At 41.8% G+C, this 109719-nt stretch overlaps 2 protein-coding genes across 5 annotated transcripts; one reads left to right on the top strand and one right to left on the bottom strand.

The window, feature by feature from the left end:
- Positions 1 to 3489: 3489 nt before the first annotated feature.
- On the bottom strand, positions 3490 to 33672 carry DPH5 (diphthamide biosynthesis 5). Its single transcript, XM_063135646.1, has 8 exons — positions 33626 to 33672; positions 30826 to 31026; positions 27756 to 27880; positions 21529 to 21637; positions 13431 to 13551; positions 7952 to 7991; positions 5589 to 5692; positions 3490 to 3760 (listed from the first exon to the last, which is right to left on the bottom strand). Exons 2-8 carry the CDS (start codon positions 30958 to 30960, stop codon positions 3555 to 3557), a joined length of 840 nt encoding a protein of 279 aa, XP_062991716.1. The 5' UTR covers positions 30961 to 31026; positions 33626 to 33672; the 3' UTR covers positions 3490 to 3554.
- Positions 33673 to 33743: 71 nt separating this feature from the next.
- On the top strand, positions 33744 to 109044 carry LOC134392860 (uncharacterized oxidoreductase ZK1290.5-like). Of its 4 annotated transcripts, none has more exons than XM_063117589.1 (8): positions 33744 to 33948; positions 55847 to 56095; positions 62921 to 63022; positions 81996 to 82087; positions 85114 to 85296; positions 87084 to 87143; positions 91700 to 91818; positions 108584 to 108674. In XM_063117589.1, exons 1-7 carry the CDS (start codon positions 33828 to 33830, stop codon positions 91793 to 91795), a joined length of 903 nt encoding a protein of 300 aa, XP_062973659.1. In that variant the 5' UTR covers positions 33744 to 33827; the 3' UTR covers positions 91796 to 91818; positions 108584 to 108674. The 4 variants fall into 4 exon arrangements, with proteins under 4 accessions (XP_062973659.1, XP_062973651.1, XP_062973668.1 ...); XM_063117581.1 differs by having other exon boundaries at positions 91700 to 91803; positions 108584 to 108670; XM_063117598.1 differs by lacking the exon at positions 91700 to 91818 and having other exon boundaries at positions 81996 to 82066; positions 108584 to 109044.
- The last annotated feature ends 675 nt before the right edge of the window (positions 109045 to 109719 follow it).

The following is a 109719-nucleotide window of genomic DNA, read 5'->3' as shown; positions in this document are numbered from 1 at the left end:
AGTCTGACTTGCCCTAAGTGCAATATTGGACATTTTAATGCATCTTTTCTTTTCTACTTGAATAGTCTCTATTAAATATTTAAACAGCAAATATGTTTGAGACGATATTTGGGATCAATTTTCCTGTTAATAAACGTTTTCTTTTTTCAAAAGCCCAAATGTTGTGCATCTAGTTCCTGAGGCTTAATGTACACAGTCCTAGCTGTCCTCAAGTAAAGTATCTCTTAGGCAAACATAATGTGTGAGCTTAGGGGTGTGGATGCAGAGATCCTGTGAAATCTGGAGTGGAAAAATATTGCAGGAACCCAATTCCCCAAGTGCTACATAAAATGGTACTTTTCTTCTGCTCATTGGAGAGGGGGAAAGAGGCAATATCCCCCATTTCTCCTGAAACTCTGCTCTTGAGGGTTGGAGGATGCTCTGAAACAGTGTAGGGAAGGTTGCACAGGAATATGTCAGTGGTTCCCAATTAGCGAAGTACTGCAGACCGCTTGTTTTTCAAATGCCAAGCCATGGACCCCCTACTTTTGAAAAATTTGTTATCTCTGTGGTAGTTACCTGTGAGAAGCAATCCCTAATAAGCAAAGGATTTTAGGTATACTAAAAAAACAGCCCATAAAATTTGTGATATTACCATGCAAAAAATGACAATGATTTAGTTAGGACTATAAGACGAATTTAATTTTACTAACGTCTAGTTTACATTTGAACAAATTGTGACATGTCTAGCAGCTACTAAACCTAAATGTGATGGGAGAAATCATGCCTCTTTTTGTCCCGAACAATCCCTTCCACATCCGGTTCAATATTTCCTACTTTTAATCTCAAATCTGGATCAACATCGAGCTGATTTCTATGCTTGTTCTTCATATAATAAATGGTTGAAAATGTTTGTTCACAAAGATATGTGGAACAAAAGGGAACTAGATGTTTCAAAGCTTTTTCACCTAACTTCGGTCCAGTCTATCTATATTCTTTGAAAAATGATTTCAATGAACCCATCACAAGTCATGTCAACAAGAGCATCTTGCTCTTCCACAGATTGTTATTTGTACATCACCACATTCAAAAGGATTCCTTATCCATGAATTTTCAGAATTAGGTGCAGGAAAGTAATCTATGAAGCTAGTTGCTAAATCATGCAGGTGCTCAGTGATGTTATATTTTACTTCTGGTAGGAATTCATTGTCAGTTGACTCCAGAAATGAATGGTGCCACGGATCCCCTGGGTGGGTTACGCGGACCACCAATTGGGAACCACTGGAATATGTGAAAACTGCCTCTTTTCTCTCCCCCAGCTTCTGTGAGTGGAAGTCATCAATGGATGAAAGTGGAATGCTCTGGATTTACACATAGGTGACTCCAGCTATGGTGTAAGCAGAATATGGTGTAAGCAGAAGCACCAACTGATAAATGTGCTTCTTCAATGGCTCCAAAACCTAAGTCATCATGAAATCGGAATGCAAAGGAATTACATTGTTTGATGAAGTTTCGCTTAGCTGCTGCTATTCCATAAAAAACCTGATCTACCTACTGTGTATGGTTGGTTATATATCTTGTAGTCAAGGTGGCACCTTTTCCAGTTGCCGAGGTCACAGGAACTTCTGTTGATTACAAACTACTTCTCATTTAGATGATAAAACTGTGACTTGGCTGTAGCACTTCATACTATGGGCAGGTTCTCTTCAGTGCCCCCCACCCCCACAAAAAAAACAGCACAGAGAAAACTAATGCGTCTAACTAGCCTATATTCTGCCTGACATGCTATTTTGCTCTGGAGGGAATTGTCCGTAGAGAGGAACATTTGAAGCAGGAAATCTTATCTGCAGTCTGTCATGGTACAGCCCAGTCACAGGTTGAGGTAGATAGATCAGTGCAAGTTTCCTGAATTTTGAAATTGTATTTATATTTATATTTCTATACTGCCCAATAGCCAAAGCTCATGTCAACTAGCGAAGTCAGTAAAAACATTTAATGTTGGTTGTTTATTGCATCTTCTGAAAATGGTCTCTGTTCTGCCACAATGTCTGTTCTCTCTTCAACTGTCAAACAGCAGCAGTAGTTTTAACCCCAATTTAATTATTCATTTTAATTCTGTCACGCATTGAGCATCAAAAATCTCAAATAAAAGGTGCCTCTTCATATCCATCTTATATAGTGCCTGTAATTACTAGCTTTCTCGTTGGCTCTGTGTAGAGATTAGGAAGATACCTCTACTACACTTGTACTAATCATGGCTTCAGATTTTATTAAGTTGGTCAAGAAGGAGTTCTTTAAACTGCATTTTCAGGGCTGATGCAGCAGGTTCAATTGTGGTGATACGTGATGACTGAAATCTAGGAGCTACACAGGCTTTGTGCTGACATATTGACATACCTTTTTCCAAACTTTTAAAGACACAATGCTCATTATCAGAATATTTCAGGATTGTTTTTACTAGGGGAGGGGGAAACTGTTCAATGGAATAGGTGACATACTAGTTTCTCTCAAGACTCTGGGCCCTTTAGGAATAAATTATTATTTTGTTAGCTGAAAACGGATGGAAAAACTGACAAGTAAATCTTGTTACGAAAGTTGAGATTTCTGGTTGGATGGCTCAGAATTAGCCTTCACTTCCATGATGGTACCCTAAGAAGGGCAGCCCCTACTACAAGTGTCACAGCAAATAGTATTGCTGTACCAAGAAAACTAAAAACAATGCTAACATGTTACATTATGCAAGCTAATAGAGATCTTGTGTGTATTTAATTTCACATAGCTTCAACAATGTTTGACTCCAAGGCTAATGAGAGTTTTAATACTTAACTAAAACTTTGGATATAGGTAGAATAAGAATTAAAGTATCCAATTGGAACGTGCAGCATTTTGGAATGCTCCCTGTTCAAAATTCCAGTTTTGCCATTAAGTTCTCTCCACCCTTCCGTTTTCCATTTTCTCTTCCCCGTCCTTCCCTGGTATTCTACGCCCTCACAGCATGTCAATCTTCACTGGGCTGGTTTTTTGGGGTGGGGGTTCTCCCTGAGGGTTTTATTTACTGCAGATCTCAGGGTCCCCTCAAATCTGCTGATTCTTCCTCTTTAGCATGGGCTAGCACTTGGAGAATTGAGATTGCTTGTAAGATGTGCAGTCTAATATGCTAATAGCAAAGTCATAATACAGATACACTGTAAATTTGCACTGGGCGAACAAGGATAATTGATCATATATTTAGAAAACAGGATAATACTACAATGGTATGTATGTTCTACATGCCTCATTCTGAACTGTTTTTTTCTCCTTGGTAAATCAGCATTTTCTAAATTTCTTGTTACACACCATAGTTAGGCAGGCTGGCTGAATACAGTTGCAGGGGCATCTTACTTGACAAAAAGGTCTTTTGGCTTCTTGTACCATAGAAAGCAGCAACTATGGCATCAGAGCTTGCTGGAGGTGTATTTTGGCATCTGGAGCCGGTCTGGCCCATCACCCTCTATCACTCTTTTGGGAGTGGCCTTCCTTACTAACCAGGGTTATACCGGATTCAGTGTGCAACAGGTGTACAGAGAGGTTTTTATTCAGCAGTGTTCAAAGATAGATTTATCCACCGCAAAAAGTTTAAGCATGTCTACTTCCAGTGGATGCAAACTTCCAGTTATGATCAGAGAGTGTAGAGGATCACCAAGTTCCACTGTAGTCATTTCCTGTAGGGTACCTGAAGCAATCTTTTGATCCACTGCACCCACTCTTGCTAAGCCTACACATATGGTGTGTTCCGTAATTTCTGTAAAAACAAAGAACATTAAGTGAACAAAGAGTATTACGGAAGTATATTTGAAAGCATTGGTGTACTTAGCACACATGCGGGAAATGCTGCCCCCTTTCCCTAGAAAAGATTACATAGTACTCTTACAACAGCATTGGGACAGGCATGCCCTACCCAGTACATTAAGTAGGCAGTCCTCTGAAGATACTTCTCTGAAAATCACAGTAATTGAGCAATGTTTGTAACAGTAGCTCGCAACAGGATGTGGTCAACTTGGCAAAAGACATACCCAGGAAGTAGGTTGTCACTATTCTAGAAGGCATCTGAATTACAGGTATAATATAATCAGTTAAATACGTTGTCATTCAGGCAGAGTCATTAAGTGAATATAGCATAGCTAAGAAGACTAGATTTTGCCCTGCCAGTAATCGGGAACTTGCTGAAAAGTCAAATTAAATAATAATAATAATAATAATAATAATAATAATAATAATAATAATTGTTACCCGCCTCTCCCTCTGGATCGAGGCAGAGTACAACACAAATAAAAACACCATAAAATACATAAAACTAATTCAAATGTTTAAAACCAGTGCATCATTAAAAGCAGCACACCATTAAAAAAGGCATCTTAAAAATTCTTAAAAGGACCAGCGAACACTTATGAAATGTTGAGACGGGGTTGCATTCCTGGAGAAGTGTCTCCATAACACTTCTACGAGTGTACATCTTCAAATAAATAAACTTATTAACAGAAATACTTCACATGTGGAAGGGTCATGGAGCAGAAGAGGTATTGCAGTGACTTCTAAACTCTGTCCTCTCAGAAATAAAGGCAGGGCCTTGGGAACCCAAAGTCTCCCATCAACCAGTCCCTCTCTGCATGATTCACGCTTCCGACTTGTTTCCTTCCAAGCAGCCTCTGTGGAGGTGGCTGGTAATTCTGCTATTTGTAGCATGAATTGCTGCTTTGGACTTGCCTCCTTCTAGACAGCAGGCATGCTCAGCAAAGTGACTCATGTAGAATCTGCAAAAAGGTTGACTTCTCCGGGGATAGCTAATTCTTACTCTTACACCTTTTGGCCTGTAAGGGTAAAGCGTGCCTCCAATTTTAATTTTGTGTTCCTGATTTTGCAATGTTTTGGGAAGCAAAGCAAGGGTGGGAAACCTGTGGTCCTCCAGATGTTTGAACTCTAATTCCCATCAGCCCCAGGCAGCAGAGGTAGCCCAACAACATCTGGAGGGCCACAGGTTCCCCACCCTTGCCCTAAAGTCTGATGATTTAAATATGCTTTTCCAGGCTTGGTGCACCTCAAACGGCTTTGAAGTTGCTAATGCTTCAAGAAGCAAATGAAGGAAAGTATTTTCCATCAATGCGGGACACTGAGGAAGGTCAAAGTGACTCATTCTAAAATATGTCCATATGGGATTGGCATTTAAACAAAAAAAATTGTTCATTGAGCTTTGTGGCTGGTTTGTGTACAGGCCAGCATTCTGCGGCCGTCACTATATGCCTCCAGCCCCAATGAAGTTCAATTCACTATGGATGATAAGCCACAGAGAAAGCTTGGCCTCTATGCTAGTTATATCCTGCCAATTTTGGGATGGCCCATCTCCATAGCAAATTGGGAGTTTTATCTGAGCCTGGAGCAGTCTCAACCAGGAAGATGCCCAGTCTCAGAAAGTAGCACATTCCTTCCCTGAATGGACACCCTCTAGATGTGTGGCACTCTTGTCTCCCATCACCTGCAGCTACAGTTAGGATGATGGGAGTTGTAGGGCAATATGTCTGGAGAGCAACAGCTTGGGGAAAGGCTGTGTTAATGGAAAAAACTGACTTGCATACCTGGCTCTTCGCCTTGTAGCCTCCTATTCTGAACCACAGCCAGAAGCTGCTCAGATGCTTGATTCACGCTCATATACCGTGGTGGTTCATAAATCTTCTTCCCCCTGATCAAAGACAAAGTTTACAGTGATGGGTCCATAATGGTCCTGTAATGTCCCAGTCAAGTAGCAGTACCCGGGTCGGGGAAAGGCAAGTTGACTTTAACACTCAATGCAAAAACGTAAGTTAACACGCAAATTGGATTAAGCCAAAATCCTGCATTCTGTCTTTGCATATGGCCACTTCAATGTCTCTAGAACAGAGGTGGGCAATTTGTCGCCCTCCAGATGTTTTGGTCTACAATTCCCTGGATCCCTCACCATTGGTTATGCTGGCTGGGGCTGATGGGAGTTGTAAGCCAAAAAATCTAGAGGGCCTTCCCTGCTCCAGAAGTTCACAAGCTGGGAATAAAGGGCAGTGGCCCGAGCATCTGCTAGCAGCCTCCCCAGAAGCTGTTGGATTAACTAGCATGGTCAATGGCCTGGAGTGATGGGAGGTGTAGTTCAACATCTGGGGACCCAAGGTTGGGGAAGGACTGTGCTAGTCAAAGGGTACATGCTCCCATAGTTAGTTACATAGCTAGAAACTCCTGCAGACCTATCCTCCACGTTCTTTATTAATCCTCAATGTTTTTGGTGGGACTTGGAAGTAAAGGGAGATCTATGGATGTTATCAGGGTTGTCCTCCGATCAACTGAAGACATAAAACTAACCTTTTCTGGCTTCCATGCTTTTAAACAACCTGATCCACATGTGTATTATGTACATGTGGAGATTATACAGCAGCAGGCTTGTTTCTGGACTTCAGTGTCAGAGACCTGCATGTACTTAAGAAGCTGCTCCCCACTGTTAAGTTAGTGGTGATAAAGTCGCTTGTGTGCGCATCTTGCAAATCAAAGCCATTGTGTGGCTGTTTTGATGTTTGTAACCGAGGAATTATAGCCTGCATGATTAAACTGAAACTACTCTTGCTCCACTTCTAAAGGAGGTGCCACATATTGCACTGCCTCCACAACACAATCACAGTCACGTATATTTCTAGTCCTCTGCTAATCTATTGTAACTACCACTACATCAGAGGATGTGTTATCCATGCCAAATTGGAAGGAAAGCCTGTATTTTCCAAGCTTATACTGTATAGTTACATAATTATAGACCTAAAAGCCAGTTCTCAAGAGTTGTTTTCTGCAATGTTTGCCAACTCTGGAGTTGGATGAGCAAAGCTTATGAAGAAGTTCCAAGATAAATTTCCATAGGAGATTGTCAGACTGCATGAATGTGAATCTAAACCAAAGTGTGGACGTGTCCAAGAAACAATCAGTAGTTCCAGCGGAGATGCGTTGGCGGAGGAGACTTAAGGAAGTTGACTGAACTGATCTCTCCCAGATTAGGCATACTGAACAACCAGGAGGAGAAAAGAATGAATACCGCAGATGAAATGATGAGGACAGAGCTAATCTTATTTTCTTCACTTTTCAAATTTGGAGACAGATAACGCATCCCAGTCCCAAAAGAAATAGAACTGACTCATGAAACAGACAGCTGAAAAAGGAGAGACAAAACAAACACTGGACAGTGATGCTTTGCTGCCTGAAGCGGGGCCCAAACAGTGCCGCCCCTCACTTTGGCTAAGCGACAGCACTTTACAAGGTCCTGCTGCCTTTCACATGCCAATTCTTGCCATCACTTTATCTTCCCCTCAAGGTGCTGCCTATTGCAGGTTGCTTCAGTCTCTACGGATAGGCAACCTGGTGCCCTCCAGATGTCTTGGACTACACCTCCCATCAGCCCTAGCCAACATGGCCAATGACTGGGAGCTATGGGAGTTGCAGTACAAAGCAGTTGGAGGGCACCAGAGGTCGTATCCAATGTTAGTCCTACTTAGAGTATACCCACTGAAATGGGGCGCGTTAAGACTAACTCGGGATACAAGCCCAAGTTGCCTACCTCTGCTGTATTGTAGGCCAAGGAGCAAACTAAAGCAGATGCCATTAAAGCCAGTGGCAGAACTCTTAAGGACTGAGCTTGGCCTCGTAACTGCAATTAACGGATCTCAGAATTAGGTACCTTCTCCTTATGCAGCAAAGGGATATTTTGGCACTGATGTTAATATCCAGCTTCTCTGTTTAATCAACAAGTTTCAAACTTTGTTTAAGAGAGGAACCTGGTTGTCCTTATTTGTGATTTACATTGTTGCTGATTGTAATCCAGGAGCCAGCTTTATTAAGAGGTTTACTTATATGCCAACACTAAACTCGGAATTATCTGCACATGCTATTCATTGCCACATGCTGACAACACACACATGTCAAAGAGACAACTTACCTCATGAGATTCTCCACAGACTGCTCCTTTACTTTAATGTCTGCAGGGAAACATAATTGTATATGCATGTGGAGTTAATTGTGCATTTATTTGGATATTTGTAAATCATCCTTCATCAAAAGATACTAGGGTTGTGAACAACAATAGTAAAAATAAGATACAGCCATAAAATAAAGTTTTAAAAAACATAAATAGACTGACAGATCTAGACTGACTCCTTTTCGCAAGGATTAGGACCTTTGGGGATTTTTTTTTTCCTGGGCAACTAGATGCATCCAATTCAGAAATAACACCCATTTGTCTAATTCACATAGACTAAGTTTGCACATAATAACAACCCAGAGTATGGCTTGTTTTTTATGTGTGAACCTGGAAGTATGAGTTATCTATGGATTGTTAACCTGAACAACCCAGGAAGAGAATTTAAGGTTTGTTGCTGGGTTGTGAATTCTGGGTTATTTGAACCTTTGGTTGTTATTATGATGGAACCCAGAACCATGCGTTGTTTTGCCAGGCTACAAAGGTGGTGGGCAAAATTAGAACCAGACTCTTCTACATGCCAATAATACAGTGCCACAAAGGCATTTGAGATACAGGGAGGGAGGAACTGGGAAAAGGAGGAGACAACCCAGGAATTCAAAGCACAACCTGCACTTTGTGCGATCTGACAGACACGTCATGGGTAAACTCTGGGTAAAGCAACAACCCATATTCTGGGTTGTTATATGTGAACCAGGTCTCAAATACCTGCATATATTGTCTTACCAACTCTATTCCGGATATTGTTTATAAAATGGGACCTACAACAGAATGTTGTCTTGTGCAGTGCTGAGTCCCATTCCGTGTTCCAGCCAGCCATGTCTTCTTTCAGGACCCTCTATTCCATCCCCCCTCCCTTGGTTTTCCACCTACCCCACCCCAAGCACTGGAATTCAATATTAGTATATACAAGTGGGACCTGCAACAATATGTTGCAACATGGAGCGTTCCTTTCAGGGTTGCAGCCAGCCATGCCCTGTTCCAGGATTCACTATTCCTTCTTCCAGTTACCTGTGTTTTGTTGTTGTTGTTACCTACAGCAGTCAGTCTGTCAGCTTCTGTGCCTAGCATGCTCATGGGCTGTTTGGGGGATTACCTCACTCCTTTAGAACATTTTCCTCCAAAAGATGTTTTATGCTGCTACACTGTTTTACATAGTTAAAGGCACTGCATTCATGTTAAATAATGCAAGCACAAATATCTTTTAATTGAAGCCTGTTAAGTACAGATCAGCCTTAGGAAATTCTGTAACTCAGAAGGAAGCTCCGTTGATTTTAGTGGGACTTACTATTGCATTAATGTTTAGGGTTGGAGTCAGAGATCAATAAAATCCTGAAGGTGTTTCATCTCACTATTTTCTAATTGGAAAGCTATGCTCTGTGTCATTTTTCATTCGGATCATCAAAGTGATCAAAAACTGATACTCTATTAAGTTAAAGCAGCATGAGCAGGCTATGGGCAGAAGCCAAGCACCACCACAGGCCAGCATTTTCCTGTCTCAATCAAATTCTTAAAAAAGGTAATTCCAAACCCTGCTCAATTCATCTTTTCAATGGATTTGTTCTTTGAAGTGGTTACCAATATTTGGATACTATGAAATGTCTACAAGGCACTTCTTCAGATAAATGGGGAAAAGATATCTCAGGATTGCTAAACTGGCAAAATAAAAATTTGATGTTCTGCATATTCTACTAATTCAGCCTTCCCCAATCTGGTGCCTTCCGGATGTTTTGGACTACAACTCCAGTCATGCTGAGCTAGCATGACAGTGGTTATGCTAGCTGGGGATGATGGGTGTTTTAGCCCAATACATCTGGGAAGTACAAGGTTGGGGAAGGCTGGTTAATTCAATAGAAAATGGTGATTAAGACACTTGAAGACCTTCTGTGTGTGTGTGTGTGTGTGTGTGTGAGAGAGAGAGAGAGAGAGAGAGAGAGAGCTCCATCACACCGGGGGTTAACACGCTCCCTACCTCACTTCTCCGCCTATGTTTTCTTTCCTCAAGTTACTTCTTCTTTCAAAAGAGGAAGTACCCAACTAGCCTGAGGCCCACTGAGTCCGCTGTTCTAATGGCGCTGCTTCTCCTGCACACAGCACAAGAGAGCAGCAATTCCGAGTTAAAAAAAAAACAGACTTAAAGAGGTTTTTTGTTGTTGTTGTGTGAGGAAGACCAGAAGGGGCAGAAGGCGCATGGGAGGCAGACGACATCATGTGAGGGACCTGAGCGAACTCCGTGAGTGCCCAGTAATGAGCATGTAATAAAACACTCGTGGGATGGAGCTGTGTGTGACTGACAGAGGAGAGTGAGCGTGAACTGTCATTTTTTGGACAATTTGATTGAGCCAGGAATACAAACCGCAAGACAATTAGGCAACATATTATATTTAAGAGCATTTCAAAGTGTCTAAAAATAGGTAGCATGTGATTAAGCTATTGTTATGCACATTAATATCAATATATCTTTTCATCTTTTGTCTCTGCAGGTTGTAGTTTAATTTTATTCAGCTGAAGTTTTATTCTCTGTAATTTATTTTCTGTGTCTAGAAAAAGCATCTTCAGTCAAGTACTTTGTAAGTACATTTCCATTTTTAACCAATTCTTTACACTTCTCCTTCACTAAGCCAGTCTCTTTTTGCCAAGATAAAAACAATACTAGAATGGAAATAAGGGAGCAGAAGCTAAAGCTTTAATGTTGCAAGACTGATGCATCCTTTATCTGAAAAATCCAATAATTAATAAAAGCTCAAGTAAAAATATTCGTTTCTTCCTGTTTTTGCAGCTCTTAATAAAAGAAAAAAGAACTCACAAAACACCAAATGAATGTAGTAGAAACTGTAATGACATTTCTTTCATTGCAACAGGGAGGATTTAATGTGCTCTTAAATCCATCTCTCTCTCAAATGCACTCCAAAAGGCCAACATCAATACAGTTGGACTAGCTGTATGGCTTTTCATGCGTTTCACTAGTTGGGGAATATCAGCCATAAATTTCCAGTGTATATCCAGTCCTGGATTCCTAGAGCAATTATGCGTGCATGTCCTGACTGATTATATGCTGGCACAATGCAGCTCTTTCTAACACAAACAAGGAGATTGCCTTTGGACTTGGAGGCTTTGGGACATAATCCTGAAACTCCCAGCCTGTCTTCAAGGAAAGCAAGGGAAGTCACAGGGATGCTATATGCTTACAGGAACCCATCTACCTTCATTGAAATGTCTAGGGTTAAATTCTCTAAACTCAGAAATTCTCTAAACTCTGTTTAGTCGGGGAGAACGATTCCACTTAGGGTGCCATCAAGGATCTTGCCAATTGAAAGGAACTCCATTCTCATGGACCATTTTCAGCATCTAAACAATACCGATCTAATTCCTTGCTAACTGAATCAGTCTGATTTCCATCCTGATTAAAATTCCATTTGTGTTTGTGGGTCTATGTATAATCCCTCTTGCTCCAGGGTTTCATGTGAGGCTGGATTTTGTCTGATCTGTACAATTAAAATAAATCTTGGCGAGGTACGGAGCCCATAGGATTGCTTCCCTTTTCTACTGGTACAGATTTTGTGCTTTTAGAAGCTGCCTGATACACAAACATTGGCTTTCCCAGCCGCCTCTCTCTGGGCCAGGAAAAGCTTAATTTCTTTATGTCTGACGGCTGTTAAAGGCACAGTAAAAACTTGCCAATCCAAGCAGAGGGATGGACTCACTAAAACTTCCTTTTTAAAGCTCAAAAGTTCCTTTTAAGATATATAATCCACTGCCAGATTAGCTGAAGGACAATGTCTGCTGGACTCCCTTGATTATAATTTAAGACTTCTAACATTGCAATCTTATGCACCGCTACTCAGAAGCATGTTCCACTGAGTATCATGAAGTTTACCACCAGGTAACTAGGGCTGTGCATTGCTCTGGGCCCAAACCCCAAATCCAAGCTGAGATGGGTGGATTTGGCCTGCCTCGGACTGAATCCAAATTGGGCTGAGGCTTTGCAGTTGCCATAATTTGAGACATTAGGTCTAGGAAACACCAAAGCCCCCATCTTCCTTGAAAATGGCAGCTCTCATCGATGACAGGCAGCTGCTGTATGGCTCAGGTAAATTCCAATGGGGGGGGGGGGAGGCAGCAGCTCCGAGTTTGGGGGGGGGGTGAGTTGGGAGGGGATGACTCCAATGGACTCCTGACTTTCCCAGGCACCCATCGGGTAGCTGCTCAGTGGGTGCCCGGGAATCCACAATGGCCAACCCACTTTGGGTGTCCGGATCTCACTTCTGATCCAGATCTGAATTGGGTTGGCCTGGGCCCAAAGCACCCTAAGTCGAATCAGGGCCAATCTGGAACCCTGAAATTGGCTTCTGAAGTGAACAAGGGGGTGCATGCACAGCCCTACAGGTAAGTGGGTATAGGACTGCAGTCTAAAAGTAGGGGCCTAGTGAGTTGTGCAGGGCTCAGTTCTTTTTCCTTTCCCCTAGATTTAATAGACAACTGCAGTTTCATGGGAACAAAGTACCAATTTATATGTTCTGCAAAATCTAGTAGTAAAGCTCCTCTTGGGACTGCAGGAGATGCGGGTGGGATGAATGTTTTCCAAAGGGGTAAAAAAAAGACACCACCCAAACAAAACCCTACACATACAAAAAATAAGAACATCACCTGCCATCTTTCTATCTACAGAGAAATGTTTAAATTCCTCTAGGCAAAGCCTATCAATGGCTACCAGCCCTGTTGGTTTTGTGCTATCTCCAGTATTTGAGGCGATTAGCCTGAGTGCACCAGTTGCTGGGGAACATGGGTGGGAGGGTGCTGTTGCACCATGTCCTTCTCTGTTGGTTCCTGATCAACAGCTGGTTGGCCACTGTGTGAACAGAGTGCTGGACTAGATGGATCCTTGGTCTGATCCAGCAGGGCACTTCTTTATGTTCTTATTTATTTTTATGTTTTTTATATGGAGGTGCATTTCAACATTCAAACCTTTTCCTGCAGTTAGAAATGGCACATTCTGCAATCCAGAATAAGTGTGTAGTCTATTTTTATTCTTTGTCAGAGAAAACCGCCCCCAAATTACTATTTGCTTCCAAAAGTGCTGCAATGACACCTTGGGGGTGGGGGACCTTGGGGCGGGGAGAGGGCCAAACCTCCCCAACTGCATGCCATGATCCTCATTCAGATTTCCACCCACCTCATCTGCTATTTCTAAAAGAAAAGGAAAGGAAAAAAGCAGGTGACAACACTAAGAAAAGATTAGAGGCAGATCAGAAGCACAAGTTACTCGATTCCCTCTTCAAGGCAAAAGAAAAAGAGCACTCATTTCTTTTTGCATGCTACTTGTGTCCACAACTTGATGGTGATGCTTCTATGTTTGGACAGGAAGGATGGAGCCCTTTGGTCCGCCATCAGTAACAGGAGCTAAGTGTAACAAGGGACTATGTAAGAAGATGTTCCTTACCAAGTAAGCAGAGAGTGTGCATCCCGTTTCTTCTGTTTTTTGTGATTTTGTCAAAAAAGCTCTCGGGCTTCCAAGTCTCAGTCCAGAAAACGACAGAAACCGTTTCTCCAAAATTGTAGAGCTGCCAAGAAGGGGGAGGAAAGGCAAGGAAAAGCTTGAACCCAAATTAGATTGCAGCCATTAAAACTGACACAAGATCTGGTTATAAGGCTGCGACGTTGCATGATTTTGAGACGATGCCACAAACACTGAACTGTGTTTATTCCTACATGACCAAAGTCAAGATTTGGGAACTAATGATCTCCTTGAAGCTGGGAACATGCACAGTCGGGTGCTACTGCCCTCATGTCCTGCTTGTGGACTTCCCATAGGCTTCTGAGTGGCCACTGCTGGAAACAGGATACTGGACTAGCCAGGGCCTTTCATCTGATCTAGCTGGGCTCTTCTAATGTTCTTACACTAGTAACAATGCTCTGGAGCTTCACTCTGTGGTTGGGTCGCTTGTGTGCTATCCTGCTGGCTCTTCTGTTTTTCATTGTGGTGGCAGCATGAAGAAGGTACAGTGGACCACACATAGGGAGCGGGGAACTTGGAGGAAGAACTAGGAACTGAACCAAAACTGGAAGGAGGCAGGAGAGGTAAGCAGGAACAAAGCAGAGCAGGCCAGGGATGAGCGGAGGGTTGTGGTCCCAGCGGTAAGAAAGCTGGATGGCAAGTTTGCAGGGGGAGAGGAGCCAGGGTGGGTGCTTCGGTCTGTGCATGAGAGACAGAATGGAATGAATGCAAGACAGAATGAATGGATGAGGGATGGATGGAGAAGACACAGAGGAGAGAACAGAGAAATAAAGAGGTCTTCTGATTCACTTTGGACAGAGACTCTGTCTACTGGTATGCAAGCTCCAATCACTCCCGCCCCCCAGAGAAAATGCAGCCCCCAACTCCAAAAAGGTTGCCCATCTCAGCTGTAGACTGCAACAGGCTAGAATCTAGAAGCCGGAGAGCCAAATTCCTCTTTTGTCTCAGGGGCTCCACTACTGTGGTAGCTGGGCTGAAATAAAAAATGGGGGGGGGACCCAAAATTTACCAGCGTATCTTAGGAGAGGCATTTCAACCTTTTAGAACGGGAAGAAATACTACACACGAACTGGGAAAACACTGGATGAGTGCTAGTTGGGAGAAGGGGCGTGGCCATGGGCAGGGGGCGTGGCCTTCTGGTGAACCACAGAAGTCCAGATTTGGCCTCTAGGCTTGATGGATGAATAGCACAAGGCAGCTTCTTTTTTCTATGCCCTTAGGACTGTATGCTCATTTGATTCTTGGATTATTACACAAAACGCCCTGGGTAAGCCAGAAAGAGAACAAGGAATTCAGATTTTGCATTTCACAACCAAAATAGCCCTGCCAGGAACTTGAGAAAAAAAAATTGCTCAAAATAAGGAAAAGGTCAAGTTGCAACTTTTAACTCTTTGATGCTCATGAAATATTCAGCTCTCTCCCTCTACCCTCCAAACACACACACTAGGCTAGATGCTTCAGTTCTGAGTCTGAATAAGAGTGTTGATATTTGTTTTTTAAGGGAAGGGATATAAAGAGATCAAGTCTACCCCACCTAGCTCAATTGAGCAGCCTAGAAATGGCAAAGGCCGCATAAAAAATTCTGCAAGCAATAGGGGTGCAAAGGGGAAAAAGAAGAAGTGTGGGAATCATTGCAAAATGCACAAAAGAATGGATCCAAAATAACTGCTGTTCATGGGCAAACATACCGTTTTGAGCTCTTGCGAGGTGCGCTACTCAGACCCCACACACACACTTACCCCCTCCTAGAGACAACATGCAGAGAGCACTTTCTGCCCATGCCCCAACAACTCACTTTGTGAAACTCTGCACCTATATTTGACTGGATTAGAATTTGATCTAATGAGCTAGAATGTTCCCTGACACTTTTGATAGGTGCCCTCATTTCCGAGAGGAAAATAGGGATCTTGGACCTTTGAAATCATGTCAGACTGGGGAACTTTGACACGGGCAGCATTTCATCCCTGCAGGAGAAGTTGCATTTGCTCAAAATTCTCCCCTCTACAAATTGTTTGAAGGACTGGAACCTTGCCTTTCTTTGCAACTTGGTCATCCTAATTGCCAAGTCAAACAGTTCAAAATCTCATTTTAGCACATCCATTTTGCAAGGCATGTTACAAAAGAGAAATGTGAAGGCCTGGGGTGGGGGGGATCCCATGCTTTCACTCAGACATTCTTTTGTCCTTGGGGGGGGGAAAGTTTTTTTTCTTTATTCCCCCCCCCCACACACACACCCCGGACTTCACATCTCTACTCCTTTCTCTGTGTGCATTCACAAGTGACAAATACAGGTATTTAGCAAGTCACGGTGAGGAATGGTTTGCTTGAGGTCTCAGAGGAGTTCCACACTTGGGAACTACTGCAGAAAACAGTTTCACACAAAGCCCCCACATAAAATGAACAACCTGCTGAACTTTGCAATTAAGATTGTAGTGCCTGAATTTGCTTTCCTTTCCCCCCTCCCCCTCCTCCCTCCCAATCCCCTTTCCTTTTGTGTCATGTCTTTTAGATTGAAAGCCTGTGGGCAGGGACTGTCAAGAAATACTTTTGTAAGCCGCCATGAGAGCCTTTTTTGGCTGAATGGCGGCATAAAAAGGCTTAAATAAATAAATAAATAAATAAAATGCAAATGTATACACATCTGGGGAACCCTGGCTCAATCAGGTTTCCCAAATGAATGTATTTGAGTATACAATATATAAAACAACCCACATTATGTGTTTGCTTCAGGAAACCCTGGGGTGGCACCAATGAGTCCTGTAGCATCTGTAATGCATGGATCTGCCCTTAGATACCAACTTTCACCATGTGTGGGCACATTTAAACAACTTATTCAGCAGCTATAAACGATCTCATGCTAGTGTGTCAAATGCTCTCTGAGAATCAACCCACAGAAATACGTTCTTGGTGGCTGCTCATGGGGAACTCTCTTCCACTGCAAGCGTGCCCAACCCAGAATGTTTTTCAGAAGTGTAGTACGTTTTTTTTAAAAAATGTGGCTAGTGTGGGAGAATGTTTCAATACATGTGACTTATGAGACTCGATTTGAACTGAGCATTTTATACTCTTTAGCTGCCCCTCATTTTTAGAAGGGGACAGGGATTTCAAAAAATAATAATTGAGAAGCATTTTGGTTCCATCATCAAACACCAGAATGATCTTCAGGTAACATTTAAATGAGATGAATGGGGTGCAACTAGACATCTCGGTGGCAGGGATCAACCTAGTTATTAGAAAAAGGTAAGTCTTATTTCACGTAGCGCGTCGTTACGCTATGGTATTCGCTTGCATAAGAAGTAGTGATGGCCGCCAACTTGGATGCTCTTAAAAGCCAATTAGATAAATTCATGGAGAATAAGGGTGCAATCCTATACATGTTTAGGCAGAAAGAAGTCCTACAACTCCAAGCATTCCCCAGACAGCTGGCTGGCGAATGTTGGGAGTTGTAGGACTTTTTTCTGTCTATCAATGACAACTAGCCATGATAGCTACATATTACTTCCAGTATCAGAAACACTGGGGCCGTTCAGAAGACACCTTAAACCATGGCTTTAACCACAGTGAATAAGGCTTTTTGCTTTATTCACCATGGTTAAAGCCATGGTTTAAGGTGTCTTCTGAACAGGGCCTGTGTGTCTCTCCATACCACTTACTAGGAACAAGAGTGAGGGTGCTGTTGCACTAATGTCCTGCTTGCGGGATTCTGCACATCGGTCTGCTCAAAAGACCAATGCACACTTCGGCTCAAAAGACCAATGCGTACATTACTGTATGACTGGTAGTGTTGTGCAGTCACAAGAGTGTTAGACTTGGACTTGTGTTCAAATCCTGCTCAAGCATGAAGCTTGGACCAGTGCCTTTCTTTGTGAGGAAAAACTCGTCAATTCATTAACACATGAATTGACTACTTTAGCTTTCACTATGACAAGGGAGATAACGTTCAATAAAAGTATTTAGAAGAAAGTCTGTCCCTTTTATACTGCGTTGAAATAAAAAAAGCAGCGAGGATGAAAAATGCTTATTCAAACACAGTAATGCAACGGCTTGACAGAAATCAAGAAGTGATCATTTCAAAATACAGATATCTATTTTTGCAGCATCCTTTCCCAGCATGATTGCTGCATCAACTGTAACAGTGGACACTGCGTTTCCTCAGGTATTTGTTTTAAGAATGTAAGACTGTGGGAAATTATCTGTAAGCCACTCTGGGGCCTTTTCAGCAGAAGAGCAAGGTAAAACGCTTTAAATAAACAAGGCTGCGATCCTATGCATGTTTAGACGGGGGGGGGGGGGGGAGGGGAAGTCCCACAACAAGAAGCATCCTTCCAACCAGCCATACTGGCCAGGGCATGCTGGGAATTGCAGGACCTTTTTCTGCCTAATCATGCATGGGATGGTGTCCTAAATGTGCAACCTAAGTTGGGTGAGAATATGGATCGGAGTGTGGATTCCATTCAAAGCAAAATGGCGTAGGTAGGCCACCTTCCCTCTGATGTGCATTGGAACGAGGTGGCAGGCTGAGGTGATAAAATTCGGGACCATGTCACTTCAGACTGCAAGCTGGTGGACATTTATATTTTTATATACAAGAAGGGCTATTTATTTTTATTTATTTTATTTATTACATTTTTATAGCGCCCAACAGCCGAAGCTCTCTGGGTGGTTCACACAAATGATCCATGATGGAGGGTTAAAGTGGGAGTGGCTTGTAACTTTTGCCCACAAAAGCGTATGTCGGCTTCCCCTCCAGATGTTTTGGACTTCAACTCCCATCAACCCCAGCCAACATGGGCAATGGTCAGGAATGCTGGGGGTTGTAGTCTAAAACATCAGGCTGGGAAAGGTTTATTTATTTATTTATTTAAAACATTTATATCACGCCCTAGATCAATAAGATCTCAGGGTGGGCTTATGCCATAACAATTGTGTTGGCCTTTAAGGTGCCAGACGTTTTTGGTCCTTCTGTGCAATTGGTGCCACTCTCCTCTGTTCAGAAATCACCAGTTGGTTCCCCCCCTCCTCCAGTCCTTATGAAACTGGCTTAAAAGCTGCCCAGACAGAGAACCCACCCTCCCCCTCCCCTCCCCTCCCCTTATCTGCACTGGACCCATTGTGTTTAGCTAGAACTTGAAATGTAAGTAGCTCAGACGACAGACAGCTGCGGCCTTCTCTGGCAGACGCAAACCAGTGGCTTGGGCTCACCCGACACACATTTTCTAAAAAACCTACAAAGGTGTTTCCTGTTTTTCACTACTGGCGTATGAGCCTGGGCATCACGATCAGATTTAAATTAAAAGACACATGCACACATTGTCAAACCCTTATTTTGTAAGCTGAATATTATTCAGGAACCTGCGGCCCTCCTGAAGTTGTTCGACACCCAACTCTCATCAAACCCTGCTGGCATAATCAATGGTTAGGGATGATGGAAGCTGTAGTCCAACAGGTTCCCCCCCCCTTGAATAATTTCTGTCATTCAAAAAAGTAACCCTAAGTGTTTTAAATGTAATGGATGCAAGTCAAATTTACCAAAGGCAATATGTGCTCCAAACTGTCCTCAACATCTGGTACTTGCAGGTATACTATCACTGGTATATTAACTATATATTAGCTAGTGACTATTGCCACATCTTGTGATAAATCCATGAGCTAATTAGGCACTCTGTAAAGAAGAACTTACTTCTTTTTTAATCCTCAACCTATTGCCAAACAACTCACTAAGTGAGATTTTATTTGTTTGTTTAAAATATGTTTAACTTGCCTTTCAGGGTACACTACCCTCACAAGGCGGCTGAAAAGGCTCTAAAACACATGGAAATGCCGCTACAATTCCAAACAACACAAAACAGCACACCAGGAGTAGTTAAAGTCTTTTCCCCGCACAATTCAACCAAACACACACTGGAATAAATGCATCTTCACAGCATTTCTACCCTCAAAACAAAAGAAAAACCAGCAGTGAAGAGGCCATATGTATGGGGCCACTACTGAGAAAGGCCTGTCTCTAGTCTGTGGCTCTTGCTGTGGACCAGAGAGTAGGGCCTCCCACTCTGACCTTAACGTTTGGGCAGGTTCATTCAAGTGCAGGTGGTCCTTCAGATAATGTGATAATATCAGATAAAACCAGCACCTTGAATTGGGCTCAGAAACAGATAGACAAGCAACATAACCCATAGGGAATAGATTTCATACAAACTGAATGCCAAGCTCCCAGAAGTGTTCTAGCTACCACCTTTGGTACCAGCTGCAGTACCAGTGATTTGCTAAAACCCAGCTGTCTGAACCACATGCATAGCTGAGGCTCAGCTCTTTCTCTGCACCAGCCCACAGGCCAAGCTCTTCACTGACTGGCAGACCACACACATAGTCTTTTCTCTTCCATGTATGATCTGAGCCCAGAGGGGACAGCGTGGGAAGAGCCCCTAGTCGTTCGACAGACACCACCAGCATGGCCCACACTGGAATAATGTGCGCAGCTGTGGCCCACTCCGTCTCAGAAAAAAACTGCTATAGAACAGGAGAAGGTGCAGGAAACAGTCCAGGGACTGAAGCACCTTCATTATGAGGAAAGAGACCTTGAAGCATACTGTGACAAGTATACCGCTCTCTCTTTTACTGCTCAGTGTTCGTAAAAAATAAAAAGTCCTTTCTCTTCCACAGAAGTGTGTATTTGTGTGCACACTTAGAGGTGATCAGTGGACTCTGTTCCACAAAAGCTTATGCCACAAATTTCTTGGACTTTAAGACAACCCGGATGTAGCTTTCTTATAACTCATTATTGTATAATTGAGTTCTGCTTCACTGGCAGAATGGACAAATTAAAGAGTTTCCTTTGGCTACACTTATCATGGAGTTGGAATGGACCAAAAATACTTCTCGTCTAACGTTGCCATGGGTTGGTTATCTACTCAGAGGCCTAGCAGTGGGTCTGACCACAAAAAGGGAGATGGGGCATAACAAAGAGGTACAGATAATTCAAGCCGAGGAACCAGTCAAAGAGGAAAAAGAAACCACTCCAGGACCCTTAGTAAATGTGACATGGAGGAAAATTGCTGTCTAATCTATTGGAGAGGTTCTGAGCCTGGCAGAACTCATGATTGTAATTTAGCACTGACATGGTGCTTTTTGAGTATTTACAGTGCTTCACATACACCTGAATTGGGCCACTGTCCTAAACAATAGTTTAGGAATGTGATTGCAAATGAGCTGGGACAAACCTTGAACTGGTGTGGCCTCCTCTCCCATCATTGAAATCTTCCACTTCAAAACAAACTTCAGTTCCGTATTGTGTGAAAACTCAGGGAACTGTTGTTTGTCTAATCAAAGTTAGTTTAAACAAACCAGGCTTTAGGTCATTAGCTAGCTTTTCTTACAACTACAGTTTTGCTACTTTGTACATAAGACAGAATTGTGGTTTGTTTTCAAGTGAGAGTTGAAGTTTTCACTCTCCTCTCACATAAGGAAAAGAGGGGAGGGAGGCGCATGGGTCTGATGCTTTGTGTGGCTTGTTCTCAATAATCTTTACAATAACCCTTTAAGGTAGGCCAGTATTATGAATTACCCCCATATTGCAGAAGGGCAGTGGAGCTTAACTGGCTCTCTTAGATTAATAAGTTTATATCCAAGATGTGAACCGGGGAATTCCCTGTTCTCAGCCCACATTTTCAGCCACAACATGATATCAGCTCCCATCTACCATACAGAATACCTCTTACATTGCAAGTTTTATTCCCAGAAAATAATGAACAGCACTGCCCATCTCTATTGCACAAATTCATCGAGAGACAGCATCTGCCTTTTACAGGCTCTGTTCTATAGCACGCTGAGATTGAGAGAGAGAGAGAGAGAGAGAAAGGAAGCATCACACAGAGTTTGCAAACCGGGTTGGAGAGTGTGCAACCTTCACAGCTGCTTCTCACAGATTTATTCACCCACATTCTACAGAAATGCTTTTAGCAGGGGAAAAAGAGTTGTGGTTTCTCAGTGGCAGAACACAACCCATGCAAAAAATAAATAAAAATACCTGCAAACCACAGCAGCCGACGGCATTCAGTATGGAGGCATTATGGATGACTCTGTATGGGATCCCCAGCTTCACTGCCCGGAGAACAAGGTCGCTATGTGTTGTCGCCCTAAAGTGAGGAGGCAGTGTGTTATGGGACATACAATGGGTCCATATTTATGTTTATTTATTCAGAACATTTCTGCCCAATTTCTCTCACAGTGATCTAGTACACATTCAACAGTTAACTATGAGCTATGCAACCGATGGTTAGCCATGGTCGCCAACAAGCACGCTGCCTCCAGCATGTCCACCGCTTCCACTTCCTTTCCAAATCACCAAATAATGCCCCATTGTTGGGTTGTTGTCATGACATGTCAGGCTGGCACTCTGAGTTGCTGTAGGAAAAACAACCCAGAGTTTTAATCCAACAACAAATCATGGGATCCTGGGCTGTTTGGCAATCTAAAAAGAAAGCAGAAGTGGTGAGCAGGCAGAAGGCAGCGTATTTTCTTGCTGCTGCATGGCCACAATTTATGAACTGGGAGACTCAAAAGTGGCTTACAAGAAATAATCCCCAGAACCACAAACAACACACACCAATAATACACTGTAAGCAAACATCCCGAGGGAGGAGCCACACTTGTCATGGCAAAAATATTAGCTGGATGTACAGTATTCTGGCATTACATCAGCGCCTACCCATTCAAACATGAAAAGCATAGACCAGGAGTGGGCAGAAGATAGACTGACATCAACTAGGAGATCGTTGGATTATTTTCTGTTCAGGTTTTTGACTCTCAATTATTTAACAGTAACAACAAAAAGGCTCCTCCAACCAAACTACACACACATTAAGTTGTTAGAATCCACAATCTGTAGTAGCTCAGATGCATTTGTATATGGAGGTTATCCCAGTGTATGGCTCATGAATTGGAGTAGGTAAATAGCTCCACCTCCCGAGCTGCCATTTTACATCTGGCCCCATCCCCAAGCTAATATTTTGCCCCTGCCTCTGACTGTTGGACCGCAAGCCTGACATCTGCCCACACCTGGTGTTGATGAACAACTAGGTAACCCTGATGGGCTGGGTCTGCTTAATGCACGTACATCAGTGTTTCAAGAGATGTGTGTGCTGTCCACATTTTGAATGTTTGCTATAGGAAACACTGATGTAATGCTAGTGCAGCCACAGCAATTCGGTTTGCTAGGTAAAGCATGGATCTGCCCTACTACTCTTTCTTGCCCATAGGAGGCAATGCTGTGACAGCGCAGACTCAAAGGGGAGAACAGACACCGGTCGTTCCCTCCTTTTAACTCAGGGTGTGGAACCTGAGGCCCGGGGGCAACATCTGGCCTTCCTAGAGGCCAAATCTGGCCCTCCCAGGTTCTCTAGATGGCCACACCCTCTTTCTCCTGACCACTGATCATTTGATGGTTTCCTGGCTCTTGTGCAGCTTTTTCCCCCATTCCAAAAGATTGAAATGTCTCTCCTAAGGCTTAGTGACTGGCAGTAAGAGCTTTAAGCTAAACTATGCTAGTATTTTTGCCACTGCCCCTTTTGCCTTTGGCTCCATCCAATGCTGAAATGTGGCCCCCAAGAGCTTCTCTAGGGTGACCCTATGAAAAGGAGGACAGGGCTCCTGCATCTTTAACAGTTGTATTGAAAAGAGAATTTCAGCAGGTGTTATTTGTATATATGGAGAACCTGGTGAAATTTCCTCTTCATCACAACAGTTAAAGCTGCAGGTGCCCTGCCCTCTGTTAAATCTGGTCACTCTAGTATAGCTCCTGCAGCTTTAACTGTTGTGAAGAAGATGGAATTTCATCAGGTTCTCCATATATACAAATGACACCTACTGAAATTCCCTTTTCAATACAACTGTTAAAGATACAGGAGCCCTGTCCTCCTTTTCATATGGTCACCCTAGCTTCTCCAAAATGAAATTCGGCCATCGGGCTGAAAGAGGTTCGACACTAGGGTGACCATATGGAAAGGAGGACAGGGCTCCTGTATCTGTAACAGTTGTATAGAAAAGGGAATTTCAGCGGGTGCTGCAGGCATACAAATGGCACCTGTTGAAATTCGTTTTTCTACGGAACTGTTAAAGATACAGGAGCCCTGTCCTCCATTTCATATGGTCTCCCTAGACAATACCACTTCAAGCTGCAGGTGAATGTGGACGTTGCGGATTGGTTGCTTCACCATGGGAGTGGGGGGAAAGTTCCCACAAAAAACTCCTCAGGTAGAAAAATGGCATTTCAGGCAGAAGTCTAGACTGATTCCTTCTCCCTGTTTTTCTATATGCAAGGATTCCCCCCTCTCACAGGGAACACTAAAACAGCACACAACACACACACTACTGTCATAAAGTGCTGTAGACCAGGAAAAGATCTTCCGCTTCATTCTGTCAATTGTACAAAATGGACCCAAAAGATATAAAACCATAATGTGAGTACAAGTTCTAAGTTTACACTAATATGCTTCAGTAGTACAGGCATGCAGAACACCACAGCAGGGTTGCGTTTTCTAGGTTGACTGAGTGCCCAAATGGAACTCAACCAGCTAAATCTGAAAACAAATGGACAAAACAGTGCACTGTTCCCAGGCTGGTTAAAACATCCCTAAAACCCAGAACAGTTTGCATTTTAACTTTAATAAAGCCATTTTTTTTGCCTGCAATCTAGATGTTTCACTTCTTTCTCTCTTAAAGTGGACTACGGGACATCTGTTGACTGGTAAACATCAGCTTTGCCTGGTAGAGAGAGCAATTTAGGCATAATTCCAATAGTCCCCTTAATTACTGTGCAAACAGGCCTTAGTGTAATTGTAAATGAGAAACTTTGCATGCATGCTCTGCACTTGCACCGGCATGCAAAATAGTTGTTTTCCCCCACACATTCACATTTGTTATTCAAGAGGGTTTTGGGGAAAGTGGACGGTACCCCTCAGGAGCTAGATCTATGCTCAATGTGCCAGACAAACATCTAGCTTTAAAACAACAACAACATTCTCTTCAGAGGGATCTAAGAAACAAAAGGTTGCAGGAAGTCAAGGGAACAGTGCTAGGGTGTACCAACAGCATGCAAATTAAAGCTCAGATTGATGCTTCAGTCAGAGCACTGCAGCCCCTTGCAAAAACTGATTGTCCATCTATGTTCGGCTCAAAAGGGTCACCCGTCTGAATCTACATGGCCTGGGGCTGGTGCCGGGGTGGGAGGTGGGAAGTGGTGCAGGGAGATACGAGGTTTGTGAGAATCATAATGTCACATGGACCCAAAGACAGACACTGTGGAAGAAGCTATGTTTGCGCAGTTATGATTATTGAAAGCTCTGACTTTGTCAAGGTTGCTAATCAAGCCTACATCAATCATATTTACTGCATAACGTAGCCAAGTGTGGAAATTCATTTAAATGAGAAACCTGCACCCAAACAATGGCTTCAGCTGCCCTCTTTCCCCCACGGTATCTTGCTTCAATGCTGCTCATTCCGCAGAGGTGAGCAGGGAACAGAAACTGCATCTGGCTGGAGAATGTGATTAAGCGGCCCTCTTTGGGGCATCAAAGCTTAAATTTCCACTGGGGTCCTTTTTCTGGCTAGAGTTTGTTCCACTGCTATGATTTTTGTCACTTGGAGGTTTTAGCGACCAAGAACTTCAATAACTGTGGTTGTTTGGGGTAGAGACTAGCCAAATAATATTCTTTGGTCTCAGCTGTCATAAAAAGCAAAGAACTTCACAGTCCTCGTGACAAAAGAAAAATGCAGAAGCTTGTGGTTGTTGGGGTTTAGGCAAAAATGAGGCATTGAACTGAAACAACCTTGGTTGGGAGGGACTGGGCCTCTATATGTCTGACATAGCGCTTGGTTTTGCTTCAAGTACCCGCTTTCCTGTGCCACTTCTGCCACTCAGCTGCCTTGTCCTTGTCAAGTAGTTTCAAGTTCTATGAAAAGCGCACACACCTTTCTATGTGAATTCTGCAACTTCATTCAAATTTGGCTATGTTTTAAGTGCAGATCTGGCTTGTACTTGGCTTCTGCTATGCTGCCCCAGAACATCTGTGGGGAAATCTTTCCACACTGACTTGCAGCTCCAAGCCAAGATGGAGTTTTTTTTTCATGCCTACCAGGCACGGGAGAAACAGGTTCACTTGGGCACTTGCCACACTGAAGTCTGCAGGCTCTGGTGTGTGGCTGCTTTGCCATGGCACGTTACAGAGAAAGTAATTGGAGAGGAGCATTTTGCACATGAACATCGAAAGGCCAGCTGTCCTGCCTGCCATGGGAATCAGTCCTGTGAAGATTGTCTGAGGCAAGCCACTGCATCAGAATGAGACACTGATCAAATACTGCAAGTGGAGCAAAACTGTTCTTTAAACCTGACTCCAGTGGCAGACAGTGTGGTGGACTGGTACAAAACCAGTTAGAAAGACTTTAAATGGATTATTTAAATAGCTTATTTAAAGTTATGAGATGGCCCCTCAAAACTTTAACAATAGTTTGGAGAAGAAGATTATATCTACATTATTTACTTGTAGATGTTTGCATCCTGCCAGCACAAAAGTAAAAGGAGGGCACCTTTAACACAGGCCTAGATTTTAATAATGTCATTGCTTTTTTGAATAGTGTAATTACTTTAATTCTCCAAGGCTGGCATCATCTGCAGTTAAGTACCAGTTCAATTAGGAAAAAAAAGAGAGAGAAGAAAATTGCCTCCTAATGTTCCCTAGGAGGTATATTTACTTCAATTACTCTTTTCATTTTTGACACCTACACTTCCTTTTAAGGAGAGAGCCCTCACAGGATGTGCACAGTGATTACATTTTCCCAGCATCCCCACTCCCCTGCAACATGGCAATATTAATTTTGAACCTCCAGCTGGAAACAAAAGCCCCTCTTCTGTGCGGCTTGACATTATAGATTGATGATGCTTGACTGGCTAGGGCAGAAAGAGGGCCTTCTGGGGAAAGACAGGCCTGCCGTTTCCAGCGGGAATAGGAAATGGGGCTAAGAGGCTTAATAAACCAAACAGATCAGACATTGGTAATGACCCAGATGTCCACAGAAGGCCAGAAACGCACGAAGTGTGCAACTCACACCATGGCATTAAATGCCCAAAGCTACCGCATGACTTGCAGGTGCAAAATGCGGGCAAACAAAACAGTCTTTGAAGAAATATAGCCAAGTGTCTCGGGCAATAAATAAGAAATGCCATGCAGGAAAAATACAACCGGATTGCTTTTCGCCACTTTGACGATCATAATGAATTTTAGGGCTGATGCTTCACCACTGATAGGCTAGTTTATGTACCCCTGGGGTGAGGAACCTCAGGCTCGGGGTCCAAGTCCAGCCCGCTTGGGCTCCACAAAAGGCCCCACCCCCTTTCTCCCAACCACTGACTGGCGATTCCCAGCTTCTGTGCAGTTTTTCCCCCCATTCTAAAAGGTTTGAATGTCTTTCCTAAGACTGACTTAACGGCAGTAAGAAGTTTGAGCAAAAAGCATGGCAGTGTATTTTGTATTTTTGGCCTCACACCTTTTCCCTTGGCTCCACCCCCTCTTTTATGGTTTGGCGTTAACAATGATTCATGTTTACCGGATACCTTCAAACAGGGTTTGCAAACCCATTTAAATCCTGGTTTCAAATTTAGATTAGTGCCAATGTAGAGGGGAGGAGGGAACATGAGAGCCCATGGAACATTTGATCAAGGTGTATGCACACCAAGCTACTGGGAGAAACATAAAGCAAGGCAACAAGGGAGAGGGCCTTTTCAGTGTTGGCCCCCCAATTATGGAATGATCTCCCCAGTGAGGCTCGCCTGGCGCCAACATTGTTATCTTTTCAGCGCCAGGTCAAGACTTTTCTCTTCTCCCAGGCAGTTAACAACAGGTGCCAAGTTTGTTTGTTTTTAACTGACCCCAGAATAGTTGTTTTAAATGGATATTGTTGTTTTTATGCTTTTGATGGTTTTAAAATTTTGTATATTTGTTTTTAATGCTCACTGTTTTTAACTTTTGTAAACTGCCCAGAGAGCTTCGGCTATGAGGCGGTATATAAATGTAATAAAATAAATAAATAAAGACTTAGGTCTTGTCGGCAGCTAAAAAAAGAAAACAGCCTAAAAAGTCTGGATGAGCTCATTGCAAACACATTACAGTTTAAAGTCACTCCTTTCCATATAATCAAACCAGAGTTTGTGGTTTAACAGCACCAATAACAGGATGGTTTAGCAGTGTCGCCTCCTCCTACCCAAAAGGATCTCCAACGACAAGAAAAGCCACGTCACATAGTTCTGCATCCTTCAGGATTGCATCTGCTTCTTGTTCTACAATTTCTCTGTCAGCAAGGATCAGTTCTTTGCCATAGAACTCTTCCTAGGAAAAAAAAGAGTTGATATTACAGCACTATATGTATCCCACCATTTCTCCATCAAACTTACAGTGGCATGCAGAGGTTTACATTATTGTAATCTCCTGACAACAAGCTGTTAAGGCAGGTTAGGCTGAGAGATAGTGACCTGGTTGGTATGACATGACAGCCCAATATGGCTTAATTTAGCTGCATGAGCTGTCTTATTGCACCAGGTGCCCTTGGATACTCTTTATATGGCACCCGTGGGTGCTTGCCATGGTTTGTGGTGTTGTGCGAACCAGGCATCATGGGTTGTTTGAAGTGGTAGACAACCCTCAAATAACCCTAAAACAAGCAGTGGGATATTTGAGGGTTGTCTACTCCCTCAAACAACCCAGGTTCAGTATGATGCTGGGTTCACATGACACAGCAAGCCACTGCCTGCATATTCAAAATGGTGTCTGGTGCAATCTGTTAAGCCCTGCTGGGAAATTAACCTGCAGTGGTTAGCATTATGTGGGAATAGCCCCAGTGACAGGCTCAAAATCACTCAGTGAGCCAAATGGCTGAATGGGGATTTAAACTCAGGTCTCTTTGGCCCACTCTACCCATTATACTATGTTGGTACATAATCAGCAACTGCCTCTCTTGAACTTAGCATCATCTGCAATATATCCATTCCAATTGAGAACAGTGAGATTTTAAGATGAACTTGTATCATGAAGTTTACCTGGACTACCACTTAAGTTTTGTAAACTGGTTAACATTGTCCTACAAAGCCCTGTATGACTTGGGACCATGCTACTTGGAACACCATCTTCTCCCATATGAGCCTACTCAGGTTTTAACATCTTCTGAGGAAGCCCTTCTTTCAGTCCCACTACCATCAGAGATGTATTTGGTGGGGACACTAGGAAGGGCATTGTAAGTGGCTGTTCTCAGCCTCTGGAACTCCCCTCCAAGGTAGGCTAAGATGGCTCCCTTTCTGCCGTCCTTCCAACAGCTGCCAAAGATGTTCTTATTCATGCATGCCTTTGGCATGTGAACTGGTCTGTTGCTGAAGCGGGTTCTACTGGGCTGGGGGCTGTTTTTATTTCTTTTGTGTTTTTAATTGTGCTTTTAATCTATTTGTTTTTAGGATTGTTATAACAAAGTGTATTTTAATGTTGGTTTTATTACAGTTAGTCGTCTTGAGCACCATTTTTTGGCTGGATAGAAAGCAAATCGAATAAAAACAACAACCATCTGTTCCCAAAGATAATGTTATAATTAACACTTCAAAATAATTATTACTGTAGTTTCTGGTGTTTTCTCCTTTTGCATTTCAGACTTGACCTCAGATTCTGGCTCTACACAGTACTGGGAAGCTTTAGTCTTAAACACTCTTACTAGACAGTAAGTCCAATTGTGCTCAGTGGGACTTACCTTCTGAATAAACACACACAGGAATGCACCCTGTGTGCTTTCTGCAAATGTGCAGTACATGTTCATGGTATTGCATTGTTTTAATGATTTGGGAACATGCACAAACACGTTACTGCAAAACCAGCATAAGAGCGTACCATGCCTGAGGAAGAAAATCTAAACGGCACTCCCTTGGTGGTAAAGAAAAGACAAAACTAAAATAGTTAATTTTAAACAGTTAAAACCAAATCATTGAGAATTTGCTGTCCTTTACAGTTACTGATTCTAAGGCACACTTCCCCCCCCCCATATAAACATCTCTAAAAATGAATGTTTCTTAGTGTCTTAGGGTTTTTTTTTCTGTTGGAGGTACTCAAATTAGTGTGCGTCTTACAATTGAAGAAATACGGTATCCCCAAATTTACTTCCTGTGTTGGGCTGCCTCAACCTCGTATAACAGGTCAGGCTGTCTTAGTGTTAGGGGATGGCCAGGTGGTGGATAGGAAAACAACCCACTTTTTGTTGTTGTTTGTTTTGTTTTACTGATCCTGCCTTTGGTACCTTTTACACATATTCTTCCCCCACCCACCTACATCTCAGTGTATAAGGTTGGGGAGGTTTAAACTTCCCATCCCTGACCACTGAGATGGGATCGCTGTGGGGTTTGGATGTCAAAGCAGTCTTTTCCCTTCTCAGCTGGGCTGCAGGGAAGAGTGGATGGGGCTCTCAGGGCTTGTAGGCCGCACAGAGAACGGTGGAGGGCTGCATGTGGCCTCTGGGTTGCCCATCCCTGCTGCAGCTAGTCTTTGAGTTCTTAAGTCACCATGTGTATTGTACATGTACATTACTGCCTCCCAGTCCCACTCTTTGTTTTCCAACCCATTAGACAACTTGTACTCTGCCACTACATAAAGCCATCATTCAGACTTCCTCACCGATTCCATAACTTAATAATTAAAGGTTCACAATAACCTTCTGCCAAGGATTCTTTAAAAAAAAATCCAAATATTTTGTTAAGAACTATTCGTAAACTCATAAAGGTTACCATTGCAAGCTGTAATTATTTGCAAAGCTGTCTCTTTTTTACTTGTTTAATACATAGCACTGATTATACACAGAGGTTGTTCCACTTTATCCAGTGAGGTGGGTTAAATGGAGAGATAATAACTAGGCCCAGACATTATGCAGAAAATCTAACAGCACAGTAGGGATCTGAGCCCAGGTCTCAAGAGTGGGGAACTTGAGGCTCTGCAGATATTTTGGTCTACAATTTCTATCAGCGCTAGCCAGCATGGCCAATGGTGTGGGATCATGGGAGTTGTAGGCTGAAAAAAATTCTGGAGCACTGTAGGGTCATGGGAGTTGTAGGCCCAAAAAATTTGGAGCACCACAGGATCATGGGAATTGTAGGCCAAAAAAAAATCTGGTGCACCGTGGGATCATGGGAGTTGTAGGCCCAAAAAATCTGGAGGGCCACATGTTGCCCACCCCTGTGCCAGTCCAAATCCAACGCTGGTTCCCTATTATTACATCTCTCCCCGCTTCCCCCCCTACATCCACATACCAGTGCTTCCTTTCCGACAGTGAGGATTGAAGTGTAGGCTTCCAGGTATACTCGGCTACACTGTTTTATTACTTCCAGACCTTTTACTGTAATATCTTTGGCATCTCCGAGTCCAAGTCCAATCAGGTAAAGCATTTTTTTTAAAAAAATATATACATGAAATGGAATTGAAGTCAGTTCTGGAATGGACAATTTTGAAACCTGCCCAAAAGATGAAACAGAATAAAAACATATACAATTCAATACATCATGGGATGTTTTGGCTAGATAACAGAACACTGCAGGTAAAGGTTCCTGCAAATATTGGAAACGAGTGACAATGCTCGTTTCTGCAATGTGGCAGATCAATGGCTCACAAAAAGGAGCTTCGCTGATCTATCACAAATGTATGTTTCAGTTCATTTCCAGGGTTATGTCAGGAACCACTAATTTCGCAGTGGCAGTATAGGACATTGAGGCAAGGGTTTTCTACAGTGTAAATAGAAGCTTTATCATCCACTAAGATCTGTTCGTCAAGCTGCTGCTGAAACCACAGTTATAAGGTGGGGCTGACTGAAAGTTGGCAACCTCAAGTTACTGTTAAAACCACACTTAGAGAGCTTGACTGAAAAGTTGGCAATCCCCTGTAAAAGCAATGGATGGGCTAGCTGGGGAACAAACCCATTTCCCCCAGCAACAACATTGTCATTTCCAACTTTGAAGGTTGTCTTCCAGACATGCTTGGGTGGCATCTTTCAAGGAATTAACCCTTGCAGCATAAATACATCAGTAGTTACCCTACACATAACGTTTAACCTAAGATTTTCTCTTTCATCATCAATACATTTTTTTGGTACTGTTAAGATTTTTTCTCCTGCTCTTAATTCTGTTTTTGATGTTTAAAATTTTAATTGTATTTACATTTTAAATGAAAGTTCCCCGGGGGTGGGGTCTTATCTGGGCCAATAGGTGACTCATACATTTATAAATAAAAAAACAAATCTCTCCTATATCTTAGCCCACCTCACCTCCAGGGCATCCTTACTATTTTTTTCTTGGTAAAGACTCTTGTGTCTTTTAACAGATACAGAAATTCAGTCAGGGGCAGGGCAGCTCTTTGTAGCATATAGATTAACCAGATGCAGAGGAAAACTGGTGATTTTGGGAGCTGTGTAGCAGGTGCATTTCTGCCCCTCCAAAATGCACGACAAGCAGCACCTGCTACAATCCTCTCTTCTACTCAAGAAAAAGGTGAAGGGACCTTGATTTCCTTTGCATCTGGTTAACCTGCCTTATTATAGGCTGGAAAGTAGCATCCGTTGCATCTCTGCCAAATCAACTCTTCAAGGCACAAGAGCCTTGACAGCATGAGGAAGGGAGAGGCAGAAATTGTACATTGCTCTAGTCTACAGTGGCCTAGTTCAGAAAACTCACTAAATCATGCAGCTTAACCACAAAATGGTCAACGGAATGCATTGACCTTAATGCATTTCATGAACCATTTTGCAGTTAAGCAGCATGGTTTAGCGTGTGTCTGAACCAGGCCAATATGTTCCTAGTACTTCACTCCAAAGCTCAACTCCATTTTCTATCCAGCACTCACTCCCACCAGTCTGATCTATGCAAATTTATTCACAAGTTACATGTAAACATACATGGTAGAGAATGTTAATGAATTTAGTGGGACTTGCTGTGGCACAAACATGTATAGGAACAGGTTGCATCTATGCTTAGTGTGCCACGCCCACTTAAATGCCAGGTTAAGGCCTTCCTTTTCAAGCAGGCATTTAATCTTTAATCTGTTGCTTTATTAATTTTAGTGCTGGCTCTTCAGTGTTTTCTATTTTTTTTAAAAAAAAATTTTTAATGCTTAATATTGTATTTTGATACTTGTATTGTTATTCATTCATTCAGTTACTTTACTGTTGTTTGTCTTTATGACAAAGCCCTATGAAGAGAGACTGAAAGAACTGGGCATGTTTAGCCTGGAGAAGAGAAGATGGAGGGGAGACATGATAGCACTCTTCAATTACTTGAAAGGTTGTCACATAGAAGAGGGCCAGGATCTCTTCTCGATCCTCCCAGAGTGCAGGACACGGAATAACAGGCTGAAGTTACAGGAAGCCAGATTCCGGCTGGTCATCAGGAAAAACTTCCTGACTGTTAATGCAGCACGACAATGGAACCAGTTACCTAGGGAAGTTGTGGGCTCTTCCACACTAGAGGCATTCAAGGCAGCTGGACAACCATCTGTCAAGTACGCTTTAGGGTGGATTCTGCGTTGAGCATGGGGCTGGACTCGATGGCCTTACAGGCCCCTTCCAACTCTACTATTCTATGATTGTAAACTGCCCTGAAGGGATTTGCCAGTTGGCCAATATACAAATTTAATAAATTATAGTAAAATAATTAGGATTGCAATCTCCACTCAGCCTTGAAAATCAAACCCAGTGGGTGGGCCACTTATTGTCTCTCGTCCTAGTCAATCTCAGAGGATTGTTAGGAGGGATGAATGATGCACACTGCCTTTGATTCCTCAAAGGGAGAAAAAGGCAGCAACGGGAACATGTGTACCTTGCAACCTGATGTTCTACGCACGTTTACTCGGCGTTAAACCAGGCGGAACTCAACCCATGTAAACGCCCCCCAGAGTTCTGTAGCCTTGCTCAGGATTTCCTTTCCCCATTCATCCATACCTATAAACACGCGCGTCTCTCCCACATACAAATGAGGGTTTGCTTCATCCGCAATCACACTTCCCGCTATTGGTTGAAGGAGCGTAGAACCCTCGCAGCGCGCCCCCTCCCCCTCGGACTTACACGTGTGCATCAAAGCTCCTGCCCTTCGCCCATGCTTTCGCCTCGGCTTCCTGGGTCTCGGGCTGCTTGCCGTAAAGACACTCTATTCCCCCTTCTTTGCGACGTTTCACGGCACCGGAGGCACTGCCTGTTTCTCCTAGCGCGAACTGCTGGGTTTCAGCCTGCGAGTTTGCAGCTGTGGGAGGAGATGCAGGAGGCGGGTGGATGGTGCGTTTGCTGGTGAGGTGGAGGCGGCTCAGCATGAGCACCTGGGAGTCCGGGAAGGCGCTGGGGGTGCCCACGGTTCCCCTTTCCAATGGCTTAAATATCCCCGTATTGGGGCTGGGTAAGTGCTCAGGCCGCCGCTCGTCCTGGTTGGCAGTAACAGCAGCTGCAGTATCACGAATGACAGTAGTACTAAATGAAAGGATAACCCCAAGTGCATGCATGTTTTCGTCTCCCTGAAGTCCCCTTCAACCTCCCTTTCTGCACAAATACATACTGTAAAGCAGCCCTCCCCAACCTGGTGCGCTCCAAATGCATTGGACTACAACTCCTATCAGGCTGGGGATAATAGGAGTTGAAACTCCAGTGCAAGGCACCAGGTTGGGGAAGGCTGCTGTAAAGTGAACAACAGTAGCCGGTTTGGTCAGCTTTGGGCTTTTAACTCCCAGCATTCCTGACCATTGGCTGTGCTGTCAGGAGGTTCTGGGCGTTGGAAGTCTGCCCACCCCTGCAGTAGAAAGCAAGGGAAGGGTGGGGTGGGGTGGGGATCCAAAAGCTACAATAAGATAATAACATTATGAGGACTAACTGATAGCAGGCACACTCTGCCCCCCACCCCGAATTAAGATTGGAGGGGCACTTTCATACTTTTGAAAAAGTTTGTTTTCAGAGTGTGTAGTAATGCAATCTTATACATGTCTGCTCAGATGTAAGCCCCATTGAGCTCAATGGGATTTGCTCCCAGGTAAGTGCCTATACTAGGATTCTAACTTAAGGGTAAGAACTAGCTGTCCTCAGAGGGACTCATCCCCTGTTTTTTGCATGAGTCATTGAGCTGAGTAAGCCAAATGTATGGAAGCTCAGAGCAGTAACTCATGTAGTAATGCAATGAGCAGATTCCTGGGAGGGTGAGTCATTCAGCATCAGGTGTGTTTGAGCTATCACACCTGATGTAGAGATGCTGCAGAATAATGTAGCCCCAGGATGTGCTGATTGGAAGAGGATATTCCTAGAGTAGTGTATTATTCAAAGACACAGTTGGTATGGGTGATATTTCAGAGCTCCCAGTGCCTTTAATTCAAGGATGGGGACCCTTTTTTTTCTGTCAAATGCCATATTACCTCAGCGGTAATCTGTCTTAGGTCAGCTGCTAGTGGTGAGTGAGGTTGAAGCCAGTGATAAGTGGGGCCAGAGCCAAATGTGGGTGGAACAACCACCTTTTCTCTTTCTGCCACTTCTTTCCTCCCCCCACTCTCTTCCTCCCTGCCCAGCAGTGGCCCTGGGAAGGACATTATTCTTGCTAGAAGAGGTCTGAACTGATCACTTGAAGAGGGCTTTTGAAATTAGGCTTAGAGCCTATTAAATGCAAGTTGCCCACCACTGCTTTAATTGATTTCTAGCAAAATGTGCTTTGGAAACCATTGCTAAAGAGACATTACCCAAAACTGCACCTTTCACTGAATTCTCTCCTTAAGGTCCCCAAATCATTACCAAATAAATAGATTCGAGCTGGGCTGCTCTAATGAAAGGTGTAGCAAAGCAAAACTTCTTCTTTTAAGCTTGGGTTAGAAATCCTTGTAAATATAACATTTTAGGCTGCAATCCTATGCATTCTTACCCATTAATGCTTGCTTCTTAAGGATTGTTAGGATTGGATTCTTACTATGCAATGTGCGTTGTAGATCTCCCAGTGCAAGCTAGTGATGAGTATCCTTATTGTTCCGATTTGCACAGATGCATCAGAGACTGAGCAGCAATTCCGGAATCAGTCGGAATTGAGTTCAGTGGGATTTATGATTGGTTTATCACCTGATGCAAAATTAAGGTACTAGTACTGGCAAACTAGTTGCCACTGATTTGAAGGCAGGGTGGTGGTGGGTTGTTTTTTGTTTTGATAGAGGCACTTCATGTTTTACCATTATAGATTTGACATTTAAAGCTTTCCTTAACTTGAAGACACAATAGTGAAGATGGTTGTAGCTGTTAAATTCCTGCTATATAGATATAAATTAATCTGTCGGGAAAAAGTTTGCGAAAATTTGTGGTATATAAGATGGTAGCTGTATCTGATTTATTATGCATCACAAGTAAGCTGTAAGCTCATAGTAGAATGAGACAATATTGCCAACCTGTTCATATCATATCCCCATTGCTATAGCTGCATACAAATGTGTGCATTCCATTGACTTTCTTGAAGTAGTTATGAGTGTCTAAATTTCAGCCTTAGTTGACTAAGGAAAAGTTTGGATGGCCTTATGAAGCTCCGCAACTGCACATTAAATCCTGTTTCTCTTTATATAAAATGATTCTCCATGCTCACCCTAAATGTGGAACCTTGTGGTTAAAAGAGAGGATTTTATTTTTTTGCTGGTATTGGTAATGATGTAATGTCTACATATTAATCAGACTGGCATTAGGAGTGATTAACACATGAGGGACCTTTCCTTTCATCAGTCAAGTAGCATCTAAACACCTATCTCAAAGGCAAGTGATGATAATGATGATGATAATTAGTCTTTATATAGGACATTTCAAGTGTTCAGAGTGCTTCACATACATTAACTTACACAGCGAGTAACTCCAAAAAATTAAAGATAGGTGGGAATTTGCATGTATAACAGGGGAAGAAGGGGAATGATCAAGTCTGTATTGCACTCGTTTAATAGTTGTTCAGAAATAGAGCATTGGTGTCTGTACCTGACCATAACCACTGTGTTGCATTAGCTGTCAGTGATGTGCCCAAGATCATGTTTTCACCAGCGGCATATCTGAGAACTTGCTCTCGTGTAGCTGCTTGAGCATCTGAGTTTTTATTATAAAGCTTGGAAAAGCTTTGCCTCTTATCAGTGGAGCAGAGCAAATAAATGTTCTTTGCCTTCCTACAGCTCTTTGAGAACTGGAGAAAGGGATTATTTTGTTCACTGAACTGTAGCTGATGTTGTGAAAAAGTGTTTCCTTGGATTAGGACACTTCTTTTGGCTGGCTCTGGCTCTGATCCCACCATTCCTTTTTAAAAAGACTCCCCCCGCTCCCTGAGCCCATCAGAACTGGCATCTGGCTTGGTTGCTCATCAGAGCCCAAGCAATAAGAACTTGCCCTGTGCCCAGTGAAGTCACTGGGGAAAAAAACTCCCATTGAGAGTAAGATGCTCCTTGTTGAGGTCCTAAGTAAAATCCGGGAGAGCAGCGCCCTCTTCTTCCTATAGAAAGAATGTTTGGAGCTGATCAAAAATGACAAGTTAGGTGGAGTTGATGCTTTGCAAAACAGACAAATACACAAACAAACCAGAGTAAAGACTTCAAGGCAACTGGTGTTATATTCTTAAGACAACCTTTCCCAACATGCTACATTCCAGATATTGTGGACTTCAACTCCCATCAGCCCAAGTCACCATGGCTAGTAGTTAGGAATGCTGGGAGTTGAAGTCTAAAACATCTGGAAGGGAACAGGTTGGGGAAAGCTGACTTAGGGTGCAATCCTATGCGCATTTAGACAGTTGGGACATGCTGGGAGTTGTGGGACCTTTTCTGAATAGGATTGCACTCTTAAGGTCTTTCTATGCTTGAGTATGGGCAGAGCTATCTTTTGCAGATGTTCATCCAACATTACTGATCTTTTATGTGAGGAGTCACTGATAAGCTTCCAAGAAGCTCTAGGTTTTTCCAAAATACTGTTTGAAAACCCACTGATTAATTGAAATCTGCAGAACACCTTGCCTTCCGGAAACCCCGTTGAAAGAGGACCACATGTTGCTCTACATACAGCTTAATTCTTATACGTTAGAAGCCGTCCCTTCTTGGTCTTTATAAAAGCCTCCCTGACCTTGTAAAAGTTCTTTTTAAAACTCTGCAGCAAAACAGTTAATGCACGGTTGGAAAAATAATACAGTAAGTGGAGCAGCCTTTTCAGTTGAACCAGCTCTTTGGAGGCCATGCAGTGCATTCAGTGTGACGTCTTTTTGTTGAAAGCCATTGTGGGAGGCAGGAGATTTAATAAATGAACTCTCCTGGTGTGTTAAAAAGTATTTGATTAGCTGTAGCCTTAGCAAGATAGTTCTGTAAACTTTTTGTTAAGGTTACAGAAGAGAAACAAGTAAAGCCAAGCTGTTCCCAGTGTAACTGCTGGAACTTTGTATGCATGGTACACGTTCCTAAAAAACCATGCCTGTCTTCCTCTGTTTAAAAGTTACATTTTCTACAGTTCAAAGGTGTTTGTTTCCTTGCTGTGAAGCTGGAAACTTTATTTAGATTGCACATTTTTTATTTAAACAAAAAATGTTTTTCTATGTGCTTTAATTTACAGAATTGTCATAGTTTTAACAAGCATGAACCAGTGAATAGAATTTAGCTGTTTCCAGAGACTCAGTATAATATAACACATGGGGTTATGAACTTATATCAGTGGCTCTTGGGTTGACATTTCTGCTTAGTCTTGACTGGGTGATCCTGTGCAAGATACTTCTCCTAACCTACCTCACAGGGCTTTGTAAGGATAACATTTATTTTTATTGTTTGTTAAATAATAATGCATCACTTCCCACTGCAAAAGCAATCTTGACAGACTTACACACACCAGTACAGAAATCAAGATATTCCTCCTGCCCCTCCCAACCTAGAAAGCAGCCCACTGCAAGTGGGTCATAATAATGTGGGGCTATCACAAAAAACTCCATTCCTGAACTCCCCCACCCCACATGAGCTTCTTTTAGAGGGGTCACACAGAGAAGGGCCTCTGAAGCCAACCTCAGGGACCAGATATGTTCATTCAGGGAGAGGTGATCCTAGAAGTATTTGGGTTCTGAGCCATGTAGGGCTTTATTGGTTAAAACCAGTTTAAAACATGGACTACCCTCTACTTGCTGAAATCCAAAAGCATCTTGGAGACAACCTTATTTATCTGATTTTTTCCTGAAGGATCCAGAATATGAAGTTGAAGCTGCAATCCTATACTCACTTATTTGGGTGTAAGTCCCATTGAACCCAAAGGGTCTTACTTTTGAGTAGACGCATACGGGATTGCACAGAAAGCAGAATGATCATAGATAGACCTCTGTGCAAAATATTTTATCAACATCAGCTGAATGAAGTGAGGTGTCAGTGTATTAAGCTAAGCCAGGAAACTGGAGTAATCAGAGCGTCATTGTTGGGAATTTATGATTTTGCCTGCCCTTTGCCACTGACCTTGAGTCATTCCATTCCATCCCATTCCTCAGAGTGATGAGTTTATATGTGGTCATTTCAGATTAAGCAACATGGTTTCAAGGATTACGATTTTCCCAGATACCCAGAATGAATTAGATCAGCATTCCCAAGCCTGGTGCCCTCCAGATGTGTTGGACGCAATGGTGGTAATGGGCTGGGGGTGATAGGAGTTGTAGTCCAAAACATCTGGATGGTACCAAGTTGGAGAAGGCTGAATTAGATGCATCATGTTCCATGTTGCTTGTGATCTTCTGTACCTCAAGTGCTTGGAATATCCCATTCCATCCAGGCCTGACCCAGCCAGAGGTTGAGCAAAACATTGACAGTGATTTGTTGACAGCTACAAAACTTCTCAGCATGGGTAAACATGTGCTTCTTTACCTTGTCTCTCAAGGAATGTCTTTGATTTTGATTTAAACATGGTGGTAGTCCTGTGAAAATGCATGCCAGTTTAGGAGTTAAGGCTGCAGTTCTGCTTAAATTGCATTGACTTTTGTGCGAGTTGACACAAAAAACAAAATCTAGTTTTTCTCCACTTATGTTTTCCAAGTAACCACTGAGTTTTTCCTATGGATGGTGACAGTTCTGAATAATGGCTGCATTTTATATTTTCAAAAATGGGGGATTAACCATTGTTTGTTTCTTCATCCCAGCAGCCCTAAGGATCGTCCTAGATTAAGATGACCATATGGAAAGGAGGGCAGGGCTCCTGTATCTTAACAGTTGTATAGAAAAGGGAATTTCAGCAGATGTCACTTGTATGCATGCAGCACTTGGTGAATTTCCCTCTTCATCAGAACAGTTAAAGCTGCAGGAGCCCTGGCCTCTTGACCAGATCCAAAATAAGTGGAGATAGCACTTGGGAATGTGTTTCAAGATATTTGATTCTGAAAATGAACCTCATGAAATAAGTTGAAGAACAGTTCTAACAATCATGTCTCACTTGATGAGAGAGATCTGTAGCTAATTTTGCATCTAAAATTGAAAGCAGTGTGGTGTAGTGGTTAGAATGTTAGACTCTAACTTGGGAGATCTGGGTTCTAGTCCCCACTTGGCCATGAAGCTCACTGTGGGACTTTGGGCCAGTCACTGACTCTCAACCTAACCTTCCTCACAGGGTTGTTTTGAGAATGAAATGCAGAGGAGGAGTATGAAGAACATGTATGCCACTTTGGGTTCCTTGCAAGAGGAAAAGAGGCCGGATATAAATTTAATAAAAATACATGAATAAATAGAATTAATATATTAACTTACGTAATCAATGCATTCGGCTCCCCTACATTTGCCATGATGACAGTGTATCAGATGAGAAAGCTTTGTTAGAGATTTGTGACTTAGCATAGTTTTGTGAAAAGCATCTAGATAAGATGGAATAAATTCAGGAGATTTTACAATATAAGAAACAGATGGCCATGTACTTTTGGCTGGTTCCTTTCTAGCACCAAGGGTTTGTGGTAAGCTGAGCAATTCACTCAATTGTAGCTTATATTTTGTGCATACATTTAAAAGTAATAATAATGGAAAATAAAAGTTCCAATCCTAGCTGATTAATTGTTGTAAACTGCCCAGAGATCTTCGGCTGGGGGGCGGTATATAAATGTAATAAAATAAATAAATAAATAAATAAAATAATATCTTTAGCTGTATGATAAGCAAATGCAGGCACAAATCATTTCAGCTACTGTGATTCCTAGCAGAGTTAAAATGTTATGGAAGAAAACTCAAGTTTCCAAATTAATTTTACTCTTGGGGTTTTTTATTTTAAAATCTGCTTTAAAATGTATTTAATTTCAAAAAGCTTGTTTTACTTTTATAAAAATAATGTAGTATTTTTGATAAATAGAAAGTATTCCTGACTTAAATTGGAAATAAAACTAAGTACTGTGAGCTCACCCAAAAGGGCTTGTGTCCAATGTCCCACAAAACTACAATTGTAACTATTCTACACCTACCAAGATTCCTGGAACTTAAGGCTGTTCCCTTAGAAATTTGCTATAGTTGTTGGATGGTTTCTTCTGTAAAGTAAATTTCTTCATAGCTACTGAGAGATGGAAGTATTTGTGATGCTGTCTCATTCCATTGTCAGATTATCCCTTTCTAAGACAACAGAGAGAGAGAGGAGCATTTCAGATATGTGTGTTGACATTCCTGTATCCCTTCCAGTTCCTTTCTTCTGCCTATGCTCGAAATCAAATTTGCTTGTGTAACTTTCCAGTTTTATGCAAATTGTGTTACTCCGGAAAAAAAAGTGGGTCGGAGCTTTTGATTTGAAATTGGAGCATGTTTCCCTTTCTATGAAAGTGAGCTGTAATGAAAGTATTTCATTATACAGGGTAAAGTGGAAATAATCCATTAACATAAGTAACACACAGGTTTTGAACATAACTTTTAAGTTTCAATCTATGGTGTTTATGCCATCAAAGCCATTTAGGGCACAAACCTATGGGTTGCGCCCCTGATAGACCGAGGACTCTGAACTATCCTATGCCCTGGCAGAAAGAGCCAGGCAGGGCAAACGAAGGATAGAGGCAATTTTGTCTCTGTTCCTCCATTTAAAATGCAGAAAGCAGCTGGATGGCCTTCTGAGTCTGTCAAGCTGACTTACCTTTTGGTGGGTGGGGAGGAGACTGCAGAGACCATAGGATATTGCATATCATGGCCTCTCCCCTCCTTTCCCCACCCACAGCACACAGTCTTTTCTCCCTCTGTGGCTTCTTGGTGGCTGGGAGTAGCAGGGAGAGAAGATCTATGATCAGATCCTCCTCCATGTTCATAGCTCTGTCTACCACAAGATGTGTTGACCACCAATTTGGATGGTTTAAAAAGGAGTTGGATAAATTCCTACGGCTGGAGGAGAAGGCTATCAGTGGCTAGTAGTCTTGATGGTGAAGTGCAACCTCCAGTATCAGAGGCAGTATCCCTGTATACGCCAGTTGTTGAGGAACATGGGTGGGAGGGTGCTGTTGCACCATGTCCTGCTTTGTTGGTTCCTGGTAGACAACTGTTTTGGCACTGTGTGAACAAAGTGCTGGACTAGATGGACCCTTGGTCTGATCCAGCATAGCTCTTGTTATGCTCTTATGTTCAGGTATAGAAGAAGTGAACCTCAGCTTCCAATGGCATCCCAGACGCTGTCCAGGAGCCATAGAAATGCTCTCTTAAAGATCCTAGGACTAGTACACATGGCTTCTTTCTTTCTACTATATGATGAGGCACTAGTTTTGAGGCTACATTTTGTACTTTTTTTCTCAAAGCTTGTTTTGTTTCTTTTTAGTTCTCAAATGCAAGTGGGGTTCTTTTTTAAAAAATTGGGAAACATGCATTTTTTAAGGTGTGCATTTTCACAATTTTGAAAAATATGCACTCCTGCTCAGGACCTGTTTGCATAACTTATGAATAGGAACAAAATTCTCATATAGCCATATCCATAGTTTTGGTCTAAGAATGATTGAAATAAGTGTTTGTTCCTTGTATACGGCTTCAACACAGTGCATCACGTTGAACTGAAAATGGCTTTGTAGAAAACCCATTCTTTTACAAATTACTGATATACAAAGTGCCATATCAGTCTATTTTAACTTGCAGTTAATGTTCTTAAACTTTATGATTTCGTTTGTGTCTCTTTTCCATCCCCCACCCAACCAATACCACAGTGTTTCTTTTCACCTCTTGCATGCCACATTTGTCACTTGGGGCTTTTCTTTCTTAGCCTGAGGCCCTATGCAAAATCTGGAAGAGCTGAATGGTTGCATCACGTGAGACCACAACTTGGGTTGCAGCCATTGTGCCTTCAGCTGAGTAAGGGGGAGAATGCTGATTTTGTGCTTCCATTGGGTTTCTTGGTGTGTGTTGTCAACAGAGATAACTACATAGAGTACTGGATTACCACCCTCACCCCCTGGTGAATAATGCATATAAGAAAGGTGGATTAACCGGTTGTGTACCATTAAAAAAAACAGAACAATAATTAGTGTCTTACTTAGTTTTTCTTTGTCAATTTAAAGGAGGAAAATTGATACTACCACTTAATAAAATGCCTTGTATTCGTGTAATGGCAACTTTTGAACTTCATATGTAGTCTACCTTGACTTTTACTCTTGAGGACCAAAAGATAAATATGCTAAATGACACAAGTGTCATGCCTCTTTTCCTGCTCTTATACCACAATCCTAAGCGTGTTGACTCAGAAATAAGTGCCACTGAGTTCAGTGGGGCTTGCTCCCAGATAAATACACATAAGATCACAGCCTTATTGCACCACAGTAAATCCTTTAGATTTCCATATATGCCATGATACTTTTATCTACAACAATGCTAAGTTAGGGAAGGTATATTGGCCTCCATGCTGTATGAGAACAAAGCATGTCCTTCCTCCCCAACTCCATAGCTGGAGTATGAGAATCTGGTGATTTTATTTGTGCTTGGACAATTCCATTCATTAGTTACATTACAAAAGACACATACCCAAAAAACTGTAGTCCGAGCAAGAAATTGGGTACCAGCAGAAGCAACTGCAGCTCCCACTTCAGTTGTAGCTGTGAGTGCATCCTTTGACTTCATCCCGTATAAGTCACTGACCTGATTCTCACAAAGAAAACAGGTTGGCTGTGGTGTGTGCCAGGCAAGTTTTGAATATTCAGCCCTTGGCTTGTGTTATCTGAACCTGGGGACCATTGGTTGTGTGAGAGTTAAACAAACCTCACATAAACCACAGTCAATTGTTGGGTTATGTGAGGGTTGTTTATCTTTTGCATAACCCACGGTCCCTGGATTCAGACAACATGACAAACTGCAGCTGGGGCTTAAACATTTAAAAAGGCCACCCGCATGTGTGATCTAGCGCATTGATTGCCATTCACTCTTCTGGTGAAAAAGAAAAGTGCTACGTTTAGAAACAGTGTCATAGTGGGGGATAAAACCTTTTCTCTAGTGCTGTAACTTCTGCTGAATGGGACTCTGTGTCGTAAGGTTTGTTGTGATGCCTGAACCTGGTGAGTTACAAACCACCTGACAATCATAGACTAAGCCATGGTTTGTGGGGCAGTTTGTAAACCCACCTGCTGTGCACCTTCACCAGGTTCGGACAACACAACAAACCATACCTGACGAGGGTAATTATTGTAATAATGCAGTGTGCGCCCAGCATGGGTGAGGTGAGAAAATAAGCTATGATGGGTTATTTTCTTTCCACAGTCATGTGAACCCAGTCAGTTCCTGGAATGTAATGGCTGCACTTGGATGTAACAATAATTGTTACAGGTACAAACTGCAGGAAACTGTTTACATGCTCCTTCTCCAGTGCAGTACAAGAAGGAGATCCAAAATTTTCACTTATATTTTTAATTAACCACAGCTTGTCGTGAAGTATAAGCTAGGGGAAACTGAGGTTAGGCTTAACTATGATCTGTTGAAACAAGCCAGCTTCAAACCATGGGTTATGGAGCTGGCTTGTTTCAACAAATCATAGTTAAGGTTAACCACAGTTTAGGGTTCAGATGTAATGCTAAACAGCGAATTAAAAACAGCAGCGAATCAAAAACAGCAGCAGAAGCTTCTGATCTCATAATGCCCATGCCACAGGAGGAGAGGGGAGGGGGAATATGCAAGCCCAAAGCTCACTGTGCTTTATTCCCGTATTCCTATAGTTTTTCGTTATGTCTGAATGCAGACAATATGTCTCAGTATGACTGAATATCTACAATATATAGATATTCATTCCCACCCTACCCATAAAGATAGGCATATAATGTCATGCCAATTACAGTTTGATCCATTTTCTCATGCTAAACTGACTATATAGGGAAATCCAGAATTAAAAATAGGAAAGAAAATGTTTTTGAGGTGGACTTGAACAGATAGTATGATTTTTACCCTGGATCTATTACTGGGTGCAGATGATGAGTTTTTGTTATTTTCAGCTTTGCGTGATAAATTTAAATTACCTGCCACAGTTGAATGGCAGTATTTGCAACTGCAACACTTGTTAGAATCTAGATTTGGGCCTGCAGCTTTTACTGCTTCAGAATCTCCTTTGCTATTGGAAGCACATATTGAGGCTGACCAGGTAAATCGACCCATGATTCATGTTTTTAAATACTTATCAGTGAATAAATACAATACAAGACGGCTTCAGCAGGAATGGAATAGGGAATTGGAACGTCCTATTTTATTGAATCAATGGACCATTGTTTTGGCATCGGTAGCTGATATGTCAGTGGATCTCCAGTTACATCTTATCCAGCAAAAATTATTGTTTCAATTATATTGGATGCCACAGCATCTGTTTAATAAAGATTTGTTCAAATCGACCAAAGTGTCATACAGCTAATGCTTCTTTTGTTCATATGCTCTGAAAATGTCCAATAGTCGCCGTCTTTTGGGAAGAAATTATCAGACGCATAAATTTTGTATTAGAAAGCTCTTTAATATTTTCGGATGTACATGTCATCTTGAACTACATACCGGCTTCTTGGAAAATAACACACTCAACGTAAATGGATTTTTCGCGCCCTTTTGACTTCCAAAATAATTATTCTACAACATTGGAAAGATAAAACCACACTCCCTATAACGCAATGGATTGAAGACTTTACAACATTAGCAACATTTGAAAGAGTGGCATACTTACGAATGGATTGCTACTCAGACTTTTGGTCTGCTTTCATGGACATTTATGTGTAATCTATGCTACTTTTCCTTCTTTCTTTCTTTTCATTTAGAAATTGTGATAATTTGAAACAGGCTTTTGAAGCATGTCTATTTTTTATTTTCGTTTTATTTTCTTTTAGGTTTTTTATTTTGTTTAAAAATTCACAGTAAAAATTGATTTTAAAAAGGGAGGCATATAGCTAGTTAAATCGCTTGTGGCGGTTTTTCTAGATGGACATGATGGGCTCTGCCAAGTCATGCTGACTTTTACTTGTTCAGAAATTTCCTGACTATTGAATTTGTTTTAAGTATGACTGCTTTCTGGATGTTGGTGTGGATGTATTTTGGTAGGCCCAGTTTCTGAAGGGTTTCTGTATAGTTTTTTTATGTGATGCCAGTGACGGAATAATTGTGACCTTTTCCTGTTGCCGCCGCCTCCTCCTCCTCCTTCTTCTTCTTCTTCTTCTTCTTCTTCTTCTTCTTCTTCTTCTTCTTCTTCTTCTTCTCTATCCCATGGACTTAGAGCAGCTTATAGCAGTTTTTCGAAATATTAATAGTTCTGTCCTCTAGTCTAGGGGCTCTTAATTTATAATTGAGATGATAATTGTTTATGGGTATTTTTAAAGCTTGTCTTCTTAATAGGCAGCAAAGTAATACTCTGAGTAAGTTTGCAAATGCCAGACAGGTAGACTGTAATCTGATAAATTAGTTTTGGAAATAAAAAGTAAACCTGTGTTGAAAGTAATAGTACGTTCTTTTGATCTCTCACATTTGCAAAACAGCCTCATAGAATGATAATAGGCCCTATAATGCTCTGTCAGGTTTCTCTGTAGCCCATGGTGGGAATAAAAGGAAAACTAGGGAGGCTAAGGATGCATCCAGGTATAATAAGTGCTGGAAGTTATTTCAGTTGGCTGTAACAAAAGGAGTAGAGTGGAAATCATTTAAAACTGGTTCACACCAGCAATTCTTCGTGCACTATTAACTGTTCAGATCTAGTCACAAAACATTATTCTGAGGAGAAAAGGTTTAGTGAACCCTGGAAATTGGATTTGATTTATGCTAGAAAATCTGCCTTTTCACTGCTTGAGATTTTCTATGGAAGAAAGCCACAGTCTTTTACCAAATGGTTTCTAAGGAAACATCTTATAGCTGAGCATCTGAAAACAATTTGGTTGTTAATGAGAAAAAGTTCTCACAACTGTGGGAAAGTGTTGAGTGAAAGAAAAGGCTTCAAGATTTTGGCACTTTCTCCATGAAGACGTTTTAAATAAAAGTGTGCTGCTGCTGTAGCACAGCTTATGAAATTTCCTACATGGAGTGGGCTTTCATCACTTGCCTTTCAAGGGTCCCTGCTCTGGTTTCACATCTCCTCCTCCTTCCTGTAGATAAACACTTTAAAGAGACTGTGAACTACGGAGAGGAAAAAGGCATTTTAAAAAAAAATAAGTTAGATACTTGAAAATTGCCAGTGTAAAGGGCAGATCATGCAGCACATTTTGAAACTCCCAGTGAATAGTTTAGTGGGTAATGCAGTGTGCTGTTATCAGGATCAGAGAAGTCTTGACCCAGCAGCCTCCTGTTCTGCAAAGGGTTGTATCTTGGCTTGAGCCAAGAAAACAAATTTATCCTCCCTTTTTCCACCCTGCAGACATCCCACTTGTTTCCCCTGACCTGGCGGTAACAGTTTCCAGTTCTTTGTCTGGGCAACTTTTCCCTAGATTGACCCTCCCATATTACATTTAGGTGAGCCTGCTTCCTGGGATCTGCCTAGCAGTAGATCTGTTCTAGTGTTGCATCCCAAATCTGGTCTCACTCTGGCTAGGACATGCTCACCTGCTGACTGTCCAGGCCTGGCACTCTTGGCAAAACTGGTAATGCATGAGAGCGTTTTCCCTGTGGTGTTGTGTAGCTATGGGGGATGATTCCTGTAGCTGCAACTCAAACCTATTCTTAGAATTACTGTAGTGGGATATTGGGAAGCCTCTTGAGCGACAGACAGAAAAGGAAGGATAACAGACAAATAAAGTGATGTGTAGGATAGTGTGCAAGTCTCCGGACAAATCCGTCCATTGAAGAAAACACACTCTGAAGTGAATTTGGTGTGAAAAATATACTGGAATGCCCTATTTTCAACTACATAATTGTACATTAACTACAGCTGAGGTATTACTTCAGCCTGTTTTTGGTAGACGCGAATGTTGATAGTTCTGAATCCTTACGGATTCCCCAGTACTTTTTCTCCCTTCCTTTCCCCCCTCATTTTCCTGTTATTCCTATGTTTGTAAAAGTCTAAAGTGGGAGGGGGGAATGAAAATGTCAAAAGTTAAGGATGGCTTGGAGAAGCGATGCCTGAAATATTTTGTCATATTTTATCCTTGGAGAAGCACAACCTTGTACTGCTGCATCAATAGCTGCAATGACAGCCAGAGATTACACTGAGCTACATATTTCCAGGCTTGAAATGCTTGCCTCAAATGTAGTCAAGCAGGGATACTGAATGTCAAATAAATTAGCATGCCATGCAGAGCTTGAAGGACAGCCACTCTTGCCTCGTCCATCAGCCAAAGAGTCAAGGGCCACAAGAAGGCTGCAGTCCCTCCCTTCCAGGAAGAAAGTTACAGAATGGGGAGACCATACATCAGGCAGAGCAGGAACACTTGCAGGGAGTGTGCTTCTCCCTTCCCTGCTAGAAAAGGAAATTTTTCCATTAAACTTTGTAACTTATTTATTTATTGCATTTTTGTATCGCCCAATAGCCGAAGGTCTCTTAGGACAAGTGTCTGGGTTTGCTTTTTTCCTCCCCCCTCCCATTCCCTTTTCCTTTTATGTCTCATCTTATAGACTGTAAGCCTGAAAGCAGGGGACTTCCTTTATAGATCAGTGTAAGCCACTTTTTCATTTCAGGAGTAAGGTAAAATGCTGTAAATACATAAGTTGCAAATTTGTTTTCCACTTTATGGCTAAGTCCTGCGAAGTCTTTGCTCACTTTAACTAGGGCTGTATACTCAAGATCCCATAGTCTTTACTCAAGATTAATGGATCCCGGATAACTAGCTATAGGCTTCCTTAGCACACATCCTGTTTTTATGGAAGCAAACAAATTTCGGAGGATATAGATAAATCTTGTAAATACTTAGGCTGTGATTCTGAATTGCACTGTAGGAAATTCAACAGTTAACAGTTTAAGCTTTTTAGGCAGGAAATTAATTCTGATGGCTGAAAAACAGAGTAATAGGATATTCGCTGCAGAGGCCAAGTACATGAATAAGAGATTACAGAGCTCTGAAAAACTTAAATAACAGCCACTTTGGTTTATATACTGTGGTGATGTAGATAGCTAACTATAAATAAGATTTGATACCGTATGTTTTATTATTTATCATCACTGTAGCTTTTGTTCAGTGTTCAAAGTGCTCCATAGATTTTTCTTCTCCTCATGAAACTGGTTTGGTTTTTCATCCAGAACTAGACACAACCCAAAAAGCGTGCAGCCAGATTTTGTAGAAAAGGTGAAAAGTGTGAGAGTCTACCTTCTTGCACAAATTACTGTAGTTATATTTAGTTTGATAATCATCTGTTGAAAAGGGGAAGGAGAATAAATTTTAGCCCATAATACATATGCACATTAGCAAGAATGATAGTACAACCCTATGCAGTCTACTCAAAAGTTAGCCGCATTGAGTTCAATTGCACTTAATAAGTGTACATAGGGTTACAGCATTAGTATAAATCTTTAAAATGCGCTTTTGCTCAAAGAAACCACTTTAAGATGTAAGAAGTAAAGGACTCCAGAAGTCAAGCTGTGTTCTGACCCCCAGAAGGTTACAGCTGATCCCTGAGATGGTATCCTGCTCTGCTTTTTTTGGTCATTGCAGCAACTTCTAAATTAAGGTTTGGTGGCAATTGTGCAGTTTTCCAGTCAGTTTCCGTCAGCTAGGATGTTAATTGTGAATTTGGAAGGGAGGTGAAGGGGAAATCAAGAGTGTGTGTGGTTGCTTGGCAACCACTCAGTCCTCCCCTATTGCTTCCAGGTTTAACAAGAAGCACTGTGATTGAATGCATGGCACTCAAGGAACCACATGCTTTACTTCCACCTGTCATATTTAATTTCCGCCTCTCCTTACTGCGTGGTTTTCAAACGGAAAACCCCAAATAGGGTTGACTTTATCTTGCTTTTTCATTCAGTGTTACTGCAGTATACCTATGATATGTGGCTATCTTTGCATTTGTTATTTGTACACCTTTAAGCATACATAACACGCTACAGGGGCAATCCTGTAACGCCCATCTGGGAATATGTCCCACGGAACCCAATGGGAGTTTCTTCTGAATAGACATGTATAGGATTGTACTTTAAAAGGCCAGTAACAGTAACAAGCAAATGGCCCAGATTGTTGGTGTGTTTTTCTTAAGTAGAAGTTCTGTGTGCTCTAAATTTCCTTTACGGGAATCTATTATGCATGAAAAGGGTCTAAGTCTATTTGCAAGACCTCTGAATGAACTCCATTCATTCGGAGTGCTTGGAAATGGCCATTCAGTCACAAAAGACACACAATAGTTACAACCTAATTTCCTTGGCGCCAGCTTATTAAAAGGGAAGAGTTTGTTATGAAAAAAATGTGTTGTAGTTTTCCTATGGTAGTTATATAATTCTTCATTCCTTTAGTATCTCCATGGTGTAATTATGTAAACACATTTGTTTTCTCATATGTCTATAGCATGTTCGTTCTAGATAATTCCTGACTTTCTAGATAACAACATGGGACTTTTTGTAGAATGTACATTGGATACAAACACATTGTGTTAATTTTAACATCGAATGTATCTTCTCAGTGTTGAATTTGCCAGCTTCTTTGTTTTCTTTTCATTTATATATTTGCACAAGAAGTCTTAAGTTTTGCCCTTAGTATTAATAGGATCATTTTATTATATTCTCTATTACCTTTTTTTAAGTGTACTTTTGTATAATCTTTCAGCAAAACCTTTATGAGCTTAAGACTTCTTGTGCAAATATATAATTGTTTAGAATGGGACATATCAATTGCTTAAGTATTTGAACAAGGCCTAGGACAGTGGTGCCTGGATTGCAGGAAGATGTGCGTACTTGAAGAAATATTTAGTGTTGAGGCTTTCTATGTCGGAAACACCATTGATCCAGTTGGGGAGCTCTTGTGCTAGCAAAGCCTTCTTTGTTAACTTCAGGGTTGAGGGCAGAGTCCTGGTGTTGTGGTTACTTCATGCAATAGAACACAGAGGTGGATAGTCTGGTCAGGCAATATAGGTTTAGGCAGCATAAAAATAATTACGGGTGTTGAATTAGAAGAAAACACTTCTATCATACTCTAGGGGCCTATTATAAATCAGATACCAGAGACTATATGGAAATAGTGACATACATGTTAATTGCATTGTGAATTTCACTGGCAAAATTCTGGCAAACAGTTCCATTGATTAGTTGATCAACGGAAAATGGAGATAAAGGCTATCATGATTTTGAATAAAATTGTTTACTATAAGCTGCTATGGAATGGACAGATGAACTCAGCACAAATCTTACAGCAAAACCTTTATGAACTATTGAAATGGATACAGATCTGATGAATTAGTGACTTCACCTATCCCAAATATGAGATAAGCTCTATGTAATGAATTCGAGTTAGTGTCCTGTATTAGAAAATAAAAAAGGGAATGCATCCGAAAACTATATAGTAGAGGATAATAAGAAAAAGATTTAAACCAAAAAATAACACCAAGTTTACTTCGTATTGGAGACAGAGTCTATCATGCGGTCAGACTGATGGCTCATTTGACCCAGTACAATATCTTCAACATTGGCCATTGCTAGTTATTGGAAAGGAAAAGACACATTGCAAGGCAACTGAAGGTTGTCTTTGCAGGCACAATGTCTAGTGTGGGGGAAGGCAACCTATTGCCTAACAGATGTTTTGGATTATAACTCCCATCAGCCCCAGCCAGCATGGAAAAGGTCAGGGATTATGGAAATTCTAGTGCAAACATCTGGAGGGCACTGGCTTGCCTACCTCTGGGCTTGTAGCTTGCATCTTTCATTATTCTTTAAATGAAAAATACTGAGATCTCTAGATGATGAATTCTGCATTCTCTATTAAATTCTGTGCTGGAATAGAATAAGAAAAAATAAGAAGGAAAAAAGAGGAGACTGAGATGAGGGAAAGAGTAAAGGAAGCTTTCACACAATATTTTTTTTTAAAAAAACTAATCTCATACATCTAACGTCACCATGAAAAGTTCATTTTTACGCACTGATAAAAAAAAATTAGCTCTTATCTCTCCAACAGTAAACTGCATATTCACATATGGATAACTGAGAAACAACTTCTAACTATTGTTCTAGTTTTAAAGTTGAGTTTTTACATATTGAATCCATGCTACCTCTTCCCTTATTCCCTATTGTTCTTGCTATAAACAAAGTTATAAATATAAACAAAGTTATGTACATTCTAATTTTTTTGTTGTAATTGAGTTATTCTATAATGTATCAATAGTGCAAAATTTTATGTAAAATCTAAACTTTTTTAATGTAATATTTTAGACTTTTTGAACAAACGTTTTAAATACAAATTGGAGCTGCATCTTTGCTTTGTTCTTTGTCCTAAAAGATCACATATAATACTTTTAAAAAGTTGTGATTGAGAATGAAAATCTATAGCCTTATTGTATACAAAATATAATGGATTGGACAGCGGGATAAGATTCTTGAATTAAAAATGACTGATGAAATGCAGCAATTTTTCTCTCAGATTTCCTTGTACTGATTTTGTAACTAGCTTTCATTTCCAGTGTTTGATTTATGATGGTGTTTTCTATTCACATTTCCTTTTCTTTGTATTGACTAGGTCTCATAGTTTGTTAGGCTTCTCTCATCCATTTGCAGGAATAATAACCACGATGGAAATATTTGCATCAGTGGGTAGGTGCTATATAGTAAAGATAGAATTTGTGGCAAAATGGATGTGTGTTGCTACACTATATATCAACAATATAACAAGAGAACGACAAAAGAATTAAGTAATGAAAAATGGTTCTCCTTCCTTTTATTGAGCCATGGTGAGAAGGATAATCCGGTGGGTAATGTAAGGAGAGATGCTGGCCCTACCCATGAACAAATAATATTTACGAATATGAAAAATAGTGTAGATCACGTTTGATAAATCTGATGTTCTTTTCTAAGGAACTGGCTTTCTAGACAAAGGAAATTGAATACATAAAAATCAATTTAGATTTTTGCAAAGCATTTGATGTAAAGCCACGTAAGTTGGTGTTTAACGGAAATGGATGCATATCAGCACACTTGATTTAAGATGTCTAAGAGCTTTTCTACCCAAGGCTGTTAATTGGCTACATCTGCTTTCGGTTTTGTCGCAGAATTGAGATCCAGGGTCTACACAAAGAGTGTTGCCTTTCCTGCTTTTCAATTACATAACTTCTAGGCAGAACTATGATATAGCAAAATAGCACAAATACACAAGTGGCAATAGCCTTTTCTTTCGCTTCCACAATTAAATGCTGCATTTTCCCAGCTCTAAAAAACACACCAAAAGTGCTTTTTAGACACATGTGCAAAACTGGAGGTCATGACATCATCTAAGGAACCTGTAAACAACTGTGAATATGGAATAACAAGTGCACAATAAATGATTCGTGTAGAACAGCCACAAGACAGTGGCTAAAAGGAAGAAAACAGTCTCTCTCTGTCTCTCTGTCTCTGTCTCTGTCTCTCTCTCTCTCACACACACACACACACACACCACACATGTGTAGACTTTCTAGCTGAGTTGAGAACTATAGGTCAACCTTATCCCCCTACCCCTCTGTCCTGTATCTTATTTTGTAGCCTGTAGGAGGAAAGTAGGAGTGAATTAATGAAAATTACAGATGACGCCAAACTTGAAGGCATTGTTAGTACTGTGAAGGGTCAGGAAACTGTTCAATTCATTCTGTATAATCTCAGGAATTGGGTTAATACAATGAAATCTAATAGTATAAGCTTATGCTTCTGAGAATATTCCCCCTCAGGGCTAGTTCATGCTGCACAAAATATCTACGTGATCATCATCATCATCATCATTAATGCATTTGTATACCACCCCATAGCTGAAGCTCTCTGGGTGGTTCACATGGTATATGATTAGAGGGAAAGAGCTGTCTGAACTGGGTGGTGCGCATGGTGAATCAACAACCAAAAGGCTTGTGGATGCTGGGAAGAGTGCAAAAGCATGCACAGTGCCCAAAGCATGCACAACAGAGTGAGAAAGCATGCACGGTGCGTGATCCTTTTCTATCTCTGCTCCCTATGGTCATACATGATTGAACAGAGAAAAACAGAAGTTCGTATCTCCATCTTACCATGTATAGATACTTAGAAGCTCCACCAAACTGGGTTTGGTGACCTCAGAAACTCAACGTAAAACTGATTAAAAGCTGAAAGATGAGCATGTGCTTCCCTAAGAGCTGAGATGTTGTGCTGGTAGAAAAATGGGCTGTTGGCAGGAAAAAACAGCTACAAGGAATGTAGAAGATAACCACAGCCCCCTTCTCTGAGGGGCACGCGTTCTTTATCTTCCAGTCCTCCTGGTAATTGCTTTTCCGGCTAAACCATTTCCTCTCCTGTTGGCATACATATACATACTGTACTGGATTTGAATGTCCAGTGACTGCTAGGGTGATACAAATATTTAGCATTTTACAAATATGTGTTTCAGCTGTCTGGAATTTAATTCCCTTATTCAGAACCCATGAATGATTCTGGGGTTGTGAGTAATTTTTTCTTGTCATTAAGAGTCAGTATATTGTATGTATCTCACAATTTTATATTTTTAAAGGACAAGTTTCTAGCTCTTTTGGTTGCAGAATAGAGGTTCAACATGTCTCTGTGCTTTTCAGTTTCGTGTTTTTCCTTCCTTGCTAAAACTTTTCAACTCTTTGAAAAGCTGAATAATAAAAGTTGCATAACTTTTGCAGTGTGAGTCTAATGTATGTACTTCTGTTCAACTGATTACAGAACTTGAATCTTTGATATGTAGAATAAACTTTAAATACAGGACATATGTTGAATTGGTTACTATAAACTACCATACATGCTTCGTACATGTTTCTCAACACATTTCTGCAAACTCCTTCACCATTTTCGGGGATCATTTGTGTCCCTTCCAGAGCACAAATGATTGGGTGAATTTAGCCCAAACGTTGTGTGAGGGCAGCCTTCCCCAAACTAATGCCCTCCGAATGTGTTGCACTACAAATCCCATTGTACTTTGCTGGCTAAGGATGTTGTGAGTTGTAGCCCAACACATCTGGGGGTGGGCACCAGGTTGGGGAAGGTTGAGCTAGGTGAAGAGTTTGCCACTGAGACCCTTAATCTGCCAGACGACAGGCTGCTGTCCAGTAGGGCTAGTCCAGACTAGCATAACTAGCATTATGTGTTATTCACTTGTTTTGTGAACTGTCCAGAGATCCTTAGCTGTTGGGTGGAATAGAAATGTAATAAATAACATAAGTTTTTTTTTTAACCAAATACCAAAAGGAGCCAAACACGGGCGAGATTTTGATCATTTAGTGGACTGCATGTGGTCAAGAGGGCAGGGCTGCTGCAGCTTTAACTGTTGTGATGAAGAGGGAATTTCACCAGGTGCTGCATGCATACAAATGACACCGGCTGAAATTCCCTGTTCAATACAACTCTTACACAGGAGCCCTGTCCTCCTTTCCATAAGGTATCCCTGGGGATCAAACAGAGACCAGATTAGAACTAGCAATGAGGCAAGTGATGCGCATTTTGATGACCATCATTCTACATAACAAAAAATGAACAATCTAAAATAGTTTTTTTCTCCCAAAGGATCCTGGAAACTGTAGTTAAAAGGCTAAGGATCTTTAACAGAGAAAAATCTGTGTCCTTAAAAAGCTGCAATTTGCAAAATGCCAGGTGAAACAGTTTTAAACCCCTTTGGTTTAGGCATGCCCCCAAATAACGGAATGTAGGTTTTTATCCCTAGTCAATAATTTCGCTCCATCTATTTCGTTTCATTTTTATTTCACTTGCTATATGTTGCTGCAGTCCTATGTAAAACATGTGCATAAAACAGCATATTCAAAAAATAATGAAAATTTTGCCTTCTCTGTTTCAAGGAACATCCCATCAAGGTGGCTACTCCCATGATGCTGTGATGTATGCACTTCAAAAATGTGGCATTCGTCATATTGACACAGCTAAGAGATATGGCTGTGAATCATACCTGCAGAAGGCTATCGAGAATTGTGGTGTAAAGCGGGAGGATCTCTGGATAACTACCAAACTCTGGCATACAGACTATGGCTACGAGAACACTAAACAAGCCTGTTTAGAGTCCTGCAAGAGACTTGGCGTGGAGTATCTAGGTATGGTGCTTTGTCTGATTGTCTTAGCAAATCTGGGTGTATATTCGGTATATTCCCCTACTTGCATCACCTGCTCAGCTGATGTACTTGTTGGGCCGCTGCTTTTACCAGATGTTGTTTCTTATAATAATCAGGCTTTCTGACATCAAGATGATTTCTATAGGTCAGGCCAGGTGTAATGAGGCTGATTCTTAACCATGATAAAGAGCTGTGGAATCATGGACACTCCTCACAGTCTCTTCCTAAAATGAATTCTCAGTGGCCCTGTTCAGAAGACATCTTAAACCATTGCTTTAACCACGGTACCTAAGGCTTTTTGGCTTAAGCACTGTGGTTAAAGCTGTGGTTTAAGGTGTCTTCTGAACAGGGCCAGTGTCTGCCTTGACTGTAGTTAAAGGATATGCTAGACAAACATCAGTTACAGTTAAAGCTAACTTAGTTCCCAGGTTAACAAAGCCCCTGAAGGTGGTTAAGTAGGAAACCTACTTAGCCTCAACCGTTTCAAAATCAGTGCTGCAGGTAAGGCAGAAGGGAAGAATTCATTGGGAGGTATGGGGTGGGTTGTGATCCTGCATCCCTTGCAAATAGAGTTTTGACTATTGGACAGTATAGAAATGTAATACTTAAGTAAATAAATAAACATACTAATGAATTGATATCTTAGACATTGGTCCTCTTAATGTCAGCATTGCTATTAATCTGAAAACTATTAGTGTGTGTCCTAGCCTTGAATCCTAACAGTTGTGCTAATATATTTGGCTGCCGTGCTGACATAACATCTGTGCGGATCTAGAATAAGTTTAGCCTTACAATCTTGTAATGACTCAGCATGAAATGTCTCATCCCATGATCCTTCCTTAAGTGTTGCAGTAGAACAGACTGCCTCCAATTTTCACTGCTTATGAAGTTATTTTTAAACTGCTTGAAAGTTCATTTTAGATGTACAAACAAGGCCACAACGGTTATCAATAGCTGCAAACAAGATATTCCTCATCCTCCTGGCAGACCAGTGGTGCTGATGGGAACTTTCTTGATCCTTCCTGACCTATTCAGGAGGTGGGAATAGATCACTATATTCCCCGTGGGAAGATTCTCTCCCTGCATTGGGAGGAGCTGCAGGAAGATATGACTTATTTAGATAGCCAGGATCATATCTTCAGCCTCTTCCTTCTAGCAAGATGCAGGAGCAGGGTTGGGACAGATGGACACATCACTCACACCTCTTCTCTTATCACTGTTTTTGGAATATCTGAACCAGCTCTGAACTAGTTTTGAGAATATCTGAATTAGTTTCCTGCTAGGCATGTTGCAATGTGAGCTGGAATGGGGTATGACTTTCTCCAACCTTATTCACTCTCTGTGGCAATACATTGCGCTATGGAATGAAATACCCCTACTGTGCTCTGCTCACCATGTTAAACATGTTTGCTAAAGGCTTGTCTTAAAAGAATGATGCAAAATTGCTGGGCTGTTGCGGTTCTTCTGTTCATTGCAGGTATAGAGTAGTTGGTTCAAGAGCTTTCTTTTGGCTATCTAAATAACTAGCTGGATTTACTTCTTCTTGCTCCCTCTTATAGTTTGTTTGCTTTTTGTGTTTTATTCATTTTACTTTCAGTTTGCTTCTTGCTGTATATTCCTGTTGCTGAAAGCTGGTGAAAGTAAGTTTGGTCCAGCAGGAATATTGTGTGTGTGTGTGTGTGTGTGTGTGTGTGTGCTTATTTATATAGATAATACATTTTCAATCCTGCAGTTCATTTGGGGCTTTTAATCATTTTAAAGAAGTCTCATCTTGGGGTCTGCTGCTCCAGAACTATTTGTTTCCAAAAATGCTTCTTCCATCTAGGCAGAAATGTTCTTGGAGCAGCTGACAAATAGAACACTAACAAGTATGTGCCTTCAGTATGCAGTGAAATGATAATTATTCATGCAATAGGAGAAGGTGTGTGAGCCTGAGGCTTGCTTCTGCAACCTGCTACCTGTATATAATCTACAGATAAAAGGAAGTACTTCTTCACACAGCATGTAGTTAAACTAAGGAATTAGCTATCGCAAGGTATAGGGCTCATCTACACCAAGCAGGGTATTCCACTATGAAAGCAGTATATAAAAGGCAGGAGCCACACTACTGCTTTATAGCAGTATTGAAGTGCACTGAGAACTATTGGGGCCTATAACACATACCATATATTGCCTTCATACCACTTTCATAGCATTATATCCTGCTCGGTGTAGATGTGTCATGGGCCCCAACTGTTGTCAGTGCACTTCAGTACCACTATAAAGCAGTAGTGTAGATCCTGCAGTGCACTTCAGTGCCTCTATAAAGCAGTAGCGTGGCTCCTGCCGTTTTCATATACCGCTTTCATAATGGAATATCCTGCTTGGTGTAGATGAGCCCATAGTAATGGCCGCCAATTTGGATGGCTTTAAAAAGGGATTGGACAAATTCCTGGAGGAGAAAGCTATCAATGGATACTAATCCTGATGGCTATATGCTACCTCCAGTATCAGAGGTAGTATGTCTACATACACCAATTGCTGGGGAGCATGGGTGGGAGAGAGCTGTTGTACTCATGCCCTACTTGTGGGTTTCCCATGGGCAGCTGGTTGGCCACTGTGTAAACAGAATGCTGGACTAGATGGACTCTTGGTCTGATCCAGCATGGCACTTCTGATGTTGTCATGTTCTTAATAACCATTCAGGTCTGGCAGCTAAAACATATTGTTTATGAGTTCCAAATCAAGTATATATGAGTTCCAAGTCAAGGATTTGGGGGAAAAGAAAAAGTCTGAACACTCTGCCCACTTCCCTCCAGGTTCAACATTTCTGTTTTTGATAATTTTCTGTTTCGTTTTTTTTAAATCTCCATTCATTTGAACTGTAAGATCCTAAGAATTTGTTCACTTACCTATTAAATATCAGGCACAATCCATCAGGGAACAATTCCAGCACCATTCCTTCAAAAATCAGTGTTTACCTCAGAAAATGGTCAGCTTTCAGTTCATCTCAATGAGTATTGAACAGGAGTCATTTTCAAATTTTTGCCCTGGAACAACAGGCTATATGCTAAGATGTTGCATCCTTAACGTTGAGCTAATTTGTGACACCTGGAGCACAGGCGTTCTCATTTCCTCCTTTCAGGTTAGAGCTTTTCTAAAGAACTGTGAGCATGTAGTTGCTTTACAGTAGTCATCTGCGAGTTTGTGTCCAACTCATAACAAATTACAGAGCCATGAGAAACTGGAAATGTGTATTAGGTTGTGGGGAGAGGGTTTTAACACTCCTTTCATTAAAAAAAAACATTTTCACTTTTTCCATATAATATTTATACTCTGGCAGTGGCATTTGTATTAAATCAATATAAAACTGCAAAAATATGAAAACTTTGGCTTTGGAGACTACATTCCTTTTGATTTGGACTCTGCACCACAAATAATATGGTTTTTCGTGAGTCTGACTTGTGGCTTGCTGAATGTATAATCTGCTTTATTCTCCTCTGTGCATATTTTGACTTGCTTTCTGGTCTTTGTTAGCAGTTTCCCCTTTATTGTATTGGGGATTCCAATGGAATTGCAAATATTAGATCCTTTTACAAGCATTCTGATGACTACTAACTGTGTAAAGTTAGCCTTGCATTTTGAATAAAGATGAGCATTTTTCTTTTAGCTCCTGGGAAACCAACTCAAAATGAATGAGACACTCAGTGGGTTGAAACTGAAGAAATGGGCGACTGACAAAAATGTATACAATACGTTAAGGTGTTTGGGGGTGCTATTTTTTTCTTTTAGTTTGTTTTTGGCTTTCCGACATAAGATTCTGATTTACCACTGTGTAACTTTGGTTTGTATTGAGCAGAAGATTCATGGCCAAAGAATGTTGGCTTCATTCTCAAGTGTTTAGGGTATAATTGTCATGCTGGTTTGAAAGATGCAGTACATCCCGCACATGAAATGGCCTTTTCTTCCAGTTATTGACAGGGAGCATTTTAAAACTTAAATGCTCAGTTTCAAATTCATTTTTCTAAATATTGGTATGCTTGCTGGATTTCATAGGTACCATCCTGCCAAAGTTAAGCTCTTTTAACTCCCATTAAACACAATGGGAGAATTAAGTATAATTCCAACTGGAACCAGTGAGACACCAGTCAGCTTCTGTGTATGTTTACTTGGAAATAAGTCCTACTGAATTCAGTTGACATTACTGCTGTATAAGCATACATAGGATTGCAGCCTTAAAGTGCTTAACTTTGGCTAGATTGTGTCTTTTGGGATTTTTGTCTTGTTTGTTTGTATATTTATAGCCTTTGGTTTAGTCCACCAGAGGCAGCTTACAATTAAAACACTAAACTAATAAATAAAACATGAAACAATTTTTAAAAACCTCACGAAACAACGTAGTGAAGCTAAAATGGCCACAAAAGCAGCAGCAGGAATCTCTTTAAAATCTATTCACGCTACACTGCAGAATTAAAATTATTATTTTGGTCAGTGATACGACAGTCAAATCTCATTTGAGTTTTCCTACTTGGGTATGCATAGCTGAGCATACAATACAAGCATACCCCTGTATCAGTTATGTTTGCATCTGTTTTAAAGGGGAATGGAAAGGAAAATATATGTAAGGGGCATTCATAGTTCACAGAGCACACGTGTGTTTCATAATCTGGTATGCACCTTCCTTGCCAATCTGGTCCTTTCAGAGGTGTTGGACATGGGGCATGCTGGGAGTTGTAGTCCAACACCTCTGGAGGGCACCAAGTTGGCAAGAAAGGTTGCTTCAGTGCAAAAGTTCAACTGAGAGCCAGCCCCTTTTAAAAAATTTTTTGGTTTTTTTAAATGCTGTTCCTGAGGTTGCACATTCAGCCACTCCAAGTGATGAGTAAGCATTTGCTCACACATTATGTATTTGGATGCTGCAGCGTCAGCAGCAACCCTGGATTTCATCCACTCCTCAGCTCACTCCACCCATTTGTGCATGTGTCTGATTGCCACGGAAAGCGTGATTGAACCCACCAGAAATGCACCAGTGTTCACGTGAGCAAGCGTCTGTTCTTCCTACTGTTGGCAAAGGGGACATTACAGCTTAGCTTATAAGAAACAATGCTCTGGAGGTCTCCACTGATCTTATTTCTGCCAATGTAGCCAAGTGAATCAATGGCTAGATTAGGTTCTTAGAGATATGAAATCTTAACTCAGGTTCAAGGCGTGGTTTTGGTCAAGACGCCCTCAGATCTCCACCCGTAAAAAAAGAGAATAAATATGTTCTACTTTTCATAAGTATTAGGGAGAACAAGATAAGACTTATAAAGCACACTTATTTATTTATTATTTCAGAAGCTAATCCCAAGTTTCTGCGACACTCTACCAACATTCTGTCAGACATTAAAGTGATTTAAGGTTGCAATCCTATGTATGTTTAGACAGAACAAAATCCTAATTCCCAGCATTCCTATAGCTGGATATGTTAATTAGGGCATGCTGGGAATTGTAGGACTTCTTTTGTCTAAACTCACATAGGATTGCATTATAAGCAACAGATCCCACAATGGGCATACGCATATAGAAGCAGGCTTATTGCTTCTGTATCCATTAAGTGACTAAGGGTACCAGGTTTACCCCTCCCCAATGATGTCCTAAATACTAAAATATAAGTTAATGGTTGCCATTCGCTCCTGTGCAGGGGAGGTAAAGTGTTGCACTTGGGTGGTGTTGCAGCAGGGGCAAAAAAATATGTTCTTTACACTCAGTGACCCTGTCCTTACTGATAGGGATCCCCCATAGCCACTGTATTAGTGTTATAAAATAACCCTGCACAACCTGTGTTCCACCAAGCCAAACATAGCTCACCGGTCATGTATGGCGGCCCACAAGAAGCTCAATAAAACCCTTGATTTTGTTTTCTACCTGGGACTGCAAACATGAAGACGGAGGAGTGGATAAACATCTAATCCATAGACTGTAGCCTGTGGTTTTCTTGGTAGGGCAAGCATTGTGTAGGCTTGTATGAATGCTATGTAGATTTTGACCAGCTCAGGTGAGCCAGTGACTGAAAGGATTTCTAAGCAACCCTACAAAGGTGGCAACTAACATACCCTCTGTTCTGCTGTGGTAAACTGAACAGGCTCTATGTGCAGCAATTAGGCTTGTGGTTTTTATCGGCAATATACTTTTGCTTAACTTGTCTGCATTGGCCTGTGAACTCAACCAGAATGTATTATTGAAGAAACATCTCGTCGTGATAAGTGAAACATAATCTTCCTTAAAGCCAAACAATGCCCAAGATGCAGCTTCCAAGCAGAATCATGGCGGAACTGATACAAGGAAGGAGAAAAGCCTCATTTTTAGTTATTTCATTTATTTATTACATTTTTATACTGCCCAATAGCCGAAGCTCTCTGGGCAGTTCACAAAAATTAAAACCATAATAAAACAACCAACAGGTTAAAAGCACAAATGCAAAATACAGTATAAAAATGTGTCAGAGCAGCCTGGAAGATTTCCCATTCTCATCTCTGCTAAGCCATTCTGCCCGGGGTGTTACGGTTTCTTAAGTATAGCACAAAGCTGCCCTTTTATGTGGCTATCTGTAAAACAGCTGCTTCTGTGAGCATCTAGAAAACTGGGCTTACCTGAGTGTGAAGAAGGAGCTTATGCATTTTTGTGTTTTATTCTAATAAATCAGAGGTGGTGTCCCCTGTCCTCCAATTCCAAGTCGGTGTTGATTTGTTTTTCCATTGGGAGATTTTTGGTTATGTTTTTGGATGCTTTAAACATATTTGGGGTTACTGATCAATGAAAATTGGATTGTATTTTTTTTCCTTTTAGATCTTTACTTGGTGCATTGGCCTGATGCACAGGTGCCTGGGAAAAGCAATAGAAAGGTCAGAGCAGAGACCTGGCGAGCCATGGAGGAGCTGTATGAGAAAGGTAGGGAAACTTTGATAGTGGCTGAAATATTTCACAATTCGCAAAAATGCACAGTATGTTACCATGGAACTGCAAGGCATAGAAGGTGCATTTACTCCATCTTTCCCCCTAGAATATATCCTAGACAATTGTTAGACCTGTCATATATAACCTGGGGAGCTTCACTGAATAGTGCTGCACTTTGGGGTTTCTTTGTGTTAAATTCCTGCAGAATTCCTTAAAATGTCTGAACAGAGATCTTGGGAAACTTTGCTCGTATCTATGTTGGCAGCTCACCCTGTGAAGATAGGAGCTAAAATTTGCTCTTTCAGAGCAGGCCTGCAGGGGATGAGGGTGGTGAGAAAGAGAGGAAGCCTCTCATTTTCTGCCCCTTGCCCCCCACCCCCATTTCTGAAAATGGGTAGCAACTTGGATTTGAAAGCACATACTGTAGCTGCTCTTCTCATCAGACCAGTTGCTGACAGATAATGGCATTGCTGCACCATAAAGCAAGCTCCAGCCCATTTCCTGGTGCAGGCTGGAGTCATCTTCACCAAGAGTTCTTCTTGTGAGTATATGTCCAGCATGCCTTGGTAATTTTCATGATGCTCAGGGTGTTTTGAACTGCACTCACACACAGACCAGATAGGAACTTCCTGGTACAAGGCACCAGAGAGAAACTTTTCCCCAGTAACATTTTGGGTGCTTTGCATGTGCCCTTAAAAACACCTGAGTCCCATTGATTTATCAAATAGAGATAAATCCCGACCAATAAACAGCAGTTGAACAAAAATAGCTCTCTTTTGTGGCACCTATCTGAAGTGCTCAGTTACCATGGTTCTGTGGGTCCCATTACAGGTTCTCAGAACCTTACTGATAATTGTTCAAGAGGATCCAAATTGGGACCATAGAGGGCTTGTGGTGATAATGGGGATATCTGTGTTGCAATTCTGTGTTTGTGGTTTTGGACGGGGTGGCGCTAATTGACTAGTTCAACAAGGAATTGAAAAGTGTTTTGTTAATAAACTTCAAAGCATCTCTTTGGGGGAGTTTTAAATCAAATCTCTTTTCTCAAACCCTTGCCGTTATTCTCCAGCGTTTCCTTCTCCACTTGTGTTAATTTGGCTTGGCTCTCTGTGCGTTTCATGAATTAAAAATGGATGTTACGAGCCTTCTTAGTTTATCACCACCATCCAGAGGCTTTTTTAAAGTTATTGTGGAGTTATTTCCCCTTGGATGCTGATTCCTCCCCATCCTACCACCACCTTGCTATATTATTCAGATTAATGACACATAAATCTCACTCCAATTAAAATAGCCTCTCTGTCCTGAGGGTTTTGTTATCTGGTCCTATTGGCTCCTTCTCCATCCTACAAATCATCATTTTTCTGTCTTGAGCAAAGCAGAATTTTTGAACCTCTGGCCATGTGTTTCTGGAGTGATATGCAAAATGTTAATAAATGTCGAGGTTTAAATGCAGTGGCCCATGAGGAAAAAATGATTAAATAATTTGCTTGCATGGTTAACCACTAAGTTTTCAGTTGACGTTCAGATAATGCTTAATCATTCCATTTGACTTATGATACTGGCTTGGGGTTTCTAGGGCAGCCTTTTAATTAGTATTGTTCCTTTTGATTGTTCACTTCTTTTCCTCATTTGAGAGCTTGTGTAGCTCAGTAGAAATGGTTGCAATCCTCAACGCACTTACAAGGGCGTAAGACCCATTGAACACAGTGGGACTTGCTTCCAAGCTTACGATTGTGCTGTAAGAGTGTCAGCTTAGAAGTCCTTTCTTCAAATTTCCCCAGCCACAAATTCACTAGGTGGTTTTAGCCAAGCCAATGTTCTCTCAATCCACTTTTCTGCAATATTGGGATAATAATAGCGGCATATTTTACAGGGCTATTGTAAGGACTATTGAGGATATTATATGAATAGCTTTGGACTTAAGAAATATACTTTAGCAATGCTAAATTTTAGTATTATAAGTTTGTTCTTAAATTTGTTCTTAAATTGTTGGTCATCAAGTCAAATATATATATATATAGAGAGAGAGAGAGACAGACAGACAGACAGACTTTTCCAGCACAGGTTTTGGTGGCTTATTAACAAAGGGTACAATCCAATGCATACTTAAGACAGAAAAATGTCCTACAACTCCCAGCATGCCCCAGCCATGTCTAAACATGCATAGGATTGTGCCCAAACAGGTTTGATAATACAGTTCTTTGCTTTCTCTCATCCTTGCAATTTCTGTTTATGGTCAAATACCTTGTCTTCCAATGTTATTTTTCATAAACCCCCATGTATGTGTTTATTTTATGTATTTACGTAACTCACTCTTCTGCGTGATGTATAAACACTACACTTCTGGATGTGCAGTAGAAACATTTGAACACCATGCTTCATGGCTTATCTTCTAAGACTTATGATTTCAGCTACTGTTTGTGCTAGTCCTGTTGAGTCCTCTTAAGCCCAATATGGAAAAGAGGATTGTGGCCGTTTCTAGGAGACTCACGTTTTAAGTTTCCTTTGTGTTGTTTCACCATACCCAAACTCTGCAGTACAATTTCTGGGACTTTTCTTCAAATGTAATCTGGTGATGGCTACTAGTTTAGTTAGTTTCTTTCTTTTTTTTTAAAAAAAAGGATTAAGCACATTCACAGAGGTTGTTAGTCATAATAAAGGTGCAGGGCAGGTAAGCATCCAAGTTGAACACAAAAAGAGAGAATAATCTCATGATGCAGTAAGCGACTTTATTTGTTGAAAGCCCGACGCGTTTCGGCCTCTTTCTGCAATACTCGGCCTTCTTCAAAGGGTTATAAAAATGTTGGCGGATTGCCTTGTGCTGTAAACATTGGTGCCAGTGTTTACAGCACAAGGCAATTTGTTGTAAGAACCCCTGCAGGCATTTTTATTACCCTTTGAAGAAGGCCTAATATTACAGAAAGAGGCCAAAACGCATTGGGCTTTTCAAGAATAAAGTCATTTACAGCATCCTGAGATTATTCTCTTTGTGTGTGTGTGTTATTAGTCATAATAACCAACAATGGAAACTATATTCAAAGGCGGTATTCCTAGGATATTTCCACATGCTTGGGAAAAACGGCAGCAAATGGCTATTTGCAAGCTTCCTCAAGGCATCTATCTGGGCATTGTTGAAGCCATAAGGCTAGACCAGCCATTCCCAACCTTGGGTCCCCAGATGTTGTTGGAATATAACTCTCATCATTCCTGACCATTGATCATGTTGGTTGGGGAAATTTGGAGTTGTAGTCCGAGAACATCTGGGGACCCAAGACTGGGAAAGGTGGCACTAGACTATATGGATCCTGATGCGATCCTGTAAGGGAGTGTTTCCATCCTTAAGAAGGAGAAAGCTTAAGCTGACATGGGTCAATGCTAGCGGCACACTCAATAAATACTCCTTCTATTGAGGTGTGTTGGCTTCTGGGTTGGTGGAGTGGTATACTCTTTCCTGGAATACTTCTAGTTGTGCACTACAGCAATAAACTGGAAATGCAGGATGTGGTCCCTAAAGTATCCTGTTACCTCTACAATCAGAATTGATGTGGCTCTGATGCTGATACAGTGCAAGTAGCTATGTTGCAGGCTTGTCCATCTGCAGATCTTGATGTTTGGTTGTGCAAATTGCGGCACCGCTGCTGTGCAGTTGACCTGCCCAATAATTCTGCCTACATCTCATTGAACTGTGGCAAAAACTTCATTAAATTTAATAATAATAAGAAAGTATATATCATTTTATGAATAGTCACATCTTAGTACTTCTTATAATAATCCTGGTGAAGCTTGTCCTGGAGATTACCTTGCTTATAAGTCTCTCCTTCTTCCTAGGTACCTGTATAGCATAGCATAGCATGGTATAGCTGGGATCCCCTTTCTTACCACACTGGCCTTTGACCCCTAGTTTTATTGGAAGCTTAAGGAAGGGAACTCCACCTTGGCACAAGGTAGCTCTCATACAGGACTTGTTTCTTTTTTTTATTATTCCTTCTCCAGCCCTTAACTATACCAAATGCTTATCCATAATGCCTCTGTAGGTTGGCAAATGACATCATGTGATGCTCAGTTCCTGTAGGTCAGCTGATCACCTGTACTCCTGTAGGTCAGCTACTCTTATCATTGTATCACAGCTTTGCCAAACAGAGGTAGGCAGATTTCAGGCTTGCTGGATCTACTTTGGTTTTTTTTTTTACAGAATCCCAAGGCCCACCAACTGGAGCAGGTGCAAAAAAAGTAGCTCAGGGGGCAGGCACAACCTTTGGATACTAGAATAGAGTGCCTTTGAGCAATGGAGGTTGGTGGCTCTGATGTCAGTGGGGCGGTGAATTCAAGGTGCTCCACACCTTGGATAGCTCCTTTAGAGTTCTGACAAGTTCTGACTGAAACCAGGAGCAGATTCACTGTCCCACTGACATTAGAACCACAAGCCTCCACTGTCTTTGAACACATGGTCAGCCCAGCAATTTGCTTTTAAGTACCAGAACTGAGCTTTCAGTTCCTTGCATTGAAAATCCACTCCTAGTTTCCCCTCAAGCAATCTTTATTTCAGCAGCCTCATTTAATAAGTCTTTTAGTTGTTATAATTAACCAAGGGGGAACCAGAAACTCCACCGTAAATCACTCAGAGATCTACCAGTAGATGCTGATCTGTTTTCTGACCACTCCTGTTGCAAAGTATGTTAGAAATAACCCCATGTTGCAGTTGGGGGTGAGGGGTGACAGTGATGTATCTAAAGCAATTTAGGGTGCATGTTTAGACAGAAAAAGATGTACAAGTCTCAGTGTGCTCCAGCCAGCCATGTTTAGCTGCGGAATGCTAGGAGTTGTAGGACTTTTTTCTGTTTAAACTTGCATAGGATTGCAACCTTACTGAATTGGGGGCTGAGACAGGGCTTGGACCGGACTTTTCCAATGTAGATTTTACACTCTTAACCATTATAATTCTCCATTTGGTGGAGGCAATTAGTTCATATTGCCCCTGCTGACTGCTTTCAGACAAACATGGGAAGAAGATGGTGGCATAGACTTCGGATGACTTTTACATTCTCGGTATTCACCAATATTTATGTATGAAAGAAAAATGAGGGGGTCTTACTCTCACTGATAATATCAGCTGTCCCCAGTAAATAATATAATCTTACTCACATTGTGTGCCTCACTTCCTGGAGCAAACTGCCAGTTCTGTCTGTGCTAGAGATAAGCAGCTGCTGTTCCATGGGCCCAGCCTGGTCCCATAGTTTTCCCACCTGGTGCATCGTAGGGCACCTTATTCTGAGGACACCCCCTTTGTGCCCCTCAGATCATTCTCCTTAGCCAAGACACATGGAGAGGGAGGGTTTAAAACAGGGAGGGGCAACCCTTTGGGGTCCGTGGCCTAATTTTTCATTCTCCTCCCCCATTCCATGGGTGCACTTGTCATTTTGGGGAGGGTTTTCTCTTTCCTTGCCACTGTCCTCTCCTCCTAATCTGGCTTCCCTTTCCCTCCTCACCCCTACCGTCCCTCTCTTGTCTTTTTCTCCTTTGTGCTGCCTGCTGCCGTTTCTGCCACACACCACTTCTTCTGCTGCTCAACACCCGCCACCACCCACCCATTGACCCACACGAACAGCAAGAGAGGCTCTGTGAGAATTTGCCCATAACGCCTCTCTGCTGCTCACTTTTGCAATTGGGAGTGAGCCTAGGGATGAGCGAACTCCCCTGCATCGTGTTCACACTCTGCGTCCTATTCATGCCCTGTGGGCATGTGGGCCGAACCACCAGATGGTCCACAAGTTCCTGGCGAGAGCTCATATCTTCCTTTTTCTTTTCTTTTTTTGTCTACCAGCTGTGATTTGTGCAAATTTGTGGCTGGGACTATTTACAGAAATTGGGATTTGCACAATTTCACAGCCATAAATAATGTAATTTGCATAAAATTGCGGGCGTAAAGGACCATTTATGCCTGGAATTTTATACCAACATAGGGGGAAATTCCTTCTTGGTTCATAATGGTAGCTTCTGTGGCAATTATTTTAAAATCTCTCATTCTGATTTACTACAGATCTGTTCAAGAAATTCCTTTTGATTGTCAATCCCTCCCCCTCTGTATTTTAAGGTTACTTTAAAAAAGAAAACATGTTATGGATTGCTTTCAAAGAAATGGGAAATTCCACAGATGAACAAAGTAAAAATGTGACCAGCAGCCCTAAAAGCGAATGTGAATATATATATTATTTATAAATGTTAATTATTTCTAGAAGCATCTGACAACTCAGTCTGTTTATAAAAGGGAAGATGATCTTGGATAGCTGTGGAAGTTTTGGGATTTGTAATTTAAGCAACATATTCTATTTTGGGGGTATAACAACAGTGGCAGGAGTCAGGGAATGTGACATTTGCCCTCCTTCCACTCTGGAGTTCTTACCATCTTCACACCTGGGGAGGCCTTCAGGGAGTGCTGAGATGTGTGTCTCCCTGGCTGCCTCATTGGTGCCTTGTGAGCAGTGGGTTGTTGCCAAAGGAACAACACCAAAGAATATCATACAAAGATTGTCTCTTTGTCTTGCGTACTTGGGTCCTGGGTTCTGCTAATTCGTTTTGTACATTCGGGTATCATCAGTGTTCTAGTGGCACCAAACCCTAAAACTCCAGACAATTTCTCCTGACAGTTTCATGTATATGTTAAATAGCATGGAGGACAAAATAGAACCCTGAGGGGACTCCACAGGCCAACGACCAAGGAGTTGAACAGAAGTTCCCCAGCACCACATTCTGGGTCTGCCCCTCCAGGAAGGAATGGAGTCACTGTAAACCAGTGCCTCCAAGTCCCATCCCAGCAAGGTGGCCAAGAAGGATACTATCGTTGATGGTTTCAAACGCTGCTGAGAGATCCAGCAGAACCAACAGGGATACACTCCCCTTGTCCATTTCCTGGCATAGGTCATCCACAAAGGTGACCAAAGCTGTTTCTGTCCCATAACAAGGTCTGAAGCCAGATTAATATAAGCAGGCCATATATCTAAATAAATAAATCTAAACTGATGAGTCTAGGATATACATTTGAATGCAGCAAGATCTTCAAACCATTCAAAAATAAGTCGTGGGTGTTTATCTTTCTAGATTTGAAATATGAGTCTCTTTGCAACTCTAAGGGCTCTCAAAGTCCACCATTGCAGGAATATAATTTAAAATATTATATTTAAAACAGGAATATAATTTAAAATCACATGAACATCCGCAATTGTCATAGACTTTTCAAGAAGAAAACCTATATGAGCAATGACTTCCAACTGGCAAGAAACCACCACAGGACATGCCCTCATCATATTTTATCTCTAATTTCTTGAGGCATTGTCCACATTGCATCTCTAGCAGATGGGCAACATACTAATTTTTGTAGAACTTGAAAAATCACCAATGATTAGCAGAATAGCGGAAAAATAAGGAGGCAACAGAATCAAATGACTTGGAACAACATCCAAAACAGCCAGGTTCTTGCTTAGCTTCTGATGCCATAGAATATTAAAGCCCAGCACTTGTCAAATTTCAGTCATGTGGGTACACGGAGCAGGACCTCAGATCTTGCACAGAACACACAGTGTAGGGAGGAAGATTGTGTATAGAAAAAGGCCGTCCTTAAGATGTGCAGGTCCCAAGTTGGTTAGGGCTTAAAAGATAAGGACCAACGTCTTGAGCTGTGCATAGAAATGAATAGTCAACCAGTGAAGATTGAGTAACATAAAGGACCAGATTAATATGTTTGAATCATCCGTTTTCTGCCAGCAACCTGTCTGTGGCATTTTACAGTAGTTGAAGTTTCCAGGTGGTTTTCAGGGACAACACCTTCTAGAGCACATTTCAGTATTCCAGGGCTAAGAAACCTGGTGCCCTCCAGAGGTTTTGGATTGCAACTCCCAGAATTCTTGACCATTGGCAATGCTGGCTGGGATTTATGGGAGTTGCAGTCCAAAACATCTGGAGTTTTTTTAAACAGTTCCAACACTGCATAAACTCTCATCACCCTTTAACTGGCTTACCCTCTCCAATGAAAACATCATTTTCTGTCAGAGATGTGCCTTAATATTTTTTTTACTGTTTTTTGGGGGATTCACTGCTCCATAATCTGTTTTAGATTTGGAGTGGTATGCAAATGTTGTAAATAAATAAATAAAATAAATAACATGTGCGTATTAGGCAGAAATTCAACCGTGCTTTTTTATTCCCAACTCAGAAAAGGGTATAGCTGTTGAACGTCTGTTCATTCAATTTGACGCAGAGTATCTGTTAGGAAAAAACAACAACACAATAGAGACAACTTGTAAATTCAGAGTGTGTTCCTGCAGTGTGTGTGTTTTTCCCTGTAATAACTTAAGGAAATTGTTATGAGCTAATACAGTTATCCATAAAACATTACTCAAAAGTTCTAACAATTGTTTTGATGTCTGAACTTAGTAAAGTTAATGTATAAGAAGGCTTAAAAGCCTTGATAAACGCCCATGGCAGTGTTTAAGAAAGATAAGGCCTGCTATTGTAATCAAACAAAGCTTTGGTGTGGAGACCATTTATTTATGAATCTTTGTGGTTAAAGATCAGCATGTCCATCTCATTCTTGTAGAGCTTTTCCCTCTTTTTGATCTTTGCACAGAGTTTGTTTTGAAGCTCTTTCTGGCAAGAAAATGCAGCGCAGCAGCCGTGTTCAAAGTGTTCAGTTGAGCAGGTAGCTGCATTAGGGGATAAGGGCAGGCATTTGCTGAAGCCCCAATTTGTCCAGCAAAGTACCCCAACTGCAAGCTGCCTTTCTTACTTGTCTTGAAACACCCAAGCATTGTTCGTCTAGCAAATCTCTTAGCTGAAATGGTTTGTGCCCTTCGTGTTACCTGCCCAAATTTGTTTGCGTGCTGCTTTGGAATTAGAAATACATTAGAAATAGTATCAGAGGCAGTAAGCCTATGTACACCAGTTGCTGGGGAACATGGGTGGGAGGGTGCTGTTGCACCGTGTTCTGCTTGTGGGTCCGTGGTTGACGGTGGCCGCTGTGAGAACAGAGTGCTGGACTGGATGGACCCTTGGTCTGATCCAGCATGGCAATTCTTAGGTTCTTATCCCCCCCCCTCTCCCTCAACTTCCCCCTCCCCTATCTATATGATTTAGTTTCACTTCTTTCTTTTTTTAAAAGTTTCACCTTATTGGTCACACATTTCAGTCTGTATATGAGAAACACAGGTGTTAGGGCCAGGTTACAGGATATGCAGACATCAGTTGTATGTTTAAGTGGCATCAGAATTTGCTTCCCCTCTGCTATAAAATAAGACTTTCACTCTTTCCCCTACTGAATTGATTTATGGTAGGAATTAACACATCTACCAGAATAAGTGAACTGTGAATTTGGTCTGATCAACCAACTAGCTTTATTTTAGTTTCTGCTGTGGTATTTTATACAGGAAATCTCCCTGAAGTGAGAAGCAAAGCCTTCTGAGGCCTCATTAGGCCACACTTCTTATGCAAGTGTATAGTTGTCATACCTTGTGTTAATCTTTCCTTGCTGAAGTTGCAGCTCTGTGCATACGTACGTGGGAATAAATTCCATTGAGCTGAGTGGAACCTATTTCCAACAAGTACACACGCATAGGATTGGGCTGTTTTGCAGGGATTCAGAACTGAGCGGATGCCGACGCCATAAACACACCACACACCTATACTGGTGTGGTCTTGTGTCATCCATTGACTTCAAGAACATTGTGTAGTTTGTTGGTCAGACTTGATTCAGTGTTGAGGCCTATTTAGTACGTACACCTTCTTTGGTTGCCCCTTAATTTGATACTACTGAAGTCTTCACTCTTAAATGTTGCAAAGGACAAAAATGGACCTTTATTGTGTTACCATTTAGTGGAATCTTTGCACTGAAGACTGAACTGTCTGTCAAAACTGAGCATGACAATTTCAGTTTAGTTGGCCAATTTCATATATAATTCATATTTGTGCTTTCCTCTCCCCAACCCACCAGCACTGTCTCTTGGAGATTATGCTTTGAGGATCTTACAAATGAAATCAGTTTCTTTCACAGTATTCCTACCTTCTCTATAGTCTGCTCTGGTAAAGTGGATGCTTCTTGGAAGTGAATGACTCTTAGGGCCCTTCCACATGCCGTACTGAAGGCGCATGCATGCGCCCCAAGTACGACCCCAAAACGATAGTGTGGACTACAGCCAGAAGAGACAGAGGAGGCGGCGGCTGGGGAATCCGGGTGCGTCCTTGCCACTGCCGCCACCTCCCCGCCGGCCTCCTGCTTGCCTGGGTAAGAGCGACCCGGGTCGGAGAGCTCGGCGGAGGCGGAAGCTCTCCCCATATAAGGAAGCATTGGTTTGAGTGAGGTTACAATGAATTAACATTGGAGTTGATGGAGGCATAAAATTAGCAAATCTGAAGATATATGCAGGAACAAACAGTAAATACCACTAGTGGTGCATTATAATGGCAGATATTTTGATTGCTTAAACTAGCGCTGTGCCGAAAATTTCTCCCACAAAAATTTCAACCATTCTCATTCAATCTGATAGAAAAGAAATTGCTTTCGAAAAGAAATTCAAGGGAGAAGATATTTGGGAGAAATTCTCATGGGTTTGGTTCGGGGTGTGTGTGCTTATCTTACTTATAAGATGTCTGAGGAGTGTGTGTGAGTGTCCTGTCTTTCACTGTACAGTCATCTCTCTGACAGCCTGTAGACTCCTTGGCTTCTTGTACTTCCTGCCCAAGGGAAGGGATCATGAATGTATTCCTCCCATAGGGCCTTCTTGGATTAGGAAGTGCAGCTAACCTGGGAGATTGTAGAGTAGTGGAGAGATGTGTAATAGAAAATGAAGTACAGACAGTACCCTCAGCCACCTCCTCACAGTGATTAGTTAAGGTCAAAGGCACCACCAACACATATTCAAAATCAATTATAAAATGCCCTGAGAATGAGACAGAAAAAATGGAAGTCTCTTTCATGGGGGAAGAAAACTTTTAGCATGGTGTTAGCCAGGGAGGATAAAAATCAATGATTTTTTAAAAAAATATATATCGGATTTTTTAAATTTAAATCGGATTTTTTTTCAATAAAATAATTTTTGAGGAAAAATCTATCTAAAGATTGTTTTCTATTTAAGATACATTATAGTCCAAAGGTTATTCATCATGAAATAAGGATTAGTTTTTAATTATGTAGCATGAGGCTGTATATTCATGCAATGTTTAATTTTTTTGGCAAATGAATTCCATTAAACCGTTCACAATGTCATGCTCTTCCAGAGGTTTCTGTAAGAAAGAAAAGGAAACAGAATTAACAAAATCTACATATCTGTAACAGTTTGTAGCTGTGATACTTTTCAAATGGTCAGAAGTGCTTTCTGGGGATCATGCCCCAGGAACCTGATCTCTCACAGATGCAATCATAAGAGTTTCCATGGGCTGTTCCCCCGAAAGGTCCTTGTTTTGAGAAGTGAAACAAGCAAAACCATAGGTGTGTTTTCCAATGCCAAAAGAATTTCCAACTTCCTATTTTGGGAGAGAAAGGAGCTGTTCGGGGTATTTTGAAAAATGGAAGGACTGCAGCCATCAAATTGCTGTTATTCCCACGCAGTTAACAATTTTAGAAGTCTTCCCAGCAGTATCAAATGCTAATAATATATAAAACGCTCACATTGTGCTATACAGTCAAACAATAGAGAATCCTAGTATGCTTATAAACCATCAATAATATAGTGACCCACACACTTCACTGGCTCTGATGATATTGGAAGGAATATATAGCTATCATGACTAGTAGCCATCAACTGCCTTATTTTCCATGGAAACACACACACACACACACTTATTTCACAGAATCATAGAATAGCAGACTTGGAAGGGACCTACAAGGCCATCGAGTCCCCCCTGCTAAAGCATCCCTGACAGATGGTTGTCCAGCTGCCTCTTGAATGCCTCTAGTGTGGGAGAGTCCACAACCTCCCTAGGTAACTGATTCCATTGTTGTACTGCTCTAACAGTCAGGAAGTTTTTCCTGATGTCCAGCTGGAATCTGGCTTCCTTTAACTTGAGCCCGTTATTCCGTATCTGCTCTCCCCTCTGTTCCCAGATCTCCTTCTTTTGCAGCCAGTACAGAACCAGGGACAGAGTGCCCTGCATGTGCTTTGCCAGCCCAATCAGTTTCCATACTTGCTGTGGAGGAAGTGTTTTATCTGCAGCCAGTATAGAAGCGGATTGGGTTGGCAAAGCGCGAACAGAGTGCTTTGCTTCACTGCCCCAATCAGCAATGTCAAGCTGGTGAGGGGCATGGCCTGGGGAGAGTCTAGCAGGCTGGTTTGGGAGGCTTGACAGGACACGTTCAGTCCACAGGCTGGAGGGTCCCCATCTCTAATTTACAAACATACTAACAGAGCATTTTTCCATCTGCTGTTTTCCTCATCCATTTCACACTGATATGGTAGGGAAAAATAAGCCGTGGGCTACATGTGTGAACCAGGCACCATGTATCTTGTGTCTGTGGAGGATTGAAGAGTTCTTTTCTTGTCGTAATGGGCCATCCCAGGACCAAGCTTGAGAAACCCTGCTTGAAACTAATGAGACAATAACAGCATTTTTTTTTTTTAGGGGAAGTTGTAAGTATGATCTCTGCTTAAGCACCCTGAAATTAAAGGGAGCAAAATAATCTACTTTGGAGAACCAGCATGAGATTTTATGGCAGGAGAATCAATGCCCTTATGTTTCTTGTTACAACACTCTTGTAAACCCTTCTAAACCCTTTTATTCTTCAAGGCAATATGAATTAATGGGAAAGGTTTTTAATACAAAGTGGAACATCTTTGCCTCATTCCTTTCCCTTCCAATATGGGCAAAAGGCAGGATACTAATAATAATAATAATAATAATAATAATAATAATAATAATAATAATAATACAATTGGAAATAAAGTTTTGTTCTGAACTTGTTTTGGAATATTGATTTATTAGTTCGTGGACTGTGGTGATTTTATTTACTTTCTTCTTTTTCACCATAGACCTAAACTCTGGGAGTTTGACCTCTCCTAGCAGATTAAATGCAAATTATGCAAACTCCTGTGCTGTGGGTCGTAACCCAATTAACATGACACATATTGAGCACATGATCATTAGTCTAAATGAAAGCTGTCAAGCGGCTTGGTGCACAAGATTAACACATCCATGGTTGGATGCTTTGGGGAAGCAAAGAGTTAGGAAATATCCATATTCACCTCCATGTGTTCTGTACAGACTTCTATTTGAACCTGCTCCATCATCTACATTGTAGCTTGGCTCTTTGTGCTGCTGGATTGAAGCAGAATTAATGACCTGTTCATATTGTAAGCTCCTTTGAATAGGAATCTGTAAACTGATGTACACTGGTGGCACTATAGTAAATAGTAATAGTGTGAACATGACAGTATAAAACCCACATTATAAATGTTTCATTAGCTACTTCAACTGAAATATTGCATGCTCATCTTAGATGTTGGAGTATATGTGCAGTTTTGACTAAGGTAGTCTATTAAAGGGAAATGTTTGAATCTTAGTGAACTTCAATATTCACGTACATGTGTTGGCAATCCGAGACGACGTTTGTGAATTTCTGCAGTCAACTAAATGAGGTTGACATTCAGAAGACAATATTGTGAATGTCCACTTTCACCGGTGTATGTCTTTGTTGCCAGGTGAATGCTGATGAATGCCGACAGTCACAATACTTGTACTGGATTCATTTGCTCATTTTATTATATTTATATCCTGCCTTTCCTCCAAGGAGCACAAGCTGGTGTGCATGGTTTCTACCACCACTACCCCGCCACTTTTTTAATCCCTCCAACAACTCTGTGAGGCTGAGACAAGGCGATTGGCCCAAAGTTTACCCAGTGGCTGAGTGGCAATTCGAACCATTTGAATGCTATATATTGTGGGTGGGTGTAACTTGGATATAAAAAATTGCCGTGTTGCTGCTCCTCTCTAGTATGCTAAGTATATCATGAGTGACATCTCTGAATTGCAAATGTTTTATTTATGTTAATACAAATGTTTATTTAAATCCTGGATCAAGGTACATTTTCACTCCCTTACACATCCCTGAATCCTATTAGCATTAATGGGAATTATGCAAGCATGCTGGGCTTGACAACGCAGCTGTTTGAGGTGGACAAGGAGTTCCATCTCTCTAGCTGTTCCATTTATGTAGGATTCCTGAGACAATACAAATCAGCAATGATTGCACGCCTAGAGTGGCTGTATGCCAAGTCATTAGTATGTTAATAATCCTCCCCTCGTGCTCTTTTTCCACTTTAACTTGTTTTCATCATATCTCCAGAGAGGCTGCTGAGCTTGTGATACCTCAGTATTCTGGGAGCATTGCAGGCACACATTCAAGAGGTTTTTGTCATACTATTGCCCTGCGTCATTCATGGGCAGCTTACAAGCCTCCCACCAAATCTTGCATCTTTTTTATTTCCACAAAAAACCCTTTAAGGAAGAAAAGCTAGAATGACTGCACAATCTTTTGATTGGTAGCGCTGGGAGGCCTGTCTGGAAGCACCCCCTTGCCTTTACCTGTAAAGGTACCGTGATTTCAAGCCCTCCCACTGAAATGTGAGCTAACAAAAAGGTTTGCTATGCAATCCATAAAGTCTTTATTCAGTCACAAAGACTTTATTCAGTAAAACACATCTCTTCACATCCCAAGGGACTGCACCATTTAAACAACAACATTTTAAAGCTTACTAGAAAAGCAGGATTAGTAGGGAAAAGGTTTTAACATCTGAATGGGTTACCACACATAACACACAAACAAAAGAATACGGGTAAGAAAATAACCAGGGTCTAATGCATCCAGCTAGCTTCAACTAGGCTGTCTCTATTTTATCCAAGTTCTTCCCAGCAATATCTTACTATCAAGAGCTCTTAGGTTTTCCAACAACTTTCTTTCTTGGTCTTATTTTTTCCCCTCCTTCCAGCCTGTCAACCTTTTTTTAAAAATATATATCTAACCCCCCCCCCCCCCTATTTTTGGCCTGAACTCCTTCCTCTGTGTTCTTTGCACAGATTTCTGCAAAGCCTCTGGATTTTGTAAAACTGAAGCCTATCTTTCTATCAGAGCAGACTTTTATGTACCAAAGAGCTGAGCAAGGCTCCTTACCTCTCTAACCATCTGCTAAACCTGGTTCTCCTCATTGCTCTCTGGACCTAGTGGCACCAGACCTAGTAAAACGTTAACTGTACTTTTAACCTTTTGAATTTAGTAAATGCAGCAATGAAATTAACCCCATGATACCCCAAACACTTTTAGAGTTGTACCCAATGTTATTTATTTTATTTCATTTTATTTATTTAAAACATTTTGTGGCTGCTTTTCAGGGCAGAAGCCCTCTCAAGGGTGCTTACAGCAATAAAATACATAAAAACAGTTAAAAACAATGAAATAGCAATAAAACAATAATAAATACCAGCAATACAATTGCCTAGCAAGACTCATTCGTATCAGTAGGTCTGCTCTAACACAGACTATCATTAGAAAGAACCATGAATATGCAACCAGAGGTAACACTTTTAAATTAAATGCTTGACCATGTTTTAAAAGCTGTATAATATCTGTTTACAGTTCTACCACAGTTGTCTTTTAAGTAAAAGGTTGTTACCTACCTTGACCTCTCAGGAGTGGGTAAGCATGACCATTTTTGGAACCAATATCTCACTATGGTTATTCATAATAACCCAAACATTGCTTGCTTGCATCAGACCAAAGATTTGTCCTGGTATCTCATCATCAGCCTGTCTCCAGCAGTGGCTGATGATAAGATACATGGGAAGCCCAAAACCAGAGAGTAATGGAGATAGCCACCTCCTGTGTTAGTCTGCAGCAGCCTTACTCAACCTGGTCCCTTCCAGATGTGTTGGATAGCAACTCCCGTCATGATGATAGGACTTGCAGTCCAACACATCTGGAGGGCAACAGATTGGGGAAGGCTAGTCTGCAGCATCTGATTAAGAGAGAGGGAGAAAGAGAGAGAGAGATTTTGATGATGAAATTTCCGTTCCCCATTTACCATGAGGAATAGCTATTCATAGATGTACCTACTATTCCATTGTTGGAGAACTTCATTTATTGGCCCCCCAAAAAATAAAAATCCACCAAAGCAGAAGCCTGAGCACCTTTCAGACATGATGTTGTCATTGGAGGAGTAAGCCGGTTGAAGGTTAATAAGGGATTATGCAGCATTGGAACTGTTTAAAAAACATTGTTTTTCCTAGGGGAGTAAGGGACCAACACTTGCTTGCTTTACCACATCTTGTGCTCTCACATAGTCCTTTAAAAAGAGAACCAAAATGAGTGCAAAGCTACTTCTTACCCAACAACTATTTCCCACTATTTAAATAACTTTTTTCTTCCCTCACCCTTGCCCACCCACTTGGCTTCCCAATAATTGTCTGTATAAGTATCCTATACTGTGCCTGTACTGTCTGTAGTATAAACAGTTTACTGTTTCAAAATTTTGTATTGGTTTTAACATATTAATGGCTTAATTTGTTTTAGAATTGTATATTTATTGTTCTATTTTATATGTATTATTATTATTATTATTATTATTTATTTATTTATATAGCACCATCAGTGTACATGGTGCTGTACAGAGTAAAACAGTAAATAGCAAGACCCTGCCGCATAGGCTTACAATCTAATAAAATCATAGTAAAACAATAAGGAGGGGAAGAGAATGCAAACAGGTACAGGGTAGGGTAAGCAGGCACAGGGTAGGGTAAAACTAACAGTAGAAAGTAACAGTAGAAGTCTGCACAACATCAAGTTTTAAAAGCTTTAGGAAAAAGAAAAGTTTTTAGTTGAGCTTTAAAAGCTGAGGTTGAACTTGTAGTTCTCAAATGTTCTGGAAGAGCGTTCCAGGCGTAAGGGGCAGCAGAAGAGAATGGACGAAGCCGAGCAAGGGAAGTAGAGGCCCTTGGGCAGGCGAGAAACATGGCATCAGAGGAGCGAAGAGCACAAGCGGGGCAATAGTGTGAGATGAGAGAGGAGAGATAGGAAGGATTTTATCTGTATGCTGCCCTGAGATCCTTGAGATATAGGATGGGATATAAATGTTTAAATAAATAAATAAATGTCCTATTACCCATATTTTAATTTTTTCCTCCATCCATGAGCTTGATCTCTCTTCCTCAGTACCGTACGGAAGGGAGCAGCTACTCTGTTCCTGCTATTCAGGGGAGCAAGATGGCCTCCCATTGTACCGTTGCAGTATTATGAAGTATTCATAATCACCACTGTAATATATGAAAATGTTGATATGGCTGATGATAAAAGATGATTTGGTGGAGTTTGAAAGTCTGTACCCTTGTCAGTAAAGGAATGATATGGTTTCAGAAAAAAGAGGGGTTGTTGTAGCCCTTTTGAATTTCATTTGTTGGCCTCTAGCAGATGATAACCACTTTCACAATTGCCACATTATTTTAGCAAATTAAGGGCTTTTCCTTTTTGTTTGTTCCAGGACTGCCAGTGTAGGTCAGATTTACATATGCACACATACACTATAACAGTGGTTCTCAACCTTTTTTGCTCCATTCCCCCCTTTCACCATTGTTCAGAATATAATTCCCCCCTTCCCAAGATAGTCTAACTCAAAAGGTGCATTCCAAATAATATGCATATAAGATTGAAAATCTTTTATTTTTTTCTATATTAGTCCCATTTAAAGTTTTTCATTCTCAGCTCCCATGCTTTGCGTTGCCCCTTTAAACGGGAAGCTTGAAACTTCTAGGATTGCGAGGGAGGGAGGGAAAAGAGAGCAAAGGCCTGGCTTTTGCAGACGACATGACACTTTTCTGGGATGTTTTTAATAACATGTAGGAAAACATAATCTACTGGACATCATACTTTGCTGAATAGTGGTCCCAATTCCCCCCCCCCGAACCCTAAAATTCCCCCACGGGGGGGGGAATTCCCCTTGTTAAGAACCCATGCACTATATGCTTTTGTTTTTTTAGAGCATGCTGACCTGCATGCACATAACTATGACGTTCTGCTAGTAGGCAGTATTAGAAGTGCAAAAGCCCACTCCAAATATGCACAATCTATGCTCTTCATTCCAGTCGTCTTAAGCATAGTTTCTGTGTTTTTAGAATATTGTCCTTGCAGTAATAACCTGCAAGAAGTCGGAAGTCTGTTTGGACTGTTTGTCCCTGTGTTTTCTTACTCACGCCCTGTTAGTCCTCTACCCATGTTCCACTTTTCTTTAGCTTTTGGCAGGCTGTTCGGAACACCATTTCCTCCTTTTCAACCTGGTGAAGTACAATTGTTCTTTGCTTATACTGCATCAGCTTTTCCCAGAATTTAGCCTGGAGCTTGAATCCACTAGGGAGCCTGCAATGTGTTTAGATTATAAAACTGCTTCCTGAAGGATCTTGATTGGATGGTGTCCTCAGATAATGATGTCAAACCGGATGTTCAGCGTTCATTCCCACCACCCTCCCCATGATGTTCTTCAGTATGTGGTTACGCAGATATTGATGCAAATGTAATCTTCCCCCCACCCTGCCCGGCACTCTATCTGATGATCAATTCATTAATCTTGAAATTAATTTATTTTATAGCCCAATCTCCCCTGAGAACTTGTGCCTAGAGAACCACCTTTCTTGTCTCAAAAGAAAGGGGAGGTAGAAAGGAGACTAAAGCCGAGAGACGGTGACTTTGGGTGGCTTTGTCTAGGGCCGTTCTGATTTAGCCAAGATGTGCTTTATTGTTTAAACTTGAGCGTATGCCACTCACAGTTAATGGTACCATGTTTTTGCACCTGAGTTTAAAACTGAAAAGTATGGGACTGTCCTCGGTGAGTAAGTGGCAGAGCTGGTCATTGGTCTGGACCACAGGGTTAAAACCTGTGTAGCATTTTAAAAAATAACATGTGGCAGAACGTTACAAACATGTAGTGCCTTTTTTGTTTTTGTTAAGGTTTCTGCCGATCTATTGGAGTAAGCAACTTCCTCATTGATCATTTGGAGCAGCTAAAGGAAGACTGCCAGGTAACTCCACATGTAAATCAGGTGAGCATATTAGGCACAGTCCTTATAAGCTTTTGACCAGCAAACTAGTTTTATCAGAGTATTATGAGAGAGGAAGAAAAATGAATCAATTTACTTTCTCCACAGCGTGCATAATTTTAGAAATCGCTATCATGTCCTCGCCTTTATCATGTTTTTCTACCAGAAAAAGAAAAGGAAAATGCCCAATGGTTTGACCTTTTGTGAAAATAAGGTGCTCTAACATACCAATCAGTTTTGGTTGACCTTTTCTGCATCTTTCCCAGCAATTTCCCCCCTTGTGTGAAATGCCCGGTAATAGTTTTCAAAGCATTCATAGATTCTGTGCATTTGAAAGACCCACTTTGAGGTTTTGCCTCTCTCTACTGTATATGCTGGAAATATCCTGCAGCCTATTCAAATGGGCAAATGAGTGACCTCCAGGGTGCCTCTGCAACTGTAAACATGTGATGGCAAAGGCCGCAGAGAGGTCAAGAAACTTCAAAGGTTGAAAAGATGGATGTGTCTGCTGCTTGAACCTTGCCTCCCGTCCAGCCTGTCATTTTTGACCACAGTGGGCTGAGGCTGACTCAGCCTCACCTCGGAGAGCCCGGGTATTTCAGAGTCAGTATTGAGCAGATGCCAGCCTATTGTTCCTGACCATTGTTGCCTGAAAAGACAACATGTACTAGAGATGAGAAACAGGAAGCAGACCTTCATCCTCCTCAGGGTGGATGAAATTTTCCACATTCCCTGTGTTGATGTCATTGTGCTAAACTAAGACATATTTTTCTTCTTCATCATCATTGCCAGCACGAAAAATACGTAAAACGGTTAGGTCATTGGAAGACGTGTGAGTGCCCTTTGCTTTTGAGGCATGTTGCTATCTATAAGGCAGCTTTATCAGAGAATTTACGTTGATTTGTGCACGTTGCTGAGAGATATATTTTCCTATCCAGGAATCGTCACGTTTTTGCTTTGTTTAATCTGCCATGCTTGTTAGAGGAAGGAACAACACGATTGCGCGAATCCGGTCACTATGTCATCTACATTGATGGCTCCATATAATAAATCAATAAATAATAAATCAATTACATGTCAACATTTATTAAGAGAGCAAACTATCCTATGGTCCCTGGCATGCATCTCAGGGACCATAGGATAGTTCAGATTCCCCCCTTTGAGGTGAGAGACAGCACTGTGACCTCAGAAAGGGGAGAAGGAGATCTAACCTCCCTCCCCTGCCCCTCACAGCTGGCATGGAAAGAACAGCATCACCTGACTCTCTGAGGATGAAAACCCTACCTCAGGAAGGGGGGAAAGGGGGGTGTTCTGGTGGGCGGGGAGGAGAGGAAACTGGATATGCTAGTTACAATTTATCCTGAGCTTCCTCTAGCCTCCTTCCCTTCTCCGCTAGACAGGCCTTCCCATACTCCGTTCTTTGCTTTTTGCTAGATGGGCTGAAAAGCCCGTCTAGCAAAAAACCAAAGAACGGAGGATTGGGAGGCGATGATTGCCTCTGCCTCTCTTCCCACCCTGCCATCTCAGCCCGGCAGGGTGTAGGAATCTAGAAAGCCTCGGAGTTCCAAGGCTTCCAAGCAGAAAGGGTCCAATCAATAGGCTTGCTCCGTTTGAGTGTGTATCTAAATAAATTGTTAGATAGGAATAAAAATGCTATTAAAATCTGTAGGGACCTGATGAGCATGAGAGATAAGATGTATGCTATGTCTAAAAGAGATGAGAGTTGGTAGAATTGCTAAATAAGGAACTTCAAATAGGAATAAATGTTTAAAAACTAACAGGGTGTTATGCGTTTGAAAACTACCTCAGCTGTGGTGTGCATCTTGTTCAAGAATGTTTGCGATTCCCTAATCCAGGACTGGGGAATGTGTGGCCCTCTGGAGCTTGTTGGACTGCAGCTCCCATTGTTCCTCAGCATTGACCATGCTGACTGGGGCTGATGGGAAGTGCAGTCCAACAGCAATTGGAGGGACATATGTTCCTTACTCCTGCCTAAGCTGTCCCATCACTAAGGGTGGTTTCACAGTATTATGCTACTCCTTCCCCGTAGGGATTTCTCACCTTGCCCCCACTCACCCCAGCCACAGTCACCCTCTGCTGAAATACGCACAGAGTTAATTTAATGGAAGATTCTGATCGAAACCTTACAAATCAGGCTGCGAAGCGTTGGTTGAATACATATCAGACTGTTTTGCAAGATCTATCTCTACATAGATCATACCACAGGCTGACTGGAAGAAATCCCCTCATGATGGTAGAAGAGCAGACAGGTATGGGAATCAGCTCTACCAAAATTTGGAATTGAACAAGGGTATGTCCAGGTGAGGCTTTTATCATGCAATCACCCTGCCACATTCATGGAATTTTATGGGAGATCCAGACAACATCCTGTTCCAGTGTAAGCCTTCTGTGCTTTTCCATTGCTTATTCCATCTTTTTTTTTTCTTACCATGGAAAATCCCTTAAAGAAGAAAAGGCAGAATAGCTGCACACTGTATATGATGGATAGCTCTAGGAGCCGTCCATCTGGGAAACCCCAAATGAGGTGAAGAAGGGTAGTTGCAGAATGGTCTCTCTCATTAGGCAATCACCTCTGTTGTGCTGTCTTTCCTTTCAAACACAGCATAATCTCTGTTTCTTGCAAATAGGAATTTGCGGGAAAGGAGGAAGAGGAGGTGGCAGCAATTGCGTTGCCTAATTGCTGTCTAGGGACGGAGCTCTAATGTATCCAGCAAACTGTTGTGTATGTTACTGTAAAGGGTTCGTGAACTATCCGCTTCTTTGTGAATTCTGAGGATGTTGGCAATCACTGTACAAATTTTCCAGACTACCATGTTTCTGTCTAAGAGAATTCTGCCTGGGTTTTTAAAGGGGAAAAACAAACTTTTTGGTGGTTTTTTTTGGGGTGTGTGTGTGTGCTAGCACTTTGCCAAAACAGTAGTAATACTTCAGTTGGTTGATCTTTGAGTTGAAATAGATTATGAGCTGACGAGAGTTTTAACTGCAAAGTTTCTTCGCTTTTATAAAAGGTTGAATATCATCCTTTCCAAAGGCCTCAGGAATTAGTGGATTACTGCCGAAGCAGGAATATTGTTTTCGAAGGCTATTGCCCACTAGCTAAAGGTGAAGCACTTCATCACCCTAACATAGTTCAGCTTGCAAAGAAATATGGCAGAACTCCAGCCCAAATCTGTATACGCTGGAGCATACAGGTGAGTTCTAAAGTTGGCAGTATTATAGCTCCCACCTCTATTATTGTTGAAGAGTTTGTCTGTAATAAATATATATATATATATATATATATATATATATATATATATATAAAATATATAATGCTAAGGCAATGCATGGCATGTGGCAAAGTGTGGCACGCTGCAGGTTTCATGAGAAGAGCTTAGTGTTGCTTAGCAATAGGATATATAAACAAAGATTATACAGCTGGCATTGAAAAATATCATTGCTGAAGTAGCCAAACCACTTTGGGTCTATTCGTCCCAATGACCAGCCGCTGACCCCCAGAGGTAAGTCCTGCGGGTTGGCGGGTAGGCTAGTGATGGGGTGGGGCAGCGGCTGAGAGTGAGTTGGAGAGAGCAGCTGTGAGGGGGAGCTTGAGCAATAATGTACTAGCATGCAGATGCTAAGCTAGTAGGACATGTTTCCTGTTCACCCACATACGTACATGCTAAGAGCAGTAAGTACACCTCATCCATCTCTTACTGTTCCTAGTGCTGTGAATATACCAAGCACTGGCTGCCATGTTTCAAGGTAGTTCAATGGCTGGAGCTATTTAGCATAATAGGCTAGATATTCTGGGTGTTGTTGGTAGAGAGATTGCAAGAACCTTGCCCCTGGAACTAGTTTTGGAATGGCAGTTGGTTATTTCTTCTAGAAAATAACAAGAAATCTAGTAGTGAACTAAGAGCTGGGCGTCCTCAACTTCTTCCTTTCAATGTAGGACCACAGGCTGCTGAAAACAGTGGCATGACAGAAGTAAAAAACAACAGCAACAATATGTTTATTGCTCAACCAACAGATCATTGCAACACATACAAACTTGACATTTTGCTATACTACATCTTGACAGAAGTAGTGGTACAGTGCACTTCTTTTGTCAACACCACTGTGCCCATACATGGCTTGCAGAGTGGTATGCAATGAGTGTGTGGTATTGCCTACCCTTCACTTGTATGTGTGTGTATATATATCATTTCGGTATTAGAAGTTTATATTGGAATTTTTTATACAATTATATTCAGTGTTGCATCACACACCAGAGTAAATATAAAAGCCTCAGTATGTGAGGCCTTTCGGCCTAATTCTTCCAAGCAGCAGATGAGGTGATAAAACTTTGTCTGGGCTGTAAAGCTTCAGATTACAGCTGCTTGGGTTGGGGGTTCACAGGAGGGAGTGTTCCTCCACAAAGCTATATTCCTGCACATAGAAAATAGCATGTCAAGGAAAAGGCAAAACTAAAATTGTTCTCCTCAAACACCTAGTTTACTATGTGCAGGGAATGTTTGTACGGAGGAGCATTCAACTATGCAATTCCCCATTTTATTATTGTTGTTGTTGTTATTATTATTATTATTATTTATATAGATACAGACAAAGATGATTTTATTCAAGCAGACCTTTAGCACCTAAGTTGGATTGTTGGGTCGGGTGCTGTTTTAGCTACAGTTGTGTTTTTAATGTATTTGTTTTCTTAACCATTATTTTATTTTATGTTTTTTACTTATGATTGTTAGTTGCCTTTAGTTCCATTGTCTTGTTAGAAAGGCAGGGTACAAATCAAATCAAATCAATAAATAAATGAAATTACCTCAGCTGCTGTTTGAGAGATTGAAGTTTAAGTTTCAGGTTAGTCATTATAGGGATATGATTCAACTTACAGCAATATAGACTCATTGACTTTGGTGAGGTCATCCCTCCCCTCTCAATTGTTTTTTACAAATAGATCTTCAGTGTTATAAATTACTGGTTTTACTTTTTCTTCTAGAATGGCATTGTCACTATTCCAAAGTCTACAAAACCAGAGAGGGTCCAGGAAAACTGTCAGGTAAGAGCCAGGCAGACATAGCATCTAATGTTTAATATTTTGGGCTTGCTTGACTTTTCATTATTTTACACTATTATTGTGCCATCAGATGTCTGTTTAACATAAGTTCAGTTACTTACTTCAGAGTGGTCAGAAGCCTATTACACTCTGGCATGCAAGAAGAAAAGGTGGACCACTTGCCCACTCTGACTAATTTGCATGACACTTTGCAGATAAAATCAATTGTATCCATGCTGATGTGGATGCCATAGTTGATGCAGGGCCCTGCTTGGCCAGTCACAATGGATACTTTTCCATTTGTACACCCCAAAGATATGGACAGGATCATTGGACAAGTAAAGCCTAACACTTGTGTGCTGGACCATTGCCTTTCCCGGCTTATAAAAGCAGCTGGGGTGTAGGGGATACTGGCTGAGTGGGTATGAGTAATGGTAAATGCCTCTTTATGGCAAGGTGTGATTACCTAAAAGAGATTGTCTGAAGGCCTTTGATTAAAAAAAAAATCCTCCCTGAATCCCACTGTATTGGATAATTTCTGGCTGGTCTCCGATAATCCATTCTTGGGCAAGGTGCTGGAGCCTTGCCCAAGGGATTTCTGGATGAGATGGATTATCTAGATCCATTTCAATCTAGCTTCAGGCCTGGTTGTGGGACAGAGATTGCTTTGGTTGTCTTGGTGGACAATCTATGCTGGGAACTGGACAGGGGGAGTGTGGCCCTGTAGGTTTTATTGGACCTCTCTGCAGCTTCTGATACCATCAACTATGGTATCCTACTGAGGCACTCTGTCTGAGTTGGGACTGGGAGGCTCTGTTGTATGGTGGCTTGTTAGTTTAGGATTCAGTAGAATGGGGTGAAGTGGGGTGGGGTGGAATGATAGTGGTTTATATAATTATGAATGGTTTGGTGAAAGTAGCCACAGAGATTTTTCTCCCCCCTCTCCTCTTACTAGAACTTGTAGTCATCCAATGAAATTGGTTGGCAGTAAATTAAGGAAAGTGCTTGTTTATACAATGCATATTTAATTTATGGAATCTATTCCTATAATATTAATTAATTAGTTAAGTTAGTTAGTTAAAATATTTTAACCTGCCTTCCAGAGTGCATTGTCTGTACAAGGCAGCTTACAATATTACAAAACCATGAACACACACATTCTAATTACATACACACACACACACACACAGCAGTAGGAGCAGCAGCTAATGGTTTTAAAGCACCAATTGCAGACAAGAAGAAATATATTTTCAGGGTTACTTTAAAAGCCAGCAGTGATGGGGAGAAGGTTCCAAGTGTGTGTGTGTGTGTGGGGGGTCACCACTGGGAAAGCCCTGACTCTAGTACCTGCCAGGCTCTTGCTGGTGAGTCAGGAAATAGGACCGGTCTTGATGTTTGGCAGTCTCATAGGGTGTAGGTGGTCCTTCAAATAATGTGGGCCCAAACCATTCAGGGCTGTAAAGGCCAAAACCATCACCTTGAATTGCATCCAGAAAATGTGATGATGGTCACTAGAATATATTCCTTTAAAAGAGGTGTAGACAAATCATGTCAGTTATTAGCCTTCATGGCTAAATGGAAACTCTATGTTCAGAGGCACTGTACCTCTGAGCATCAGTGGCTAGGGGCCAATCAGTTGACAACCCCCCACCCCCTATATCCTACCCTTCCAATGCATTTTGCATCAGTCAGGGTAGCTAATAACAAATGAACCCATTCAGTCATAAAATGAACAGATAAAAACAAATAAAATTAGGGGTCTCTAGTGCCATGTTACACTGAACAGGAATTGGAGGCAGAACCTTCTTGGAAGAAGCTTCTAATTCAAGGGTGGGCAACTTAAGAACAAAAGAAGTGCCCTGCTGGATCAGACTAAGGGTCCATCTAGTCCAGCACTCTGTTCTCACAGTGGCCAACCAGCCATTGGCCAGGGAGGAACAAGCAGGACATGGTGCAACAGCACCCTCCCACCCATCTTCCCCAGCAACTGGTGCACACAGGCTTACTGCCTCGAATACTGGAGATAGCACACAACCATCAGGGCTAGTAGCTATTGATAGCCTTCGCCTCCAGGAATTTATCCAACTCCCTTTTAAAGCTATCCAAATTGGTGGCCATCGCTACATCCTCTGGTAGTGAGTTCCATAATTTAACTGTGCTCTTTGTGAAGAAGTACTTCCTCTTATTTGTCCTGGATCTCCCGCCAATCAGCTTCATAGGATGACCCCAGGTTCTAGTATTTTGAGAGAGGGAGAAAAAGGTCTCCCTATCCATATCCTCCATATCATGCATAATTTTGTACACCTCTGTCATGTCTCCCCTTAGCCTTTTTCCCAAGCTAAACAATCCCAGTTGTTGTAACCTTCCCTCATAGGGGAGATGCTCCAGCCTCTTAATCATTTTAGTTGCCCTTTTCTGCACTTTTTCCAGTTCTATGATATCCTGTTTTAGGTGTTGTGACCAGAACTGTACACCGTATTCTAAGTGTGGTCGCACCATAGATTTGTATAAGGGCAGTCAGGGAACGTGTTGCCTCCCCAGACCCCATAGGGGGTACACCCCGAATTTGCCACTGAAATTTGGTAGCACAGCAGCAAAATCGTGCTCCCGGGACGTTTCCAGAGGCACAATTTTGCTACGAAAGTAATAACACCCCACTTTTTTGGCCACCACAGTGCTAATTTGGTGGTGTGGCAGCAACAGGGATCAGTAGGGGCTCCATAAAAGCCTGGGGCTGGGGGGCACATGCACCGTATGGGCCATGTGTTGGTTACTGTGGTTCTAATTAGAATGATAGTAGATCTGAAAAGCTTCATGCTAGTTCACATTAGACAAGCTGTGTTTAGAATTGTGTCTTAGGTTGCTGTTTTTTTTGGTGGGTGTTGGTGTTGGTTTTTAAACCCTGCACAAGCTGGATCTGGGGGAAAAAAGGGAAGACAACACAAAAACACTGGAATGTAAGAGGCTGGCCAAGTATGCTAGTCCCACGGATAAACATTGCACCTTGCCAATTAAACAATGCACAGCACCTAGTTGATGAATCTACCAACTGCATCAGTTAAAACACTAGGCCTAGATTTTTGAACTGTGCTAAAATCTCCCGGAGGTGGTCTTCAGGAGGGAGGGTTTTATTGCTGCTGCAACTACCAAGGGAACGGAGGGACATTTCAAGGATATACTAGGTGCCTGTTGCAGAAGCTACACGTCTGATACTGCTGGCTGTGCCGGCATTTGTGCACGGAGCCTACAGGAACTCCCAGCTCAGGGACCCAAGCAAGAGAGCGAGGAGGCAGGCAAGGAAATGGCCTTTCACCGTGTGACAGCTACTCCTTTTCTACATTTTCCCCTTCTATGCTTGTACTTAAACTTAGTAAGCTCTAGGGAGGAGGCCTCCTTGCAGTCTGCGTCTGACTCCATCCTCCCCCAGGAACAGTTTCAACAGTTCTACGTGCCAGCTGGTGTGTTCCAGGAGCTGAGCATGTGCTTCTCAGAAAGCATATTTACAAGGAGGGATGACTATTTTGTCTGGCCAGGAGAAAAGGGAAAGTTTTTCACCTCCCAGTCAGGGAATCCCCTCTGGCCCAGAATCTTGTCTTGTCAGCGTTCTGTTTAATGTTAATTCATCGCTGGCCTTTCTCATGATGAAATGGTCTTAAAAGTGTAAGTCCGCAACCCATGGGATTTCTCCCCTTAGAAGGAAGCCTCCAATCTCAGAGGCTTCCATGTATCCAGTGCCCTGCTGAGCTGCTGCTGACAGGGCTGGAAAAGCGATGGAGCCCATTTTTGCTTCTGGCGTTTCTGGCAGGGGCTTGGCCAGGGCTGGAGAGGCTATAGGACTTCTCGTATCCTGGCCTCACCTCTCCCTGTCCCTTCCCACCTATCGGAATGTTCCTTTTCCCATCCCTCCAGAGCTGCATTTGCGACCTCAGCAAGCAGCAGGTGCAGTTCTTTCTGTGGTAGTTGCAAGGGGGGGTGGCAGATCGGAACTCAGGGATCGTCGGATTGCTCTCTTAAGTTGCTTACTTGGTACTTGAGCGATTTTTTTCCTGAATTTCTTTCTCTCTCGCTTGATGGTTTGGCCCACATTTCTCCTAAATTGTTAATGGTGATTTACACCAGGCAAGGGGAGAGGAGGTCAGGAGGTATTCATGGGTACTGATCATGGAATTAAGTTTTGGGTTTGATTATGGAATGATAGTTGCTGAAGAGGCTTCACCAGTTTTTATCACATCAATCATCACCCTACAAATTAAACAGTGCCCAGTTTGTGTGTTAGGAGGGCGCGGAAGCAAATATCTTGTACCATGCCAGGCAAGAAATAGTTTGGCAAAACCATCCAATTAGCTCAAGCCAAAATCCATTATTCAGAGGAAGCCAACCTTCTTCTGTATTAAGCAGAGTTCTGACATTCCAGCCATTGCACCGTGTTGGCTCTAGATGCAAAACCGTGAACCCAAATGACAGTTCAGGATGCTGGTGACTGTTTATCAAGAAGCAGACAGGTGGTTTACAGTTTTGCCTTTACGTGATCCACTAACCACATATACCCTTCCCCATAGGTCTTTGATTTTTCACTAGCAGAAGACGATGTTGCAATTCTAAACGGAATGCATGATGGGAGACATGTTTCCTGGGATCCAACCTCAGTGGTTTAAATGCCAAGGTTTGAATTCGAGTTGTAAGTTCCAGAGTACCCGAAGGGGTGATACTTCTTAAGAAACGCATTCTCGTGCAAGGATATGCCAGTTTGGACATTCATCCTCCTGCAATGCCAGTTGTGTGAGGGGAAAGGCAGGGCCGTGCTTGCTGATCCCTCCCACACTCACGTCCTTGTCGACTGGGCCTTGCCGTCTTCCACGTGTTGGAGGGGGAAGGTCTGAAGGAGGGAGCCTGCCGTGTGCAGATAGCCTCCACGCACGATTAAGAACCTGGATCGCACAGGATTCTCCGTTGCTCAGGAAGACTACACAGGTACTGCAGGCTGCCTGATTCAGACCTTCGCCCCCCAGTGAATGGAAAGCGGCAAGATCAAGCTAATGGGGTTTAGAATGGAGCGGGGTGGGTCCAGCAAGTGCAACTTTGCTCTCCTCCTCATGTACTTGGAATCATGCGGGGGGGGGGGGACACCTGGAGAGGAACACCTGGGCAGGGCTAATGTGAAATGAAGTAAAAACGTTGCCTTGGTTATTGTTTGCACAAGTTATTTTGGATATAATAATAGGGGCTTCTTTGGGCTTGGCATATATTTTCACCACGCCTCGTACAGTTAGCATCATTCATCACTCCGTCTCCCTTTTTAGGAAGCCCCCAAACCACCACAAGCTCACTAAATGTAGGGGATTGTATATAAAATTGGCTATTTGAGGGTTAACATCAGAGAACCGCCTGCATCGGTGACTGTTAAGGAGAATGTGCTAGAGATATTCTATGTGGGAAGTGGTCAGAGTCCTCCAGACGTAAATGTATATTTTACCATATAAAAAAAGTTTCTTTGCTTCTTAGCCAGTGGTTGTTCTTCCTGGAAAGCTGGAGAATATCCCTAAAAACACATTGCAACATATATTTAGGGCTAAAATGGCAGCTGTGTTCTTTAAAATGGAGAGGGAAGAAGAGACGGAGGGAGGTTGTTGTTGGTTCAGTTAATTTTTTTTAAAATGCCTGTTTGCTCATTTAATTTTTCTTAACCTTCATGCTTATGTGGGCTCCTTTGGGGGAGGTTCTCTCTTGTTTTAGGGATAAATGCTTTGCTCAAGGTAACACAGTCTTACCTTTCAGCAGTGTTTTTTTTATTGGCATGGGCAACAGCATCTTTTCTGCAGAAAACATATCCTGCACTTATATTCTGTGATGAGCAGAACAAAAGTTGCATTAATTGAAATAAGTGAAGTCTTATTTCCTGGAAGAAAAAGCATGAGCATCAAGAGTGTTATAGGATTTAATCTTGCATTCAGTCACACAGTGTTCAGGGCGAGGTCAGGGGTCAGATGGAGTATTTCTGTGTGCAAGACAGGGAAGAGTTGGCTGGGCTCAAAATGAAACAAAATGTTTATGTATCCATCTGAGACAGATGATTTAATGTAGGATATTGTGTGTGGTCCAGCATGTGCACAAATAGTTTTCCCCAGAGGGAACAGTTCCACATGTGCTTTCCTTTGAACATACAGAGTTGCCCTCTCCACTGAAGTGAATGGGAAAGCTCTTATGAGCTGGAAAACTCTTTGTACATTAGATCCTCTGAATTTCGTTGAAATTGCTGGGTGAGGGGAAAATGTACAAGTTGGGAAGAAATGTGAATTTCTATAAAATTCATTGTATGCCATCATTTAGAACAAAAAAGGTTTGAAAGGTTGCCCTATTGGTACTGTGTCTTTATCACTTGCTTTTTTATTAATATAAATATAATGAAATATGTGGATATTGGGCTCGAAGTCATTAGATTAACTTACCAACCCATCAAGCTAATAATATCTTATCCTTCTGATGGATCTAACCTCTGACTTCCACTGTCATGACCAGGTGCAACACATGGCTACATCACTAGGGTGTAGGCATCTGTTCCAAAACTACTCTGCTGAGTATCTCCTTTGCTAGTCAGAAGTTATCTCGGGAAATTTGCAATGCAGTATTGGCATCTGATTTCTCCTTCTGGTTTACAGGGTCACAGTTATGCTGACGATAGCCTGCTCTATCTTTCTGTTCCCTCCTTTTCTTATTAATATTTCTGGTTCTTACGGTTATATTTGCCTTGTTGTGAGATCATTTTCGCAAATGAATATGCAGAAGACAGAATTTACTCTGTTTTCCCCCTCACTTCGGCCTTATTTTTTTCCTTTGAGTTGGAAACGTCACCCTTCAGTCTTCTCAGCATTAAGAGCTTGGGCCTTAGCTTGGATAGTTCACTATCCTTTTTTGCATACATTTCTGTTCTAGGTCTAATATTTCATCCTTTTTTTAATCTATTGACTCTACTAAAGTACTATTATGCATTTTGTCATCTTGCATTGACTACTGTAATGGCCTGTTCATCAGTCTTGCTTTCTCTCATCTTAAACCTGATATTTCTGTTCTAAACTCTTGTTTATGTATTTCCTTCCTTCCTTCCTTCCTTCCTTCCTTCCTTCCTTCCTTCCTTCCTTCTGTGACTATGTTGTACCTCTTTATATATTTCCCTTCCCTGGCTTTCTTTGTTGTCTTGTATTAAACTTCTTCCTTGCACTTTCTTATCAGTTTTCATTGCATTCTCTCCACTCCCCTCTTTGGTCTCTCCATCAAAAACCAGCCTTATTTAACATCCACTGCTTTGTGTCATTTCTTGTCTCTGAGTTGTTTTCTTCCATAGTTCCTTATATATTAAATTCTCCCCCTTTTAGATATTTGACTGGCGTCCTCATTCCCTCACCTAAAAAAAAAATAGTACAACTTCTCTTTCTTGCTTTCCCTTTTTGGCGTACTGACCTGGTTCACATGTAACAGCAACCCCTTGGTTTAAAAACCGATGGGTTGTCTGGGATGTGTGCCCGCCTCTTCCGCCTTATCACACAAACCATGATTGGCTCCTTTGTAGGTTGTGCAGCATGATGTGTGAACCCAAACCACTGCATTATTTAGGCGCTAAACAATCCAGTGGTTGAACCATGAGATATTGTTGGGTTAACCCAGCGCATGATTTATTGTTGGGTTAACCCATTGGGTTTGCACATCATGCTGCATAACCTATGAAGGAGATCATTGTAGGTTGTGCAGTAATGTGGAAGAGGTAGGCACTCTGCAGACAGTGTGTCCGCTCAAGTCATTATATTTATTTATTTATTTATTACATTTCTATACCGCCCAATAGCCAGAGCTCTCTGGGCGGTTCACAAAAATTAAAACCATTCAAAGTATAAAACAACAGTATAAAACCACAATATAATACAATATAAAAGCTCAACCAGATAAAAACAGTAGCAATGCAAAATTACAAATTTAAAACGTCAAGTTAAAATTTATTTATAGACTGTTAAAATGCTGGGAGAATAAAAAGGTCTTCACCTGGTGTCTAAAAGCATATAATGTAGGTGCCAAGCGAACCTCCTTAGGGAACTCATTCCACAGCCCGGGTGCCACAGCAGAGAAGGCCCTCCTCCTGGTAGCCACCTGCCTCACTTCCTTTGGCAGGGGCTCGCGGAGAAGGACCCCTGAGGATGACCTTAGGGTCTGGGCAGGTACATATGGGAGGAGGCATTCCTTCAGATAGCCTGGCCCCAAGCTGTTTAGGGCTTTAAATGTTTATACCAGCACTATGAATCGGGCCCGGATCTGGACTGGCAGCCAATGAAGCTGGAAAAGGACTGGCGTGATGTGGTCTTGTCGGCCAGTCCCTGTTAGTAATGGGGCAGTGCTGATTTACTTTTGTTGCTTACTATTCCTTGGTTAATTATTTTATACTGCTTTTCCCCCCCTCTTTCATTTTCCTCCAGCCATGCAAAGTTTCCCTTTCCTTGCAACACTGCTCCCTTTGTGCGCCATGTTTTATAAATTGTGAGCCAGTGGTCAGGGACTTGTCTCTTCTGTTTTGGTACAGCATCAAGCGCTTATCAGGCACCTTTACAAATAATACATGATTATGATGAAAACCCCTTCCAAGAAACAGCCATCCAGCATGAAGCATTCCTGATATCCCCACTCATCCTTCCTACACATACCATCACAGAAGGAATGCCAAACTAATGTGGAAATCCTGCTCCAAATCGAAAGACAAACCCGTGTTCCAGTAAGTCACACCATATGCCTTTTCTCCTGACTGCAAGAGTCATCCTTGACCTGAGTGTGAAGTGAACTTTCAGCATTTGCAGGAATCTGGTGAGAAACAACTTCAGATCAGGAACTTCTGCAAACAGTGAAGGATAGTTGCTTCCTAAAGTTCTCTTGTGTGCCTTTAGATTTGTTCTTCCTCTCAAGTAACCCCAGAAAAGTTTGCCCAGATTTCCAAAGCCATCCAACTTCTTTTGAAGCTGAAGGCCAAAGAAACAGTATTGGGTGAAGAACATTTTCCAGAAGTGTGGTGTTTTTTTTTGGCCTTTGTTATCCTGAAAAAGAGATGTCAGTGCATTTTTTCACCTGAAGAGAGTGAATAAGTGAAAAATACCTTCAAAATGAAAACCTTGTAGCAACATCTGGATAATCCAGATTTTCTAACTTTGATAGAGGCTTATCTGCACCTTCCCATCCAATCATGTCTTTCTCACTTCCTGAGCTTCAGCTGTGGAAACTACCAGCATCAATACTGGGTCCTTCCACTCGATCTCTCTTCATCCCCCATGTTCTTAATGAAGATTCTGGTAGTCCATCTCCAGACAGTGGAGGTACATCCCTATCCCTTCTAGACAATTTTCTGATTTAGGCCCCAACATCAGCTCAGGGGCTTCAGAATGTGCTGGTCATAATTCAGGTGATGCAGAAATAGGGTTTCATGGTCAATGGTGATTAAAAAAAAACCTCCCTTCAGCTTCCTCAAAGAATCCAGCACTGGGGAGTCGTGCTAGACATTGTCCTCAGGACAAAGTTTCTGGGGACAGAATTTCAGCCTTAACCTGGAACTGCAAGTCAAGTGGAGCAGCCAGGTAGTGATGGCATTGGGGACCAGCTTCTCATCAAGTTAGACCATGACCTTGGAGAAAAACTCCCCCAAAGTGGGCTCCTCATGCAAATGTCTTACAACTTACATGTTGTGGAAGTTTGATCTACCTATCTAACTATGAAGGCTTTTGCTTCCAGGCTGTCCAGAAGACACATCCTAGCCTGCCCTGAAACTATCAGTGCAAAAGCATCTCTAAACAGGCAGAGGGCACTTGTTCTCTGCCTGTCTAAGGAAGCCATCAGCCGTCTTGGACAGGTGAAGAAACATCTCACCACTGCAGTAACCAAGGATCTTAAAGGAGCGCTATGGCACGGGGCACCTTCCACACCTAGTTTCTTCTATTAAGTCTCCTTTTGAGATAGACAGCTTACTGGAACTGGACCAAGTATCTCTCCCTTAATTAACTGCTGGGCCCTTTCTCTTTCCAGCCTACATGGATTAGGTGTGTGCTCTCAGTGTACATGATTTGCACTCGATTGGCAAGTCACTTCAGGGTGTGAGTGACTCCATTACTCTCTTCTTTTGGCTAGCCCTGATAAAAAGGGGTGGAGTTCCTGTTTCTTTGAAATTGGGAGTCGGGGTTGATCCTTGGATAGCTGAAAGCATTATTGTCCTGGACTCTGGCTTTTCTCCCAACAAGGGAATGAAGGTGTTTGGGGCTTTCTCCAGTGGCTGTTGTGGGGGAGGAAGTTTGAGTCTGTGCAGGCTAGATAGAATGAAGGTGTAGTTTTATTTTGCTATTTTTATGTATCCTCTGTTTTTCTTTTGTCTCTGTAAGTATTTCTTTGACAATAAATACTTTTCCTTTTTCCCAATCTGGGTGGGAAGTATGGAATGAGGATTTCTCACCAAGATTTCTCTCCTCTTTTGACTTCAGCATTCAGTAACACCACCAAGGCCTTTGGATCTGAGCTCCCAAAGGGGCTTGCTGTATAGGGGGCTCAGGTAGGCTCCCTGCACCATCACAAAGGTTCAACAGAGGAGCACACTGGCTAAGCTGAAGGTCTGAGGTTCAGAGTAGGACAGAATCAGAGGGTGTTGGAGCAAATAATATCCAGTTTCAGAGATTCTGTAAGCCAGGGCTTTCCTGGTGCAGCCATTTTGGGAAACCCTTCTTGCACACTATGACCAATGATGTTTTGATTCCTGGATTATTTTCTTGCAGCTTCGCAAAAAGCAAGTTTAGCAATTATCTTGGTTTACTGTTTGGGTGTAATGGTGGAGAGTCAAAAGGAAGCTTAAAAATAAGCTTCAAAAACAGCATAACTGTTACTTTCAGTAACAGTTCTTTGAAAGGAAGTGTGCTAGTGAAGGAGCACCTGTCACATAATTTCCATGTGCAATTAGCACCTGTAGGTATGCAAACATTTCAATTTGTACATTCTTCCCCCCCCCGCCCCCCAAATTGGCCTTTTAAGCTCAGAAGACAAATTTCTGTCATCAAATCAAGCTAGTTTGAAGCAACTCAGGGATGCTCTGCATCCATAGAGGTGGTGGATACTCAGGTATTCGGTCCTAGAAGCTCAGAGATGTGTCCACAGTTTATGTGGCAATCTTTATGTGGTTGTTTTGCATAATATGAACCTCGTGTGGTGCAGAGCAGTAAAGCACCAGTTTCTGCAGCTGAAACTCTCCCCACGGCCTGAGTTCGATCCCAGTGGAAGCTGATTTCAGGCAGCCGGCTCGGGTTGACTCAGCTTTCCATCCTCCTGAGGTCGGTAAAATGAGTACCCAGTTAGCTGGGGGAAAGGTAATAATGGCTGGGGAAGGCAACGGCAAACCACCCCGCTATAAGGCCTGCCAAGAAAACGTCAGCAAAAGCTGGCATCCCTCCAAGAGTCAGTAATGACTCAGTGCTTGCACGAGAGATTCCTTTCCTTTCCTTTTGCACAATAAAGACAAAGCCCCATTTAAGTTGCTTATCCCACCCAAAGATCCTGTTTCTATAGTGGATGAGTGGCCAAGTTTACACCCCTGGTCTCAGTCTCTCAAATGTACATAGGAACATAGGAGGCTGCCTTAGACAGAGTAAAACCATGGGTCCATCTAGCCCAGTATTGTCAACACTGACTGACAGTGGCTCTTCAGGGTTTCAGGCAGGAGTTTTTCCAGCCCCACCTGGAGATGCCAGGGATTGAACCCGGGACCGTCCGCATGCAAAGCAGGTGCTCTGCCACTGAGCCACAGTCCCTACAAGTGTAAGACAAACACTTGCAGTATGTATATAAAGAACTGAATCATACAATTCTTTCCTCTTTAAAGCAATTGTGGGGTGAGGACAGAGGGCCCCATACTGGCAACTTTCCTCCCTCCAAGCTGTCATAGAGCACTTAGGCATCTATATTCAAAGGTTCAAAGAGCCTTTTCGCACATTACATTTCTCTTGCGCATCTAAAAATCTCCAGTGTAAATGCAATACGTGTGTGTTTGAAAATATTTTCATCCCCTGCTCATCGGGGATTCAGTATTGGTTGTAGCACACTCTTGAGCATACACTCGAAGAGTCAAATCTTGGTTTGCAGAAATGTAGTAAAGTGTGAAACAGCCTGGCCTGTATGTGAAAGGAATGATGGGCAGACTGAATATGTACTGCTGAATATGTGCGCCTACACTGTACTGCTTTCGTCGCCAGCTGAAGACCTTTTTATTCTCTCAACATTTTAACACTTAATTTTAACTTAAATTTAAATCTTACTGTTTTAACTCTGTATTTTAATCCTATATCAATTTTGCTGTGTGGTTTTATCCTGGTTGTGCTTTTTATACTGTATTTTGTAATTGTGCTTTTAACCTGTTGGTTGTTTTATTGTGGTTTTAATTTTTGTGAACCGCCCAGAGAGCTTCGGCTATTGGGCGGCATAAAAATGTAATAAATAAATAAATAAATAATAGGAAAAGTGTCTTTAAACATTACAAAACATAACTTAGGGGGTGAACCTTGTAGTATTCCTTGTAGTATTCCTTTGCAGAATCTTCCAGAAGTTTCCATAGGAGTTGTAATCAAGGAAGAGGCGAAACTTTGTCTCCAAAGGGTACAGTCACAAAACTTCAGGGACAAATAACAATGCCAGCTTGCAGTGAGCTAGGAGGATAAAAAGCAAGGAACTTTGTTTTGTATGATATGACTAAAACAGCACAGCAGTGGGAAAACTGCTCCAGGAAGTCCTAAAACAATATAAATCACAGTCAGACTTTCCATACCCTTCTAGACACAGGAACTCCTAAAATATCAGACCAGCATGACTGCATACCAAATGCCAGGCTGATAATCCAATGGGCCTACAGACACTCTCTCCAAAACATAACTATGCATTATACAGTCTTGATTGTATGTTTTTAATCATAAGCTCCAATAACAGTGCAGGATATCTCAGTGCATTTAACCCCAAATCCAAGCTAAAGGAACGCTTTCCCTTGCCATGCTGGTCAGGCTGTTTCACGCTTTACATGACTGCAATCCAAGGTTTGACTCTTCAAGTGTACATGCTCAAGATTGCGCTACAGCCAATCCTGACTCCCCGACATGCATATGATGAAAATACTTGCAAAGACGCCTGCATTGCATTTACATTTTAGATTTTTAGATGCACGTGAAAGAAATGTAATGTGTGAAGAGGCTCTTTGAATCTGTTCTGAGAGTGAGAGCTAATTCTCTGTACACGTCGATTGTGTTTTCTGTGGCAACACTGGTGTTAAACACTCAAAATGTGAAGGGCAGCTGCACATTTTTAAATGCTCCACATGAATCCTGTCTTCTCACTGTTCAATCACAGAGTGACTAAGAATATAGGCATATTTACATATTTACCTGGATCAAAGATTGTGTTCCCATAGTAGAGGAATAGGTGATGATGCCCACCTGCCACTACCACTCTTGCAATGGGACATGTGATGGGGTTCTGCACATAGACACCCATATGCCCCATGTCAGAGGAGAGGTTGGAAAGATGCCACTATTTGGCCCTCTGCCTCCCCCTCCCCCCTACGTTGTTTTAAACGGGAAAGAATTGTGTGATTCAGTTCTTTCTAAACACACAACAAGTGTGTATATACTTGTAGGGACTGTGACCCAAAGTGCAAATTTGGCCACACATCCACTACAGAAACAGGATCTTTGAGCGGGATAAGCAATTTAAATGGGCCTTTATCTTTATTGGGTACAACAACCAGTGCAGCTACATCACACAGATTACTCTGAGCTTCTAGGACCGAATACCTGAGTATCCACCACCTCTGTGGATGCAGAGCAACCCTGAGTTGCTTGAAACTAGCTTGATCTGACAGCAGAAACTTGTCTTCTGAGCTTAAAAGGCTGGTTTGGAGGCAGGGGAGAGGATGTACAAATTGAAATGTTTGCATACCTACAGGTGCAAATTGCACATGGAAAGTATGCGAGTGAGCCTCCTTCAGTAGCACGCTTCCTTCCAAAGAACAGTTACTGAAAGTAACAGTTGTGCTCTGTTCTTCTTTTTTTTAAGCTCCCTTTAAGCAATTTGTTTGACTTTCCCACCGTGCAGGAGGGAGAAGGCAACTCAAGTAAACCTACCTAACAAAAGGGGGGGGGGTTTGAAATGAGGCGAAGTCTTTTCTAGTGTAACTGGACAGCTTGATCCATTGCAGCTTTGAAAGAATGGCTCATCAGGTTGTCAAAAGTTTGAACACTTGCACATGAGGAAACGTGCCAGCTTATGCTGGTGCTGAGGCCTCATTCCCCATGCTGCTAGCTACGGCATGTGCCAAGTACTTCCTTCCCAGTTCTTGTGCAGCACGTGACGGCTGTTGCACCACTAGGGTTAAGAAGAGTGTATATGAGCCTGGGAGGGTGATGCAAATCTGCATTGGCCATTAGCAAAAGTAATGCAAGGGATAAGATCCTACTGCTGCTGCAGCTGTACAAGTCTCCACCTCAGATCCATTGGAACAAGTGCCAGACAAAAACATGGATGCTGACAGCAGCATCCCAAGACTTGCTACACCATGATGGGGCGTACCAAGGGCAATGCCAGTGACATATTTTATAGAACGTAACGGTACACCACTGTAAACGTTGGAATTGGGAGAGTTTAAATGTTTGTTACAACCAACTCAATTGAAAGAGGAAATGGCAAGCTAATGACTACCTGGATTTTTTTTCCTGCCACAAAGAGGTCTACCATGGGGCATGTCTGCCTTCCGCAATTAACAATTGGTTGCTTGGAGAAGTGATTGATGACCATTTCACACCTGGTTAATTTCCTGCACCAGTTTGGTTTCATGTAGCCTGTATGTACGTAGCTGCACACGCCGAGTGCACACATCTGCTTTACCTTGCATATATACCCTAGAAACTGACAGCCAATCACACAGTGTGGTGTGTGAGAGCCAGTATGGTGTAGTGGCTAAGGTGTTGGACTGGGAGTTGGGAGATCCGAGTTCTAGTCCCCACTCGGCCATGGAAACCCACTGGGTGACTTTGGGCCAATCACAGACCCTCAGCCCAACCTACCTCACCGGGTTGTTGTGTTGAGTAGAATTTTACATACAGAGGGTTAAATGATTGTAAAGGGTTAAAAGCTTTGTAATCATGTTTCTGGACTTGGCAAGATTGCAACCGGAGCGTGGAGGACGTGGTCTACGTGTCAGACATGGACAGAGGAGAATTGGTTAATTGGACAATTAAGTATGGTGCGAATACTAGTGGTGATATGTATTTAAGGTGCACAATGTTTAATGGCATCTTGTTGGGTGTTTGGAGATCCGTGTTGATGTATTGTGATGATTATGATGACCATGCGTGTAAATGAAAGTTTATACTAAACCTGATGAGAAAGCCTCAGTAAAAGAACTTTACTGATGAATAAGGACTGTGAGTATTATTTATCCCCTCAACAAGCCTCTCAAGGAAAAGTGCTAGGACTTTGCAGGCCAAAACTTTCGTTGTGTGCTACGCACTCTGCTCTTATTCAGATATGTTGTTGTGAGGATAACATGGAGAGGAGGAGGATTATGTACGCCGCCTTGGGTTCCTTGGAGGAAAAAAGGCGGGATATAAATGAAATAAATAAATATAAATTAAGGTATATACATTTGGCAAAATTGAGGGAGGTGGACTCCTCGTCACCTGTGACAGTGTTCACACAGAATATATGGAGTTCCTTATACCAAAGTGATACCCACTTTGGAAATTCGTTATGAGTGCAGCAGGTCTCAATCTAATACTGATAGGGACTTTCTTAGTGACGTTTTTCACGCTGGCATTACCTCCCTCCCCCAGCTCTGTCCTTTGAAGCCTGCTTTTTCCCCTTTTCCTGCTGTCCTTCTGGATCTCCTTTATCATTTGCTGGCAATTCCATAGGGCTTTCACCCTCACATCTGTGACCATAGTGAGCATGTGCAAAGCATGCCACACGTGCAGATCCCAACTTGGCCCCACGACACTTTCATTACAGACCTTCTGTTATATACTAATCAGAAAACCTAATTTCCTATGGGAAAAATGGACCCCTCCAGCATCACAAGAATGGAATTTTATTATCTCATGTAAACCAGGAGACTACTGTGTTTTGCTACTGTAGCTTTCCATTGCCTTGTAAAGAGTTTTTCTCAAGCTTTGTACCAGGTCACTGGATTGGGAAAACAAGGACTCATTCATTCTTGGTTCTTTCAGACAGGAAAGACTTTGGCCTAGGTACCGTCATGTTTAAATGAATCAATTTTGAGAAGAGAATTCTTTGTCTATGAAGATAGTTTCAGCACTTTTTCATAGAGATTGGGTGTGTGCGCGCAAATGAATTGACATCAGTACACCCAATGCAGCATGATCTTTTCAATAGTATGTCGACCCTTGACTGAAATCTTAACTTAGTTCTTAGTTTGGTATGCCTGTGTGCACCAGTTGCTGGGGAACATGGGTGGGAGGGTGCTGTTGCACCATCTCCTGCTTTGTTGGTCCCTGGCCGATGGCTGGTTGGCCACTGTGTGAACAGAGTGCTGGACTAGATGGACCCTTGGTCTGATCCAGCAGGGCTCTTCTTTATGTTCTTATGTACTTAGGCTCAATTTAATGCTTAGAGAAGGAAAGGCTCTCCATTTCAGTTCTCCACCTGGAAAATAATACTGAGCCAACCTCACAGGTTTGTTGATAGAACAACCTAGAGTTGTCAAGCCTTTTTTTATTGGTTGTCTGGTATGAAGAAGTCATTGGAAATTTTTCACCTGCTTAAATTCTGCTGTTAAATGCACAGGGCCAGTTAAAAAAAAGTTTTCAACCCTAAAACTATGTAATGTCCTAAGTGCTTTATCTCCCTTAGGCACAGTACCAGCTTGCAAACAAGTCCACCAAAGTTACTAGGCCCAACAGAAATGTTCACTAGTCTGACTGTACAATCCTACTTAAATTAGTAATTTGTGGCACATCCTTAGTCCATCGGTTGTGGATGTGTAAAACAACTTTCTTCTCATTTGCAAAACTTTCCTGTGTGGTCACTTAAAAACCATTCTTACTCAGCAGAGACTATTTGCAAGCCTAGCCTATGTAAAGAAATAAACATACAGCAATAATGCAGTTCAACTATTTCTTTGCATTCTAAATAATCTGAAAGAGGAGGCAGAAAGAAAAGAGGAAGAAGGAGTTCCTCAGCTGTGTTAGGAGTTTCAGAGAGTGCCCCTGTTAGGATATGCACGAGTGGTATTGAAATCCTATTTGTGTTAGAAGTAGAAACACAAGAGAGCAGACTGCTTTTAAGAGACAACTTATGTTCTGCAAACTAACAACAAAGCTCCAACACATGTTTCCTCTTAATATAATACCCCAGAGGGCATCCAGCAATGAAGACTGCTTTTACCTTTTATGCCAGCCTTCCCCAATCTGATCCCCTCCAGATGTGTTGGATTACAATTCCCATCATCCTCAGCCAGCAAGGCCAATGCACATGTTGATTGGGGAGGATAGGATCTTGGAATTGTATATCACAAGCTGAAACAAGAAGGATCTTGGAATTGTTGTAGATCACAAGCTGAAACAAGAAGTATCTTGGAATTGTTGTAGATCACAAGCTAAATAGCCAGCAGTGTGATACGGCTGCAAAAAAAGCAAATGCTATTTGGGGGTCGCATTAATAGAAGTATAGCTTCCAATTCGTGCAAGGTACTGGTTCCCCTCTATTCAGCCCTGGTTAAGCCTCATCTAGAATATTGCGTCCAGTTCTGGGCTCCACAATTCAAGAAGGATGCAGACAAGCTGGAGCATATTCAGAAGAGGGCAACAAGGATGATCAGGGGTCTGGAAACAAAGCTCTATGAAGAGAGACTGAAACAACTGGGCATGTTTAGTCTGGAGAAGAGAAGACTGAGGGGAGACATGATAGCACTCTTCAAATACTTAAAAGGTTGTCACACAGAAGAGGGCCAGGATCTCCTCTCGATCATCCCAGAGTGCAGGACACGGAATAAGGGGCTCAAGTTACCGGAAGCCAGATTTAGGCTGGACATCAGGAAAAACTTCCTGACTGTTAGAGCAGTATGACAATGGAACCAGTTATTACCTAGGGAGGTTGTGAACTCTCCACCACTAGAGGCCTTCAAGAGGCAGCTGGTCAACCATCTGTCAGGGATGCTTTAAGGTGGGTTCCTGCATTGAGCAGGGGGTTGGACTCGATGGCCTTATAGGCCCCTTTCATCTCTACTATTCTATGATTCTATGAGTTGTAGGCCAACACATCTGGGAGGCACCAGGCTGGGGTAGAGCCAGTGTATGGACCGTGACTCCTCCCCTTCAACTTAAAATTTTTGAATGCCTGAATAGGGCAATTGTCTATATGTGTTCATACCTAATTTGTTCACAGTTACTAGAATCCTATTTAATCCAGGGCACAGTTTATGCATACAAATGAAGCCAGGTTAATTGAATGCACATATAGTTGTGTGAACTTGAGAATATGTTTATTTTATGGTGTTTGCACGTTGCGTTCAATTTACATACCATCTATGAATGGCAGCCTGAGAACACAAGAGCTGGATCAGAAAAAAGGCCTATCTAGTCCCAAGATTTCGTTCCCAAGCAGATGTCAATGGAAAGCCCACAAGCAGGACATGAGCACCCTCCAGCTCATGTTCCCCAGCAATTGTTATTCAGAGGCATACTGCCTCTGAGACTAGACATAATATATAGCCATCATGACTAGTAGCCGTTGGTAGCCGCTTTCTCCATGAATTTGACTAATTCCTTTTTAATGGCCATCATTACATCTCATGGTAGTGAATTCCATAGTTTAGCTATGCAGAAGTCCTTCCTTTTGTCTGTCCTGAATTTCCCACCAGTCAACGTCATTGGATGACCCCGAGCCAAAGCTCCCTGGATGTAACTTCATTCAGGGGCATTTGGGGATGTGAGGATGGAGGCCTCTAGTTGGAGGCAAAGAAAAGAAGTCTTCTAGCTCTCATGATTTTTTAAAAAAATAATATTGTCCTCCCAGCAAATCAACCATCGATTTCAGGGAATGAGTTTTGCCATGTTCCCAATTTCGAGTTGAAAGTTGTCCCATGAGAACTTTCAACTCAGCTCTATGGCTGAACACTAGTTTTCCTAAATGAAACTTCTATGAGGAACCATGAATTAAAAAAAATAAGTAAAACACTTTTGGGAGTCAGGCTAAATAAGTAAAACACTTTTGGGAGTCATGACCGCATGATAATGCTAAGTTTTGCTCATATGAAACCTGTAGTAAATCAACTGCCCCTGATCACTACTCTTTGTGGGATAGGAGTGAAATTGAGAGTTATATTTGCAGATATATTTGCAGAAAAAATAACTTTCAGGGAAAATCCCGCCAGTGCAGAAGTACTAAAAAGCTGAACTCTGAATATTGAAGCTATAATGTAGCCTGGCCTTTCCCAACCTGGTGCCCTTCAGATGTTTTGGACTTCAATCAGCCCAAGGCACCATGGCCAATAATCAGGAATTCTGGGAGTTGTAGTCCAAAATATCTGGAGGGCACCAGGGCTGGGGGAGGAAGAGGTAGCATCTTTTGCTCAAACACTCTGATCAGTAGGAAACTGCTTTGAAATAGCGAATAAAGAAAAGAGAAAAAACCAACAGCAACAAAAAGTGAAGGGGAAGGGCGAGGCCCTTGCTGATGGATGCCCAGTTATAGTTTCCGGTCTGGTTTTTCGAAGGGTAGCGTCTTTTTTTGTAATCTTCACTTTTTTGTTCATTTTTTTAAAAAATGTTTCTTTGTTTTCTTGACTGCAGCTTCCTTTTTATTTGGTTGAAAATCTGCTCAGACTCTCCGGTTGAGAAATGCCAATGGTGGTTGTAAAATCCATGCATGAGGCATTTCTGACCAAGCTGTACATTTGATTGCAGAGAGCTGGAGATGCTACGGCTCCTTTCCCTGCCCACAACTTAAGCCAGAAAATAATTATGTCACTGCTATATAGGCAGTAAACAAGCTACAGTAATTATAAGTTCAGAAGCCCTCAGAGTCAAAAATATATGTACTACTGGCCTGGTACACTGTGATAAACACCAGCCCTCTTCCCTTTAAAGTGGTACCATTACATTACTTTGACAAGAAAGCTGGTGACGTTAACGCTTCTCTTTTCAAAGCTCTGCTTTTGGGTGAAAGTCCCCTTGTTGATGTAAACAAGGCTTGCAAGTTGTCAAATCTTTTAAGAGCGCGTTTATATCTATGGAGTATGAACCTGATTCGTTTAAATGCCCTGTGGAAGTTAAACATGGCTTTAGTCAGTTAGGGGTTCCAACGAAAACATATAATGTGGGAAACCTGTATTTGACCCTTTAGCACACTTCTCAAACTTTTGGAAAATTCTGCACCTCTGAGGGAGAATATGAATTTGTTGGCATAGTCTTGTAGTGAGACCCTGTGAAAGTTCTGAGAAAAACTTGCTGCATCTGTTCAGCTGTTTGGGGGGAGTTGGATATACCTCTGAACCTCCACAATCCAAACTTAAACCATCTGCTCTGTGTCCAGTGTCGATTGTGGTGCTCACGTAATGGGTCACAAAGGAGAGAACCGCGTTCTCAGGATGCAAAATGTTTCTTCACTAGGAGCGCTTGTGAATAAACATTTTACATCCTGGGAATGTCTTTCTCCCCTTTGTGACCTGCTTTGGATGCTCACCTCCTTCTGTTTTATCCTCATGTAATGAGCATCACAGTTGGCAGACCATCACAACTGGTGCGCTTTTAGAAGTGATACACATTTCCCCTACTTCTAGAGAGGTAATTTCTCACCCCCACTGATTGTAGCCATAATGAGATCAGGGCAAACACTAGTGAAGAGAGACTGTAGACTGAGGGTAATGTGCTTAGGAGAAGGCCTATAGAATCATCAGCAATACTGATCGCTCCCTCATTGGTGCTGGGCATCTGCCAGCTTTAGAGAAGGTATCAACTTCAACTCCACACTTTAGTTTTCCTTTGTGCAAGGAAGGCACCTACTTCTGCTGAAGGCAATCCAGGATAGTTAAACAGTATCAAATTTGCTTCCAAACACTACGTCTTGCTTCCCTTGTCATGTGCACACAATTATTTATCCCACTGTCACCTCTGGTCAAACAGGTTTTAAAACAACCCTGCAAAACCTAATTGCCAGAGGTGAATACAGGATGAATGTTCACACCATAATCATCACCAGTCTTTCTTTCAGTCTGCCTTCAAATCTGAAAAACATCAACCATGTTATCTGTCTCCCGTCCAAGTAGTAATAAATTGTAAAAAGCAAAACAAGGGTCAAGTATGCTATAGTTTAATTATCATCACTGTACCAAGAATATTATAGTTGTGTATGTTCTAACATTCTCCTTTTTTCCTTTTTCTTTCCAGGTCTTTGATTTTAGGCTCGAAAAAGAAGATATGGAGTGTTTAGACTCAATGAACATCAACAGAAAACTGATCCACCTTACCTACCCATTATGGAAAGGATAATCTTGAACAAAGTTGTTGCAGATTGCAGTAGTTCAAAACATGATATCTGGACTGCCTCAAGTCTGTCTCCACCATTTTGCTTTAATGTATTCTGAGCGGCTGCAAATGACACATGATGAATACTGCATGCACAAACCTATCTTATTAACAAATTATTTAGGGCAACCTAATGTTCCCATCTTCCAATCACACAAAAGTACTTTTTGGAAAATGGTGATTCATTCTTCAGCTCAGCTAGATCTGGGTAAAATTGACATTGTTGAAGTCAGCTACAGTCCTGTGATTCTAGCCATGTGTGAGACAAATGGAGTTTGCCACTGGATGCTGTAAAAAATAAATGGTCTGCTTAATTTAAGGTCTTGTCTACACACTTTTTTTGCAGTTTAGAATCAGTTCTAAATCAATTTAGAACCATATGCTGCTATTACACCATTGCAATCCAATTTTACTGCCAGTTAAACCAGAAAGTTCTCAAATATGAACATTCTGTTAATTCAAGTTCTTCCATGAAACAGGTTCCCTTGTTTAGGTTCAAACAGGGCAGCCTCTTATCAAGATATTGTGTAGAAAAAAAAAGCCTCGCTGTGCCTATTGTGGCCACAAACCTCCAAAGCAACTATAGGCAGTTATACCTCAATATCTTCTTCCAGGCAAGGAGAGCGCTGCTGATGCCACTCGCTCACTCTTTCACAGTAGTATAGTGCCTTCATGTGTTTCCTTGTTTGCCAAAGAGAGCATGGAATTTCCTCGTTTCCTAGTGGACAGAAAAGAATGGGGATGGAAGGTGAATGTCATCCTGTAGTTGGTTTGTGAGTCTGTGGCCATTACAGAGGCTGAGAGGCTTCCAACCACTCCACTCATGTCATGCCTCTTAAAGAAGCACATGTCTGAGTCAGGATATAAACATACACTGACCTTTTTGACAATAGTTCTTGCTGCTTATATAAGATATTCATCATTTGGTGGCAATTTTGAGCAGGTTGAATAAAGTTCTCCAGCTGTCTTGTACAATTGAGGGACAGAGTTGACCTCAG

This window comes from Elgaria multicarinata, chromosome 1 (genome assembly GCF_023053635.1).
Source record: "Elgaria multicarinata webbii isolate HBS135686 ecotype San Diego chromosome 1, rElgMul1.1.pri, whole genome shotgun sequence".
NCBI lineage: Eukaryota > Metazoa > Chordata > Lepidosauria > Squamata > Anguidae > Elgaria > Elgaria multicarinata.
Note: the sequence above shows the minus strand (reverse complement) of the source record. Positions and strands in the feature narration are given on the sequence as shown.

Excerpts from the sequence above, each read along its gene's own strand:
- DPH5 (XM_063135646.1), bottom strand. The coding sequence starts at position 30,960 with ATGCTTTACCTGATTGGACTTGGACTCGGAGATGCCAAAGATATTACA. Across the intron at positions 27,881-30,825 it reads CTGTCGGAAAGGAAGCACTG|GAAGAGTTCTATGGCAAAGA; the intron begins GTATGTGGATGT and ends TTTTTTTCCTAG. Across the intron at positions 7,992-13,430 it reads GCACACTCTCTGCTTACTTG|ACATTAAAGTAAAGGAGCAG; the intron begins GTAAGGAACATC and ends GTTTCCCTGCAG.
- LOC134392860 (XM_063117573.1), top strand. The coding sequence starts at position 33,828 with ATGGTGCGTTTGCTGGTGAGGTGGAGGCGGCTCAGCATGAGCACCTGG. Across the intron at positions 33,949-55,846 it reads TATCCCCGTATTGGGGCTGG|GAACATCCCATCAAGGTGGC; the intron begins GTAAGTGCTCAG and ends CTCTGTTTCAAG. Across the intron at positions 87,144-108,583 it reads GGGTCCAGGAAAACTGTCAG|GTCTTTGATTTTAGGCTCGA; the intron begins GTAAGAGCCAGG and ends TTTTCTTTCCAG.